Source organism: Nomascus leucogenys, chromosome 9 (genome assembly GCF_006542625.1).
Source record: "Nomascus leucogenys isolate Asia chromosome 9, Asia_NLE_v1, whole genome shotgun sequence".
NCBI classification, from domain to species: Eukaryota; Metazoa; Chordata; class Mammalia; order Primates; family Hylobatidae; genus Nomascus; species Nomascus leucogenys.
In genome coordinates, this window is record NC_044389.1 from 9,262,384 (window position 1) to 9,384,279 (window position 121,896).

Consider the following 121,896-nt stretch of genomic DNA (forward strand, 5'->3'; position numbering starts at 1 on the left):
TGTGTCCCACTGGGGACTCTGCCCTCGGCTTCTCGGTTTGGCCTTGTCTCTCTCTGGCCCTAGCCTGCCCTCTGCGCTCAGCAAATTTCTTGCCATCACCTCTGGTGCGTGATCACTCATTTTGGCAGCATTTTTCCTGGCTGACCTCAGCATTCTCCTTTGGATATGATTTTAAGCACTTGCTCTCCAGAAATATTTATGATAGCTTAGGAATAAAACAATTCTAGAGCTGTGCTATCCAGTATGGTACTTATTAGTCATATGCAGCTGCTTATATTATTTAAAATTAAGTAGGCTGGACGCGGTGGCTCATCCCTGTAATCCCAGCACTTTGGGAGGCTGAGGCGGGCAGATCACCTGAGGTCAGGAGTTCGAGACCAGCCTGGCCGACATGGTGAAACCCTGTCTCTACTACAAAAAATGAAAATTAGCCAGGCGTGGTGGGGGGCGCCTGTGATCCCAGCTACTTGAGAGGCTGAGGCAGGAGAATTGCTTAAGCCTGGGAGGTGGAGGTTGCAGTGAGCCGAGATCACACCATTGCACTCCTGCCTGGGCGACATGAGTGAGATTCTGTCTCAAAACAAATAAATAAATAAAAATAAAATTAAATAAAATGAAGAAATTCAGTTCCTCAGTTGCACTAGCCAATTTCAAGTACTCAATAGCCATATGCAATGGACAGCACAGATATAGAACATTCCCTTCGTTGTAGAAAGTTCTGTTGAATAGCACTGACTTAGAGACACTCTTAGTCTCATGCCAACCCCAATGGGCTGACCAATTTGATGTCAGTATCTTTCCGCAGTTCCCTCAATCCAAGTCGTGTGAAACTGAAATCCCTAAAGTCTGAAACAATCTTGTTAGCATTCTCTTGAGATAGTCCCAGGAGTGGTTCAAAGTTCCTTCAGATAACTTCTGAATGCCTATTAGCCCCATTCTGGCTATCTAGAGCTCCAAAGACACTGAGTAGTTGGATCATTAGTGAAGAGTATTTAGGTTTAGGAACTCATAGCCGCGTAGAAAAGACATTCTAGGAACAGTAGAGTACCACCTTTATTACTACGCATTTAGGCAGAGCCAGACTATATTAGTTTGCTGCTTATGTGCCTTTTATTAATCAACACGCCTAACATTCCACCATTAGAGATTTATTCCTTTGGGCCTTACAGATATCTTCTTTACTCTCCATACTGGGAGAGAGTACACGGACTATACTGGTTAGGGCAGATTGAGAGAGAGAGTTATGTAAAGCACGGAGATGCACATTGCCGATGTCGTTGCTTGGCTTACTCCCCACACCCCCACAACACAACCCCTTGGGTGTGAGAACAGAAGTAAGGCTCTGCAGCCCCTTGCCATATGTCAGATATCATGAAGGAGAAACTACTTCTAAATGTTACCAACTATATACCCAATACAATGCTGGGCCCATAAGTGCTCACTACCATATCTGATGGGTCAAATTATAGATCATTTTAAGAATATTTTAATACATTAGAATTAGAATCTAATATATTTGAATCACTCTGAAGTATGTTCATCCATCATGAATTCAAAATTAATTTTTAAGTGCCTAAAGCGAGTTTTTTCATGCATTTTTTGCTTAGTGAGCAAAAGTCATTCCATCCATACCTGCCACCCCAAACAAAACTTCTTCATTTTATTTACTCCTTTGCTTATTTATTCATTCAACAACAACTTTTGTGTACCTACTCAAGATTGTCTAGTCTCAACAAAGTTGAATAATACCCCTTGGTCTAGAAGCTTGGCAGATGACCATTGTTGAAGGAAAAACTTTAGACAAATTAAATTTAACACAGCTTAATTGAGCAAGGGACAACTCAAGAATCAGGCAACTCTTACAACCGGGAGAGGTTTAATGAGACTGTAGAACTGCCAAGTGGCTGGATAACATTTATAGAAGGGAAAAAGGAAATGATGTACAGAAAATAGAAGTGAGGTACAGAGAGAGCTGGACTGGTTTCAGCTTGGCATTTGCCTTATTGGAACCCAGTTTGAACATTTGGCCACAAGGAATTGACTGAAGCTTGGCTTTTGTGATTGGCTGAGACTTTTACCTCTTTGTTACCAGAATATACTCCTATGTTAGGTTTTCAGTTTGTGTATGGACTAGGCTAGGTTGCAGTTCTTTACATAGGATTCCCACAGAGGCCTCTAAAGCCCAATTTAGTTTGATTTAACACTATGTAATTCCCACGTGGACCTGCAACTTCCAGAATAGAAGACATCTGGCCCCTTGCTACCTCTGATTTGCATCCTCCATTCCAAGTTCCTGAATCCCAGTCTATCAGTTAGAATTCATCCTGGGTGCCCAATTGAGGGAAGCCTAAATAATAGTAGCCTACACAAGACAGACAATTTCCCTGTCAGCTGAAAAGCCAGAGTTGGCCTTCAGGATTAATACGGACAGCTCCCGGTCTTCTAGAATCCAGGCTGCTTCCACTTTGCTGTTTCACCAACCTTAGTGCCTTACTTCCTGACCTAAGATCTGCATTCCAGGTGACAGGAAGAAAGAAAAGGAAAGAAGAGCATTCCCTCACTCATTTAGGAGGCTTTGTTTTAATCTCACTGGGCAGGATTTAGTCCTTGGCTGCACCTAGCTACCAAAGAGGCTGAGAAATTTCATCCTTTCCCCATCAGGCTTCTGATACAGAAGTAAGAGTCTAGAATGGACAGTGGGGTAGACACCCAGCAATCTCTGTAGCCTACCACATGCTGTGCCCAAGGCACTGTCCTGCTAGAAATATACTACCTACAGTGGCAAAAGTAATAATCCACGTCCTCTGATAATGGAAACAAATACCATTAAGTGCAAATAATATTATTCACATCACCAACATTCTTTCAGTCATGTATATTGTAAAGTGCTAATCTTATCTTTTGAATGCTTGCTTGTTACTGTAAAACACGAGTAAAATTGATGTTCATAGGCATGACTATTATAAACTCTCATATATATTAAGACAAAACCTTTGCAAAGGCAATAACGAAGCTACAAAGAACTAAAAGCTATAGAATTAAGACATCTACGTTTTTACATATCAAAAAAATCCATTAAATTGGTCATATTGACCATGGTATTTTAAATTTCCAATTATCCTGCTAATTGCAAAATCTTAGAATAGGACATAGAAAATGGGGAAATAAATTATTGTTACCATAAGAATGCTAATTTTTTAGATCATAACTTTGAAATAACTCCATGTCTTCAGTTTTTATGCATAAAAGGAAGAAAGAGAGCGGAGTGGAAAAGCCAGCGTGTGGAACACAGTAACAAAGTCCAAGGAGGCTTTGATGTTAATACCTGGCAGAGTTAAAAGAGGAGCAGTTCAAACCTCACCTGCTGCTTTCAGTTGGGGATAATTAAACCACCATCAGGTTTCCCAAGCAGAGAACAGATACATTTTCTCATGAGATGGAAAGTGCTTCTCTATGTCCTAACCGAATAATACCCAAACACATGCAAAGAACTTCTCTTTAAATTGAGACTTGTTGAAGTTAACTGTTTGCTTTCACCCTAAGGTCTGAGGCAGATCCTGATCTGCAGCAAAGTCCCCCTCCCTGTCCCGAGTTTCTGGGTTCCCAGGGTATCCCCGCCTAGTCAAACTCCAGGAGGTTGCCGCAGTGTTGCTTCTTTTCTCAGTCTCCCAGGGATCCTGGCCCTCTCCCCACCACCGACTGCCACGTCCCTGTGTGTCCCGGCTCCCCCTGGCACCCTGTCACCTCTGCTAGTCACTCACAGCCTCCCTAGTCTTGCTCCTCAATGATACAAATCATAGATTTCTGGCCAGCACTGGCTAAAATCAGTAGAAATGATGAAGCATGGTGATACCCAACAGTGGGACCAGCTTAGATGGGGGCTGTAATCCCGTGGTAGAGGCTTATGTCTCCCAGTAGCCTTTCTCCCCCTTTCCATAGTAATGGAACCCATAATTTTAGCTGTGCACATGGCCACCCAAAATAAAGACCATATTTTCCAATTTCTTCTGCAGCTAAATTTTTTTTTTTTTTTTTTGAGATGAAGTCTTGCTCTGTCACCCAGGCTGGAGTGCAGTGGCGCGATCTCAGCTCACTGAAAGCTCCACTTCCCGGGTTCAAGCAATTCTCCCGCCTCAGCCTCCTGAGTAGCTGTGACTATAGGTGTGCGCCACCATGCCCAGCTAATTTTTGTACTTTTAGTAGAGACAGGGTTTCACCATATTGGTCAGGCTGGTCTCCAACTCCTGACCTCGTGACCCACCCACCTTGGCCTCCCAAAGTGCTGGGATTACAGGCGTGAGCCACTGTGCCTGGCCTCCTGCAGCTAAATTTAAGAGCACATGTCTAAGTTCTGGCCAGTAAGAACATAAGTGGACATGGAAGAGAGAAGTTGTGTCCTTTGCTTCTGTTTCTTTTCTTCTGTTGGTGAGAATGTAAAGGCAATGACCAGAGCTCCAGCAGCTATCTGGAGCCATGAAATGGCCTAGCGAGTGAAAATTATGCATGAGACAAAAAATAAAGTTGACAAAGTTTGGGTTCTCCAGACACTATGGAGTACAACCTAGCTCAGAACTAACTGCCTCTGAACTTACGTAAGAGAGAAATAATGTTCTTTCCTGCTTAAGCAAGAACTGTTACATGTTAGCTTCAGCCAAATTTAATCCTTACTATATGCTAAAAACATACAACTAGCCATAGTCAAAATAGTGACTGGATGAATTGGGTTTTCATCTTATGGGCCTTCTTTGATCCTTCTCCCAAGCCCCCTGACCCTCTGATGCCCTCTGTCCCCTCTACACTGATACCCTCCCTTGCAGCTCGCTGCTTTGCAATTTTCTAATCACTTGTATTCTATCCAGATTTACACATCCTATATCCCATTCCTTCGGGATCTGGCAGTGACTGTCTAGGTAATGTGATAATAAAATGCATACTGAGTTATTAACAGGAAATAATGGGTGTTCTTATTCCAACATAGCATCCTAACAGGGGCTTGAGTGACTAACCCAAGGAATGACTAACATGGACACTGTGGCAGGTAATTATGGAGGGATTTTTAAATAGGCAGTCTTATTGATGTTTGATATAAGAAATACAGTTCTGCAGACTGTCAGGCAGCTCTAAGTTTACACACATAGCATGTCAGATTGAATTAGGATTTCCAGATACTTAGCTTTCTCCTTATATTGCTTACTAGTGAAAAACCTTACCAATGATGTTCAAAATAAAATACACGAAGGCTGGTGAGAGGAAGAAGTATGGAAATTGACAGTTTGAAAACTTTCCAATGTTTCTGAAGTGATATATTTTTAAATTTTGCTTTCTATAGAAAGTATTACTTTTGCATCAACCTATAGAAGTGGTGTTTTAAAAAGACCCACATATCTAACATAACAATGTGTATTAAAATCTTAGGTTCCTCCTGTAATCTGCATCAGCTAGCCTTCAACCACTCCAAATAAGCATACAATCTAAGTAAAAACGATGTGCTCCATATGAAAACACCACTTGTGGACATCCCCCGACTCCTGGTCCTTCCAAGAAAATTGTGACCCTCCACCCCCCAATGCCCTTCTATATGGAAATTATGGGGCTACCATTGACTGACACATATCATGTTTCTTACTTCTTCATCATCAAATCCAAATCTACTAATAATTGGTGAAAAGGTAATGGTTTGTTGTTATTTCCGTAGCATATTCTAGTGGGCTTTTCTTTAACATCTTATAACTTATAGCCAGCTAACAGGCAGGGAAATATACAATAAAGAATTTCAGGAGACTGCCTGGCTCATCAAATACTGCCTGAATAAATATGCACTTTTGCTTAGCTTCCATTGGTCTCCCTTCCAGTAGAAATACAGTAATTTGAGCCTATGTCCTGGACCCCAAAGCAACAGCTTATGAAAGACATGTAATTGTAAACCAACTTCCTTAAAGATAGCAATGCCTTGAAATGCAGGACTGGCCTTGGAAATTAGGGAAGCAAGTAACTTCATGCTAAACCCTTTATCTTTCATTTCCTTGCCCTTTATCTTATCATCCTCTTCCTTCTCCCTTTCTCTTTCATGCCACTGCTATTTACAACCATAGACTCCTGGCAGGAAATGTGTTAAAAAAATTAAAATAAGCTACCCACAATAAAAAACATATATATATATATGTGTGTCTTAAGCTACTTTCCTCTCTTCTTATTTTCACTCTAAGAAGTGTCCCTTACTGTATAATTATGGTTGTTGTTCTAAACCCTTACCTAGTAAGCTCACCAAATCAGAATGAACCTTGAGCCCAGAGTCCCTGGACACACACACAGGAAGAACACTGGTTGGCTGTCAGCACTCTCCTAGGCGTTGTCGGGGAGGACAAGGCATCTTGTGACGTGACTGCCACAATTAACTGGTAGTCTTGTGGGAGACAAGGCAGAATGGATGAAACAATCACAGAACAATGCCAACGGAAGATAATTAACAATGATGTCACGCTATAATTCAGTCCTTGAAATAATGACCTACATGTCTAAAAATAGAGCTCAGGTGAGTAAGAAATTAGGTGGGTAGAGAGGTATAAGAACAGGGAAGGTTCAGTGGGAGATGTGTGAGCCATGCCAACTTCAGAGAGACTATGCAGAACTGCTAAAGGCAGTTATTTAGGTCAGAACTTAATCCTGTTGCAGGTCTTTTGTGAATTCTCAGTTTTGAGGGATTCAGCACTGGTTCAAAGGAAAAGGACTCTGATGTGTGCCCCTTCTTACTTCCCTACAAGTGGGAAAGCCACTCAGGTGACAGCATAGGGATGACCTGCAAATGTCTTCTCCAGCCAAATCCAGGATGCAAGGACGGGAAGGAAAGAGAGTTACTTCCACTAGAAAGCTATTAGAGGGAAATAAGTGAACATGAAATGAGGTTTTAATTTTACTTCCAAGCCGTATTATGCATATATAATGTCTAATTCTAATCTTTTTGTAAAATGAGCAATAATTTAGATGCACTAAAGTCAATATTTAATTACTCATGAGTTCAAAATAATTTGTCGCTTTGCAAATGTACAATTTTTGCCAGTAGGAAGAAAAATCCAGTCTCAAAGAAGTATGATTTTACTTCTAATTCTATATTTAAATAAAATTTACCTTTAAACCTTGGTTTAAATTGTGCAGATCCATTAATTTATAACTTCTGTGCAATAAAATAGGGAGAAAATCTCAGCTCGAGATTTTGGTGTGATCTCGGCTCACCGCAACCTCCACCTCCCAGGTTCAAGCAATTCTCCTGCTTCGGCCTCCTGAATAGCTGGGGTTATAGGCATGCGCCACCATGCCTGGCTAATTTTTTGTATTTTTAGTAGAGATGGGGTTTCTCCATGTTGGTCAGGCTGGTCTCAAACTTCCAACCTCGGATGATCCACCTGCCTCAGCCTCCCAAAGTGCTGGAATTACAGGCGTGACCCAGCAGGCCTGGCCGATTTACCATTTTTTTTTTTTTTTTTTGAGACGGAGTCTCGCTCTGTCACCCAGGCTGGAGTGCAGTGGCGCAATCTCGGCATCTCGGCTCACTGCAAGCTCCGCCTCCCGGGTTCACGCCATTCTCCTGCCTCAGCCTCTCCGAGTAGCTGGGACTACAGGCACCCGCCACCACGCCCGGCTCATTTTTTGTATTTTTAGTAGAGACGGGGTTTCACCGTGGTCTCGATCTCATGACCTCGTGATCCGCCCGCCTCGGCCTCCCAAAGTGCTGGGATTACAAGCGTGAGCCACCGCGCCCGGCCCCGATTTACTATTTTTAACAAAACTGTGTAATTAAGTTGTAATCTGCAGTGATACAGGTTTACTGAACATCCCCAATTTTTCATTAACTCACACATCCTGTGTTTTCCCACTTAAATGAGTTGAAATGCACATTGGGAACTATTTGAAAACATTTAATTTTTAAATTCTACTGGACCATCCCTATAACTCATCCTATCTCAAGATTCTGAATTAGAATAAATTCTCCTTTATGTACTTTAGTAACCGTATTATTTCGGCCAAGATCTCAGGTTAGCAATTTATAATTATCTTCCTACGTCAAACAGGTCTTCATTGGCTGATAAACCATTCTGCCTCTCCAAAGCTGAGATGTTTGAGTTCATATGTAGTGGATGTCTGCTTTTCAGTCATTCTTAAAGAAGCTGCTGCTGAGCCAGTTGATCTCTGTAAAAGTTGCAATAGCTTGTATCTTTCAGGCTTTCTTTAGTAAATCATTAGAATCTTTGGCCATTTGCATGGCATTGCCGGCTTTACCAGTAGAAGGGCTCTTGGTATAAATTAAATGTAGGTAAGCCAAATTATTTTAAATGCAATAGAGCTTTCAAATAAATCCTTTAGTTGCTCCTTTGCAAAGTGAAGGATTCTCTTACAAAGCCAATAATTACTTCCTAATGCATGGGTTTTGCAAATCTGGAATTTAATCCATCAGGTTTGTTTAAAAAAGATAGATCTTTATTTGCTCATCTGAGGGTTGGTCTTTTGGCTTGGTGTTAATTTAAAGAATAAAACAATCAAGAAACAATGCTCTAATTGGACTCTTATTTTGGCAGCATTGCTGATTAATGTGTAAAGAGTAATTTGGTGTCAGTGGAAGGGAATGTAAGGTATGGAGGTGGGCTGAGCAGACTGTGCCTCAAAGCAATATGGCCAAGAATGGAGGATAGCCACAGTTTGCATACCTTTTATTTTCTCTTTAAATTTACCAGGATGTTTGGGAGATTACACCCTAAGAAAACAAACAAAATCAATATTCCACATCGCTGAAACAAGAAAAGCAAACCTGCCACTGCTTCTGTTTATAGAGTGGTAGCAACAAGAGTACATGAATCTAGCACAAAGACATACGTAGGCAGAGCAAGCAAGTATCCAAATTGACGTTGGAAATCAAAACCACTTGGATGGAAAAGGACAAAATCAGTAGGAGAAGCATGTTTTGCTAACCTGGAGAATATAAAACTGAAAATAAGACCTCCTTCCTCTTGAGAAAGGCTGAACTATGTCCTTTAAATTTATCCTTTGTGCCCCTCACTCACATGCTTCTATCTTGTATTGCTGCCATTTGATCCTCCAGGGAGGAAAAGAATCCTGCTTTGTCCCTGCCAGACCTTCAAAGCAAACGTAGCCCTTTGTTTCAGAGCTCTTTCTCCTTCACAAAATGCTGATACAGTTTCTACAAATCGAGGAAATCTGATGGTGGGAGTGGGGGCAGGTTTTGCAGAAAAAGAATTTTCCTTCCTGAAACCAAGACAGGATAAATTTAAAGTCAACTCCCCGGGGATAGGAACTGTGTTAATTTGGTGGCCTAGGCCCTACGTGCTTTAAGAATTCCTTTCTAGGACTCTATGCCAAGCCGTGTAAAAATTAGGGGGGGAAATCTATCCCACCTAAATGCTCTGGCCCTCCGGCTATCTAAATTTTTTTCAAGATTTTTAGCTGAATGTTCTTCAAGGTGATGCATTTTCAAAAGGAAACCTCCAATTCTAACTGCTCAGCTCAATCAACCTCTTTGAACTTTCCTTTGGGTTCTCTAAATCCTCAGTGTGCTTTACTGCTTGAAATTGAGCGAGAGGGCATTTCAGGGGATCAATCAAAGATAATAAGAGGGTTCTGAGCTTTTATAGGTTAAAAGAATGCTGTTTTCAGAAATCGTGAACAAGAGCACTATTATGAGCATTTAATTATTTCTATGAATACATTACAAACTCCTCCATCACTAGAATGTAATAACTAAAAACTGCTTTATAATGACATTTAAATGGATTTCATTCCATGAAAATGAGACTTTCAAATCAGACAGGCAAACAATGACATTTCCCCTTATTGTTTCCTCAGAACTGTTGCTCCATCAAAACAGAAGAGGAATGTTGTTCCTGACATGTAAGACATAATATAAACATCACTTTCATGATAGTTTCAGGACCCTAGTTTGTAATATTCCAGGGTGCCTCCAGCTACTTCAAAATATTGTGAAATTCCTTCAACAAACAACCCTAAATAAAGTTTAACACACTTCAGTTGAAAAAAAATGATACATGGCATGAAGGATTTTTAGAGGTAGAAGAATAAATCACCAATTATATAAATGTATTTGTACTATTGTATATATATTCAAAACATACATTTGTGTCAATTGCCAAGAGTCCAAAGTCCTGGGGTCTAAACGATATTAGATTGAGCTGGAATTCTCAGAAGTAAGAAAGTAAATGAACATTTAAAATACATTCAGCTGTATTTAAGAAATATTTGTGCAACTTATGGACTTTTTCTTTATTTATTTTATTTTATTTTTTTTGGAGATGGAATCTCACTCTGCACAGGCCGGAGTACAGTGGCAAGACCTCGGCTAACTGCAACCTCCACCTCCTGGGTTGAAGCAATTCTCCTGCCTCAGCCTCCCGAGTAGCTGGGACTACAGGCACATGCCGCCACACCTGGCTAATTTTTTTTTTGTATTTTTAGTGGAAACAGGGTTTCACCATATTGCCCAGGCTGGTTTCGAACTCCTGAGCTCAGGCAATCCACCCACCTTGGCCTCCCAAAGTGCTAGGATTACAGACATGAGCCACCGTACCTGGCTGGCTTTTTCTTTTTCTTCCTGAATATACCTGGACTTTGGGCAATTGCTTTTTATGAGTTTCCCAAGAAGCTGAGTTAAGTAAGAAAGGGGATTTGAAGGTATATTCAAGTACTTATTCCAACTTGGTAAAAATGTTAAATGGGGAGAGTTTTTTTTTTTTTAAATACCTACGTGTTGTGACATAGCCTTATAATGGAAAAATATGCAGCCATTCGGTATGATATTTACAAAGAATTGTGATGTTGGTAAAGTGTTTATGCTAGTGAAAAAAAGTCAAGATTTCAAATTTTATATCTAGTATGAGTTCTAATATCTAAAAGAAATGTAGAAAACAGTACTAACAGGGGTGGGGATTGGTGGTAGGGGTTGGGAGGGTTGGGGTGGGATTTGTTTTTCTGGCTTTATGTCTTTTCACATTTTTCTAATGAGGATGCATTATTTTTGTATTTGTGATTTTTCACCAAGTTTTTTTTTAAATTCATTTCTATGCCTTCTCTAGGCCCAGTAATTTTTAATCCTTTTGTTATTTTTGCAAAGGTTCGAGTTAAAGAAGCCCTCTAGGGGTTGTCATAATAGATAGAGATTCCCAAGAACTATTGTGGTCATAACACAGTTGCACAGAAAGCGTGGATCAAATGGCTTACTTAGGCAGGTGTTCATCTAGACACAGCACATGGTACATTGTGTATGTCTGTTAAATGACTGTCACTGATTATTATGGGTTACATTTTAATGAGTAAACAAAAGATACTCTTTGTATTCCTCCAGGAAAAACCAGATGGCTTAGAGTCTAGTGAACAACAGCTTAAAGGGGAATACAGGCAGAAAACAGAGGACAGTTCCAAAAGGGAGACTTAATTTTTATTTCCATGAAAGCTGAGCATCAGAAGAGACCTATTTTTTGAGTCAGAGACGTTTAACTGAGAGCTCTGTCAGACCTGGGAGTAGAATCAAGAGCCCAGCAGAAACACTGCTCTGGTATTCAGGAAGAATAGCTTAGCTTGGAATGGGAAGAAGAAGAGTGGGACTCAAGAATACAGACTTTGCAGGAGTCCAGCAGAAATCAGATAGTAAAAAACAGACCTGACTCGCAAGGCTGGACAGAGTCCTCCACGCCTTGGGATCTGAGTCACTGGAATCAAACTAGACTCTGTTTTACTTCCTATGACCACCTGCCTGGACAGATTGCTCCCTTGTCAGTTACCATCGAGTGAGAGTTGTTTTCCTCACCATGGTTACAAAGACTGGCCTTCATGTGTGTGCTATCATGGTGATGACTTCCCAGGGAGGAAAGTACAGGGAGGATGAGAGACTTTTTGGCCAACGGGAGCAGGAAGAACTTCAAGCTCTCCAGGAGATAAAAGCAAAGTCACGGGGCTCTGCTGCTGCAGCACACTTCTGGATATACCTGCCACAAGCAGCAACGCTAACTAAATTGGCATTCCTTATCACCACTGCAGTAGCTCTTCAGGAACATTTATATTTTGACATATAAGTCTGTCTCTATAATATCATCGCTGTGTTTTCTGTAATCCTTTCTCTTATGTGACCACCTGCAGTGGCTGCTGCAGGGGGGCAATTCGGCTGGTCCTGCCGACTCCATCTTAAATGAACCCAGCATCCAACCTCTTGTCCTCCTCTGCTCCCTCCCACCCACATTGTCCAAGTCTTCATCATTTCTTTTTATAAAAAATTTATTAAATTGGTGCAGAAGTAATTGCGGTTTCGGACCATGAATTTTAAAATCATTATAACTAGGCTCGAATACATATTTATTAATCAAAATAGGAACCATTACAATAAACGCATTTTTGCCAATGAGAAATAAGTTTGTTTATATCGTAGCGTAAAAATCTGTGCTTTGGGATTCGACAAACTCTTAGAAGGCATTTTCTGCATCTTGCTGATTGTGGAAACATTTTCCCTGCAAAAAGTTGTTGAGATGCTTGAAGAAGTGGTAGTCAGTTGGCGAGAGGTCAGGTGAATATGGCAAATGAGGCAAATCTTCGTAGGCCAATTTATTCAACTTTTGAAGTGCTGGTTGTGCAATGTACAGTCGGGCGTTGCCATGGAGAATAACTGGGCACTTTCTGTTGACCAGTGCTGCTGCAGGTGTTGCAGTTTTCAGCGCATCTCATCGATTTGCTGAGCATATTTCTCAGATGTAATAGTTCCACCAGGATTCAGAAAACTGTAGTGGATCAGACCAGCAGCAGACCACCAAACGGTGACCATGACCTTTTTTTGGTGCAAGTTTAGCTTGAAATGCTTTGGCGCTTCTACTCGGTCCAGCCACTGAGCTGGTCGTTGCCAGTTGTCATATAATTCACATTTCGCTGCATATCGCAATCCAATTGAGAAATGGTTTGTTGTTGTGTAGAATAAGAGAAGATGACATTTCAAAACGATGATTTTTTTATTTTCTCTTAGCTCATGAGGCACCCTTTTTCACTATTCCAATTTGCTTCAAATGCTGACCCTAGAGTGGTCGACGCTGAGTTCTTCGCAACTTCTCATGTAGTTGTAAGAGAAGCAGCTTCAATGATTACTCTCAGTTGGTCATTGTCAACTTCCAATGGCTGGCCACTACATTCCTCATCTTCAAGGCTCTCATCTCCTTTGCAAAACTTCTGCATGGTAAGTTCATGAGCAGTTCCTTGGCCAAATGTGTTGTCAATGTTGAGAGTTGTCTCTGCCGCTTTAAGACCGATTTTGAACTCGAATAAGAAAATCGCTTGAATTTGCATTTTCTCTAACATCATTGTCATAGTCTAAAATAAATAGCAAGTAATAAGTCATTAGCAAAAAAAGCAAGAAATGCGCATTAAAATGATGTATAACAATCACATTTATTTAAGAATGTATTTCAGTATCAAATGGCAAATTTCAACAACGCAAAAACCGCAATTACGTTTGCACCAACCTCATACAAATAAAGATCAAATATATTTAATGTATACAATGCGATTTGACATGCATTTTCATTGAGTAATGGTGACCATAATAGAATGAATAAACACACCCATGACCACCCATGCTGCACCTTAAATCTTCAGAACTTGTTCATCTTATAACTGAAAGTTTGTACCCTTTGACCAACACCTCCAGCTCCGCCAGCCTTTGGCAACCATTATTCTACTTTCTGCTTCTGTTAAGTTCAAAAGTCATCACCATTTCTTACCTAAATGATGGTAAAAGTCTCCAGATGATCTCCCTGCCTCTCCTCACATCCTTCTATAATTCATTCACCATATAGCAGCCAGAGTGATTGATATAAAATGTAAATCAGATGTTGATACTGCCCTGCTTCAACTCCACACATTTTCCCCATGCATTGCAGCAACACAAACTCTTTGCCAGATCTGCAGGGACCTGCATGAACTGCTTAACTCTGACCTCTCCAATGTCACACTATGCCACTTTCTCACACACAGCAAGCTAAAACTACACCAGTCTTCTCTTGTTTCTTGAGCCTACCAAGCCTGTTCTCATCTTGGGGTCTTAGCACTTGAGGGTCACTTTGCTGGAAAAATTCTCTGTGGTTTTAGTTTGATTTTTGTCATAGTTTTTTTTTCTTTTTTTAACTCTAGGTTTTCAAATACAATTACCATATATCATTACTTTGTAAAATCATAACATTTTGCTAAGCAAGGTGACCGCAGTGTTTTGCAGCCACATTGAGATCTGAAAGCTTGCATAGAAAGGTGGGGGCAGGGGTCTTGCCTGGGGAGGAACACAGCTGACTGGCTCCCCAGCAGGCCTCTGGGATGACATCGCCTAGGAAACCTTACCAAAATCTAGGTTCTGGACCTCAATTCTCCTCCTACTCCTATGTGGCTTTTCTTCTTCCCTTCAGGACTCAGCACAAGCACCTCTCCTCAGAGAAACCTTTCTAATCACCCAATCTAAGTTAACCTGTCCCCTCACTCTGTCTTCCTGGGCCATTTTATTCATATCACTTAGCACAGTCTCAGGTGGCCTTATCAATTTCAGTTATTTATTAGCTTGTTGGCTTACCTGCTTATTTTTTTGTCTTTCCATATCAGAATGCCAGCTTCATAAGAGCAGGGGATTTGTGTCTTCTGTTTCCTGCTGTGGCCCGGATGTCCAACACTGTGGCTTTCCAAAGACAGTGCTAAGGGTTTGTACTAGCGCAATTAACAGGAAATTTTTATTACCTTTCTTCAATGTACCCAATTTTCCAAAAGACTTCTATTTCCTGAACTGCATTTATTCAGTTTTTACTAGCAGGTTTTCCCATGAGATAATCAACGCCATCATATTCCAGCCCAAATCTAAAACATCTGATATTTGAGTCTCCTGGGCAGCCTTATCAGTCATAAATAAACCATTTCTTTTACCTTTTTAGAAGTATTCTATTCCTCCTTACTCTCTTTTCTTTCCTGTTGTGTTTTGTTTGTCTGTTTGTTTGTTCGTTTGAGTCAGGGTTTTGCTCTGTTGCTCAAGCTGGAGTGCGGTGGCATGGTCACGGCTCACTGCAGCCTCGACCTCCCAGGCTCAAGCAATCCTCCCGCCGCCTCAGCCTCCTGAGTAGCTGGACTACAGGCATGCTCCACAACACCCAGCAAATTTTTAAATTTTTGGTGGAGATGGGGTCTCACTATGTTGCCCAGACTGGCCTGCTCTCTTTCCCATCACCGTCTTTTCAGAACCCTGGCATCAAGAAACCCAAGCTGGAAACTGAGTGGGTTAACTTTCAAGGGCCTTGCCACTCTACCATCCTGTGATTCTATGGGCCACCAGAATATGTCAGCTAATCAAAAACTAAAAATGTCACCCTACATCCAGGAACATGCTTTCCCTCAGTTGTCTATGCAGGTAAAGCGAATTCAAGATCCACAGCTAGACGGGTTAGTTGAGCTAAAAACAAAGGCTAACACCAACCAATAAACAAATTTTTAAAAAACTAAAAAGAAAAAAAAGAGAGCTAAAAACAAAGGAGCCCATCGCTTTAACTAAAGAGTCCATGGTGAATCGTCCCATAAAAGACAATCTGTTCCAAAAATCACAGGTCTCTGTCCTTGATACGAAAGCTTTGTCATATCTTGCAGCCAGCAAATCAAGTTTTTATAAGAATGAAAATAAACACACTCGTGGTGCTGTAAATAAAAGGTGAATAGGGAACAAGCTCAAAGGCATGCAACGCTGCTGAAGCACAGAGGATCATTGCACAGCTGTTCAGAGAATCCCAGCACGCCCCTGACGATGGAGGTGCCGATGATTTGTAACTAAGATTTTTAATTTCATCCTTGACCTCATAAGAATCATCACTAATATGATTTGTTTGTAAACTTGAGCCTTCACACATTCTACTACCACAAGACCTGGAACAAAGTAGCACATGCTTGTGTGAAGAGCATCCACATACTCAAATATAATTGGAGTTTAAATTTGTGAAAAGATGAACACCACCAACAATAACAACAAAACGTTTCCCAGAGTATCTTCATGACCATTATTTGGCATATTCCAAAGGGATAACCTGATTTAGAGTAAACTATGTTAATTTAATTACCATGCAATGTAAGTTCAGAAGAATCACCAGGTAGAGGGTGAAATAAACTCAGGCTTCCAACAAAATCATCCTTCATTTTCCTCAATAGGCACCTGAAAGAAAATTTGAATTTAAAATCTGACCAGCACATCTTTAATTTTTAGAACACTGTTTTCATTGTTGTTGTTTTGAGACAGGGTCTTACTCTACCGCACAGGCTGGAGTGCAGTGGTGCAATCTTGGCTCACTGAAACCTCTGCCTCCTAGGCTTAAGCAATCCTCTTGCCTCAGCCTCCCAAGTAGCTGGGCCTGCAGGTGCACGCCACCACGCCTGGCTAATGTTTGTGTTTTTTGTAGAGACACGATTTTGCCATGTATCCGAGGCTAGTCTCGGACTCCTGAACTCGAGCCATCTGCCTGCCTCGGCCTCCCAAAGTGCTGAGATTACAGACATGAGCCACTGTGCCTGGCCCTAAACACTTAAAAACAGAAAGGGCTTTGGGCCACTTGCTTGCATCCAAACAGGACAGAGCTGGCAAGAAAACGAAGGATAAAAAGTCAGTAGATCTGTCCAGGCCTCCAAGCATTTTACAGTGTCGGGAGGTATGTTTAAGCTTGCCATTGTTATACACTAATAAATGTTAGTGGTGTGGTTAGTTTTTAAATAAATGGTAAAGTTTGATTTCACATTTTTTTTTACTACTTCCCAATGCAGAGTTGCCTGTAATCACATTTGTGCAGAAGGTAGGAACACGCTTCCTGTAATAAGACAAACCGAGAGTGGAATTTGATGGATAAATTGTGTCTTTAAAAGAAAGTAAACCCAAAGGCCAGCATTTTATTAAACCAATAATTTACTTCTGGGTCCTTGAAGCTGCTTGCCTTTTCTTTCTGTTTATGGAAGAAAAGTGAATATGCATGAGCTAAGGAGAGTGAAGCTGCTGTTCTTCTGACGTCTTAACTCTGTATTAGTGAGTTAGTGCAAATTGCCACATGGTACCTTTTCTGATCATCCCCTCCCCTTCTCTTTAATCCTGAGTTAAACAGGCATGAGTATGAATCCCAGTGACCACAAGAAAGTTATGTAGCTTCTGAGTCTCTTTTATTCACCTGTAAAAATGGGCATTTCAACGGGTTGTTGTAGTGATTAGGTGAACTGAAGTATTTATACTTTATAAATGCTTTATAAAGTATTTATACTGTAATAAATAAATCTGGTGCTTCACAAGTCCTTTTTACTTGTGCCTGACACATGGAGGTCACCTGGGGACCGTCAGTGCCATCCAATTTTCCTTCTGCTTCTGCTCCTTTTTCTTTCTATTCTCCTTTTGTTTTTGTTTTTGTTTGTTTTTGGCTCATCCTCACCTTCTACATCCTCAACACAGCAGATGTGTGGTAGAGCCCAGGAAGGTTAGTGGGGACTATTCCATGTTCTTTCCCCTTCTGCTGCCTGACGAAAACCCCATGCAGTATGAAAAATTGCAAGGAAAAGAGCTCCACCAATCCATTCATTTCCATGCCCTTGTAATTGGTGCAATTCCATTTGGACAAGGTAACTAAACAGATCAGGCATAATAAACAAATGCAAGAGTTGAGAGCTATGAGGGTGGGGAAGTTCAACAACACCTGCCCTGGGCTCCCCTAAAGAGAAGCAGAACACCATATGGACACCCTCTCCTGCCTCTTGCCCAGGGCGTGGGCTCTGTGCTTGTTGCTGCTGCTTTTCAGTTAGCTCACCCTTTTGCAAACTTTGTCTGTGAGTATACTGCTGCTCTCTCTCCCACTTCCCTTCTGTTAATGTTTGACTTGTGTTCTACGTAGCACCCAGACGTTTTTGGATTCAAGTGCCCTGAGCTCCCTAGGATTCAGGGAAATGACAACTTTGATTATCAATAATAGAGATTCCAATTGGTCATGGAAATTGCTGGAGTTAATAATTCAAATCTTCAGACTAACAATTCAAATGTGCACAGCATGAGCATCACCCAGTACATCTTTTTTCAAATTGCTGCAATGTTTTGAAGTAGTAGCAAAATAAAGTATTTTAGGGAAATCTCTCATATTGGATTTTCTATGAGTAGAAAATAACTTTTTTCTCAACTGAAGCTTGTTTAGGACTTATGCATGTTTTAATTTTCAAACTAAATCAGGGGGTTTATTATTTCAATTCTGTTTAAATATGTCAGGACACGCATTCAGTGAAATAAAATTGTGAAATGTGTTCCCGGGGCTTTAAGCAAAATGAGAGATCCTGAGCCTCACGTGGACAATGACAGTGCTGGGCGAGGTGGTTGAAGCAGGGTTGCGGCACAGGTGTGTAGCTTCCTGGAGCTGTTCTGGGATGGATGTGTGGAGAAGCCAGGGAAATGCCTAGACTCTCACACTGAAAATTGCCTCTCTAGCTCTGTGGACCGCTTCATCGACACCACTCTTACCATCCCAGTCGGCTCGCCCAGATTGTACAGAAAGGAGGGCAGTAGGCCATTCCCTGGAGGATGAGAAGCAGCAAAGGACTTCTGATTAAGCAGACTGAAGAGCCAGCGGGGGAAGGTTGTCAACCCATTGTCAGGTCAGCAGCTGGCTGCTATCAAGTTTGTTGGTGTTAAAAAGTAACAGAACAAATGTTTAAAAAGTGAAATTTATTTATTTGGAATTCAGAAATTCCATGTTGTAGCACATCAGTAATTCAATAAATGTGAATTCTCAAAAAATTAATAAAACTGCAGTGTCACTGTCTTTTCCATGAAATCCTGGTCTCACTGAAGTACTTCTAGTTCCACTGTAAGGTCACTTGGATATCAGATCAAGGATGGAATTGCGACAATAGAGAAAATAAGAGCAGGAGATACACAGAGGAACATTTCATGAAAAACCTACCCACAAAGACAAGATGATGAATTCCTCTCCAAATCTCCAGATAACTTTGAAAATGTCAGAACTGGGCATACCGAGGAGCCAGAGGCAGGCTGTGTTTGTAATTCAGAACACAGCAATTCCTGCCTGACTCTATTTTCTTTGCTTACCCAAGACAATCCAACGAATCTTGTAAAGTAGTGGTATTTCCCCAACAGGCGGATATTAGGAGAGTCCTAAGAGATAAAAAGCACAGCTCCAGAGCCTTCCTAGTTTCTTCAGCTGAACAATCCAATTCATAGCATTTACTGAGCAACTACTATGAGCTGAACCCTGATGATGTGCCAGGTAAGGTTAGAACCTTAGATGTTTATGCATGACACTTCCTTTAAGTGAAGAATACCTGGAAACTTCTGCCCCTAGCACTTCACTTGGTGAGCTGCTTCTTTTCATTCGGGTCTCTGCTAAAGTGCCATCTTTTCCAAGGCTTTCTCTGACCATCCATCCTTGAGTTGACTACCCTCCTTGTCACTCTTCCTTTCACTACCCAGTTTTACTTTATTTATAGATCTATGACTACCTAAAATTATCTTGTATATTCATGTGTTTACTTGTTGGGTTTATTACAAAACAGAGGCTTACAAAAACAGAGTCTACACGAGAGCAGGGCCTCACCTGTCCAGCTCCGTGCTCTCGCCTGGTGCCTGACACAGGTATGTGAATGGATGCCAAAGCGGGACACACTTGCCAAAGTGCTATTAGTCAAGGGCTGCCGCAGGCCACACTGGACTCCAATGTCTTCCCCTTGGTCCTTCAGAGGCTGAAACTGAGATTGGTTGAGGTGTGGGGAAGGTTGTGGACTCCTTCCTGGAGGGCACTGAGTTTCAGAAAATGAGCAGGAGTTAGCCAGGTGGTGGAGCAGGGGAAAGACATGCCAGGCAGAGGAAACAGTTCGTGCCTGGGGTGCAGTGGTGCATGCCTGTAGTCCAGCAACTCCAGAGGCTGAGGCCGGAGGGTCGCTTGTGCCCAGGAATTCTGGGCTGTAGTGGCTATGCCGATTGGATATCCGTACTAAGTTTGGCATCAAGATGGTGACCTCGGCCGGGTTGGTGGCTCACGCCTATAATCCCAGCATTTTGAGATGCCGAGGCAGGCGGATCACTTGAGGTCAGGAGCTCCAGACCAGCCTGGCCAATATGGTGAAACCCCATCTCTACTGAAAATAGAAAAGTTAGCCGGGCATGGTGGCACATACCTGTGGTCCCACCTAGAATCGCTTGAACCGGGGAGGTGGAGTTTGCAGTGAGCTGAGATCGTGCCACTGCACTCCAGCCTGGGCGACAGAGCGAGACCCTGTCTCGAAAAAAAAAAAAAAGACAAGAAACAAAAAAGAAGGTGACCTCCCGGGAGCAGGGAAACACCAAGTTCCCTAAGGAGGGGTGAACCAGCCCAGGTCAGAAATGGAAACAGCTCATACAAAGGCATGGTTCCCTTGAAAGAAGGTACCACATTCTTAGATTTGCAAAATGTTTGGTGTGACTGAAGCAGGCACTGAAGGGTGAAGAGAGGTAAAAAACTGAGTGGAAGGAAGGAAAAAGAAGGAGATATATATAGAGAGACCAAACACTGAGGGAGATAAACTAAGGTATTTGGAATGTAATTAAAAGATTTTTAAGTAAAGAGTCAATAAAACAGTGGTAAAGACCAATCAGGGCTTTTGAGTCAGTCAAACCTGGGTCCAAGTCCCAGTTCCACTACTTATAAGCCATGTGCCCTACTATCTAAACCTCAGTTTCTTCATCTGTAAAATGGGGATAATGATAAAACCCCACCTCACACATTTGTTGTGAAGAGTAATGTATACAAAGTTATTTGGCCCTGCGATGGGCACATAAAAATGTGCAAGTACTTTTAGTTTGGAAGGTTATTATTGGGGATATCATGAAAAGTTTCTATTTTAGAAAACACCTTCTGACATAGGTACACAGCAGGCATTGACAGGTGTACAGATTTCATGATGGGAAATCTTCTTAAAAACTTTATTGATTATAGCTGATGCATAATAACCCTTTTTTTTTTTTTTTTTTTTTTTTGAGACCGAGTCTTGCTCTGTCACCCAGGCTGGAGTGCAGTGGTGCGATCTCAGCTCACTACAGCCTTGACCTCCTGGGCTCAAGCAATCCTCCTCCTTTAGCCTCCCCAGCGGCTAGAACTACAGGTGTGCACCACCATACCCAGCTAATTGTTAAATTTTTTTTTGAAAAGATGGGGTCTCCGTATGTTGCCCAGGCTGGTCTTGAATTCCTGGGCCCAAGTGGTCCTCCTGCCTTGGTCTTCCAAAGTGTTGGGATTACTGGTGTGAGCTACTGTGCCCAGCCAAACTGTACATTTTTAGTATACTATTTGTAAAACATTTCTAAAACACATTAGTGACTAAGGTAGAAAGCCAACTTAAAATATATATGTATAATAAAAATGACCTATTATCACCATTTCAAAATAAAGTATTTTATCACCAAAAAGGCAGGAAGAACGTTCTCTCCAAACAAAGGGTGAATGTTTATTTAAATTGAAAAAAGAAATTACTTTTTGAAAAACGCACTGCATTCTTCAACATTTTCCCCCAGATTAATAAAAATTTGATCCTGGATTGGTGTTTGGGAGGGTCTAATATTCAGACTTTATTAGAGGCTGTGAACCTGGGTGTAGGGAGGCACCATGGATGGCAATTGGTCCCAGAAAGAACTTGTGAACGAATAAACTAAGTAAGATTTTCCAAATGGGTATGGAAATGTGGGTGATCAACTCAAGAAATATTAAGGAGGTAGAATGAGTACGACTTGGATGTTGGGGATGTGTGACGGGAAAAACTCCAGGATGGACGACGGGAAGAAGCTGGTACCACACAGGAAGAGAGGAGGCTTAGTAAGCAGGCATGTGGTGCTTTCGTTTGTAATGTGCTGACTTGGGAGCTCCAGCAGGACATCCTAGTGGAGCGGTCTCATGGGAAGTTGGGATTTTTGAGTCTGGAGCAGTTGATGCCTGAGATGCAAAAGTGGACATCATCAGCTTCAGAGAGGCAGTGGAGGCCACTGCTGTGGAGGCTGCTCAGAGTGAGAAGAGGGAAGGGAAGGAGGGAGATAGAGGGAAGGGGAGGGAAGAGGGGAGGGGAAAGAGATCAAAACGAACACTCTAGGGAACGTCAACATTTGAGGGTCTGATGTAGTATGGAAATTTGTGAAGGAGATGGAAAGAGAGCAAAGAGAGAGTCACAAAACCTGGAAAGGGTGTTATTGTAGAAAACTATGTTCCATTTTTGAAAAGATAATGACAGTGAGCATTTCCAGAATGCCTTCCATCTATCAGGGACTGTGCTAAGTGCTTTACAAACTATTTCCTCTGGCTCTCCTAACAACCCTATGAAGTAGCTACCATTCTTAACCATTTCTACAGTTGAGATGCTCACATTTTACCCAAATGAAGTCAGCAATGCCCACAATGCTGGTGAGTGGTAGCGCTGGAATCCTGGCCCATGTGGTTTGAGTCCAGAGCTCATCCAAGGGCGAGGGAGTGGCCTCTCCTGTCAAGGAATCAGAGCGTTGGTCAACAATGACAAGGCCTGAAATGTATCTGTGGTATTTGGCTGTTAGAAATCCTAGCTTGAGGGTCTAAATGAGGTGTGAGGGAAGGTGAAAAAGAGGAATGCCACATGGAAGTGGATAGAGCCACCATATGTGGTCTTGATATATGTGCACCGTATAACTCAAGGGGGTGCCATTGACATCGATCACAGTATGAGCCACTCCTGGAGTTATGTTGTGTACAGTCTGCATAGCCCTTTGCAGCAGCCCTGCCTGAGGGTTACGTGGAGTCCCGAGGAGGCGCTCCCACATACTTTGAAGAAGTGTGGTGTTAAGGGAAAGAACAAGAGAGGGTAGGAGTTAGAGCAAGAGCACTGAGAAATGAGAAGGCCTTGTTTTTCAAGATGGGAGAGGCTTGAGCCTATTTCCATTCTGAAGAGAAGCAGCTTGGCTTGCCTGGGGTAGCCCCAACTTACCTGTTGTTGCTAGGAATGATCAATAGCACCGTTTTTCCACAAATATTTCCTGATTCGGACAATATATTATATGGCCCCCATAGGTAGGAGAACCCTGGGAGCAGGAGACAGAAGATGTAAGAGATGGAAAGATTGTTTGTCAGGATAAGATTCTGGAGACAGAGGGAGTGGCACTGGGGCAGGTAGAGGGTTTTAGAAGGGAGGGGGATAGGGCTTCCCTGAAGCAGGAGGGTGACGAGGTCAGAGTAAGTGTGGACAGCAGTGGGTAAGGGAGTGGATACAAATGTATGAAATTTTTTGCTTGATCCCTTTTCTTTGTGAAGTAAGTGGCCCTAAAGTTACAGTTTGGGGTTCAAATTCCCAGGCCCAATTTGCTTTACTCTGTTAGTCATGAGGCCAACATTTTCACAAATGTGACTCCATTGGTCTCTATATGAAAAGGTGGACAATGTAGATAGATCTGTGCTGAGCGTGGACAAATAACTGAAAGCACTCGCTCTAAGAGAAGTTAGTTTAGTTGTGTTTCCATTACATATGAAGAGCAGTATCCCATTTCATTATGATAATTCTAACAATAGCATACGATGTGCTAGAAAGTGTTCTAAGTTTTAAATTTATATGTTTTGATGTAAGATTCTAAATGTATCCACTCTTCTACTTTTAATTTTATTATTCCTTTTAAAAACTTTATTTATTTATTTATTTTAAAACATTTTTTAGAATCAGTCTTGCCCAGGCTGCAGTTCAGTGGCACGATCACAGCTCACTACAATCTCAAACTCCTGGGCTCAAGCGATCCTCCCACCTCAGCCTCCCAAGTAGCTGGGACTACAGTTGTGCACCATGCCCAGCTAATTTTTAAGATTTTCGTAGAGACAGGCTTTCACTATGTTGCCTGGGCTGGTCTCAAGCTCCTGGGCTCAAGAGAACTTCCTGCCTCAGCCTCCCATAATGTTGGGATTACAGGCGTGAGCCACTGCAGCCACTGCACCCTGGCCCGTCTTTTTTTAAATAGATGAGAAACTTATTCAAGCTTCCATATCTAGTAAATGGCAGACCAAGGATGTGAATCCAGGTTCCACACTCAACTAATATGTCTAAATCATGTCTGAATCCTCTAAATTAATATTAATTAATCTAATTAATCATGTTAAATTAATCATTTCTGAATCCTCTCAAAAAGATGAGCCAGTAATCTGATATGAAGGCTCCTGTCATGCTAGACCAGATGCCAAGCAGAACAGGGTCATCATTTCTTTATGTTGTTGCTACCCACGTAAGAGAGTTAGGCCCCTGGTTCTTCCTTGAAGTCTCTCGTGAGCATGCTGGAGGAGGTGCATGCTAACTAGATTGTTCAGTTTAGGAAACACAGTCATGAAATTCAACCACGTTGCCCAATAAGGCCTGACTCAGGAACTGAAGGAGCAATGACAGAGGCACTCTCTGGCTGCAGCCATTCTCCAACTGTGGTGACTACTCTGTTAATGTGGAAGGCTTCAAGAGCAAATGTGAGGCTTGCAAGAAACCTCTCCTTGATTCTTTATTTTGTCCTATCAAATATTAATATAATATAATACATTTATTGATAAACCATGCCACTATCTCCTTTGGTGAATATAAAACACCACAATTTGAATGTGTGGAATAACCAATCAATCAAGTAATCAATATAAACTAGTGTCAAAACTTTATGGAATGACTATGCTAGAGGTTATTGGGGTACAAGAGAAATGGGATTTACAGTTCATGACACAAGATTAATGTTAAGAGTACACTTGCCTACACTGAGGAAAATATAATTCTTATATAGGATTTTTAAAAAAATCGGGGGTCGGGTATGATGGACTGGCTCAAAAGATTCTGGAGGCTGAGGGAGGAGGATCACTTGAGTCCAGGAGGTAGAGTTCAGCCTGAGCAAAATGGGGGACCGAGACCCTCAACTTTAAGAAAAAAAAAAATTGATAGAGTTTCATTACTTTTGGCTGAAAATTTTTTTTGTTGGCTGGGCACGGTGGCTCACCCCTGTAATTCCAACACTTTGGGAGGCCAAGGCAGGTGGATCACTTGAGGTCAGGAGTTTGAGACCAGCCTGGTCAACATGGCAAGACCCCCGCCTCTACTAAAAATACAAAAATTAGCCAAGCATGGTGGTGCGTGCCTGTAATCCCAGCTACTCGGGAGGCTGAATCAGGAGAATCGCTTGAACCTGGGAGGTGGAGGTTGCGGTGGGCTGAGATCGCACCACTGCACTCCAGCCTTGGTGACAGAGCAAGACTCTGTCTCAAAAAAAAAAAAAGTTGTTGTTGAATAGCCCTATGATAACGGGTTGATCTCTATGACAAAGAAAACCAGTAATAATGATTATGTCTTATGATATCAATTTGATGATAAATTCTATATTTATTTGACATGATTTAACATAAAATTACATAATAATTCAACATTACATAATGTTACTAGAATTTGTTTTGTCTTTCTATTTCTTGGAACAACTTAGAGGAAACTCATTCTCATGTACATTTGAAAATTACAAAGAAATTGTGGCTGCTTTTCAAGATGTTTCTATTTCCTCATTTGTGGGAAGACAAAAAAGGGTGGAGATGATATCATCATGAAGCATCCTTCCAGCTCCAGCACTGGATGATTCCATGACCTCATAGCGTTGGTAAAGTGAGGTCAGGTCAGGAAGAAAGGCATTAAGTGGCATCAGCAAGAGACAAAATTCGAGGATTCTTTTTCTAGTAGCCTGTGCATTCTTAGACTACCCCACTCATATTGTTGTTGGCAAAATAGTAAAAAACACGTTACCATTAAAAAATGTAACTCGGCCGGGCGCGGTGGCTCACGCTTGTAATCCCAGCACTTTGGAAGGCCGAGGCGGGCAGATCACGAGGTCAGGAGATCGAGACCATGGTGAAACCCCATCTCTACTAAAAATACAAAAAAATTAGCTGGGCGTGGTGGCGGGCGCCTGTAGTCCCAGCTACTCGGAGAGGCTGAGGCAGGAGAATGGCGTGAACCCGGGAGGCGGAGCTTGCAGTGAGCCAAGACTGCGCCACTGCACTCCAGCCTGGGCCACAGAGCGAGACTCAGTCTCAAAAAAAAAAAAAAAAAGTAACTCGTTTTTTCAAAAGTGAACTTCTCCAACCTTAACCTGAAAATTGGTCCTCTTGCCATTGGCATATTTTTTTAGTCATGGGAAAGCCATTGAGTTAAGCCTTGGATATCATTTCTGTGGAAACCAGACACAGCGCTAGGTCTGAAGATAACATTGAGAAGGTAATCCTTGACTTTACAGAATCACAGACCTGGGAAGGGATTTTAAGACATCACATGTTCATCTCCGTAATGCACTTAGAAGATGTTTTTTGAGTATTATTCACTAGGTTAAGCCCTGGGGATACAAAGATGACTAAAACCCAGCTCCAGCCCTTAAGGAGTGTTCACATAGTTGGAGACACCAGGCACAAACTGACAGAAAGATGAATGATAGTGAAAGAGACAAATATCATTCTATTGCTGGTATAACTAGCAATTTAAAAAGAGACAGAGAGAGACAAATGTCAAAGCTGCCAAACGGTAGCAAAACTGGGTGTTGCCTCTTTCTACATTCATGATGGACAGCCCAGTAGTGGTATTATGGCAGTAAATTGTCTGCGAATAAGAATACAATTTCTAAAGTTTAACAGATTGGTATTTGTACTCAAGTGATTCTAAAACCAAGGTTTTACTCCAGGGCCAAGACAATGAGTCTAGTGTCCTCCAGCAACCTCTCAAATGAGTGCTTTTTTAGGGGGAATAGTTGGAGAATGAGTAAGGGCTGCTGGTGTTGGTCCCCACCCCACAGGGGAGAAACACCTGGGCTGCAATGAGGGCTTCCTGGGCCGAGTTGTACACAAGTCCCAAACCTAACTAACTGTGACTGCTGCCCTGTTTCTGCTTGCTCAGCATCCACCCTTCAAAAATGTTTGTTTCCTACACATAGAGAAAGGCCTGTAATCCTAGCACTTTGGGAGGCTGAGGCAGGCAGATCACTTGAGGTCGGGAGTTCGAGATCAGGCTGACCAACATGGAGAAACCCCGTCTCTACTAAAAATACAAAATTAGCCGGGCGTGGTGGCACTTACCTGTAATCCCAGCTACTCGGGAGGGTGAGGGAGGAGAATCGCTTGAATCTGGGAGGCGGAGGTTGTGGTGAGCCGAGATCACACCATTGCACTCCAGCCTGGGCAACAAGAGTGAAACTCTGTCTCAAAAAAAAAAAAAAAAAAAATTCTGAATCTGATAAAAATCATCAAAATATAAAACAAACAACCACAAAGTACATTTTTTAATCTAGTAAATCAGCATGCATAGGCAGAAATGCTTCCAAATTTTATAAATATGAAGGGTTTCCTATCTGGTTGGAATGTGTGTTTATGTGTGGGTGTGGGAGGGTGTGAAGGGGGGGCTGTGAGGGTGTTGCTGAGGCTGTGTTTGTAGAGCAAACACTCATTTTTACTTGGATTGTATCTTTACTTAGAGTATAGTAGAGTTAGTTGACTTTGGAAAATACCAATGTCAGGCCCAGCCCCGGACAGTCAATGATATTGAGAGGCTAAGACCTCCCTGCAGTCGCCTGTGCACTGCCACGGCGTCAAGGTTATGCGTGTATATTATACACATGCTGATACAGCTGTAGAGACATTTAAGGGCTGGAGGCAGTAGTGGGAAAGCTGGGTTCTCATGCACAAGTAGCATTCTAAGCAGGTAAAACCCTTTTGGAAAGTAATTTCACTATGCAATTCAAGCACTAAGGGAATGCTCAGAGACTTTGTGGCCAGTAATAGCAGTTTCTGAACTCTCACCTAAACAAGTAATTCTAAATGCAGATTTATAAGCACAAATAGTGAACAATTGCAAGCAATCTTATGCCTGCCAAATACAAAATGATTACATATGTACCAATCAATATGCAATGTAGGAGTGTGTAGCTCTTAAGAAATGAAAACGAGCAATTGAAAGATGACATAGTCATTTGTAAAAATGCACATTTTTATTTAAAAGAAAAAACTTTGCTTTTAATATTTAAAAGAAAAACTTATATATATCATAAATATGTGATATCATGTACACACACACACACACACACACACACAGACAATCCTGGAAGGAAATATACCAAAACCCAAAAATAGATCCTCTAATTTCCAGAATTACTATAATACCAACGTTACTCTTTATTTTAAAAATAGAAAAGGAAATACATTTTTACTGGGTTAAATATATATTATGTAGTAGAATGACGAAAAGTCCTCCTTGTTTTTATAGAATTTTGTTGGCAGGAGATGGGTAGTGAAAAAAGCATTGCACTGGGAGTCAACCTGGTAGCCCATGACACTGGTAGTTTTCCTGATCTGCAAAACGAGGAGATGGCATTTGATGATCTCTGAGACCCCTTAAAGAGTTTTAAAATTATGTGAGTCCAAGAGGTCATACAACATGACAACTGAGCCAAAACATACAGACAAAAAGTATTGTTGGAGTTCACAGATCTTTTCTTTTTATCCTATTATATAAACAAATCTTATCACGACACTCTCTAGCTTAAAACCTTTTAATGGCTTCCTTTTGCTGTGAGAGTAAATCCAAACTGCTCAGCCTAAGTTACAAAGCCTTTGGTGATTTACCTCTAGTTTCTCTCTCCTGACCTTCTCTGACCCCAGTCCTGCCTCGATTCCCAGAAGTAGCCATCTGAGCTTTAGCCACTTCCCTTCTCTGCCTCACTCTGCCCTGAGTCTAGGCTCCTGTGTTTTCTTCCTGATTACCCTGCCTGTTCACTTGGCTTTCACCTGGTTAAACTCCACACGCCTCGAGGCTGAGTTAGTTTGCTTTATTTCTTCTGTGCTTTCAAAGTGCCTAGTGCATATTCCTGTGGTAGCGTTTAGCAACTCATCACATGGCATTTTAATTTTCACCTCACTTGTCTGTGTTTCTTACTGGACTCTGAGAAAAGCGGGAAGCATCTTGAGACGGAGACTAGGGTTGCATCAGGGAAAGGTCAGTCTCTTAGTTATTAGGTTGGTGCATGAATACAGTGGCGTGGGGAGTGGGAGGAGAGAGCAGGGTGCTATGATTGTTCCTCAGACCACTCACGACTGTGGCCACGGGTCACCTTTATAAATCACATTACCTTCAGGTGAGCACTCTCATAAGAGAAAGTAACTGGGAAAAGGAGGGGAGCTGGGCAGGAGGAATCTGGCATATGCAGTGCTTCTCCACTGCACATTAGAATTGCTTTAGAGATTTGGAATATACCAGTGTCAGGCCCCACCCTGGACAGTCTGATTTGGTTGGTCTGGAGGAGGGCTCAGGTATTTGCCTTTTTAGATGACTCCCAGCAATTCTTTTTTTTTAAATATTTTAATTTAACAAATCATGATGTATACATTCATGGGGTACACTGTGATGCTTTGATATGTCTATACAACCCGGAATGATTACATCAAGCTGATTAGCGTTAACTATCACTTCCTTTACATAACCTTCCTCATCATTTTTTGTGGTGAGACATCTGAAACTTACTCAATGATTTTGAGACATACACCTACATTATTGTTGACTATAGCCCTCCTGCTATGCAACAGTTCTCAAAACTTATTCCTCCTGTCTAACTGGAATTTTGTACCCTTTGATTGACAACTCGCCATTCCTCCCCACTCCTACTCCCTCAACTTCTGGCAACCATCATCCTTAAGATATGGAATCAGCCTAAGTGTCTATGAACAGATGAATGGATAAAGAAAATGTGGTATATGAACACAACGGAATACTACTCAACCTTAAAAAGGAAGAAATCCTGTCATCTGCAGTCGTATGGATGAAACTGGAGGCCATTATGTTAAGTGAAATAAGCCAGGCACCGAAAGATAAATACCGCATGATTTCACTTATATGTGGAATTCTAGTGATTCTTACAGGAAGCAAGTTGAGAATCTCTGGTTAGGAAAGTGTGGGGTTAAAGAGCTGGAGGTATCTGCCATATGTGTATGGGAGTAGAAAGAGGTCACCCAGCCTGTCCTATCTATTCCTTTGCTTTACACGATCGAATTTTATTCTTTATATTGCAAACTCCTTCAGAGGACAATTCTCAAATCTAAACACACATTCATTCTGCTCCAGCAAGAGTAAAGACTAAGGGAGGAAAATCCATTACAAAACCATTCAGTAAATTATCTCTAGTTTCAGAGGAAAGACCTTGGCCACCACTAGTGGTAGGGAATCAACATTTCTTTTTTTCTTTTCTTTCTTTTTTTTTTTTTTTGGAGACAGAGTTTTGCTCCTGTTGCTCGGGCTGAAGTCCAGTGGCGCGATCTCAGCTCACTACAACCTCTGCCTCCCAGGTTCAAGTGATTCTCCTGCCTCAGCCTCCCGAGTAGCTGGGATTACAGGCATCTGCCACCACTCCCGGCTAATTTTTTTTGTATTTTTAGTAGAGACAGGGTTTCACTATGTTGGCCAGGCTGGTCTGAAACTCCTGATCTCAGGTGATCCACCCGCCTTGGCCTCCCAAAGGGCTAGGATTACAGGCATGAGCCGCTGCACGTGGCAGAATCAACATTTCTTGAGACCCCTTCTATGTTAGAGGGTTTCACATAGTTTTCTCATGGGAAGTACAGAATAATTTTACTAAGTCTTTGAAGTGACTCTTACATTGGCTAGAATCAAATAAAAGACTTAAAGAAGAACCTTAGGCATGGGTAGAGTTGTGATCGACCTCACACTGGGCCCCTGCCCCTGGGCCATGACCAGGACTCATAGGGTTCCAGCTGCCCTTTGATAGGAAACTCCAGACTGTGTCTGGGGGTCTGGGTACCTGCAGATCAGGCCAGCCTTGAGCAAAACTGAATGGAGATGGCAAAGGCTGTCTCTGCTTCTTATGGCATTTTCCTACTCTCTGATCCTTTGTAAATGACAGAGCATGGCATCATGAGATAATCAACTAAAGAACCACATGATAAAAGTTTACTGGTTTCACAGAAAGTAATCCTTCCATTTAGTTATTTTAGCTTCATGAGGTTCCTTGAGAAGATCCTTCAGGAATGATCTTAAGATGGGAGCCATTTTAGACCCTTACATGGTAGATGGGGGAGATATATTTGTTAACAAATGTATGAGACATAATTTACATATCATAAAATCCACTCATTTCTCAATAGCTTTATGGTAGAAACAATTCATGTGTCTAACCATGGATAAATGAATACACCAAATGTGGTATATACATACAATGGAATATTATTCAGCCATAGAAGGGAAGGAAATCCTGACATGTTATGACATGGATAAATCTTGAAGACATTTTTCTAAGTGAAATAAAATAGTCACAAAAAGACAAATACCATATGATTCTATTCATATGAAGTATTCAGAGTGTAAAAAAACATAGAAACAGAAAGTAGAATGGTGTTTGGGAGAGAGAGAAAGGGGAGTTAGTGCTTAATGAGTTCAGGGATCAAGATGAAAAGAGTTCTGTGAATGGATGGTGGTGGTGGTTGCACAGTGTGAACGTACTTAATGCCACTGAACTGAAAATGTAAAAAAGACTAAGATATTAAATTTTATGTTATGTGTACTTTGCTACATTTTAACAAGTAAAAAATTACCCATTTAAAGTGTACAATCCAGTGGTTTCCAGTATATTTACAGAGTTCTACAACCATCGCCAAAATCTAATTTTAGGTTGTCCTCATTCCACCTTCCCTGTTCCCCCCAAATCCCTCCTACCCATAAGTAGTCACTTAGGGAAGATATTTTTAACAGGCCATGGTTGTCATGCCCTATTTTTCCAGGAATTGACACTCATAGACCTTAGAAGGAACCTTAGAGATTTAGTTCAAGCTTCTCAGATGAAGAAATTGAAACTCAGAGAGGCAAAAGGTCACATAACTAATTCGTGGCAGAGCCAGGTGTTTTGAGTTCCTATGAAGTTATTTTTCCCATTACAAAAATGCTGTGCCATTCACTTTCTTCCAACTGATGCTGACAGTAGATTGATGGTGTCAAGAAGATGCTACCTTTTCCTGCTGGGGACAGCTGAACTCCTTTCTACAGCCTCCCACCTCACCCGCCTGAACTGGGAAGCAAGGAGAAAAGAAAGAGTGGAAAAATCTGCAACTGTGTCCAATAATGTTACCTCATGCCTTAACAATGTTAGGGATGAGTTATAATGAGTTTTATTGAGAATAATGTCTCAGCCTCTCTTAGAAGAGTAATTGGAAACAGCGACTTTTGAAAGACATTGCCTTTTGTAGAGGTGGCAGTGGTAACCTGTAGCAAACAGCAACGCTTGCCTTTCTACTTACAGTGGCACTTAGGCCTGGCAGTGCCATGGCCAGGGAGGTCATTGGATAAAAGATGGAGTCAAGGGTGTGGTGGAGGGACTAACTCTGTGAGTTAGAGCTTTCAAAATGTGCTCCAATATTCCTTCTGAACTCGTTGGTCAATTGAAGCATTTTCACCTGCCCTTATTTCCTGGGGGGCTGGTGTAGGGGTAAGGGGACTCTGTGGTTGCTAAACATGGCAAATGAGCAACCAAATAACAAAGGCCATGGAAAATCATGTAACTATGGACTTGGAAATATCTAGACAAAGTCCTGAAGCCTAATCACAGTGAGATTTGGGTCTCTCTTCTCTTCTGGCCTTTGGTTTTTTGGAGAATTTGATCTATCTTCCTCGGGGTGATATAGGCCCTTAGGAGTGTTTGGAATTTCTCCACCCAGGCTACTCAAGAGGCAGGTACTCTAAATGTCCTGTGGGTTTCCATCTGATGAGAAACCCAACTGGAGAGATTGATGTGGGGAACCACGTAGGCTTCTAGACAATGAGCTCCCTGAGGACAGTGACTGGATTCTGCCCCTTTTCAACAGCCCTATAGACAAGGAGGTAATAACCCCTATTGCCAACCCAAGACCTTGGCATTTCTGTCACATGATGCTGCTGTTTGCTACAGTGACTCATTTTTAAACTCCTAGTGCCTAGCAGAGTGCCTGGCACATTTGTTTGCTGAATGAATGAGTAGTGACATTTCATATCAAATGATGCATTATTATTTACAAAGTGATTTATTTCCCATGCATGAACTCATCCTCATAACTACCCCTACTTTACCTGGGAAGGTAGGCAAGACCATTTTACAGATGAGGTCACACAGCTGTAGGTTGGAGAGGTGGCTTTCAGACTCTAAATGTATTGGCATTAATATATAGGCGTCATATTGAGACTGCCGTTTCTAAAGTACTCTGTCAAAGGACTAAGAGAGATATGAATAGGGATTCAGATGTTGACCTCAGATTTAGGAACAAAATGCAGAAATCACAAATGTCCATCTGAATGGTGTCTCAGCAATGGCATTATTTTCTCCTGGTTGCTAATCACTGCAAGGCATATAGGTTTTCAATTACATTATGAGTTACATAGAATAGAATTTAGGGTCCAGATGGGTAAACTGGTGAATCCCCATGTAGTTTGTGGTAGCTATTTCCTGATACAGATTTGATATAATAACACTGTTGTATGTAATACAGTTTTGGTAATTTCAGTTAAGTAGATTGTAGCTTTATTGCCCTGGGTCTTCAAGGAAACACATGTTCAAATATTCTCACTGCTTAATGAGATCCTTGTTCCTGTTGAACTTCTGTGACCTTATTGGAAATCAATGATTGCTTTTCTTCTTCAAAATATAATGTTGAGGAGACCTAGATGAAATCACTCTACAAAATGCATTGAGATTGCAGGATGTGGAGAATGTGCTGTAATTAAAATGAATGATTCTGCTTGGAGGTACAGCACATTTTAGCTCTGTGTGCATATCGTGCATAGGGGAATTTCTCTGTGCAGAATTATTTTCTCCCAACAATTCTCATGATCACAGCACTCCTGGTAGCAGGTATCATTTTACTCCTGGGCAGCAGCTTGTCCAAAGCAAGGGAAAGGGAGCTTTCCTTTCCTCGTAACTGTTGCTATGGGGGGGGCGTGGCTTCGGAGCTGGGTGAGGACGCGTTCGGCTGCTCCCTCCCCCCCACCCTCGTAGACTACACTTCCCGTGATGCTCGAGGGAATGGTCTCCGTGGTGACGCACTTGGTGTCCGCGGAGGGAGGACGAGGACGGGGGCGGCGGCTGCTGCGAGGGGGGGGTCCGTGCTCTCCCCGTTTCCCTAGTCGCGCTCAGGCAGCAGCCGCCGCTGCTGCCGCCGCCGCCGCCGCCGCTGCCGCCATGTTGGTTTGAGAGGCGATGACAGGAGGCGGCCGCGGCGTGTGGGACTGAAAAGTGGAGAAGGAGGAGGAGGAGAAACAAAGCTCTGAGAGGAAACCATTCCCGGGCTGAGGAGAGGGAGAGCCCGGCCTCTTCCGGGGACCAGCCGAAGTCGGCGTCGCCCGGAGCTCGCGAGGCCGGGGAGGGGAGGGGAAGGCGGAGACCCGGGAGGCGGCGGCGGGGAAGGCGGAGGCAGAAGAGGAGCGCCGAGGAGCCGGAGACGATGCGCCCCGACCCCCGCTGCTGTCCGGAGGCGCCCGCGGCCTGAGCCCAGAGGGGCTCTGGAGTGTCCCGGCCGGCCCCGAGCACCGCCGCGCTGTCGGTCCCCCGCTCCGGTCTTTCGCTTTGGCTCCCAACTAGTTAAATGCCCTTGAGTGCGGGTTTCTGCGGCCCGGCTCTTCGCCCCGGCGGCGTGAGTTGAGCCGTCCGCGCGGGCGCTCCGAGAGCGGCTCGGCAGGGTCCGCGGCCAGCGTCCGGCCACCGCTCGGCCGCCACTGAAGGCTCACGCGTCGATGTGTAGCTACATAGTTATCTGTGTACATCCACGCTGGGGCATTTTTCTCCTGCTTAATGAGGACTTGACTCGGGAGCAAGTGTGAGTCATTGCCAGGGCTGGGAAAGGAGGAAGGCGGATTTAACCCCCTCCCACCCCTCTCCATGTCCGTGTGTCACTCGGCTTGGTCCACCTGGCGTGGCCGGTCCTGGGGCTGCTGCTGCTGACGACGACGACGACGACAGGGGCTGCCTCTGCTGTCCCGGGAGTTTCCTCCTGCTCCGGCCGCACAGCTCCTGGGGATTGTTCCTCTTCGAACCAGAACCTCGGCCTGACCGGCACTTTGGCTCCCAAATAAGTTTATTTTTGGGGAAGAAAGCACATCACGAACCAGTCAAAATCGTGAAGGTTTATTTCTGTAGCGTGAAGACTTCTGCTCTTTTTTCTTTGTTTGTTTTTTTCGTAAACATCTGGGTATATATCAAACGGCAAGATGTCCAGTAATGTCCCGGCGGATATGGTAAGTGACGGATAAGTTATGACACTCTGATTTAATTGTGGTTTCCAATCTTATTTAATCGGAAAGACGGCAGGCGTGGGGCGAAGATTTGCTGGGGACTGTCGAAAAGCCACCGTGCTAAGCGATTTGGAGAAGTTGGAGCTTCTGGTTTCCCCCTTTTAGAAAGTACTGCTTTTAATATGGGTTCTCTCATTTGGTCGTGTTTTCTAAATCATTGAAGATAGTGGAGAAGTAGGGAAATGTATCATGGTAGCTTGAGGGGACAAAACATCTCCCTTTTTGCTAGAAGCCTCCGAACACTAGTATTTTAACGTTTCTGAAAACGTCAGTGACAGTGGGCAGAGCTGAGGACGGGTGTCCCTACGAGAGAATAGGTAGGGAAACGGGAATCTTGCTTTATGACACAGGCGAGATCGTCAATGCAGTAGGGACGAACTTGATATTTTTCAAGAACAGGGATGCACATCTCTTCAAGAAAAAGTATGTTAGAATTTGCTGTGAGCTTTTTGAAATGTGTGAATACGTATGGCAACAGAAATATTAAGATATTTTGGGATTTTCACAAACGTAGGCTGACCCTGTATTGGTACTTACTATGAATATTACAGGCCTTTTTAATGCCAAATATTTATTAATAGTAGATTCCATATTAGACATAAAGCTAAGGAAACATAGTATTGAGCCTCGATCACTGAGTGTTGAGAACTTGAAACAAAAAGTAGTGTTGTTTATTGACGCCTTTCTTTTTGTTTTGTTTATGAAGGGTAAGGTTGTGAGTCGGTTGACTAACAGTAACCGTGTAACCTTACAGTGCTGGGGCTTGGTTTGTGTGAGTGTGAAGTTACACTTTGCAGTCCTAAGGACAAACATAATGCATTTAATTAACAGGAAGAGGCATAATCCTGTTTATGAAAGAATTGAAGTTAATGTAGTTGTGCTCACATATGTTAACATTTGAGTGTTTGTGTATTCAGTGGAAACAAATTGAACTTTGCTGATGATTAAATTTTATTTTATTTTTTAATTTTAATTTCATTTTTATTTTATTTTTATTTTTTGAGACGGAGTTTTGCTCTTGTTGCCCAGGCTGGAGTGCAATGGCGCGATCTCGGCTCACTGCAACCTCCGTCTCCCGGGTTCAAGCGATTCTCCTGCCTCAGCCTCCCAAGTAGCTGGGATTACAGGCGCCCACCACCATACCCGGCTAATTTTTTTTTTTTTTTTTTTTTTTTTGTGGAGATAGGGTTTCACCATGTTGACCAGACTGGTCTCAAACTCCTGACCTCAGATGATCCACCCATCTTAGCCTCCCAAAGTGCTGAGATTACAGGCGTGAGCCACTGCGCCCGGCCTGCTGATGATTAAATTTTAAAACGCCAGATGTTTCTAGAGGAGCAAACCTCATATACAGATTTTATAACAAAAATTAAATGATTCTAAATGGCTTATTTTGACCTTGGTTTAAAGGCATTTTGCTCTTGTTTAATTTCCCATTTAATGCAAAGGAAACACAGTGTTCTGTCTCTTGGGTGGCCACATAACAGCTTTACACTCTTCCTTCCTGAGTCCTAAAACTCGTGCGTTGTCCTTTTAGTTTTCGCTTCTCTTCTGGTGTGCACACATGAAATAGCCTCCTGCGTGGTTAAGGAAGGCTGGACAACGTTTCCTCCATACCGCTCTTGAAGTTGCCGGGAGCGGTCTCTAGACAGAGCTGGGAAATGCTATTTCCCTTGTTTGATGAGTGATCTGTGGGGCCATCGCCTCGAGCAAAGATTTGCTCTCTCGAAAGCCTCCATTTTATATCATCAAGCACAGTGCAAGATAGGTTAACCTTAAGTACTATCTATTCTCTCACAGAAGTTGGAATGAAATAGATGTGTGTTATTAAAACAGTGCCACTACTTCCTTTAGGTCCAGTAAAGAAAAGCTGGAATGTGCATAGCATCAGTCACAGATTGAGATGATTTGGGGAATACTGTTTCCAAGTCAGAGAGAGGGTTTGGAGGCTGAGATTAGGATCAGAGGACTAGGAAGTAGGAGCAGGATTTTATTAATATCTGCAGTTATAAAATATAACAGTTTATCTGTTGCAGACTGGATGTTAAGGCCTTGATGATTCTGTGGTGCTTTGAGATCCTTTGATTAAAGGTGATATGCAAGGGCAAAGCAATATTATGTAATAAACATATAATGCCCTGAAGATGCTATTTCAGAGTGGGTACTAAGGTACAGCACAGGTTTGATTGTTCTGAGTATTTTTTGTGTGTGTCTTGTTTTCTACTGTTCAACTGGTTAGAGGTTAAGATTTTCTCTTTGTGAAAGTCTTTTAAACGTTCATTTATACTTTGCATTTTTGCTTAAGAAGTCTATCATTTGCTATATGCCTAGAATTCTCAACTTTTTGAAATATAACATGACAATTACTGGTTAGAAGTTGTCGATTAAATGCTTCATAATTATTAAACTCTTAATACCATGAATTGACAATTGATTTTAGTTTACATTCATGACAGAACAGTTTACCGCTCCAAACCTTGAAGAGCTCCTCTCACCACTCCCACAGCAAAGCTAATGACATATATCCCTTGCAGCATAACTCTAAATTGATCAGGATATGTACTGTTAAATACATTTTTGCTAGATGCAGTAAAATGTTAAGCTTTCTCCTAGTCGACAGTATGTGCTATTTAGAAACAAATGTTACACTTTTTTACTTTTTGGTGGTGGTGTCGTTTCTATTGAAGTCAATCTTTTATATGTTAACGGTGCTTGTCGGTTGTATGGGAAAATCCTGTTGGGGAGATGGGATGGGGTGGTGAAGTTACAACCTCTGTCATGTTTCCAATAGAGATAATTTATTCTTGAGCTACAATAATTGCTAAATCAATTGATGTTTTTGGTAAAGTCTTTTTATGGTCGTGATTATGACTCACTTTAAAATAGATTTTTTAGCTTTGGCTTTTGTTTTGTAGATAGAACTCACATTTAAAATTTATTTTTAAACATCCAGTAATTTTTTGTGTTTAGCATAAGGAGTCTCATTTTTAATAATCCAAATGTCAATTTTTTGGATGAGGGAGTGGCACCCCTAGTGAATAGATTTGCTGTACCCTTTAAAACATAATTTGTAGTTGGTACTTTTACTACATTCTGTAATATATATGTCCTATAAATACTATAAGTGTATTTACTTGAAATGTTGGTTTTTCTTTGCTAAGAGTGAATGAGTTTGAACTAGATTTCATAACATCTTAGTGTGGTAACTTATTTGTGAAAAAATCTGAAAATATCTGAACAGAATATCATTATAATATATTGTATTTAAATAATGTATTTATTTATTTATTTTTCAGCCGAGATCATAGTTCATGATGTGGCAATATTCATTGTTTATAGTTGCAGTGTGACTTATGTTAACCACTGTAGGTTTTTCGCAAGAAAATATTTACTGCCTGTGTTAGTTATAAGGCCTAAGACTGGGCAGCAATGGTAATTTTGTTTTCTGGATTGGTAAAGTTATCAAGAAATACATTCTTGTTTTTATAAGAGTATTGTATACAACATTTAGGCTACTATTTAGAGCTTTGGACTAAAATTATACTTTATAATATCTATTACATTGAAAACTTTAAGAGAAATTGACAGTGTGAGAATAATGGCAAAGCAATTTTGTGATTCAAAACATTTTAGTTGATAAAACAGTCAAAAAAAAGCCCCGTATCTTTAACAACTGTTAATGTAAAAATTGTAGCAGATAACAACAATTTGTAATAGGAGTTGAATGAGATAATGACAATTCAAGTTTTTGCCAGTATATTTTATGTGCTTAATGAATATTTTTATTGTAATTTTTGTTATATCACTTCCATTCATGTAAGAATTATTGGAGCCCTCTTGTGGACAGGAAATTACTAAAATACATTTCCTTTCAAAGTGAACTTTTATCACTTTTCCAGGTGAAAGTAAAATGACATATGTTGAATATACCAGGAGAAAATGCCATGAAAGGAAAAGGTCCAGAAAATAGAAAAGTATACTGAGATTTAATGCCCAAGGACTTTTTCCTCTTTACTTACAGCTCCTTTTTATTTTTCTTTCTCTTCCTGATGATTCTTATTTCAGGTTTAAGTTGGAGGGTTTTATAAAGCCAACGGGTAGATAAGTACTATTTACATATATGTGTGACTTGAATAGCTTAATAAATAATATATTAAGAATTGAATGTTTCTCTAAATTTTTACTTGATTGTGTCTCACATTTGGTATTTTGAATTGGACATTTTTATTAAGAAAACGGATGACATTGTTTCCTTCAGCTTTGAATTACTTCTTTCTAGCTCTGAATCCTACCCCAGCTTGTGTCTAAAATGGTCTTTTGATTTGAATAATATTGCTTGCATTCAATCAGTGTTTATTGGGCACCTGTCTGTGTAATATAGTAGTAGTATTACAACTATAATACCCTCAGCACCTAATATAGATTGTGAAGCTTCATGCCCCTTCACTAGATCAGTAATTTACAAAGTGAGGTGAAGCAAATCAATTTTGAGAAATAAATATGAGAACTTCTATTTGTTTATTTTGTCCCCCAAAAGGGAAAAGAATTGAGCTTTTCTATTCATACTATGTGAATTGGCTGTGAGGTTTTCCTAGGTCCACCTGCATTCAGGTGGTCTCTGAGAGTGTGGTTTGCTGAGGGAAGATGTGTGAATTCTGTAATGTAGATGCCAGCAACAGCACCATGAGTTTCTCAGAGTTTTTCTAGTTTTTCTGTTATATAGTCCCTTTAAAAATACTTTTTAAAAGAAGAATCTATGATACTTGGTATTGAGATGGGGAACAGAGGTTTGCTGTCAAAGCATTTAAGAGTTGTAGAACTCAAATATTAATCACACATTTTTATTACAAAAGATGAGTATTCTATATGCTGTTCTTATCCATGATGACAAGAGGCTACCAAAAATAAAAATCTAGCAGGTATTTTTGGGAAAACAATCCCTAAGTTGTCACTTCAAGGCAAAATCGACATTTTAAACAGTAAGTGAGAAAGTACCTGCTTTTCAAAAGGAACAAATGTTATGGAGAACATTTTGAAAGCATGTTGAAGTATTTCCAATCTGTTGAAAATCTTCCTTACAATGAATTTTAATTGACTTTGGACCATTTATTGGAAAGCCAAACATTTTAATTTGTAAGAATATCTTACTGCAGTCAGGAAAAAGAAAATTTTAAGAACATTGACAACAGGTAGCTGATTTTGAATAAAAATGTTTGCGTATTTGGTGCTAGAATGGAAAACTAATATGATTTAGTAAGTTACTAAGTGACATGTTCTTCTATATAGATGTCATCTTTGTAAGGTAAGTTTTTCAGGTATGACTTATGACAGCTCTTAAAACCAAGCGTCAAAATACATTGAACTTCACAAAAGAAGAAACTAAGATTTAAAAAAATAGAGATATATTTAATAATAATGCTCGCCTAATATGTTAATAGTAATAGCATTTTTAGGGATTGAAAGATTAAAACAAATTAATATTTAAAATAGTTAAAATAGTAAAGTAAAAAGTAAAACAAAATTTTAATCTTTTAATTTCTGTGTTTAGTATATGTTTTATACTATGTGTATGTTTATAAATGAAAACACATATACTATAGGTATGTGCCTCAAGTATTTTATATTTGGGATCTTCAATCAAAAAAATGTAGAAGCCACTGCACTAGATGACTAAAGATTTCTGAGCATTTTAACTTCTTGTGTTTGACAGTTACAAGTTTTCTGTCTCCTGCCTTTTTGAGCAACTGTTTTTTCCTGTGATCAGTGTGCCTACTTATTCCTAACCGTTTACAGTTTCTGGTTTTAATTTGCTATGGGTGTGGAAACCATATTTCCAAAGTTTATTAAAAATAATATGTGTTTAAAATGAACAAATGGTGTCTGAGTAGGATTTTAGGAGTTACCTCACAGTAAAGTGCATGATCTTTTATTTCATGGACTTGATCATATCTGTTTTGGTTGCTTAGAATTCTCTCTTTTGGGGGGCTGATTTTCTGGCTGTTAGTTATGTTTTGCAGAGATGCAGTTTCTTGATAGTGAAGAACTGCTTAGTTGATAAAAAAAATTATAACTTTACTTTGAGCTCATAGAGGAGAGAGAACTAATATTTGTTTCGTACTTGCTAATACCAGGCAGATGCTTGGCATTTTACATTATAGCATTTAATTTAATCCTTACAGTCACCCTGGATAAATATAGTTGGTATATAGATAAAGAAACTCTTAATACCCACCAGGCGAAGGCTACCAGGAATGCATCTGTGGTGAAACAAGTTAGGTTGACTGTTTTGCAGCTAGGAAGAGCATATGCCAGATCCTGCCAAGTGTCAGTAAAAGAGAACGAGAGGGCTGGGCACCGTAGCTCACGCCTGTAATCCCAACATTTTGGGAGGCCAAGGTGGGTGGATCACTTGAGGTCAGGACTTCGAGACCACCCTGACCAACATGGTGAAACCCCCATCTCTACTAGAAATACAAAAATTAGCTGGGCATTGTGGCAGGCACCTGTAATCGCAGCTACTCCGGAGGCTGAGGCAGGAGAATCACTTGAACTCAGGAGGTGGAGGTTGCAGTGAGCAGAGGTTGCAGTGAGCTGAGATTGCGCCACTGCACTCCAGCCTGGGTGACAGAGTAAGACTCTGTCTCTAAAAAAAAAGAAAGAGAATGGGAGGAGTTTTCAGTAGGGTTTGGGCTGTGCTGGAAGCAGGGACTACTGGATTGAATGCTATCATACATCAAGTGGAGGTGGGTTAGTAATTGGGTCTTTCAGCAGTCTTTGTTTAGGAGACAGGATAAATGAAGGGGACTTGGAAAGCCATTGGTGAGAAAACATAATCACTTACAGAATGGGAGATTGTTGGTCATTTTGGAGCTGCAGTGTGGCCATAGGAAAAACTTTTTACCTGTTGGTCTTCTCTGTATCAGTCTGATTATCAACCGAGCTCATTTTTACTTTCTCACAGCCTAGGTTCAGAGAGGGTAAGGAACTTGTTTGAGATCACATAGCGAGGAAGAAGTTGAGCTAGAATAGGAATTTGGGTCTGGTGGCAATAGTGATAAACATCTACACCCCTCCCCACAACCATAACTGAGCAAACATTGCTGAATCCCTCAGGCACATTATCCTAAGAATGCCTTAGATTCCTTCCCAATACCTTGCTCCAGGGAGTCCCTACTGAGTGGTCTGAGCTAGCATGGTAGAAATGAAACCTATTTCATATATCTTTGTAATATACTATGTAACATCTGGATTGGAATGATTTTAATTAAGGTTGGTTGTCTTACTAATTGGTAAAATTAAAGGGAGTTTCCTTTAAACTTGTTGGAACTTTGAGTCTTCTTGTGTATATATTTGTTACACAGTGGATTTTTCTTAAAAAGTACTACTTTGAATGCTTTATATATGTAACAAACAGAATGACTTCTAAAGGATTTAGTGATTTCGGGGCATTTTGTTTTTGTCTCCATACTTTTAACGCATATATGTATGTAGAAAGAGAGAGAGAGAGATTCTCTATTGGTTGGTCAAATCTAGTAGCATTTTTGGTCTTAAGTAAATATATATTTGGGTAATTTTCTGACTAGATTTTGAGAAGAAAATGTTCTTTCTGCTGAAGAAAATTGTTGAAGTTTGGCATTAACATTTTTGTTTATGTACTTAAGATGGCAATTTATTGTGCTTAGACAAAATGTTCTTATGATATATGTTATTCTTTACTTTCATATAAAATTAGTGTTTTTCTGTGCCTTAGAAATAGTCTTGCTTTTGTATCCTATTTTCATTTAGTCATGTTAAATCAAGTTTAGCCTAAAGCTGCCTCCTTACATATTTTAAGCTCAGCCTATATTATGAACATCTATCTATGCAAATAAGTATAGAACCATATTATAATTTTGAACTGATTATGATAGATGTATATAAATTATTTAGCTAATTCCATATTCATGAGCATTTAGAAGCTATTACAAACAATGACATAATGGATATTCTTAAACATATCTCTGTGCCTTGTCTGATTATTCCTTTAGGACAAAACTGTTAGTAATGTAGTTGCTTTGTCAAAACATATGTGTTAATTTTGGGACGGGTGGGAAAGAGAAGGATATATATTTCCTAATTTTAAAGCATCCTTGAATTTCTGGATAAACCTAGCTTTTAATTATACATTACTCAAATGGTATCTGCTAGATAATACTTCATTTAGATTTTTTTTTGTTCATGAAAAAAATTGGCTAGCAATTTTAATTTCTTGTAAAGTATTTGACAGATTTAGGTAGGTTATGCTGACTTCATAAAATGAGTTGGGAAGTGCGTTTTAATTCCCTGGAAGAATTTGTGAAGGTTGATTTTATTTCATCCACAAATGTTTGAAAGAATTCACTGGTGAAGCCATCTGGAGTTTTCTTGTGAAGATTATTGATTCTATTTCTTTTTTTTTTTTTTTTTTTTTGAGACAGAGTCTCGCTCTGTCGCCCAGGCTGGAGTGCAGTGGCACGATCTCGGCTCACCGCAAGCTCCGCCTCCCGGGTTCACGCCATTCTCCTGCCTCAGCCTCTCCGAGTAGCTGGGACTACAGGCGCCCGCCACCACGCCCGGCTAATTTTTTTTTTTTTGTATTTTTTAGTAGAGACGGGGTTTCACCGTGGTCTCGATCTCCTGACCTCGTGATCCGCCCGCCTCGGCCTCCCAAAGTGCTGGGATTACAAGCGTGAGCCACCGCGCCCGGCCTGATTCTATTTCTTCAGTACATAAAAAGCTATTCATATTTTCTATTTCTTTGTCAATTTTGACAAGTTTTGCTTTTCAAGGGATTTGTCCATTTTGTCTGAATTTTCCAGTTCAGCTTAAGGTTTTGTGTGTGTGTGTGTGTGTGTGTATCCTTTTATAATTGTTTTGATATTTATAGTATCTGTGATCTCTCCTTTTCAAAATCTGCTTATTGTAATTTGGGTCTCTGTGTACTCAGTCTTTTCAGAGTCCATTTTCAGATTAAATGTTGTTTTTAACTTTTTACTGATTTCTGCCTTTACCTTTATTTCTTCCCTTAAAAAAATGATAATTTTCTGTACTTTTTAAAGTTTTTTGAGATGAGTACTTAAGTCATTAATTGTCAGCTTATTTATTTATTTTTTAAAATCTTTTCTTTTCTTTTTTTTTCCAAGACGGAGTCTTGCTCTGTCGCCCAGGCTGGAGTGTAGTGGCTCGATCTCCGCTCACTGCAAGCTCCGCCTCCCAGGTTCACGCCATTCTCCTGCCTCAGCCTCCCGAGTAACTGGGACTACAGGCGCCCGCCACCATGCCCAGCTAATTTTTTGTGTTTTTAGTAGAGACAGGGTTTCACCGTGTTAGCCAGGGTGGTCTCAATCTCCTGACCTCGTGATCCGCCCACCTCAGCCTCCCAAAGTGCTGGGATTACAGGCGTGAGCCACCGTGCCCGGCCTATTTTTTAAAATCTTTTTAAGAGATGGGGGTCTCACTGTGTTGCCCAAGCTGGTTTCTGAACGCCTGTGTTCAACTGCGCCTTCCTCCTCAGCCTCCCAAGCAGCTGAGAATACAGATGTGCAGACCACTGTGCCTGGCTCCTTTGTGGGTTTTTTGGGAATATTTTTGGAATTTAAAAAATGTATATGAAATTCTCTCTAAATGCAACTTAGATGGATCTTACAAGTTTGATGTATATTATTTTTATTATCATTCGATAAAGCATATTTTAAAATTTCCCTTGTGCTCAGCATTTGGGGATTTTCTAGCTATATTTTTGTTATTGATATCTAGTTTGGTATCTGTTGTGGTCTGGAATCATTCTATGATTTCACTTGTGGGTAATTTGTTGACACTTGCTTTATGGTCAGTTTTAGAAAATTGAGGACAGTGTGCCATATATAGCAATAAGTTTATTAATCATGTTCAATCTATTGTATCACACTGACTTTTTTTGTCTTTTTTAAATCACTCAATTGAGAAACTTGTGTTAAAATTGCCAAATATGTGAGGATATGTCTATATGTTTTTAGTTCTCTCAAATCGTGCCTCATATTTGGAGGCTAAGTTATTAGCTACAAATAAGTTTATGATTGTTCTATCTTCCTCTCTAGTAACATTTTTTGCTTTAAAGTTTTTTTCCAGGGGGGATGTTAATATAGGATTCTTTTTTTTTTTCTATCCCTTTCCTTTAAATCTCTCTTTGTCCTTATATATAAGATGAATCTCTTTAAGCATCATATAGTCGGGTTTTTACTTTTTTACTAAGTTTGATAATCTCTGTTTTACCTTTAATGTAATTACTGTACCACATTATTTGGGTTTGAATTTACAATTTTGCAATTTGTATTTTACTTCCATCATCAAGTCCTTTATAACTTTCCCTTCTATTTCTTGTTTTCTTTTGGATTAATCAAATAGTTTCCCATATACCCTTCTCTTAGCTTCTCTGTTATAAATTCTTTTACTATCTTTACTGGTTAGTGTAGAGATTACAGTGTACATCTTTAACTTTTTTGTCTATCATAAATTTTTGCCTTTGCCACTTCAGGGTAATGGAATGGCCTTTTAATTTAATTCCATTTACCCCTCTTCCAGTCTCTGCTTTGTTTTCAACTCCAAAGATGTCATTATTATTATTATTAAAGTAATTATAACAGTGGTAATAAAAGTAATGTTGTTGTTAAAATAATCATTGCTCATTTCACTTTGTCCTCAAATTTACCTTTCTGGAGGTCTTCATTTCTTTCTTTTTGATTGTATGTGCATCTGGGTAATTATCCTTTTATCCAAGGAACTTTTAGTGCAGGTCTTCTGGTAATGAATTCTCTGTTTTTGTTTGCCTGAAAATGTGTTCATTTTACCTTCACTTTTAAGGGGTCCCTACTTTATGCACCTTCAAGATGTTGTTTTATCATCACCTGGCTGCCACTGTTTATGTCAACCCAGGCTTTTGATTTTATTGTTATTCCTTTGAAGTTAATGTGTTTTCCTTTGGCTGTTTTGAAGATTATATCTTGTCTTTGGTTTTCACCAATTTTACTATTGATGTGCTCTTGTGTAGCTTTTTTTTTTGTAATCTACATAAAGCTTGTAGAGTATCTTGAGGTCCTGAGTCAATCTTTGGCTTACTATCTTTTGTCATTTGGGAATTAGCTAAAATAATAATAATAATTATTATTTTTTTTTTTGAGACAGAGTCTTGCTGGTGTGCAGTGGCACGATTTCAGTTCCCTGCAACCTCCGCCTGCTGTGTTCAAGTGATTCTAGTGCCTCAGCCTCCCTAGTAGCTGGGATTACAGGCACATATCACCATGCCTGGCTAATTTTTATATTTTTCGTAGAGACGGGGTTTTGCCATATTGGCCAGGCTGGTCTCAAACTCCTGACCTCAAGTGATCCACCTGCCTCAGCCTCCCAAAGTGTTGGGATTACAAGCATGATTACAAAGTGTTGGGATTACAGGCACCTGGCCTGGGAATTAGCTAATATTCTTTAAGTATTATTTCTATTCAATTGTCTTCTTTCCTTATGGGACTACAGTTACATGTATGTTAGGTCATGTCACTGTTTCCATTCTTTTTTCCCCTTCTCGTAAGCCTACAGATTTTCTAGCAACCTATCTTCATGTTCACTTGTATTTTCACTGTCCAATATCTAGTTATTTCTAATTATTGAGTTTTTAATTTTAGTTTTTGTATTTTTTATCCTAAAATTTACATAGATTCAAATTCTTATGTTTTCATCTGTTTTCTTGAGTATATTAACTATTGTTGCAAAATTCCTGTCTGATGACCATCATATCTAGATTGTCTATGAGGCTGTTTCTGTTGTTTTGCTTTTGATCATTTAATCCTTTTTCCTTGGGTGCCTGGCAATGTTTTATTAACATTGTGATGAAAAATTATAGAGAATATGAATTATGGTTATCTTTCTCCATATAGGATTTAATATCCTCTGGTGAGTAGTTAGAAAAACATTGATTACTTTGATTCATAAGTGACTGATATGACATGAGCCTGAATTCAGGGCAGTCAGGAAATTCTGATAGCCTCACTATTGGTGCACTACTGGTGTATAGCCCTTAGCTAAGGTCTCAGTTGAAAGTTTGCCATGTTTACCAAGATACCTCTTCCTTGGCAAGTCCTGAATTTCAAGTATCATGAGGCTGATGAAAGCTATTTTTAAAACCTCTTTTCAACATCTTTTTGTTGGGATTTTCTGAATTTCAGTCCATGCTGTTTATGATGCAGCACATTCCTGGAGAGGAAAAGTTGAACAGAATATTGGGCCCCTTTCTTTGAGGTTCCTTTTTATTTTCCTGAGATCCTCAATTCCCGGCTCTTTGGTGGTACAACATCCACTTTTTGTGTCTTCCCAGCCCAGTGAAATTCATACAAGTTCTGGGATGCTGCTTTCTGCTTGGCCTTTTGCTCTGTGCTGGTAATTGGCAAATACCTCAAGGGGGAATTGAAGGGAGATCTTCAAAGTGTTTGCCTTCTCTAAGGGATCTTGGCTCCTCAAGTCCTGACCCTTGGTTGTTCTCCCGAAACCTTGAAATAGCTGGGGATTTAGGGGCATTTTATATCACTTTTATAGTTGTTTTCCATGGGAAATTTGGTCTGATATTGCTATTCTCTCATAGGTAGCCTAATTGCCTTTTCTTTTCGTACCCTGGTTTTGTTTTTTTTATTTATTTATTTATTTATTTATTTATTTATTTATTTTTTTAATTTTTGCTGTTTTGCGCTGTAGAATCAGCAGTCCTCTCTCTTTTATCCTTCTAGTTGCTAAGAACAGCTAAAACTAATTACTGTGTTACTTACCATAGCACCATCAGCCAAGCAGTTGCTTAAGTCAGACATCTCTTGGAGCCATCCTTGATTCCTGTCTTTTCCTCATTCTTTATATTCAGTCACTTTCAAAGTATATCTAGAATCCGTCTACTTCTCTTCGTCTCCATGCTACCAACCTAGTTCAAGTACCCTGTCTCTCCTGGACTACTGTATTAATCTTGGAACTAATCCTGCTTTGATTCACATTCCCTGTAGTACCTTTTCCAAAAATACCTTGAGTGTTTTCCATTGAAGAATAAATTTCCATAGAATAAAATTACAAATCCTTTCCTTGGGCCTTCAGGGTCCTGCATGATCTAGCTCCTGCCTAACATGACTATCTCATCTCATTTGATTTACTATGCTTTAATTATATTGGCTCCCTTTCAGTTCCTCAAACATGCTACAAGCCCTATCCCACAGCAAGGCTGAGTCTTTGCCTCGGATATTCATCAATATACTTCTTTTTTTTTTTTTTTTGAGACAGCGTCTAGCTCTGTCACCAGACTGGAGTGCAGTGGCGCGATCTCAACTCACTGCAACCTCCGCCTCCCAGGTTCAAGTGATTCTCTTGCCGCAGCCTCCCGAGTAGATGGAACTACAGGCACGCACCACTGCGCCCAGCTGATTTTTGTATTTTTGGTAGAGATGGGGGATTCACCATGTTGTCCAGGATGGTCTTGATTTCTTGACCTCATGATCCACCTGCCTGGGCCTCCCAAAGTGCTGAGATTACAGGCATGAGCCACTGCGCCTGGCCTGGATATTTATCAGCATGCTTCTATACCCTCTCTGCATCACTGAGTCTTTGCTTAGGATACTCATCAGTATACTTCCATACCCTCTCTGCATCTGCATGGGTAGTTTTTCTTTCTTCAGAGAAACTTTTCCTGACATCTAAAGTTGAGAGCCTTTACTCCTCCCTTGGTTTCTGTTGCAAGACCATATTGATTTCTTCTGGAGCACGTATCACACTTTGTAATTCAGTTATTTGTCCTCTCCAGTAGGCCATAGATTCCAGGAGGGTGGATATATATATTTTTTATTTGCTGCCATAACCAGTACTTAGTATAGTGCCTTTTGTATAGTAGATTTTTCATAAATGTTTGTGGATTAAAGGAGTAATAAGATTGCTTACAGACACTGTGCCAAGCTTATTACTTGAAACAAATTTAATCCATCAGAAAACTCTCAAAACAATCCTGTCAGGTAGGTGGGTGCTACTGTTAACTTCATTTCATTGATAGAGAAAGTGAAGCTTAGTAATGTTTGATTATTTTCCTGAAGCCAGCGAGCTAGGTAGCCTTTTTTGTGTTCTTGGAGTTTTTACTTTTCTAACTTTTTGACCATTCTTCACTTTGTCATATCCTCTTTACTATATTTTAAAGCCAATGGTTATGGTTATGCTAATACTCTGATATTTCAACCTCAGCTTCTTGCCTTTAACATTTTAAATTAGCATGTAATTTAATAATTTAAATGTGAATTTTAACATTTGTTTATCATTAAGCCAAAATGTCAGAAAATAAATTTGAAATTTAATGGAAGTTTTGAGAAAGCATTAACTGAAGTTTGGTGTCTTTAATAGGACTTAAGTACTTTAAGTGGTGGATTTGCTATGTGGCTATCAAGTATTGTGAGTGATTTTTCCAGCTATAAAATCTTTCTCATTACTTTGTGACTGTAAAGAGAAAGACTGTATTATAATTATATATATTTGAATATATTATATCATATATGAAGAAAACATTTTTGAGCTTTTTATATTTAAAGAACTATTTAGTTATCCATATTTTTTCATTTTAGCATCCAAAAAGATCAACAGATTTTTCATGTTAGGTATCATTTTTATGCTTATGTACTAGTCTACATGTAATCATTCTGTTCTTTTTACTCCTTTTTTTTTTTTTCTCAAGACAGAGTCTTGCTCTGTCGCCCAGGCTGGAGTGCAGTATGGCGTGATCTCTGCTCACTGCAAGCTCCCGGGTTCAAGCGATTCTCCTGCCTCAGCCTCCTGAGTAGCTGGGATTACAGGCACGTGCCACCTGTGCCTGGCTAATTTTTGTATTCTTAGTACAGACAGGGTTTCACCATGTTGGCCAGGCTGGTCTGGAACTCTTGACCTCATGATCTGCCGCCTCGGCCTCCCAAAGTGCTGAGATTACAGGCGTGAGCCACTGCGTTATTTATTCAGACAGTCAATAAGTACTTGTTGAGTACTTCCTATGTGTCAGACGCTCTTTTAGGTGCTGGTGTATAGTGGTGAATGAAGCAAACAAATCCTTCTCCTAATAGAGCTTACATTTAAATAGTAAAGATACAGACATTGAACAAAATAAGTGACATATATTGTATATTAGATGGTGGTAAGTATTACAGAGAAAAATAAAGCAGTAAAGGGGGTTGGGAGTGCTAAGAGTATGTCTGTGTTCAGTTTTAAATAGTGGGATCAGGGAAGGGCTCACAGAGATGTTGACATTTATACAGGAGTCTAAAGGAGGTGGGGAACAAGCCATGCAGCTATCTTGGGGAATTGTATTCTAGGCAGAGGGAATATTGCCTCATTGGAATCTTTGTTCTTTTTAAATCTCTCAGTGTGTCTTCTGCCATGTCCTCAAATTTTTATGTTTCTTGTGGTATTTGTTTTCTGTCCTGTGTGATCTAAGTGGTCTCATTATTTTCCTCACTAATTTGGGCAGCAAACATTTTTGGGTGCCAGTGTCCTAGATAGATCCCATCAATAGAGCCAATCATTTTTCTCTAATATGTTTAAAATCAATTTCCTCTTTTACCTCCACTACTTTTTAACCCGATCTCCATCCAGACGTCTTTTTAGTTATCCACTACCGTCCGCCTTCCACCATTTTCCCAGATTTGTCTATGGAAAATACAGATCTCAGTGTCTGACTATACTACCTACTAATGGCTGGCTATCACTCACATGCTAATCCAGGTCAACCTTCTTACCATGACAGCATTAAGGCTCTTGTCTTGGCAGTTGGGCCGCATTCCAGCCTCATCTCCTGTTGGTCCCTTGTATGTACCCTGTGTTTGAGTTGTAATGAACCCCTGCGTGTCCATAATCTTTCTTTTAACTCCTGTGCTTCTCTGTCATCCTTTGCAGAGCCTTCACTTTCTGCTTAAAGTGGACCTTGACTTCTCTTTATCTTGCTCCATTTGCACCTGAAACTTGTCCTCAACTGCAGTGCTAATTCCTTGGTAATGTTTTATAACTTTGTCAGGCAGCTAGACACTGTAAGTATAGAACATGCTGGGAACTCCAAATTAAAAATGACAGTTGGCACAAAGCTGACTTCTGGGAGGGACCAAGGAAAAGTAGCCAGAGTGGCAGGATAGCTTCTTCCTTCAGGGATTGCCAGCAATGTAAAGCGTAGACTCCAGAGGAACAGTGCTAACTTAAATCGTATGCAGGCATCAGTACTTCTGGTTCTGATGGCCCAGGGATTTCTAGATAGTAGTGAGTCTCAGCATTATTTGTCATACAGTCATACTGCTAGATGAACAAAGCTAAGTCTACAGAGAAGGTAAATTATAGAAATTAGGCCCCGTCTCTACTAAAAATACAAAAAATTAGCCGGGTGCGGTGGTGGGGGCCTGTAGTCCCAGCTACTCGGGAGGCTGAGGCAGGAGAATGGTGTGAACCTGGGAGGCGGAGCTTGCAGTGAGCCGAGATAGCGCCACCGCAGTCTGGCCTGGGCGAAAGAGCAAGACTCCGTCTCAAAAAAAAAAGAAGAAATTAGGTAAAAGGATTGGAATCTTAGCTAATTGGTCTGAAATTCAGAGCTAGGCCACATAATTAGTTGCTCTTTCATAAATTTCATTACCTGTACTCTAGCAATTGTAAGTGTTTTTATGTGTTTCTCCCACTAAACAGACTATGTACTCTTTGAGGGCAGAGAGAGGCCTTATCTTTCTAAACCGCTGTATCTACCACAGTGCCTACTAAATAAGGAAAACTCAATGAATGTTGAATTAGCACTGCAGGTGTCTGATAGAACTTAGCACAATCATGGAAATGTTCTTTATTGTGTTGTCTAGTAAGGTAGCCATTTGCTGGGCTACATGTGTCTATTGATCACTTTCATCATGGCTAGTGTCTGAGGAAGTGAATTTTTACTTATGTTTAATTTTAATGAAAATATGTGTATCTAGTGGCTACTATTATTGGACAGTGCACTTGTATGGTTTATATAATTAATTCTTTCAGTGGACTAAAAAGATCTTTGACTTTTTTTGTTTTTTTTTGATTGTTTGTTTTTGACTTGTATTCCAAGTAGTCCCAGATTGCTAAGCTTTTCGTTTTACTTTTTGTGATTTTTCAGTTTTTTTCTTCTCTTAATGTCAGCATTCTTTTTTTTTCTTTCTATCATTAAGTAAGCTGTCATCAGCCTTTCTTTTAACTTTTCTGATTTTAGTCAACTATCATATAGAAAGACATCAAGCTTGTAGAATTATCTTTTTTTTTTTTTTTTTGAGATGGAGCTTTGCTCTTGTTGCCCAGGCTGGAGTACAATGGCGTGATCTTGGCTCACCGCAACCTTTGTCTCACTGGTTCAAGTGATTATCCTGCCTCAGCCTCCCGAATAGCTGGGATTACAGGCAGGCACCACCACCCTGGCTAATTTTGTATTTTTAGTAGAGACAGGGTTTCTCCATGTTGGTCAGGCTGGTCTTGAACTCCTGACCTCAGGTAATCCACCTGCCCTGGCCTCCCAAAGTGCTGGGATTACAGGCGTGAGCCACCACGCCCGGCAAGAATTATCTTTTTTAAAAGAGCAAGTAGTATAGGAATCTGTGAGTCATTTTACCTCTCCTTAACTTCCGTAAGAGTGTGAAATTAGTCATCAGGAAAAAAGAGAAGTCTAAAAAGTATAAATTTGTGTGAGCATTCAGTTGAAAAAATATCAATATGAGATTAGATGAGTCACCAAGGGAGGGAGGGAAGATAGCCTGAAGGCACAACCCCTCTATTTGGGAACAAGGGAATTAAAAAAGTGAGAAAAGGAACAGTTATAGGAAAAAAGAAAAAAAAATGCTGGATTGTCATTTAAGGCATATAGGGAGAAACTCAAGGAGGCAGAGTGGTCAACAACAGCAGATACAGCAAGAAGGTGAGGAATATTGTATAATTTGGTGAAAGCTATATGGATCTCAATACATTATCAAATATTTCAATGTGGTCAAGAGTGTTTTTAATATAATTCTTGTAGTTTTCTTCCATATTGATACGCTAGGCATAGAAGGATTCAGTATGTCTATTTTTTTGGAAGTCATTTTTTCCATTCTTGTGCCTGTATCTATATTTTCCCAACACTTTATAATTGTCAAAATACCTTTGCTTTGCTACTGCATATAATCAGGACAGGCATTAATAATACTTGCTTTTTGCTCTGAAATTATTCCTTTTTAATCTTACAAAGGTGAATTTTTCTATTACAGAATAGTAGGGCTGTTGGTTCAGTAGCAATCATCTAGTTCATGCTTTGATGCAGAGATTGCAAAGAGATGTTGTTTCTTGTTAAATTCTTTGTACCCAGAGAAGGATTTTTTACTAAATTTTTTACTAAAAAATTGGGAAATCAGATTCCCAGCTGTCATAGGAGGGAAGCAAATGGCTTTTTCATTCCCCAAAGTACTGTCTACCTTACTCCTTTGGGACTTAGAACAGGCAGCCAAGAAAAATCAAAAGCTGGGAAAACTTTTCCCCTAAATACCTTTATTCTGGGTTCATTGATAAGTTGTATGTACTGCAAACTGCAGATGTAAGCCTGTTATTATATTTTTGCTTTTCAAATTATGGCAACACATGAGTCATTTCTGGAAGAAATGCTTACATATCTCATTTCTCAATTAGAACCACTAGATGGACAGCTGAAGTCTTCCTTGAGTAGTTCAAGTGTCCCAGGATGGACAAAAGGGAAAACAGTCTACTCTGAAACTGTAAAACCCTTTTTTTTGTTCCCCAGGTGACTTGAATAACTTATATAACTTATAATTACCTGAGAAGCACACCAAAAATAATCACAACTGCAAAAGGGAGGTTTTCCAGGATAGGCACATCAGATTATTACAAAGATAGGAACAATTGTATATCCACTTTCACTCGGTTTGAAAACATAGTATATCTGTGGTCACATATTAGATCATTAATTTAAGCTAGAAGAGTAACTTTCCCAAATTGACCATTCTTAACATTTTAAGAAAATAATTTAATTAAAAATATTATGAGTAGGGGGCGGTTCCAAGATGGCCAAAAATGAACAGTTCCAGTCTACAGCTCCCAGCGTGAGCGACACAGAAGATGGGTGATTTCTGCATTTCCAACTGAGGTACCGGGTTCATCTCACTGGGGCTTGTCGTATAGTGGGTGCAGGACAATGGGTGCAGCCCACCGAGCGTGAGCCGAAGCAGGGCAAGGCATCACCTCACCCGGGAAGCATAAGGGGTCAGGGAATTCCCTTTCCTAGCCAAGGGAAGCTGTGACAGACGGCACCTGGAAAATTGGGTCACTCCCACCCTAATACTGTGCTTTTCCAATGGTCTTAGCAAGTGGCACACCAGAAGATTATCTCCCGCGCCTGGCTTGGAGGGTCCCACGCCCACGGAGCCTTGCTCATTGCTAGCACAGCAGTCTGAGATCAAACTGCAAGGTGGCAGCGAGGCTGGGGGAGGGGCGCCCGCCATTGCCTAGGCTTGAGTAGGTAAACAAAGCGGCCTAGAAGCTCGAACTGGGTGGAGCCCACTGCAGCTCAAGGAGGCCTGCCTGCCTCTGTAGACTCCACCTCTGGGGGCAGGGCACAGCTAAACAAAAGGCAGCAGAAACCTCTTCAGACTTAAATGTCCCTGTCTGACAGCTTTGAAGAGAGTAGTGGTTCTCCCAGCATGGAGTTTCAGATCTGAGAATGGACAGACTGCCTCCTCAAGTGGGTCCCTGACCCTTGAGTAGCATAACTGGGAGGCACCCCCCAGTAGGGGCAGACTGACACCTCACATGGCCGGGTACCCCTCTGAGATGAAGCTTCCAGAGGAACGATCAGGCAGCAACATTTGCTGTTGAGCAATATTCACTGTTCTGTAGCCTCTGCTGCTGATACGCAGGCAAACAGGGGCTGGAGTGGACCTCCAGCAAACTCCAACAGACCTGCAGCTGAGGGTCCTGACTGTTAGAAGGAAAACTAACAAACAGAAAGGACATCCACACCAAAACCCCATCTGTACGTCACCATCATTAAAGACCAACGATAGATAAAACCACAAAGATGGGGAAAAAACAGAGCAGAAAAGCTGAAAATTCTGAGAATCAGAGCGCCTCTTCCCCTCCAAACAGCGCAGCTCCTCGCCAGCAAAGGAACAAAGCTGGACGGAGAATGACTGACGAGTTGAGAGAAGAAGGCTTCAGACTATCAGACTTCTCCGAGCTAAAGGAGGAAGTTTGAACCCATCGCAGAGAAGCTAAAAACCTTGAAAAAAGATTAGACAAATGGCTAACTAGAATAACCAGTGTAGAGAAGTCCTTAAATGACCTGATGGAGCTGAAAACCATGGCATGAGAACTACATGACAAATGCACAAGCCTCAGTAGCCGATTCGATCAACTGGAAGAAAGGGTGTCAGTGATTGAAGATCAAATGAATGAAATGAAGGGAGAAGAGAAATTTAGAGAAAAAAGAGTAAAAAGAAACGAACAAAGCCTCCAAGAAATATGGGACTATGTGAAAAGACCAAATCTACATCTTATTGGTGTACCTGAAAGTGACGGAGAGAATGGAACCAAGTTGGAAAACACTGCAGGATATTATCCAGGAGAACTTCCCCAACCTAGCAAGGCAAGGCAGGCCAACATTCAAATTCAGGAAATACAAAGAATGCCACAAAGATACTCCTCGAGAAGAGCAACTCCAAGACATATAATTGTCGCTCACCAAAGTTGAAATGAAGGAAAAAATGTTAAGGGCAGCCAGAGAGAAAGGTCGGGTTACCCACAAAGGGAAGCCCATCAGACTAACAGTGGATCTCTTGGCAGAAACTCTACAAGCCAGAAGAGAGTGGGGGCCAATATTCAACATTCTTAAAGAAAAGAATTTTCAACCCAGAATTTCATATCCAGCCAAACTAAGCTTCATAAGTGAAGAAGAAATAAAATCCTTCATAAACAAGCAAATGCTGAGAGATTTTGTCACCACCAGGCCTGCCCTAAAAGAGCTCCTGAAGGAAGCACTAAACGTGGAAAGGAACAACTGGTACCAGCCACTGCAAAAACATGCCAAATTGTAAAGACCATCAATGCTAGGAATAAACTGCATCAACTAACGAGCAAAATAACCAGCTAACATCATAATGACAGGATCAAATTCACACATAACAATATTAACCTTAAATGTAAATGGACTCAATGCTCCAATTAAAAGACACAGACTGGCAAATTGGATAAAGAGTCAAGACCCGTCAGTGTGCTGTATTCAGGCAACCCATCTCACGTGCAGAGACACACATAGGCTCAAAATAAAGGGATGGAGGAAGATCTACCAAGCAAATGGAAAAGAAAGGCAGGGGTTGCAATCCTAGTCTCTGATGAAACAGACTTCAAACCAACTCAGACTTTAAACCAACTCAGAGGTACCCATCTGAGTTGGTTTAAAGATCAAAAGAGACAAAAAAGGGCGTTGCATAATGGTAAAGGGATCAATTCAACAAGAAGAGCTAACTATCCTAAATATATATGCGCCCAATACAGGAGGACCCAGATTCATAAAGCAAGTCCTTGGAGACCTGCAAAGAGACTTAGACTCCCACACAATAACAACGGGAGACTTTAACACCCCAGTGTCAACATTAGACAGATCAACGAGACAGAAAGTTAACAAGGATATCCAGGAATTGAACTCAGCTCTGCACCAAGCGGACCTAATAGACATCTACAGAACTCTCCACCACAAATCAGCAGAATATAGATTCTTCTCAGCACCACATCACACTTATTCCAAAATTGACCACATAGTTGGAAGTAAAGCACTCCTCAGCAAGTGTAAAAGAACAGAAATTATAACAAACTGTCTCTCAGACCACAGTGCAATCAAACTAGAACTCAGGATTAAGAAACTCACTCAAAACCATACAACTACATGGAAACCAAACAACCTGCTCCGGAATGACTACTGGGTACATAACGAAATGAAGGCAGAAATAAAGATGTTCTTTGAAACCCATGAGAACAAAGACACAACATACCAGAATCTCAGGGACACATTTAAAGCCGTACCCATAGAGGGAAATTTATAGCACTAAATGCCCACAAGAGAAAGCAGGAAAGATCTAAAATTGACCCCCTAACATCACAATTAAAAGAACTAGAGAACCAAGAGCAAACACATTCAAAAGCTAGCAGAAGGCAAGAAGTAACTAAGATCAGAGCAGAACTGAAGGAGATAGAGACACAAAAAACCCTTCAAATAATCAATGAATCCAGGAGCTGGTTTTTTGAAAAGATCAACAAAATTGAGAGACTGCTAGCAAGACTATTAAAGAAGAAAAGAGAGAAGAATCAAATAGAAGCAATAAAAGATAATAAAGGGGATATCACCACCAATCCCACAGAAATACAAACTACCAACAGAGAATACTATAAATACCTCTACGCAAATAAACTAGAAAATCTGGAAGAAATGGATAAATTCCTGGATACATACACCCTCCCAAGACTAAACCAGGAAGAAGTTGAATCCGTGAATAGAACAATAACAGGCTGTGAAATTCAGGCAATGATTAATAGCTTACCAACCAAAAAAAGTCCAGGAACAGCCGAATTCTAGCAGAGGTACAAGGAGGAGCTGGTAGCATTCCTTCTGAAACCATTCCAATCAGTAGAAAAAGAGGGAGTCCTCCCTAACTCATTTTATGAGGCCAGCATCATCCTGATACCAAAGCCTGGCAGAGACACAACAAAAAAAGAGAATTTTAGACCAATATCCCTGATGAACATTGATGCAAAAATCCTCAATAAAATACTGGCAAACCGAATCCTGCAGCACATCAAAGAGCTTATCCACCATGATCAAGTGGGCTTCATCCCTGGGATGCAAGGCTGGTTCAACATATGCAAATCAATAAACGTAATCCACCATATAAACAGAACCAAAGACAAAAACCACATGATTATCTCAATAGATGCAGAAAAGGCCTTTGACAAAATTCAACAGCCCTTCCTGCTAAAAACTCTCAATAAATTAGGTATTGATGGGACGTACCTCAAAATAATAAGAGCTATTTATGACAAACCCACAGCCAATATCATACTGAATGGGCAAAAACTGGAAGCATTCCCTTTGAAAACTGGCACAAGACAGGGATGCCCTCTCTCACCACTCCTATTCAACATAGTGTTGGAATTTCTGGCCAGGGCAATCAGGCAGGAGAAAGAAATAAAGGGTATTCAATTAGGAAAAGAAGTCAAATTGTCCCTGTTTGCAGATGACATGATTGTATATTTAGAAAACCCCATCGTCTCAGCCCAAAATCTCCTTAAGCTGATAAGCAACTTCAGCAAAGTCTCAGGATACAAAATCAATGTGCAAAAAATCACAGGCATTCTTATACACCAATAACAGACAAACAGAGAGCCAAATCATGAGTGAACTCCCATTCACAATTGCTTCAAAGAGAATAAAATACCTAGGAATCCAACTTACAAGGGATATGAAGGACCTCTTCAAGGAGAACTACAAACCACTGCTCAACGAAATAGAGGACACAAGCAAATGGAAGAACATTCCATGCTCATGGATAGGAAGAATCAATATCGTGAAAATGGCCATACTGCCCAAGGTAATTTATAGATTCAATGCCATCCCCATCAAGCTACCAATGACTTTCTTCACAGAACTGGAAAAAACTACTTTAAAGTTCACATGGAACCAAAAAAGAGCCCACATTGCCAAGACAATCCTAAGCCAAAAGAACAAAGCTGGAGGCATCACGCCACCTGACTTCAAACTATACTACAAGGCTACAGTAACCAAAACAGCATAGTACTGGTACCAAAACAGACATATAGACCAATGGAACAAAACAGAGCCCTCAGAAATAATACCACGCATCTACAACCATCTGATCTTTGACAAACCTGACAAAAACAGAAATGGGGAAATGATTCCCTATTTAATAAATGGTGCTGGGAAGACTGGTTAGCCATATGTAGAAAGCTGAAACTGGATCCCTTCCTTACACCTTATACAAACATTAATTCAAGGTGGATTAAAGACTTACATGTTAGACCTAAAACCATAAAAACCCTAGAAGAAAACCTAGGCAGTAGCATTCAGGACATAGGCATGGGCAAGGACTTCATGTCTAAAACACCAAAAGCAATGGCAACAAAAGCCAAAATTGACAAATGGGATCTAATGAAAGTAAAGAGCTTCTGCACAGCAAAAGAAACTACCATCAGAGTGAACAGGAACCTACAAAATGGGAGAAAATTTTTGCAATCTACTCATCTGACAAAAGGCTAATATCCAGAATCTACAAAGAACTCTAACAAATTTACAAGAAAAAAACAACCCCATCAACAAGTGGGCGAAGGATATGAACAGATACTTCTCAAAAGAAGACATTTATGCAGCCAATGGGCACATGAAGAAATGCTCATCATCACTGGCCATCAGAGAAATGCAAATCAAAACCACAATGAGATACCACCTCACACCAGTTAGAATGGCGATCATTAAAAAGCCAGGAAACAACAGTTGCTGGAGCGGATGTGGAGAAATAGGAACACTTTTACACTGTTGGTGGGACTGTAAACTAGTTCAACCATTGTGGAAGACAGTGTGGCAATTCCTCAAGGATCTAGAACTAGAAATACCATTTGACCCAGCCATCCCATTACTGGGTATATACCCAAAGGATTATAAATCATGCTGCTATAAAGACACATGCACATGTATGTATATTGCAGCACTATTCACAATAGCAAAGACTTGGAACCAACCCAAATGTCCATCAATGATATTCTGGATTAAGAAAGTGTGGCACATATACACCATGGAATACTATGCAGCCATAAACAAGGAAGAATTCATGTCCTTTGTAGGGGCATGGATGAAGCTGGAAGCCATCATTCTCAGCAAACTATCGCAAGGACAAAAAACCAAACACCGCATGTTCTCACTCATAGGTGGGAATTGAACAATAACACATGGACACAGGAAGGGGAACATCACTCACCGGGGACTGTTGTGGGGTGGGGGGAGGGGGGAGGGATAGCATTAGGAGATATACCTAATGTAAATGACGAGTTAATGGGTGCAGCACACCACATGGCACATGTATACGTATGTAACCTGCACGTTATGCACATGTACCCTAGAACTTAAAGTATAATAAAAATAAATAGAAAAATGAGTAATTCCTTATAAGTTTAAAATTGATGTGAATATTTTAATAAAATAAAAACAATATTTTTAAAAAATTAACTTTTCACAAGGAAAGCTAATTATCATTATGTAGTGTCAACGAGGTTAATGTGGTTGGCACTCAGTTATCCTCCATAGTGGTGAAATTAATGATATTTATTCTTTCTGTGATTTCTCAATGTACTTGACCAGTGGTTCCTAAAGAGAAGTATTTATCTTGTATGTGGTTCCCAAAGAGAAGTATGTATCTTGTCCCGTTTTTTCCTTTCTTGGCCATACTCTATTTATTTTTATCTGTCTGCAGTTAAAAATCTAAATTTGCTGCCAGGCGCAGTGGCTCACGCCTGTAATCCTAGCAGTTTGGGAGGCCGAGGCGGGCGGATCACCTGAGGTCGGGAGTTGGAGACCAGCCTGACAAACATGGAGAAACCCATCTCTTCTAAAAATACAAAATTAGCCGGGCGTGGTGGCACATGCCTGTAACCCCACCTACTTGGGAGGTTGAGGCAGGAGACTCGCTTGAACCTGGGAGGCGGGGGTTGCAGTGAGTTGAGATCACACCATTGCACTCCAGCCTGGGCAACAAGAGCGAACTCCTTCTCAAAAAAAAAAAAAAAAAAAAAAAAAAAACTAAATTTACTATTTTGTTTATTATTCTTTCATTCTGATTTTGTAATGAATTACAAAAGCAATAAGATTATTGTAAAACTTGTAAAATAGAAAACATTTTAAGGAAAATAATACCATTTATAAAATTCTTCTTCTTACATATGAATACTATTGTTTTTTCTCTCTACACTCCACATTTTTTATGTGTGATGTGATGTATGTGTTTGTGTTTGTGTGTGTGTATACAGTTGATAATTCATTTTGAAATGTTCTAATTTGGGGAGATGTTAAAGATCAAATTTAATTATGTGTCCTTTTATGTGCCCTTTTGTGTAGGCAATTTACACTCACTCAAAAGAAAACCTTTAGTTCTTTGAGTTTTTCCATGGGATAAAACAGGCTTCTTTTTAACACATCATAGTTGTACCGTATTTCCTTTTTAAAATGCAGTCTTTGGCCAGGTGTGGTGGTTCGTGCCTGTAATCCCAGCTACTGGTGAGTCTGACATGGGATGATCAGTAGTTTGAGACTGCAGTGAGCTGTGATTGCGCCACTGCACTCCACCTCAGGTGATTCTATAGAGTAATATGGTTGTGCCAGTGACTAGAAACACTTTTCTAATTTTAATCCTGTAATTTCACTAAGATCGAAGCAAATTAAAACTCTCCTAAACTAGACTATTTCAGTAGAATCAAAAGGAGCAGAGGTTTGAGTTTATATTTGAGATTTGTGGGATGCTTATTTTAAAATCTTTGAGATCTCACAAAAGGACTGTTTTGTTTTTAACTGTTCCCTCCACCAGTCAGTACTTTATCCTATTGCTAGGTTTGTAAATACATATATGGTCTCTGTATACATCTCTGTAGTATACAAGACCTTTGAAAAGAATCTTTAGATTTTAATTATATTTTACTGTACTCCCCCTTTCACCAGCTAAAAGTAAATGAAGTAAAAACAAATCTCTAAATGTGTGATTTACAAAATTTACACATACATCTATCTTTTCAGAAATCACATTTGCATAAAGTTCATTAACTGAGTTCAATGTCTGCTAATTTATAAGATACTTTCCCTGCCATATATATTCAACCAAGGCAGCATATTCCAGTGGTGGTATTGTTAATTATATCAGAATTAAGAACATCAACACTTTCTCGAAAGTGCTGAATGAGAGCAAGTTTCTGGATCTTCTAATTCAGGTAATTTAATTTAACAGAGAGCTTTAGGACTAGTTGCAATCACCTAGCAATTACTCATAAAATTGTTTTAAATTTCATCTGCTTTCCTTGAGAGCCACTGTGTTGATGATTCTGTTCTGGGGATTTATGTGCAGTCAGATAATTCATATTTTGTATTTCTGTACGAAATCAGTGGAACAAGACAAAAGTAAACTTACAGAAAATTAGTAAAAAAATTTTCGTATGGTCTCGTGCTAGAGAATATAAAGCAAATAAAAGATTTTTATTGGCTAACAACTAAACTTTGCTACCTATGGAGTACGTATGTAATGAATAAAGGATATACATACAAAGTGTTAGAAAGCTCAACCAAAGAAGTTAGCATGTTCCATTGGAAATGAGAATGTCTTCATGTTCCAGTGACATTTAGTACCTGCAATGCAGTAGTAGCCCGATCTTACTTTAGAGGTTTTAAAGTTAGATCTAGCAATAAATGTCTGCAAAAGGTATTACATCTGGCTTCCTGAGCAATTTGATTAGTTATCTAAGAGTTGTGATTACTATGACATGACATAGTACAGCTGTAAAAAATAAAGGCAAATTTAAGTTTAGTCCTGGTATGTATACACAGCTTTGCTGTATTACAAGAAAGGTATTTTCTTTGTGATGAGTTTAGTGTAATAAATCAAACATATGTATAACCTATAAGTAATAGGTTAAAAAAGTATAAATATATTGAAACACTGCTCAGACTTCATAGTCTTTTTTTTAACAAAGCTTTTTTGGTACTTAAGTCAGTAAGCCTTCTTCTTTGCATTATTTTTTGATAGTGAAATACCAGTTGCTGGCATCTATTGAGTGACCAGGTGGGCACTGTTCTATGCTTCACACATGTTAACTCAGTAAAATTTCCCTACAATGCTATTAGGTAGGTGTTATTATTATCCCCATTTTACAGATAAGGAAGCTGAAACATGGAGATTTTAAAGCAGTGTTCTGGTAACTGGTGGAGCCAGGATTCAAACCCTGACATTCTGTTTCCAGAGCCTATTATGTGACAGCCTATTATTCCCAGAATTCTGGGAAGGCATACTCGGCTATTAAATACTATATATATTAGAAATAAGGCAGTTCATTTTATATATGCATGTGGTAAGATTATAGAACAAAAAGACAACAGTCATTTAACAAATAATAGCAAATAAGCTGAAGGGTTGACTTCAGTAACTTTAGTATGTAGTTATGTTTACTGTTTTTCTCATGGTCAGAACCTAATATGTTGATTTAAGCAGTGTCTATAGTTAATTCATTAGAACGAAAGGACAGAAATGTAGTGGATGATAACTCAAGGGAGAAAAAAGCTTGATATAATAGTTTTTAAATGTTTAATACTATTTCAAATATAGGAACCATGAGTGAAAAACAAACTCCAGGATCGCAAGGAATCTAGGGAGTATCCTAAACTCAGTTCATTCTGTGTTACTATAAAAAGTCTGAGGACCTCAGGCTGGGCATGGTGGCTCACTCCTGTAATCTCAGCACTTTGGGAGGCTAAGGCAGGTAGATCACCTGAGGTCAGGAGTTCAAGACCAGCCTGGCCAACATGGTGAAACCCCTATCTCTATAAAAATGCAAAAATTAGCTGGGCATGATGGCACATGCCTGTTGTCCCAGATACTCAGGAGGCTGAAGCAAGAGAATTGCTTGAACCTGGGAGGCAGAGGTTGCAGTGAGCCGAGATCGAGCCACTGAACTCTCCAGCTTGGGTGACAGAGTGAGACTCTGTCTCAAAAAAAAAAAAAAGGAACTCTGAGGACCTCTTAGTGGGATTCTAATTTCTGATACATCTTTCTTTTCAGGGTCACTCGCATACTACTATTACTAAGGACTTCATTAGAGAAGCTTCTTTCCAGAAAGGAAGAAAAAACCATATGTTGGAATAAGTTAAGAAACATTGTTAGGCTTATGCGAACACCATAAATCATTCTGTAAAGCTTATTTGTAGAACCTTTTACATTTTTGAAATGGTTGACATTTTATCTTTGCAGTTGTCTATAGAAAAGTTTTGGGGGTAGGGAGTGGGGAAAAAGGATTATGTCCTTGAATTATCTCCTGTGATAGAGGTCACAGGTCTTGAAATCAGCCCTTTGATGTCAATGAATCTTGCTCATTAATTCTTGGGGGTGGGGGCGTGGTGTGGTCCTTGGATTCTTTCTAAATCGTTTCTCTCCAACTTGGAAATATGGTTCTCTTCTAACTTTTCCCTTTTTTAAAAAAAGTGTGTCTTTTCTGGTAGAAGAAGAAATTTTATTTTTGAAAAATGCTCATAAAAAGAAATCTACATAATTTGCAGGATCCTAGTATTTTAATTCATTGTTATAAGTAAGCAGTAATTATATAGGTTCGATTACAGAAAGTATAACTGCTTTATTGTATTAAATCTTCTAGTCCTGTGATTGGTAGGTTAATTTTTTTTCCAGGTTTGTAGAAGTACCATTGTAACAACCTCCATAGTTGATGGACTTGGCCAAATGTTGTGTTCACAGGTAACTGTTTCTTTTGAACTCTGGGCATCTTTCTTTATCCCAGGATTTCTTTTTTTTGGAGACGGAGTCTCACTCTGTCGCCCAGGCTGGAGTGCAGTGGCGCAATCTTGGCTCACTGCAAGCTCCGCCTCCCGGGTTCACACCATTCTCCTGCCTCAGCCTCTCCGAGTAGCTGGGACTACAGGCGCCCGCCACCACGCCCGGCTAATTTTTTGTATATTTAGTGGAGACGGGGTTTCACCATGGTCTCGATCTCCTGACCTCGTGATCCGCCTGCCTCGGCCTCCCAAAGTGCTGGGATTACAGGCGTGAGCCACCGCGCCCGGCCTATCCCAGGATTTCTGATATGGATAGCCTTGATGCAGTTAAGGGTAAATGCAACAAAATCACCTTAGTTGGCCTTTCCCTTTCGTTTTACACTTCATAGTTCTCCTTTTCTGTCCCAAAGCTAAACATGGGGTTTAACTCTCTCAGATTATAAAACATTTAGAGAGTTACTTAGGTGAGATTTTCTAAGTACTTTTATTTTAACTTTCATGAAAAATTTCAAACATACAGAAGTAGAGAGAATATTATAATAAAACTTCCGTGTGTCCATATCTCAGCTTCAACAGTTATCACCTCATAGACAGTGGCGTTTTATCTGTATTTGTACTTGCTCTACTTGCTCCTTCTAAATTATTTTGAATCAAATTCCACATCTTTCATAAATATTCCCAGATATATAATATATAGTGATTATTTTTCAAACAACCATAATACTCTTATCACACCTTAAAAATTAGCAGCAATTACCTAATATTATCAAACACACAGATATGAAGCGTGTAAAGATGCTGCTATCTTTTAGCAATTGAAAAATTAACATTTCAGAATGTGATTAGTGTTAAAGTGGTTTTTGTCTTGTGAACATTGTGAAGGAGAGAACGCATGGGAAAGGTCTTTTTAAATTCTGTCTGAGACAGTATTCTTAGAGTTCTGGGTTTTTCAGTCTTAAACTAAAATGAATTGTCTCAATTTGCTATCAAAATGTACAAGCTATTATACATTGGCCACTAAGGTGAAATGCAAGCACACTTGTGATAGGCGTATTACGTGAAGTCAGAACTTTAAAAATAAGGAAACAAACACTTTTTTGAAAGGCTGGGAAAACTGCCTTAACATTAAAATAGTTCTTAAACAGAGAAAAATTTGTCAGGTGATTGATTTGCCTTAATTTGAGAAATTATTAGTTTTCATCTTCCTGTTTTATTGGAAGGAAAAGGAAGAAAATAGTTATTTGTGTACTTCTGATCAAGTGACCTAAACAGTTTTCTTTTTCCTTTGTTCTGCAAAAGATTAGTAGTTGTTTAAATAATTGATGTTAAGTGTCTCTGAATTCCTGTGGTTTGAAGGCTTTGCACATATTAACTTTCTCTTCCTGACTGAAAAGGATGTGTGTGATAGTATCTTTTTACTTACTTAGTCTAAATTTAGATTTCTTGATCATGAATTAGAAAGCCTGTGAGTATATGTGAACCTTAGAGTATGACTGTTTTCTTATTTTTAGCTACTTTTGCTGCTGAACTTCCTTTTTTCACTGCTTGATGCAGTTAAGGGTAAATGCAGAGCTGATTCTAGTGTAATGCAGCTTCTAGGACAGAACATTTGCATATAATATGTTCTATACCAGGAATTTGAAATGGGGACTAAATGCAATTTGTGAATGAAGCACATTAATTTGCTAAACTAGCAGCTATGTCAGATTTTAAAAATAAAGTTTTGCTGTCAGTTCAGGCTAGCATAAGTTATTTTCTGTAACTCAAATGAATAAAAGCAAAAGTTTAAAACATTCTCTGGATCAAATCTAATTTTGAATTCCTGGCTTACAGAGAAAGCACTTGTTTATTTCTGGTTGCCATTTACCCAGCTCCCTGCTCTCCCATCTGTCAGAATGCTGACCCAGTTTGGGATTAGAGTAGGGATTTACCACACGCACAAGTTTATACATGCATGCACACATGTACATGTGAATTTGTACCTAAGTATTTCACTTAACAAATTGGATTTTAGCATTGATCTTCTGCTAAATGGAATTTTAAAAAAATTATCTATGATTACTTTGCTTTTAGAGTTGGATTACAGATTACATTGAAAAAATAGAAAACTTCCAGAAATCCTTTCCTTTCTAATACATTTCAGCTATTTTGCTTTTGGTCTCTTTCCTGTTCCTCCCCTGACCCATTGTTATTTCCATCACCTCAGCCAGTTTTATCATCATAACCCTGTACCCCTCCCCTACCGAGTAGAGCAGGGACTAAGCAGCGATTAAAACATTGGAGCAAACCTGAATGGCTTAATTCATTTAAAAAATTCGAAGGTTCTGCTGCCCATTTATCCATCAGATAAGAGGCAAAACAAACAGAAAAACTTAGCTTTAGTTATTACAGTTTATGTTTTCATCTTACACGTGTTACATACCAAGCTATGGTAACTGTAGACTTCCCCAAATGACATTCAGATTCTAAACTAGAAAATGCTTTTATTTATTTACTCCAGAATAAATAAAATGTCGCAGACAAGAAGTTAACGTATTTACCTCCTAAAGTGACTTTAAAGATTGAGGTGGTTTAGTATTTAGCACTGAAACTTGGAATCAAACAGTTCTCGGTACAAAATGTCCAGGAATAATGAGGAAACGGCATGGCAGCACTGCCATGGTTTTTGTCTTTGGGGGATTGTTGTATGCAGGCAGGGTAACTTTTGCGTCTCACATCTTGAATCAAGAGGTGATAGATAACCCTAATTTACTTAGCAGTTAGGTATAAAAGCAGTCTGCTACCTAGAGTTTATCCAAGAACAAGGAAATAGCAAATGTCTCCAAGCAATAAAAATATTACACAGATTCTTGTAACCAAATTTATAAACTTTACTCCTAGAAGATTTTCAGAGTTCAACATTGTTCTTTTTTTTTTTTTTTTTTTTTTTTTTTTTGAGACAGGGTCTTGCTCTGTCACCCAGCCTGTAGTACAGTGGCACAAACACAGTTTACTGCAGCCATGAACTCATGGGCTCAAGCAATCCTCCCACCTCAGCCTCTTGAGTAGTTGGGACCACAGGCATGTGCCACCATGCCCAACAATTTTTTTTTTTTTTTTTTTGTAGATACAAAATCTCACCATGTTGCCCGGGCTGGTCTCAAACTCTTGGGCTTATTCAATCCTCCTACCTTGTCCTCCCAAAGTGCTGGGATTACAGGCATGAGGCAATGTGCCTGGCTCATTTACTTTTATTTTAGACACATTTGTTATTATTTTAGGTAAACAGTTTAAAACTGATTCTTTCAGCACATAGCAAGAGATTTGTTTTAGATAGTCAAAACAGTCAGCTTCTATGGTAAAAATTCCTTATTGTTATTTGATTCTAAAAGTAAATTCCCTAAACTCTGTAGTTATATTCCATAATTTAGTCAATTTCTTCAATACCATATTGCTTTAATTGAGGAGAAGGGACTCTAGACAAAGTAATGTAATAATATTAATATTATTCAATAATTGTAATATGTTTACAGAGTGCTTTTTGCTTTTCAGTTAAAGTACTTTCATTCATATTGTCTTATTTAAAAATAGATTATTTCTTCTTAGGCAGATCCTGGTGACAGTGAGGAAAAAAATCCTACAAAGCTAACAGAATTCCTAGCATAGCATTCTGAAGTTTAGTGGAAAATAGCCCTGAGCACCTACTTAATATGTTCCAAAAGCATCATTGTGTGATAAATGATATTTATGATGACTCCATGCAGAAACTGGTTATTTGATAGATATTGAAAGGTGTTAAACTTACCTACATCAGAAGTGTATAGATTATTCAGCTGTTCTCAAGTTGAGGTAGCTCCCAAAGATAAAGCTAAGATAGACCTGTATGAGTTCAGTTCCTTTATTGCAGTAGGTAAGTTATCTAGACATCTTTCACTGAGTGCTTTTCTGTTTGAATTGGCATCTGTTTAATCACTTTGTGAATGACATAGGTATGGAAACCCACTCATCTGGTAACTTTTAGATAGATTTTTAGGCAATTCAGAAAGCACTCTGAGAATTTCCCTAAAATGTCAGTAACATTGCCTGAAGTTTTATTTTATGGTTCTGGGTTAGAAAGATAGTACATATTTGGGAATAAAGTGGCATTCAGAAGAGCAACAATAAAATGGGGTTTTGTTTGTTTAGTTTAGCTGTGGGTTATACATATTCCTTGGCTTCTAGACCTCACAAATTTATTTGTTCAGGAAGTTAATTAACACATTTCTAACTTGGATAAAATACTTTTAATGTTAATATCTTTGATCTATGGTAGGTGGGTAATTCATGGTCATTTCCCAAAGTATTTATCTATCATTTTTGGTATCCAGACTAGAGGATCTCAGAAGTTTGAAGCTGATTTATTATATGAGATATTTCTCCCCCCCACACACCCATTTCCCACTCATCTAACTTGTTCTATTTGAAATCTCAGCTGAGTCTTTTTCTCTGGGATGCCGTTTCAGACCCTTGTAAATCTGTATTGGTGCTCACTCTTTGTGCCCCAGTGACACAGGATTTCTGTTGTAGTACACACTGGATTGACATTTCAATTGCTACCGTGTTTTGCCCAGAGTTAGGACAATTCATAGGGGTTGGGAACTAATAGTTGGTGAACTAACACAGTAATAATAATCTTTAAATATTTGCCCAACATATATTTAATAGAAGAGGAATAAACTGATTTTCTTTTTATAACATTTCTATATAGAAACGAATACCTACTAATTCATTTTCTACTGGCCAATGCAGGGTCAGTTTTCTAGAAATAATTAGACAAAACATTTCTGAAGGTTCAGTAGTTTTAATCCCTTAGTTTTTATTGCAGGATTTTTCTGAACCAGACAGCTTTCTAAAATTACACAATAAAATTTAATTCTGGTAAAAATATATTGTTCAGTTTTGGAACTTCAGCTGACTGCAACCACACATGGCCAATCATATTCCAGTGGTGTATTTCTGGACAGCAGCCCGCCTAGGTCATTCTTTAATAAAACTCTGGTCTATCTCATTAGCTCATGTGCTAGGACAGCATGGCACATGGGCATCTTATTCAACTTTATAATAGGCCCTTATATCTTGGGACTATTACAGTGCTTGGAAAAGAGTGGGTGTTAATATTTATTTGATGACTTGTTGAAAGAGTATTAAAGTTTTTCTCTTTACTCATGTACAAAATTTGGCTTGGCATCCCAAATAAAATTTTTATTATTTTTTATTATATAGTTGTTATATATCTCTATATATTAAATAATTATTTGTGATAACAGTAGAAGCTCTTAGTAGGTTTTCATGTTGTTGCCATTAATTTGTTCTAGATTTTCTGTTTGGTAGAATATAAATTTGTTTTCCTTGAGAACATCTGTAAGCTAGCAGGCAGGCTCAGTTTTAGTTAAGGACTGATGAGTAAAATTTGTAACTGCTGAAAGACATTGTATGATTTTTGATATCTGAAGTAATTAAAACAACCTGTATTTATTCATATTGGCTGTGCAATATAACTTCACAAAATCTACAGCAAAATAACATTAGATACTCTTTAAAAAAAAGAAAAATTCTTAATTAGACCTAAAACTACTGTTTCTTCTTGGATTAGACCTAATAACTCAGAATAGAAAGTAACCCTCTTGAATAAGCTGAAGAAGAGTGATTTGCATGCACTGCTTCTTTTGTAACTCTGAACATTATTTCATTAGATAACCAGAACAGTGTCACTTATACTCATTGATTACATCTTTTTCTTCTGAGGATTTTAATTTTATTTCAAAAGTGGCTCTGACTCTTCTTCCCCAAAGCATATGAGAATATTGTGATGGTGTTTAAAGGTTGTGTTATTTCTTGAAAATAATGATGCAAAGTGAATTTAAAAAGTAGCAGTTTGAGGAATTGAATACAGTCATCTCTCAGTATGAGGGAAGGATTTGTTCAGGACCCTACCATCACCCAATACCAAAATCCACAGATGCTTCAAGTCTGTGATATAAAATGGTGCAGTATTTGCATATAACCTATGCACATCCTTTCCTATATGTGAAATTATGTCTAGATTACTTACAACTAATACAATTTAATGTTGTTATATGTATTGTTTTTTATTTGCATTATTTTTAATTGTTGTATTGTTTTCAATTTTTTCCAAATATTTTCAACCTGTGGTTGGTTGAACCTGCGAATGCAGAGTCTCGAGGATAAAGCCAACTTAACAGCTTTTCGTATTTTACTTAAATAAATATGCCTTTGCCTTAAGTTGTTTTGGTATTTCCCAGGCTTGGGTTCTTACTGAAGATAATTACTTTTCTCATTGTAAAAAAAGATTTATGACTTTCAAGAAGAAAAATAATTTCTGAGCAAAGAGAAAATGAAGAAGAATACTATGATTGGGCTAGCTAGCTGGCTAAGTGTTACCTGACGTTCTATGCAATTACTGAAGTTTGGCTGTAATTTGGCTCTCAGCAAGGCAAAGGGAGATATCTGATTGATAATAAGATTCATAATATTTATAAATTAAAACTATACCAGTTGCTTAGGAAAAGGAATTTTTTTCCTGACACTGAAGTCTGAGAGAAATGTCTTACATAGGCCCTTATAAAGGAGACATTGACTAGTTCTCTCCAAGTAAATGTAACAGGTATTTTTAATGACATAACTCTTAGTCACAATTGGGTAAAAATGACTCTTTAGAAAATAGCACTGTCCAATAGAAATAGAACACAACATATGTAATTTTAAATTTTCTGGTGCCACATTAAAGTTAAAAGACACAGGTAAAATTAATTTTAATAACATTTCATCTGGTACATCCAAAATATTATAATTTCAACATCTAATTGATACAAAATTATTGATGGTGTTTTACCTTTTTTCATACTAAGTCTTCAGAATCTAAAGTGCATTGTACTTAGAGCACATCTGAATTCAGATGTCAGATTTTCATTAGAAATAGTCTATATTTCATAAAATTTACAGTTGAAAAAATAAAATCATATATCCAAGTTCCAAACATGCTTAAGGTTTTCTGGTAACTGAATCTCACCTATCAATTTTTAAGTTTAAATTAATTTCAAGTGCTCAATAGCTGTATATGGCCAGTAGCTACTATATGGAATAGTGCAATTCTAGAGTATCTAGAGTTAGAAAAATCTTACCCAGGAGTACACATCAGAATCACCTGATACCTTCAACATATATGACCTTGGAAATGATTCAGTACGTCTGGGGTGGTGCCTTTGAATATGTATTTTGGAAAGTTCCACAAATATATTCTGATTTATACACTTGGCTAAGAATGTATTAATCCAGAAGAGAAAATGAGCTGCATATACTTAAAGTGATATAACCATGAGTAGTGGTTCTTGCAGGTAGGCTTTGTACAAGAGTTCAGCAATAAGAGCCCAAAGTGCAGATCTTCAACATTCCCAGCCTGAAAACTCTTAGAATTGAATTTTGAATTGGCTAAACTCTGTGCTGATTTGAAAGGGAAGGTTTACATGGGGAATAAATAATGGCGAGACTGCCAATACATTCAGAGAATTGTGGACTTCAAGACATAAACCCTGTGGCTTGGAGAGGCTTCTTGAAGGATACAGGAATTAAGCTAGGCCTTTTACCAATTGATAAGATTTAGATAGGGGAGCATTCCAAGTAGAGGAACATTAGTACAAGTTCAACCTATATTGGAGAAGAAATTTTGAAGTGAGATGGAGTCAGAGTAAGGGATAAAATTTTGAATTTTGTTTATTTAAAGGGCTGCATGAAGATACTTGGATATATGAGAGAAGATAGAGAGTGTATCAGTTAGGAATGCTTTTAGCTGCAGAAACAACCAACCAAAAAAACACAAAAACCCCAAACAACCCCAACTAATAGTGACTTTATCACTAAAGATACTTAATTATCTCTCATAACAAGAAATTGGGAAAAAGGCATTCTGGCTAGTCTAGCAGCTTAGTGATGTTATCAAGCAGCCAGGTATTTTTCATTATTGGAGGTAGGCTTTTAATCCTTGTGCTTGTTGCTCAGTAGTTTCAAGATAGCTGTGTAGCTCTAGGTATCACAACCAGTTGAAAGACAAGAAGAGCAAGGGGTGAGGAATGGCATGGAGGGCATGGCAGGGACAGCCTATCTACCAGTTTCCTTCCACAGCTCTCTCTCCTTTGCAGCATAGGATTAAATTTCCTGGAAGCCCCCATCAGTCTTCCATACACCTCTTTGTCCAGAACTAGGTCACATGGCTAGTGCTAGTTGCAGTGGAGTTTACTGTAGCTCTAATGTCCTCTTAACTGTGTTAAACGTTGCTTCATTTTAAAATACTCTTAGGAAGGAATGAAACGAACATGGCATGTATCAATTAATATTGAGTTTAGCAATTAGTAACTGCAAAATCACACTTAGTAGATTAAAATAAGTAAAGTTTATATTATTCTGCAACAAGAAATTTGGAAAGTGGCAGTCCAGGGCTAGTACAGTGGCCTGAGAAGTGCCCTCAAGGGACCAGTATCCTCCTGTCTACTTGCTCTGCTTTCCTTAGTTTATGGATTTCCTCCCCATGGTCCAAAGATTATCGTATAATAATTCTGAAGATCACATTGTGTTCTGGGTGGTGAAAAAGTGTGTGGGCAAAAGGCTTTTCCCTAGCAGTGCTTTGAGAAATGACCCTTCCTCCCCAGGTACTTTAACCTATACCACCATTGACTTGAACTATGTCAAGGATCTATACATAGCTAGTAAAAGTTGAGTACGTTTTCCAGGTCTTTATCGTAAAGGCCCAAAATTCATAATTGTTAACAGTGAGCAAAAGAACACATTCCCACATTGTAGCCAGCCTTTCAGACTGTCATTTTGTGTCCTTCTGTTGTGTGTGCAGCTACTTCTTCCTAAGCAGAGTGCTGGTTTCCAATCATAGCTTGCATTATAAACAACATCGGTTCAAATAAGGCAAGTCATGTTCCTTAATTTAAAATATCTAATTCACATGTAGAAAACTCACTGTTACACTAAAAATATCTGTATTTTCACTTAGTAGAATATTAACTAGTTATTAAATATTTACAAAGGCTTTGCACAAAATGTACTATACACCACTGGTCTTCAGTTTACAAATCCAAAAGATGCCGTGTGTTCATCTTACTTGGCCTCTCAGCAGCACTTAAAACAGTACAGCATCTGGCCTTTTAAACACTTTCTTCTTTTGGTTTCTGTGACCCCATATACATTATTTTCTTGCTGTGTCATTAGCTATTCCCTCTCAGTTTCTTTGGCCAACTCTTTATTTGCTTTTTAAATATTAGCCTTCTTCAGAGCTCAGTCTGTGCTCTCTTCTATCTCTCTCTTTTCTAGAATTGGATCAGTTCCCAGGCTAAATACCACTTAAATGCTGGTGACCCCCAAATGTGTATTTCTAGCCCAGACGATCTCCTCTGAATTCCTTAATCACGTGGCCAGTTATTTTTAACATCTCCACTTTTAAAAAAAACAAATTTAGGATTGATCCTATTGATACCATCATCATTCTCCCAGTTGCTCAATCAGATATGTGGAATAACCTTAATTCCTCAGTTTCTCCATTATTCACATCACATAACTCAGCAAGTTGTATTTTTTACTCCTAAAATATACAGTTGGCGTTTCATATTCGTAGGTTCTGTGTCTGTGGATTAACCAACTGTGAATTGAAAATATCCAGGAAAAAAAATTTTACAAAAGCTTCAAAAAGCAAAACTTGAATTTTCTGCAGTCTGAGTAGTATGTAGGATCCACACAAATGAGGTAATATATAGTCATTTGTATTAGGTATTAAAAGTAATTTAGAGTGATTTAAAGTATATAGGAGGATGTGCTAGGTTATATGGAAATACTGTGCTATTTTAGATCGGGAACCAGAGCATCCTTGGTTTTTGTTATCTGGGGGCGGGGGTCAGAAGGCAGGGTCCTGAAACATAGCCCCCACTAATGCCTAGAGATGACTCTATATTTAATGGAAACATATCTTCTTCACTGCCTCCATCCCTGTCCAGGCTTTTGTCATCTCAGCTAAACTCTTGCAAAGTCTTCTAACTGGTCTGTCAGCTTCTGTTCCTAAAGAAAGAATGCTCTATCCATACAACGGCCATGATGACCTTCAGTGTAAATTGGACCGTGCTCCACTGCTGAAAACTTTTTAATGGTTTCACAATCCACTTTAATATTTAAATTCCTTCCCAGGCTGTGCGAGATCTGACTCTTGCTTGCTCTTCAACCTTATTGGTGGCTGTCTTCCTCAGTTACCATTCTGTCCTGATTTATTTATTTTTTCCTCAGATGTGCCAAGGCTTTTTCTTTTCTGCTTTGGAGTTTTTATGCATGAAGTTCCCACTGCCTAAACTGTTCTACCACCTACTCTTTGCATTTCTGACTCCTTCTTCAGGTCTCAGTGCAAGTATCCCTTTCTCAAGCTCCCTCTCCCCAGGTTCCCTGTTCTAGGACCCTGTTGACCCTGTTATTTCTTTATAGCATTTTCCCACAAGTTGTCTTTTGTTTGTTTGCTTGTTTACCTGTCTTCATCGCTGTACTGTTAGTTCCATGTTTTCAGACATCCATCTGTGTTTTACATCATGTGTACCCAGTAGGTGTCTACGGTAGGTGCTCAAAATTTTTGAATGCATGATTAATACCTTGGAGAGATGTTTATATTATTTTGAGGAAAAGAAAGATTTATATTCTATTGAGCATGATCATACTGTGTTAAAAATATTAATAGTCTTTAGTTAATCCAGTTTTTTTTCAATTAAAACTTAAAAACTCTTCTAACTTGCAGTTTTATACCTGGGCACAACGGGAGATCATTGAATGCAACTACTACTTCCCTAAGAAGGGAACATAGAAAATAATATGCTACTTTATATTTTTACAAAAAGTTTCAGAGCTTAGAAAATACATACATGTTGTTTCATTTGAGCTTTACAATAGTCTTCTGAGTAGTTAGGATATTTAACTTTATGTAAGCACTGGTCTTGCTACTAGATGTGTGACTTTGGGAGGTAAGTCATTTGCAAAATGAGACAATGAGGGTGGTGTGGGTATCCATAGAATTAATATATATGAAAATATTTTGTAAACTACACAAAACGAAACAGATGTTGGTGATAATGATATTACCACTAAGAAACTTAGCTTCCAGGACAGTTAAGTGGCATGTCTAGGATGTCACAGCTATTAAGTGGTATGATTGATAACGACACCCAGGCTGTATAGTGAAATGGAAAAATCAAAAGGTTGAGTGGTAACATATTAGAATGTCTTCATAAATCATATGTGTGAGGTGGGGGAAGTGGGAGCTAGGGTTTTGAAATTTTGTAATTAATTTAAAATAGTCACGTCATCCTTTATTAAATGGTCATATATGCACTGTATGCATTGATTATACACTAAGCAAATAAGAATACTGTGACACCTTTTTATAAATTTTATGCAAAATTAACTTGCTAGCTATACATTAAATATTTTAAAAGAGTTGGAAGGAAAATGGAAGGTGATTTTTAATGGTCTAGAATAGATTGTAATGAAAGCTGCTTAAGCAGCTTCTTTTTGTTCATTTTTCCCTTTAGCAAACAGAGGCTTTCAGAATTTCCTCATATATACCTCATTTCTCTTAGAAGCACTATGAAAGCTGTTTTAATGCATGTTTGTTAATCATTGTGGTTTTCACCCAATACAAAAAAATTTATAAAATAGACTATTATAATACGTTTAACCATTAAGTAGCAATAGACAATTCTTTTAAAATTTGAAAAATGAAGGAAATATTAAAAAGTAGCAAAAAGTCATCCATATTGTTACCTCCCAAAGATAGCCTTTGTAAATATTTTGGTTTCTGTCTTGCCAATCTTGCAGTTAACTGTTAGAGATAAGTCTTGAATCAACTTTTCCCTTCTCTTTTTCAGAATTCCTTTTTTTTTTTTTTTTTTTTTTTTCAGAACAGCAATCATAGCTGATTGCTTCCTTGAGGGCTATATTTGATCTGAACAGTGATGCTATTAAGACTACACTAGATACTATACTTACAGTTATTAGATTAAGTCATACTTCATTGAACAGCAATGTAAACAGTTACTTGGATAATAATAACTACTGAATAAAAAGGAGCTTTAAAAATTCATAGAATTAATAGGAAAAACTGGATGTAGAATTGTGGTTGAAGTCAATAATTTGGTGGAGAGCAGAAAACAAAGAGATAAAAGGCAATGAGAATTGAAGTCTGAGGTACTAAAATCACAGAACTCAGGAGCAGTAAGGCAGCTGGACTGGCAGTCTAGATTCTTATGCAGCTCCCCAGTTTGTGGGCTAGGGAATTGAGCCTTCAGCAGTGAAGTGACTTACCCAAGATTATATAGTCAGCTAGTTTAAAAGACAGGACTAGGAGAGTCCAAGGTTCCTGACTTACAGTTTAACCTTCGTTTCCCATACAAGAAGTAGCAAGAGGCCGGGTGCGGTGGCTCACGCTTGTAATCCCAGCACTTTGGGAGGCCGAGGTGGGCGGATCACGAGGTCAGGAGATCGAGACCACGGTGAAACCCCGTCTCTACTAAAAATACAAAAAATTAGCGGGGCGTGGTGCGGGCGCCTTTAGTCTCAGCTACTTGGAGAGGCTGAGGCAGGAGAATGGCGTGAACCTGGGAGGCGGAGCTTGCAGCGAGCCGAGATTGCGCCACTGCACTCCAGCCTGGGTGACAGAGCGCGAGACTCCGTCTCAAAAAAAAAAAAAAAAAAAGTAGCAAGAGCTGGGCTTGACATTATAGAAAATGAATTATACAAATATTAACTTTATACAAAGTTTGTGGTACCTAGGTTCTCTTTAACAATAGTTGGGTCTCTGTGGAAGAGGAAAGAAAATACGGTAAACTTTCAGATTCAAATGCCCAAATTCATATTCTGACCAATTCCTTTTTGGTATCATTACTCTTTCTTTGTGATTTCATCATTCTGAAGTATACTACATATTAGAATAACTGACAATTATAATTGAACTGATAAAATATGGTATATATTAAATATTAGTTTGGAAATACAATCTCACAGTAGGAAAGAACAAGATAGAGGTTATTAATATAAAACTTAAAAATTGCACCATAGAAACAAAAGCTACTGAAGAAAGGATTACAGATCACAAAAGACAATAAAGTGCATTATGAGTTTGCACGTCTATCACTGGGTCAGGAGAGATGACAAAGCCATGGCCAATATAATATCCCTTCAGGCAGTGATCACGTGAAGCCAGTTATGGAGTGAGGAAAATGCTTTTTAATATTTCTGAATTTAAGCCAAAGAATGCCTGAGTATTTATAATGAAGCAAAGATCTTGGTCTAATTTAAGAAGGTGTTAGACCAGGGTCAGTAAGTATATGGCACCCTTGCACCTTAGCACTGCACCCACCATACTCCCTGCCCCCCAGCCCTGCCCTTTACTTATGACAGACATGGATGATTAATAACAACTCATTTTCCACTAAACCTAGAGATGGTTTAAGATCCTTCTTAAGGGAGCATATTTTCAGCAGCTCCTATAAATTAATAATTGGCAAGAGTGATAAACTTTGTTTTCCAGGCCGGCATTAGATATTTTCTGGATATTTTTCTTGCTAAAGTAGACTAATGTAAAAGTAAGTCAATCAATAACCATACAAGAAGAGCTAACTACTCACTTGCTGAGTAATAAAGGTTTTTTCTCTATAGCACAGTTTTATCTAATTGGATGCTAGTGTGTAATTTTACTAATACAGAAATACAAGATACTACTTTTTGGGGTTTTTTGGTTTTGTTTTTTGGTTTTGAGACAGCGTGTTGATCTGTCACCCAGGCTGGAGTGCAGTGGTGCAATCTTGGCTCACTGCAACCTCTGCCTCCTGGGCTCAAGCTATTCTCCTGCCTCAGCCTCCCAAGTAGGTGGGACTACAGGCACACACCACCATGCCCAGCTAATTTTTTGTATTTTTATTAGAAACGGAGTTTTACTGTGTTGGCCAAGCTGGTCTCAAACTCCTGACTTCAGGTGATCTGCCCACCTTGGCCTCCAAAGTGCTGGGATTACAGACATGAGCCACCATGTCTGGCCACAAGGTACTACTTTGGATGCATACCACTTTATTTTAGAATGGCATTTGTAATGCCATAGTTTTCTGGAAATCCTTAGTAGTTTTAGAAAATGGTAGAATTTTTAAGAATTTATTTTAAAGTCTAGCCTGTATGTAACTTAATGTTGGATAATTGCATGGAAATTGTGTATAATGAATAGGTAAAATCATGTTGTGTCGTCTCAACTTCTTCAATGTCGTGATGTTTCAACCATTCATTCAATAAAAAATATGGGAGGGCAAGTTATAATTAAGCCAAACCAGTTGTACTAGGGAGTGATCCCCCCCCCAAGTTAAAGGAGACTATTTTTTATTAAAAAGATGTATAGCATATATAGTCATGTTTCTCAAAGAGAAGGCAGTATTGGGGGTGTAAGAGCCGTTTTCTAAGTGGAGATGCCCATGCTTTCATCCCAGAGGACAGACATATCAGACTCTTGGAAGAGGGGCCCGGGCCAAGAAATATAATTTGAAAAAGCTCCCTAGATGATTTTGAATCTACCTTGCCCTCAAGGACTGCTGAAATCTGGGAATTTTAAGAATTTAGATTCTAAAATTGAGTTTGTTTTCCAGACAGAATTCCCAAGAGAGAATTACTGTGGAAAGCTGCTGTAGACCATTTAGTCCATCCATTGTGATAAAATGGCAGACATTCTTAGTTTAATATAGGTGTATGTTTTACATAAATCTTGGTATTTCAAATATTTTAAATATCTTTTAATTATTGAGTAGTCTCTTCAGAGAGTTGTTTTTTATTTAAATCATTGGCTTAGCTTAATTAAATGGTCTCATTTCTGAATCAGATGGCTATTTTGATATTTAATAATCTGGCTCTTTCAAGTTAGTACTGTTACCTGAGATACAGAATTATATGTAACCAAGTTGTATATATATGTGCATGTGTATTTCAGGCCACATGCGCATGTGTTGTGTATGTTCAGATCATTAGAAGGTAGGAATGATCGAATGCATTATAAGCTGTTTCTGTAATCTCTGTTATTTATAGCTATAAATCATGTTCATTGTGGAAATTTGGAAAAATGTGAAAAGGATAAAGTAGAAATCTGAAATAACTCATTATGCTATCACCTGGAAATAACATCTGTTGTGTTATTCAGTTTCTTCCTGGTTCGATCTTTGGAGGTTCTGTTTCCAGGAGTTTATCCATTTGTTCTAGGTTTTTTTAGACTGTGTGCATAGAAGTATTAATAGTAGTCTCCCAGGATTTTTTTTGTATTACTGTGGGGTCGGTGGTGATGCTCCCTTTGTCATTTCTTATTGTGTTTATTTGGATCTTCTCCCTTTTTTCTAGCTAGTGGTCTATCTTATTTAATCTTCAAATAACCAGCTCCTGGATTTGTTGATCTTTTGTATGGTTTTTCACATCTCACTTTCCTTCAGTTCAGCTCTAATTTTGGCTATTTCTTGTCTTCTGCTAGCTTTGGGGTTAATTTGCTCTTATTTCTCTAATGCTTCTAGGTGTAATGTTACGTTGTTAATTTGAGATCTTTCAGACTTTTTGATATGGTTGTTTAGTGGTATAAACTTCCCTCTTTATAAACTTCCATCTTTAGCTGTGTCCCAGAGATTTTGGTATGTTGTATCTTTGTTCTCATTAGTTTCAAAGCATTTCTTGATGTCTACCTTAATTTTATTGTTTACCCAAAGGTCATTCAGGAGTAGGTTGTTCAATTTACCTGTAATTGTATGGTTTTGAGTGATTTTCTTAGTATTAAGTTCTATTTTTATTGAGTTATGGTCCAAGAGTATGGCAGTATAATTTCAGGTTTTTTTTTTTTTATTTAGCTGAGGATTGTTTTATGGCTGATTGTGTGTTCTATTTTAAAGTATGTGCCATGTGCAGATGAGAAGAATATATATTCTGTTGTTTTTTAGTGAAGAGTTCTGTAGATGTCTGTTAGGTCCTTTTTTGGTCAAGTATCAAGTTCAGGTCTTGAAAATCTTTGCTCATTTTCTGCCTTGATTATCTGCCTAATATAGTCAGTGGGATGTTGAAGCCTCAAACTATTATTGTGTGGAAATCTAAGTCTCTTTGTAGGTCTTTAAGAACTTGTTTTATCAGTCTGAGTGCTCCTGTGTTGGGTGCAGATATGTTTAGGATAGTTAGATCTTGTTGAATTGGTCCCTTTACTGTTATATAATGTCCATCTTTGTCTTTTTTGATCTTTGTGGGTTTACAGTCTGTTTTGTCTGAAATTAGGATTGAAACCCCTTCTCCCTTTTTTTTCTGTTTTCCATTTGCTTGGTAGATTTTTCTCCATCCCTTACTTTGAGCCTCTGGGTGTCATTGCGTGTAAGATGAGTCTCTTAAAGACAGCGTACCAATGGGTCTTGCTTCTTTATGCAGCCTGCCACTTTTAATTGGGGCATTTAACCGATTTACAGTCAAGGTTAATATTGATATGTGTGGATCTGATCCTGTCATTGTATTGTTAGCTGGTTATTATGTAGACTTGTTTGCATCATTCTTTTATAGTGTCAGTGGTCTATGTACTTTTGTTTTTGTAGTATGTACTTCTGTGTGTTTTTGTAGTGGCTAGTAATGGTCTTCTTTCCTTTCCATATTCAGCACTCCTTTAAGGACCTTTGGTAAGGTAGGTCTGGTGGTGACAAATTCACTTAGCATTTGTCTATCTAAAAAGGATCTTATTTCTCCTTTGCTTATTAAACTTAGTTTGTCTGGTTACGAAATTCTTGGTTGGAAATTATTTTCTTATAGAATGCTGAATATATTTGTATAAGTGAATAAATTGTATAAGTGACCTGCCTCTTCTCTCTAGCTGCTTTTAACATTTTTTTTTATTCCATTTTTACCTTGGAGAATCTGATGACTGTGTGTCTTGGGGATGGTATTCTTATATAGTATCTTTCAGGGATTCTCTGCATTTCCTGAATTTGAATGTTGGCCTCTTTAGTGAGGTTGGGGAAATTTTCATGGACAATATCCTGAAATATGTTTTCCAAGTTGCTTACTTTCTTCCCCTTTCAGGAATGCCAGTTAGTCATAGATTTAGTCTCTTTATTACATAACCCTGTATTTCTCAGGAGTTTCGTTCATTCTTTTTTATTCTCTTTTTTTGTTGTTTTTGTCTGACTGAGTTCAGCAAACCAGTCCTCAGGCTTTGAGAGTCTTGCCTCAACTTGGCTTATTCTGCCGTTAATACTTGCAGTTGCGTTATGAAATTCTTTTAGTGTGTTTTTCAGCTCTATCAGATCAGTTTGGTTATTTCTTATAATGACCACTTCATCTATCAGCTCCTGCATCATTTTATTGTACTCCTTAGATTCCTTGGATTAGGTTTCAACTTTCTCCTGAACCTTGATGATCTTCATTTGTATCCCTATTCTGAATTATATTTCTGTGATTTCAGCCTGGTTGGAGGACCCCTGCTGGGAACTAGCGTGGTGATTTGGAAGAAAGAAGACAGGCTGGCATTTTGGGTTGCCAAAGTTCATGCATTGGTTCTTTCTTCTCTGTGTGGGCTGATGTTCTTTAACTGTGGTGTGATTCAAGTACAATCAGTTAACTTCTTTTCTGGATGTTTTCAGAAGGCCAAAGCTTTGTGCCTTGGCCTTTTATTTGTGCAGGGTTTTTATTTGTCACTGAGTTCTTGTCCTTGGTTTCACAGCAGGGTGTACTAGCAAAGTATTTTTGGTGTTGAAGTTTAAGCTGTGATCCAGTAGATAGTGCTTAAGCATAATGGCTAGTAGGTAGGCTCTTGCTCCATTGCGTGGCCCCTCTATTTCCTCACCATTGCAGCTGTGCTTCCTCTCCATGCTCTGAAAGTGTGGGCTCCTCTCCCACTTAAGTGGTGGCTGCAAATCTGGCCTTCGTACTCCCCCGCTGCACACTGCTGCCCTTGGATGAGCTCAGGCTTCATGTTCCCTTCCCAGTTTGGAGGCAACAGGGGAAGGGACCTTGGCAGTAGCTGTGGCAGAAGGCCTTTCACTTGCCTCTTGGGGCTCCACTCTGGAGAAATGCAGACCCTTTACCAATCAGTGTGATCGGCCTGGGGTGGGGTGGCTGCATAGTGGGCTCAAGCCAGGTAACCCTGCCTGGTGATGAGCAATGGGGAAAGAGGACTTTGCGGGGAGACAGTCTGGCCTCTTCTTCTCAGGGCGGCTATGGCTTGCTAAAGGTATAGTTAAAGCACTCAGGGTCTTCACTCCTTCCCTGGTTGGAGGGCAACAAGGGCAGTACAACTGAAGTGGCAGAGGGGCTTTCAGTTGTCTCTGGGAGCGAAATCAGAGAAATGCGGAGCCATTGCTACTGGGAATGTTCAGCCTAGGATTGGGGAGGCTGCACTGCTGGCCCAAGCTTGGGGCTCTGCTTGCTGAAAAATGCGGGGGTTGAGGGCTCATAATGAGAAGAAGCTGAGCTCCTCTGTACAATGACTGTTGTGCTTTAAGTGTGAGTAAAGCTCTCAGGCTCTTTGTTTCTTCTCCAGTCTAAGAGCAGCAGGGGCAAAACGGCTGCTATTGGTTGCCTCTGGGAGCCCCTCCCCAGGGAAACACAGAGTTACTAGCAGTGGGAATGCTCAGCTGGGGGTAGGATGGCTATTCTGTGGTTCTGAGAACGGGTGTGCCTGTTGAAGAGTGGGGAGTGGGGTCTCACAGAGAAAAGAGACTGGGCTCCTCTCCATAGGGTGGCTGTGGCATGCCAGAGTTGCCATCAGGCCCTCTGTTCCTTCCTCAGCTTGAGGGTAGCAAGGGCAGTACCACTGCATCTGCAATGGCAGAGGGGCTGTGGGTTGTCTCTGGGATTTTCTCAGAGAAATGCAGAGCTGCCACCCACTGGTGTTCGGGTAGGGGCAGGGTGGATGTGCTGGGGGTCCAGGTTGAGAGGCACCCTGTCCCTACCCGGAGGTGAAAATCCGTATGGAAAACAGTCTGGCCCTTTTTCCCTAAGGCTGCTGCACTGTGGCGGGGTCCCTATCAGTCCCCAGCCACTAAGCTGCCTTCTAAGCCTGAGGGCAACAGGAACGGGGTCTGCTGAGCAGCAAAAATGGCAGCCTGTCTGCTCCCTCTGGGAGATCCATCCCAGGGAGGTTCAGAGCTACTACCAGCCTGAGTGTTTGTTCCTTAGGGCAATGTTGCTCCAACGATTTAGCAGTATCCTGCCAAAAGGTTGGCTTGACTTATTCCATCCATATTTTATACATTTTTATGGCTGCATAATATTATTTCAAGTTAGTCTGCCATATTTTTTCTTTTATCTTCTGTTTTTTTAGTTGTATTAAAACATTCACACTTTATCATTGTTAGGATTTTAGAAGACAACATTTTTATATGTCATAGCTTTTTTTCTTCTGCCTTTTTTGAATTATTTACATTGAATCAATTTCTAGGAATGGAATCTCAGTTAAAAAGAGGGAATATTTTTTACAGCTAATGATATTAATTGCCAAATGACTTTTCAAACAGGCTTACACTGTTCAAGTGCTCCCCTCTCTCCTCAAATCTGCCTCCTCATTGGCCATCAGAACTTATTAACTCATTCAGTCAGGGTTAGGAGGAGAAATAAGAAGCTGAAATTTAAATCCATCAGTCTTGTTACTTTGTTGGTGTCTCTTGTCATATTTCCAGCAGAGCAAGATGTCAACACTAGCATTTCAAAATATATTTTAAAAATTAAACGTGAAATTCAGTGATTTATTGATTTGAATTGACCGCAGGGTATTTGCAGAAGTAAAACTTATAAATAATCGTGAATATAAGCTTGAAAAGGAATTACTGTTCAGCAATTGGATTTTAAAATAAACTTTTGAAATCTTTGGATGTTAGTATAGTCATCCCCCTACTCCCTGCCCTAGTCATCCTAGGAAATTTTATTCTCAGTCCATTGGTTCTGCCATTGCATAAAATACTTTGAATTTTTTGGCTTTTTTTTTTCTCAATACCCACAATGTGACAGATTTTGTCCTTTGATACTTGGACTTATTTTGAAAATAAGCAAAAATCATTCAAAACAAAGTCTAAAATAAAATGGTGATAAACTGCATAGTAAGGCCTAAAAGAAAAAGCCAAATGTGATTTGTAAAATAATAAGGCAAGGTTTGTAAATAAATGCCATGTAGAAGTGAGGTGATGGAGAACAACAGAGGGAAATACTCCTAAACTAGGTTTCAAAATACTTCCAAAATACAGGATTTGATTCTTTTTTTCCCTTCAATGGCAGCAATTGTGCACATCCAGTCCAAAGGTACCGCTTTGAAGAACCACTCACATGCATGTAAAAAGTTCTATTTTTGTTACTGACTCATAATTTTATAGTCTTAGTGTATGTGGGAGCAAAGAAAATAATATGTGATCATGTAACTTACTGCACTTAGGTACCTTTTGGACATTTTTACTCAACCATATAACATCTTCAGTTAGTCTTATTTTCAGATGATTTTAAATATCCTATTTTCTGAGTAGTTTAAAATGTGTGAAGTTATTGTATTGCTCTAGATTTCTCCAAGAATGTGCTCTTGATGGTTTATCACAGTAAAGGTGTGAATTAAGTAATACATTACTTAGCCATGATTCTTAACCAAGGCAATTTTGCCCCCTAGGAGACATTTGGCAATGTCTGCATACATTTTTTTATTGCCACAACTTTGCCAGGGGCGGGGGGATGGGGAAGGCGGCAAAGGTGGAATGCCACTGATATCTAGTGGATAGAAGCAAGAGATGATATTATACCTCCTATAATGCACAAAACAGCTCACCCCACCACCCAAATGAAGAATTTATCTGGTCTAAAATAGCAGTTGTGCTGAGGTTGAGAAACTCTATCTTAGCCTAAGATCTTGGGTTCAGAAACAGAGCTGTATTCAGTTTCCCACTTACCTTTGGCAAGATGTTTAACCTCATTCAAGCCTCAGTTTCCTTATCTGGAAAATAAAGAGAATAATATCTACCTTATATAATTATAGTTAGCACAATTTCTGAGACTGTGGTAAGCAGGCAACACATTACTGTTCTCATTGTTATCACTACCGATAATATCAAGCATGTCAAAAATTACTAAAATTATAAAGTTTGATGAGTACTTAAATGCATCTATAGTTTTTGGGTTTCTCTTAATTTTGCTCATTTAAGAAGAATTCATATATCCTTTGTGAAATAGCTGTACTGTTGCAAGTATGACTACTTAGAAGTTTTTGTTTTCCACATATTTTCTAATTACACTTGATTCAGACTACTCTATTCATACTTGTATTATCAAAATAATAAGGCTTAAATGCTGTGAAAAATTTGTAGAATGATTGCACGTATTTAGAGGACTCAGTCTTTAGAATAAGGACTGTTAGTAAGCTTATGGACTGTGGCCTCTTCTTTTTTAGAGCTACATCTACACCAGTAGCTATGGCTTATTAGAGATCTTGTCTGTGATCATGGTAATTATGGTATTTTTCTCTTTCTTTCTAATGGCCCCCTGAGGATTTTATTGACGTATTTTAGGGAGGACGATCAGCTGATTTAGTACTTGTACCATGCCTTCATTAAAGATGTTTAGGGCCGGGCGCAGTGGCTCACGCCTGTAATCCCAACACTTTGGGAGGCCGAGGTGGTCGGGTCACCTGAGGTCAGGAGTTCGAGACCAGCCTGACCAACATGGTGAAACCCCGTCTCTACTAAAAATACAAAAAAAATTAGCCAAGCATGGTGATGAGTGCCTGTAATCCTAGCTACTCTGGAGGCTGAGGCAGGAGAATCGCTTGAACTCAAGAGGCAGAGGTTGCAGCGAGCCAAGATCATGTCAACTGCACTCCAGCCTGGGCACAACAGAGCGAGACTCAGTCTCAAAAAAAAAAAAAAAAAATGTTTAATATGCCATCAAAAAAAAAAAAAACTACATTGTGAAAAACTGGGTAATGGTGGAAAAGAAAAAGTAGAAGGAAGCAAAGACAGAGGAATAGAGGGCATCATGATTCCTGCCCTTGAAGAGTTTATAGTCTAGTTGACATGATATTTAAGTAATCTTCATGGATTTACAGACCTAAATGTTTGGCAGATTTCATGTATTAATATAAGGAAGGAAGTATTAATAACTGAGCAATGTTAGGAAAAGGACAAACCAGGGACAGCCGTTTTCCTTAATTGAATCTTATTACCCCTTACATATAAGCATAAGACTAACCACAGTTTTAAGACTTAGAACTTACATGATCATATTTATTTTATTTGATCTTTGCAGTAGTCGTAAAAGGTAAATGAACAGTTATGTAATGTGCCTCCCAAATGCATGTAGGTAATGTATGTAATGTCAAATTATAGATTTGAAAATGTATTGGTGAAAATGTAATGGCAAAAAAAATGTATTGGGGAATGTCAGTGTAGAATTTGAAGGGTTCTTTCTCCAGCACTATCCTGGCCAGTGTAAATAATTGTATTTCGAGACCTTAAAGAGGATTAAGGAGATTCACCAGAGAACCACATCTTGGTGAAAATATTCTATAAAGACATTAAATTCCTGTAATTCTAAGATTCTGTCTGTACCCTTTAAATCACATTTTACTCTCTAACTAAGCCTGCTTCTTTGACCATGAACATCATATCTCTTTCACAAGGAAGCAAAGTACCTAGCATATAATTTTCTTTCTCTTTTTCCTTTTCTGACCTGAAGAAATGTACAGTTTCAATGGGGAGACAAAGACCAACCAGCCAACAGAAAACTGATACTAAAATATGAAGAATAAGAAAAATACATTAAGAATTTTTTTCTTTAGAGCCTGTTTGATAATGTTTTCAATAAATAATTTCTACTAATTAATTTGTAAGTAATTAATTTATAAACACGTTAACTGCTTATTCCATGGCCGTATAATTGAAAAGTCAGTGGTTAAAGAGACATTTAGACTATGTTCTCTTTATATGACCCATGCTTCCTGCCTTTAAGTTTTTTCCTAAAATCTTCCTGTTATTTTTCTAAATCTAGAATACGAAGCCCTTGAGGAATAGCAGCTGAGTTTAAACAGTACCTAGTGAAAGGCTGAAAGAATCCTCAAACCTTTTAGAAGAATAACCTTAACTGTTGTGATCAGAATAGAGACCAAGTCATGGTAGAGATCCAAGATGGAAATCATTTTATCAACTAAAAGGTTGTCAGTGTTTTTGATTATAGCCATCTTAGTGGGTTGGAGATGGTATTTCACTGTGGTTTTGATTTTTACTTTCCTAATGACTGAATCATGCTGAGCATCTTTTCATGTGCTTATTGGGCAGTGTCACTTCCAATTTAAAATATGTAATTGAGTAATGATTTTGCTTGTGATTTTTAGGAGAAATGCTTATAAGTTTATTTGTAGTACCATAACATTTATGAGAATTTAAGGTTGACCATTTTTATAAGTTCAGTTTATTAGATTTATAAGAATTATAGGTAATTGGGAAGATTCACTAGCAGTTAGTGGAAATATCTAAAGAAGAAATTGAATCTGTTCAATTTATAATTGCAGTTTAAAATCTAAATAATTGAAAGCCAGTGGTAAGTGATACATTTTGACAGATTTGTAAGTTAAGCAAAAACTCAAAGGTAACTTTAAAAACTGGGACTAATTTTTTGAATTTTTTTTGTAATTTTCATAAATCAAATATTAATTAAAAAATAAAATTAAACTTCTAGATTTTATTTTCTGTGCACAAAAACTACTCCTGGCACAAAAACCACTTCCAAAGGCTCCAAAAGCAGCTCACATCTTCAGCCTTTTAGCAAATGACTTAATTTTTATCATCTAATTATTTATATTAGGCCAGCTCTAACATGCTTCTTCCTTTGCAGTAGATCTTTCACGTTTTATCTTCTGTTCTCTTTTCAGGCTTTCTAATGATAAGAACCGAACAATATAACTAAGTATTTAAAAATGCCATTAAAAAGAAAAACTTAAAATTCTTCTCCTTATTTAAAAAAAAAAAAAAGAGAGATCAAAGTCTTCCTCTGCCACCCAGGCTGTAGTGCAGTGACACAGTCATAGCTCATTGTAGCCTCAAACTTCTGGGCTCCAGTGATCTTCTTACCTCAGCCTTCCAAGTAACTGGGACTGCAGGTGCACACCACGCATGGCTCTCTCTCTCTTTTCTTTTTTCTGAGATGAGGCCTTGCTATGCTGCCCCGGCTGGTCTTGAACTCCTGGCCTCAAGTGATCCTCCTGCCTCAGCCTCCCTAGTAGCTGCGATTACAGGCACAAGCTGCCACCTCTCCTTAGGGTTGCGGTGAGAATTAAATAAGTCAATATATAAACACCTAAAAGAGGATCTGGCAAGAGGTATTTGGATTAGCAGTTATTAATAGTGTTATTACTTATTAATAATGTTACTAATTGTTACTAATTAATAATAATATAATTAATGTTAGTAACTAATGTTACTAATATTATTAATAATGTTACTTACTAGATCCTGACTAGAGGATTTAGTAAGAGTTACATGTATTAGCAGTTATTAATGTTACTACTATGTACTGCATATTAAGTATATATTTTTTATATTATTAGGTTAAATTCTTAGGAGTTCCCTAGGATACTTGCTGCCATATATAGCTCATTTTTTTCCCCTTTGGAAAATATAATCCAGGTTACAAACAATGGATTTACAAGTTAATCCTTTAGGACATTAAAGTTTATAAATCAGCATTGGTTAGGCTCCAGATTATTTGGTATTTGCTAGATTAAAGACCCTGGCAGTAGAGTTATTCCTTGAAGGCATTAGGTCTTATGCACATAAAAGTTTATGTATGAATATATGTGATCAAAATCACTAACTCCATTCATGAGTGAGTAGCCTGAGTACTTGAATTTGAAATGAATGTTTGCTGTCTTATCATTTAAGAGTGTCAAGATAAGAATGTTTTGGTTACAATTTGTAATAATTGTAAGTCTCTTTGAGTAGAATTCTGCCTTTGTTATTTTATAGTCTTGATGCATGCATTTAATTCTTCCCTGTACCTGCTGCAAGAAAAATGTACTCAAATGCATAGCCAATTTCCTGATCTCAGAAGCACATGTTGAAGTGTACCTGCTAATTTCTGTTGCTTTTGCAGGTCTTGAATATTTAAGCATTGATATGATAAGTGCTTGATAAATACATTTTGCATGGATAAATTAATACACAGGATTAACTAGAGCAAGATACATCGGAGAAAGGGCACCCAGTGCCCAGGAAGACCCATTAGTAGATTACTTACCTAGTGATGAGTCTAAACTAGGATGCTGACAGGTGAATGGAGGAAAAATAAAGGATAAACACTGCAGAAGAAAAATTAATAAAACCTGGTAACTGTGTAGCTCTATAAAAATAGTTGTGACTAAAATACAATTTAAAATCATATCTGCTACCAGCCATGTTCTTTATATCTTCTTCTAACTTCTAGGATCATTATTATTCTCTAAATTCAGTTAACCTATACCTGGGTACTTAGTTTTCACCTAACAAACATAACTAAAGTAGGTCAGAAAAGGTCAACATGCATATAGGTAGGGGTGTGTGTGTGTGTGTGTGTGTGTGTAGTGTTAATAAAGATTCCCTCTTATTAATGTTGAATTGCTATTGAAGAAAACTGAGAAAAAAAGTAATTTTATTCCCTAAGAAAGCAGCTTTTATGGCATAGTCATACTTTCTAAAACTTTTAAGATAAAGTAAGGATAATTCCTTCAGTATTGGTAAGTGTTCAAACATTAACATCTTGACTATTCTGAAAATAAGAGAATATCTAATAGGCCAGGTGCAGTGGCTCACACTTGTAATCCCAGCACTTTGGGAGGGTGAGGCGGGTGGATCTCTTGATGCCAGGAGTTTAAGACCAGCCTGGCCAACATGGCGAAACCTTATCTCTACTAAAAACCTGAAAAATTAACTGGGCGTGGTGTCACACACCTGTAATCCCAGCTACTTGGGAGGCTGAGGCAGGAAAATCTCTTGAACCTGGGGGGTGGAGGTTGCAGTGAGCCAAGATTGTGCCACTGCATTCTAGCCTGGCCGACAAAGCAAGATTCTGTCTCAAAAAAAAAGAAAAAAAAAAGAAAAAAAATCTAATAGAAGAAATGAAAGTGGTAGTAATACACATTAGTTCTTGTAATGAGAGGTCCAGAGACTAATTTAAACCTTTTCCAGACTTTGTATCCGTTTTATGGTGTTAGTTACTCTGAGTTATCATTGATATATGGTAGCGACTTCTGGCATCCCTCACATATTCTTGAGGATTGTAGATGTAGATAATTGTAGATAACAGAAGTGAGTATATGCTGTATCATTGATTAAAAATAGAACATTTGAGTAATTTATAAAGAGGAAGAAATTTAGAATATTAAAGTAATAAGAAAACTAAAATAAATAAATAGAACATTGCTAAGTAAATAGTTCACGTCAAAGGGTTGCCATACCTATACCAATTTATTTGGAATTCTGTCTTGTTTTTTATAACCTTAGATAATTCTTTAAAAACTCTGAGCTTGTTTCTAAATTTGCAAAAAATATGTGATATTTTCTAGCTCAGTGCCAGGGATCCATTAGTTCTTGAATTGTGTCTCTAACAATGATGCATTCTGCTCTTCATGTCCATGGCTTTAGATAATTGTCTAATCTGCATATACCAATCTTTCCTGTTTATGAATATTATTTCTGCTGTCTGTTAGTCATTGACTTTTCCCCAGGAGTTTATCTGTTCTTTTCCTTAGCTGTTTCTTTTTAAAATTTTTCCTTTCAATTTTAATTTGCACTTTACTATTCTGTAGTTCTCTTCATTTCCCCTCTTTGAAGCCATCTGCTGCCATTCGTTTTGCTTTCTGTATTGTAATACGAAGTGTTCTGATTCTGCTAGATTTATATTCTCTAACAATGAGTTTATGAGCATTCTGCTTTTTAAAAAAACATAGTGTGATGCCTTCACCTCCAATAAATAGCACTTAATAATTATGTTAATTAGTATTCTTAGAAAGTATGCATAGATGCAGAATTTTGTGCTGTATTTTATATTATGTAGTGACAGGGATGTATTTGTCACTTTTGCTTGTCGTTTTCCCTGCTTGTTATGCAAAGCTGTCCTGCTGAATAATTCGTCATACCAATTCTAAGTAAATTGATAAATTATGTATTAGGAGTTTAAAATTTTATTAATAACTATTAATAAAACACCATTGTATTCAAGTAAGAATTCATGAGTATTCCAGAGACATCTATTTATAAATAAGAACTTCAATATTAAGAGCACGTGAGATCATGGCTCTCTGGGGCACCACTAAGTGACAGTATCACTAGTCACAGGTTGATGCAAATTGTCTGTGTGAGCTGAATAGGACTGCAAAGCAGAGGCTGTATGAAACAATCGTTTTCTTCATAGACAGACAGACTGTATTCTTTTAAACAGGAGAGCTTGCTATCACTTTTGAATAATGAGTTAACTGACAACATACTGTAAAGAATAGGATGATTTATTTATTTGTTTATTTTTATTTTTTCCCTCTTTAGAGCAATTGGTTTTTATTATCACTGTGGTCTGTTTCAGAGCTTGTATTCCAAAATAGTTGTGGGAAATAGTCTGTTATCACTCAACTGTGTATAACAGTAAAAAATATTAGAAAACATTTTTTCTTGGTAATTATTGGTAGATCCACATGGTGGTTATACACGAAGTGTCCAGTTACATGTATATCTTTGAAATATTTTAGTAATGTTGGCTATCGTTTGGCATACGTACTCTAGTACATTATTCATTCATCCTTTCAAAGTATTAAATACCTACTTTTTTCAAGCACTGTGACTGAGGTTAACTATATGAATTAACTTGAATTATTTTTCCTTTTTTGATTTAAAAGCAGGATTTAATCGAGAAACAAAACACAACCAATGGAACTTCATTTCCACAATTGTTCTGTAGCCACATACACATAATAAATGTGCCTGGTGTAAGAGAAATAAGACCAGTTTAAGTTTTCAGATTGATTTTCTGCCTTCAAGGACTATGATTTAATTGGGGGAGTTGGTAGGATATGGACATAAATGGTTTCTTGCTACAATAACAGATGTGATATATGTAGGATGACCTTATAATTTATTGTCTAAATTGAGGTACTTTTGAGAGTGAAAGGGGGCATAGTAATAGTGAAACAGCAAACATGAATCAGAATTTCCTAGGCAAGCATGGACCCTATGGTGACAGTGATCGGATAGAAACTCTGAGGAAGGAAGGAGTAGTGTAGATTTGAGTGGTCACTTAGGCTTCAAAGGTGACCTCAGAACCAAACAAGAACAATCAGAAAGTCATTCTGGTGATTCTTGCCAGGATAGGATTTATAATGAATATATTGCTTTGGCTGAAATAGAAACTTGGATAGGGAATGAGCAGTAGTTGGACTGAAGAGTTTGGATTGTAAATATTTGATCTTAAGAGTTACTTAACCTTAGTGTCCCAGTTTACCATCTATAAAACGGAGATAACGGTACCTGTCTTAGAGGGTCCTATGATGTTTAACTGTGTACCTCATAGAAAGTACCGTGCAGCACTTGTAAGTGATTAGTAAATGTTAGCTGTCTAGAACACCCTGACAGAATTTTAAACTTTTAAGAATGTTTTTGAGAGTACAGGATGGATTGGGCTGAGAAACTGGCAGAGAGAATTTGAAAGAATTATAATTGGGTAAGGCAAGTGAGAAAAAAGGGCAGGAGTAAATGATGACTGAGCTTTCAAGCCTAAAGGACTGGGAGACCAGGAGAATTCAGCAAAAATAAATAAGTCAGGAAAGATATCTGTTGGTAAGAAATAAGTTCAGTTTTAAACATAGCAATTTTGAGGGGACAGTAAGCTATCTACCCAATCAGAAATGGACAGCTAGCAGATGGAGAAGTGAAAATGGCACTTCATGGATAATTAGTTTGGGAATATTCCAAATGGGTGACAGTGGAAGCCTTGGGAGTGAATGAGATCTCTCAAGGATGGAGCAGGGACGGGGAGAGAGACTGATGAGGGAACCTTGGAAAAACCCATATTTGGATTATAAAAGGAAGAGAAACCAACTGAGAGGATCAAAGGATTAAACAAGCAGGAATAGTCTTCCCAAAGGATGTTTTACTAAACATTAGTTCTGTCAGGTGGTAACAGGTAATATGGGGAAGAAAATTGGTTCTGTAGTTAAATACTCATTCACTGCAAGAATTCTGTTCCCTTTTAATATGTTAACATACATAACACATCTCCAAGAAGGAAACATATAAAGTAGTGTTTTGTAAATTTATCTGACATCAGAACCCCTTTCTCCCCAGAATACCTCTTGGGGGTTGGTGTTCCAGAAAACATAACTTCGGGAATTATAGGAACCTAATGAGGAAAGACATTTAAGAAGTAAGGAGTTAAATTGTGTGGAATGTTGCAGAGACTAAGGAAGATGAGAAATGAGAAGAAGGTTTTTGATGTTTTCATTAGATGGTCATAAGTATCCTTTAAGAGCACAGTTCAGTAGCATGGCTTCAATAGACACAGGTTTAAAAGGAATGAAAGATAAAGAGTTAGTGATAAGGAAATTAGAGCATTGGATTTATGTAATTTTACCTCTATTCAAGTCTAAAGTGTGACTGGTAAGAATGAATTGGTCATTATTGAATGTTTATGTGTCCTATGTATATTATTATATTCCTAAATAACATTCTCTTTTTACTTAATGATTTTCAGATATTAGTGAGGAACTTTAATAGTCATCTAGAACAATACCTCTGAGGACCATTAGTTTCCTTTCCATAGGGTGAAGTCATACATTAAAATGATCTTATTTTCTAGCCATGACATCAAGCATTAAACCATTTCCCCATGTTTTCTTAAAAGTATGGGGAAAGATGCACCTTTTTAAATTCGGTGTTTTTACAGTGTCCATCTTATGTGAATTTTATTCTAATATTAAAACCATCTCTGGGTATATTCTCTTTCTTACAACAGTGATACAAATATTTAATTGATAGTTATGCTATAAAATGGGGAGTCATTTTTACATTCCCCCTAACAATAAGTAGATTATTTTAATTACAGCTATTTTAACATTTTTAAAGGTAACAATGCTGTGTCATAGGACTTCTGGCTGACTTTCCATTACAAGTAAAATTTTGTTTCTACGTCAATACATTATGCCCAACATATTTGAAAAAAAGCAAATAAACTTGAATTTCAGTGACCTGTTTGTGTTAGCCCCATTGCCTGCTGAGGTGGCCGAATGCCTTATAGCAAACCCAAAGTACTATAGAGCTAGCAACTGTGTTTGATCATCTCTGTATTTTCTAGCACATCTAGCCTAGTGCCTTTTTAACACACATTTGTGTGTTCAGTCTTTTGAAGAATCAGCTGAAAGTAGAACAATCTTGAACACACTAATAATACAGGTATAGCTCTCCTCGTAGAGATTTTGGCATATGAAAGATTCTGAATTTTACAGTGAAGAAACTTACTTGAATTGAAATTTTCTTTTATATTTTTAAATTGTGATAAAATACATATAAAGTGTACCATCGTAACCATTTTAAAATGTGCAATTCAGTGGTATTTTACATTTGTGATGTTTTGCTACCATCACCACAATCTGTCTCCAGAACTCTTTTCATCTTGCAAAACTGAAACACTATGCCCATTAAACAATAATTCCTGCTGGGCATGGCGGCTCACACCTGTAATCCCAGCACTTTGGGAGGCCGAGGCAGGTGGATCACGTGAGGTCAAAAGTTCGAAACTAGCCTGACCAACATGGTGAAATCCCATCTCTACTAAAAATACAAAATTAGCTGGGTGTGGTGGTGCATGCCTGTAATCCCAGCCACTTGAGAGGCTGAGGCAGGAAAATCTCTTGAGCCCTCCTGGAGGTGGAGGTTGCAGTGAGCCGAGATTGCGCTGTTACACTCCAGCCTGGGCAACAAGAGCAAAACTCCATCTCAAACACACACACACACACACACACACACACACACACACACACACACACACAATTCCCCATTAAGCCCTACCTCCATTCCCTGGCAGCTGCATTGTTTGAATTTTTTAACCCATTTCCAAACTTATTTCACAGTAATTAAGAATTCTTTTTTTCTTAGCATCTACTTATATTCCCTAGAAGTTCCATGGGTCAGAGAAATGCAGGACTAGTTTTCAGTTAGTATATAGCAGATTAATTAAGGAGTATTTTGTCTCAAAAGTTGTGTAAATCCTAAGAGAAAACAAGCTTTTCTGGAGAGGCTATTTGAATAAGATAGAAATCGAATATTTAGAAAGAAATAGGAGGAGTCTTGAGAGGGTGTTTTGGGGTGGCATCAAAATATGCTGGAATAAGCCCTGACCTAGGAGGAAGAAAACCCAGGTTCTAGCTAGCCTCTCAGGGCATCTCTATCCTGGTCTTTTCCTTATCTATGAACTGGATGAATTCTGAGACTCCTAGTTTTAAAAATTGTTCTGTGTTGAATGATTGAGGAATATTGTGAAAGGCATAGAATTTAAAGTAGTACTGAGAATTTGATAATAGCCTAGAATAAGTAGGAGAGAGGGAATCTGGGAACTGACACAACAAAGGAGCAGACATCTCAAAGGGGATATTGTGGAAGGCTCAAATAATAGTAAAGCTAAGACAAATAAGTGTAGACATAAAAGATTTATCCTGTATCATACCTGGATTTATTGGAGTAACTAGATGGTTAGAGAGAAGAGAAAGTACTATATAGTAGGTTCTGGAAATGTGCCTTGTGCTAGAACTATTCAAAAGAAAACTGGTGCCTAGTTGATCTTCAATAAATACTGGTTAATTTCAGGCTGTCTTATCCAAAAAACTTCCACCATCATGCCCCCACTAATGGGAGGTGGACAGAGGAAATAGAGTTGTCATCTTCCTGAAATATATGAAACTGTATCATGAATATATACTACTCTTCCCCTCCCTGCTGTCCTCTCTAGTGCTTTGCCTTTACCATTTCCCTTTTTCCGTTCTTAGTTTAATATCTTCAGCGTTTGGGTGACAGAAACAGTTGTACTGAACAGTTGTTCTTAATTTATTGAGCCATGTGACCTAAAGATACTCCCCAAAACAAAGATTTCTCTAGAACTCAGTCCAGTGCCCTACAGAAAGTACTTCTAAATTCATTCAGATTTGTTATTTAAGTTAATAGTATGTATAGAAAACTAGAGGGCTACCATTGCACATTGAAATCGGGTTAAAGCTGTTACCTTGTATCCTAGATGCAAGGGATATCCTACAGTCAGGTTTTAAAGTGATACAGACCATAGTTTAATTTCAGAATCAATATGTTCTGTAAGCTTACAGGATTTTGAACTTGCAAAAAAAGTAATTTTAAGAATAATTTGCAAGAATTCTCAATAAAACATACTGTCAGTCTTCTCATGAAATTTTAATTTTATCAAAGTTTCCCAAACTGTAAGTAAATGTACATTTTAAAGTACTAAAGGAAAGAGCATTATATAGTTAGCATTATGTGATTTACTAAACTGATGATGGATATAATGATGATGATAATTTGTGATAATATCTAACTATTAGGGACTTATGTGCTGGGCACGAAATGCTTTATGAATTGTGAGTTTTATACTTTGATTCTGAAATGTATTTATAAGAACCCAAAGTTTTCTTTGTTTCTTCACTGATGAAGAAAAAAAAAAAACAGTTTACATAGAAAGCAAGGAGGCTAATTAACTATTACTGTTCATCCATCTCTATAGCCCAACAGCTTTTTGTTCATGTTGAGTATTCTCCCAAAAATATTTTAGCTAGTAAGTAGTTGAATGGTTTCTATAATTCAAAAATTATTAAATGTTGCTTTGGAATGTAGTTTTCCACCTACATTTTAAAATGAGTTAAAATGTTCTGCAAGTTCACATTCCAAGTAAATGAGATGTTGTAAAAGTTTTATTTGGGAACTTAAGCTAGAGGACTCTCTGACCTCTCTTATCTACCTCATAGGGTAGGTAAATGTTTCCACAAGTAAAAACAGGAATCTCACTGAGTGTTCTACCTGTAAGAATTTAATATTAACATTTAATAAATATTAGGATCTACATCATACTAAATGCTAAACAGAATATAGAAAAAGATCCCGTAGCTTCTTCCATCCATTTAGCAAATCTAATTGTACCCTAGTTTACAACTTCATGCCTTAGTCTACTGAATACAAGTAAATTCATAGTTAGGAATTCAGATGTATTATAGGTTAAATCTCTTTTCACAGATGGCTTAAATTACTTCTTCGCAAATATGATTGCTGCCCCATTTCAGTGGGGGAGAGAAATCCTTTCTTGACTTCTCCAGTTCTTTTTTGAAATTCTTTTTCTACTCTTTTTTTTTTTTTCAAAAAATGTGTCATTATTTCATCCAGGATGATTAGATGGCCAAAGGATTTATTAATGCCATTCCCTCTCAGACATCTGTAAGCTAGAATGTGCGAATTGGGGTAGAGGGTGAGGAGTGCAAAGCATTCTAGGCAGAAGGAAAAACCTGTGTAAAGGCCTTGGGGCAAGTAAGAAATTAGCAGTTTTGACTGAAAGACCCCTGTGGTTGCAGCCTAGTGAGGGGAAGAGTGGTGGAGATGATGCTGGAGAATAAGCAGGCCCATATAGGGACCATGGTATGGAGTTGCTGGGTCAGTTGGTCTTCAGTAGAGTGATATGGTAGCTAGGTGCTGTGGGCTCAGATGCACCTGGGCTCAAATCTCAGCTTATCTGCTAAATTCTGTCCCACAACTCTAGAATGGGAGAGTAATACCTTTTTCAGAGATGGGCTAGGTAGAATAACCAAGTGCAGTACCTGAAATATACTACACCACTCAACAAATGGCAAGCTATTATTTTTACTTTTTATAACTCACTGTTCCACACCCTACTGAGGAATCTCAGACCCTCAGCTGCTTCCTTTTTATTATTTTTAAAATTCGTCTAGCAAATATTTATCAAGCACTTACAATTACATATCCTCACTATCCCTCCCTCCCGTAGTTGTCTGTTTGTATGTCTCTCATAGCTTCAAGGTTATGAGATCCTCAAGGAGTTTCATATTAACCTTTTGCAATCCAGGTACCAAGCAGTGTCTGTTTTAGAAAATGTTTGAAAAAATGAATAAAAGAAAGTTTATGAAATATGTAATTACCATATTTTAGCGCTGCAATTGTTTGAATAATTTTTATTTTAAATCAGTCTTACATAGGAAAATGAATATATCATTTCCTTATTCTTTGTTTCTTTTACAGTACAGTTAGCAAAAATTCAAAATATGCCCTTTATAAATTCATAACTCTAGAAAATGTTTATTTTAAAATTTACATATTAAAATAAGTCACTGATAGGTTTATATCTTTTTTCTAGATCAAGTAGCTGTTTTAATATGATGTTATTTTTTAAAAACTATTCATTTTCAAATGTAAGTAAGAAAAATAACCAGAGACCGACATAAATACCAAATTATAAAAAGTTGAGCACTTAAAAAAAAATCTTTTTAAGACAATTATAAATTAACCATGCAGTTTTCAGAAATAATACAAAGAAATCCCAAACACTGTTCACCCAGTTTTCCCTAATGGTAACATCTTACATAATCACAGTGCAGTATCACAACAAGAAATTGACAATGATAGGCCAGGCATGGAGGCTCACACCTGTAATTCTAGCACTTTGGGAGGCTAAGGCAGGCGGATCACCTGAGGTCAGGAGTTCGAGACTAGCCTGGTCAATATGGTGAAATCCCGTCTCTACTAAAAATACAAAGATTAGCCGGGCGTGGTGGCGTGAACCTGTAGTCCCAGCTACTCGGGAAGCTGAGGCAGAAGAATTGCCTGAACCTGGGAGCCGGAGGCTGCAGCGAGCCGAGATCCCACCACTGCACTCCAGCCTGGGTGACAGAGTGAGACTCCGTCTCAAAAGAAATTGGTAATGATAAAATTCACAGACTTTATTAATATTTGTCCAGTTTTATATGCATTTATGTGTGTGTGTGTGCGTGCATGTGTGTATGTATTTAGTTCTATGCAGTTTTATCACAGATAGATTCCTGTACCAACTACCACAGCCAAGATACAGGACAGTTCCATCACAAGGATTCTTTGTGCTACCCTTTTATAGGCAAAGTAACCCTTCCTGTCTCCCCTTCAAGCCTGGCCATTCTCCATCTCTATAATTTTGTCATTTCAAGAATATCGTATAAGTGGAATCATATAGTATATTACCTTTTAAGCATAACTCCGTTGATATAAGTTGGGAGTTGTTTTTTTGTTGTTGTTGTTGTTTTTTCCAAAGATTTGCAAAAAGGGTCTAATACCTTTCCCACTGGCTACCTGCTTGTTGTTGCCATTTAGCAAAGAAGGCAGCAGTGAGCAGTAGAAAGGCAAAGGGTGCTTCTGTTGATGGTTTTCCCTAAGGAAGACTGGCATGTGAAGTAGAGTATCCCAATACTCATTTTATTCTTAAGAGATTCTCAGAGGAGAAGTGGGAATTATTTTTCTGATCAACGTATTTGTCTTTTGGTAGAAAACAGTCTTTTTAAAGGGCATGGTCCATCTCCATAATTATATTTTATATCCAAAGACCTTTCTAGTCAGTTCCATCTTCCATCCTCCCTCTTTCTTTCCCCTCATTTATTTCCATCCTGACCAACTAAAAACGTATTATTTTATAAACTAAGTTCTATATGTAATTTCCCCAAATTGATACTATCTAACAAACAGAAATGGCAGTTTGACTAAAAATGGTCCTAACTTGAAATTACATGCATTGAAGAGTTCTTGTTGTATCCATTGGCCTTACAGGAAATCATCGTGGTAGTTCTGCCTCACTAATAGTCTTGTTTGATTTGTTTTGCCTCAAAAGTAAATATAAAAAATATATAATTCATTTGAATGATCTAAATGCCATCTCTTAGGAACTTTACTACATAATAGCTCTCATACCAAGTCAGAGTCCTTATTACCAGTTTTCTTTTAGACAGGTATGTACACAAAGTATATTACATTTTAAGCTGTAAATAAGTCTTATTTTTAACCCATTGTTGATGTGTCAAGGATCCCATTACCCTACAAGCAGAGGTTTTTAAATGTATTTTATACTTAAACTTAGCTTGGCTTCAAAGAAGTAAAAAGGTCTTTCACTAATAAATATTTAAATAATAAGTACTTAATATTTTAAAGGAAACAAGCTCACATTTATAGAAATTGTCATACATTTACTGAGAGGAGCTACAATTAACATTATTTATCTGAATAAGCCCTGGAAGATTCTTATTATAGCATAGGAACAATTAACTAATAACCAGCCCGGGTATCCAGTTGTTTATCTGTGTGATTGCTTTAAAGATTTCTTCTAAAGGAAATTATGGGAATCCAGTGTTTTTCTCCATCTTTCTTACAGTCCTAAGGTATACTTGACAAGCATACTGAGGCAGATTCATGGCTCTAGTCTAGTAGCAAGCTTGTCTCATAGATATAAGCATAGGCCCAAGTTAAGACCAATCTGTTAATTGTCTATATCTATTAACCTAGTCCATTTGAAAAGTAGGCCCAAATGTATATGTTAATATGGTAACTTAGAATTAATTTTACTTTTTAATTTTACTTTTCAGAATACCTTACTTATGTTACCTGTGGCATGTTGCTGACAGTAAAGATCCAGAGCCCAAAACAAATTAAAGATTGAGGTGTTCACGCATTTGAACTCTCTGCGTGACCACAGCACTACCAAGAAACAATTATTATCCAGTCCTGTTCTACATACTATGCCACTCATTCAATACAATGCCAGAACGCTGAAGCCTAGGTTTGAATCAGCTCTGACCTTTCTAGTCTGCACTTTTACTTGCATCTTGAAACTGAAAAAACTGAAATATTAGTCACCAGTTACTGGCTGAGCACCTACTATGTGCCAAACACTGATCCGGGCACTGGATGTTTCAGGCAAGAGTTACTTTACTCAACAGTGCAGTGCTGTGGGTTTATTGCTACTGTTTTCAATTTTGGACATAAGCTTCTTTCCTGAAGCAGTTTTGCTATAAGACTTGATAAAGTTTTAGACTTATGTATTTACACAGTTACTGTTGCAGTTGTCATTTTCTCCCCCTTCCCCACCCAGAAGGGTGATTAGGTTTCCTCTGAGTAGAAGATTTTAAAATCTTACCCTGCTTTTTGTTCTCATTTTATACTTCCAAACTACTTTCAGACTCTACTGTGAGTTAACAAACTCAAATGTTTTCTGGAACTAGGCAGTTTCCTGAGTGTCTGAAGCAGGCCAGGGGGAGTAAGGAGGAAGTAGTAGGGTCTGTGTCAAACCGAAGATTCATAGCCACCTATAAACATTAAAATAATATTTTTAAAATTTGGTTCAAACATATTTAGAGGCTATGAGTTTCCAATATTCTGAATATCTAGATAAATATGAACTCTTTAGACCATTGATTTTTGAAATATGAAAGTGTAATATCAGTTTATTGGCAACTGTGATGTGTGTTAGTTTTAAATTAGGAAATGCTGAGAATTTTGTGGCACGAACCCAGTTAAATTTATGGAGTACGGTATATGTGTCTTGTTTTGTCTTGTTTTGTTTTGGTTTGGTTTTCCTCTCACAAGCCTGAAAGCTTAAAAGCTTGTGAGAGGAAAAAAGAGAGAGATTGGGAATGTTCAAAGATAATTTCTTCAGCCAGACATCTAGAACAGAAGGTCTTAGGTTCAATGAATAGTCTTCAAAGGATCCATGAATATCTTATAACTTCATTTTTAAATGTTGTATTTCTATATTTCTGTGCTTAATGTTTTCTATAAAAAGTAGGCTTTGTTGATTTATTTTTATTTTTATTTTTTTTTTTAGAGATGGGGTCTCATTCTGTCACCCAGGCTGGAGTGCAATGGCATGATCATTGCACTGTATCCCCACAGCCTCAAACTCTGGGTGCAAGCAATCCTCCTGCCTCAGCCTCCAGAGTAGCTAGTACTATAGGCATGTGCCACCACACCTGGCTTTTTCTTTTTTTTTAAAAAATTTTTTGTAGAGACAGGGTCGCAATTTGTTGCCCAGGCTGGTCTCAAACTCCTGGCCTCAAGCTATCCTCTTGCTTCCGTCTCCCAAAGTGCTGAGATTACAGCCATGAGCCACTGCACCTGGCCAACTTTATTTTTTAGAGCAGTTCTAGGTTCACAGCAAAATTGAGAAGGTGGCAGAGATTTTCCATTTACATTTTTCCCCCATGCATACACGGCCTCCCCTATTATCAGCATTCCCCCACCAGAGCGATATTTATTACAATTGACATGCTTATTTGTCTACTTAAGAAAATCATTTATATTTCTTTGAGAGCCCATACCAATACAGTACTTGATAGCTTTAACTTTTTAAAATATTAATAGTTTATTAGGAATATCATGAAATGATTGAGTACTCTTTGAATTAAATGTTACTGTATTTTAAAAGTAATACAGACTTAATGTAAAAATTAGAAAATGCAGGAATACACAAAGAAGAAACTGAAGATGAAATAAGTACTGTTATATTTGGTACATATCCTTCAAGACTTTAGTTTGTACATATATATGTTTGAGATATACACACCCATACTATTGAAATATAAACAGAGTTTTGCTTTGTATTCTAGGGTTTTAAACTGTCAGAAGCACTATTTATTTATTTATTTTGAGGCGGAGTTTCGCTCTTGTTGCCCAGGCTGGAGTGCAGTGGTATGATCTCGGCTCACTGCAACTTCAGCCTCTGGGGTTTAAGTGATTCTCCTGCCTCAGCCTCCCAAGTAGCTGGGATTACAAGTGTGCACCACCATGCTCGGCTAATATTTTGTATTTTATTAGAGACCGGGTTTCACCAGGTTGGCCAGGCTGGTCTCGAACTCCTGACCTCAGGTGATCCACCCGCCTCAGCCTCGTGAAGTGCTGGGATTACAGGCTTGTGCCACCGCGCCTGGCTAGCACTTTTATTTAATTCAAAGTTATAAGCTTATAAACTGCTGTACCAGAGAGGCAAGAAACCAAGTTGCTGTAATAAAACATTTTGGCAGCAAGAGAGTCCTGATCTCTTTATATGGAATGACAGGAAAACAAAGTAGAAAAATGTGTCATTGAAGATAGAAAATATAGGTTAGGTAGGATAGGTAAATGTAATCTTAGGTACACCTTTTCTCAACCTTATTAGTAAACAAGTTACTTGTTTAGCAACCCATGAATATTCTATATTTTCTAGCCTGTTATAGCACAGCAAAGGAATTTATAACATGAAAGTTGAATAAACAAGATGTTTTTAGATCCAAGTAATTTAGTTTTTAGTTTTTGTTGTTTTTTTTTTGTCAACCTTCTCACCAATCCTAGTTTCTATTTTATCAAAAGCTGCTTCCCTTTTTAAAGGGAGCCTCACATTTCTTATTTTCTATATATATATATATATATATTTCTTATTTTCTCTCTCTCTCTCTATATATATATGTATTTTTTGAGACAGAGTCTCGCTCTGTCACCCAGGCTGGAGTGCAGTGGCACAATCTCGGCTCACTGCAAGCTCCGCCTCCCGGGTTCACGCCATTCTCCTGCCTCAGCCTCCCGAGTAGCTGGGACTACAGGCGCCCGCCACCATGCCTGGCTAATTTTTTGTGTTTTTAGTAGAGATGGGGTTTCACTGTGTTAGCCAGGATGGTCTCGATCTCCTGACCTCGTGATCCACCCGCCTCGGCCTCCCAAAGTGCTGGGATTACAGGCGTGAGCCACCACACCCGGTTTATGTTTTTCTTTGTGTGTATTATTCAACTTAGGCTGCCACAGCAAAATACAGTAGACAGGCAAAATACCATTGCCTTCTTGCTGTCCCCACCTGGAGGGCAGGAAGAGAGGGAGAGAGCACAGGAGCCGAGCTCTTTCTCTTCTTAGAAGGCCGCTGTTGTACAGACGAGGACCCCACCCTTATGATCTCACTTTAATCTTAATTACCCTATCCTCCAGACACAGTCACTTTGGGAGTTAAGACTTCAATAGAGAGATTTTGGGGAGATGCAAGTCAGTCCATAGCAAATAGGCATGTGTTCTTTTGTTCCCACAATACTGTTTTATACCTGGCTGCTTTCTCTCACTTAATATATTGTGGCTGTCTTTTCATGTCAGATCATACAGGTCTTTGTCTCATGTCGTTTAACAGCTGCATGGATTTCCATGGTAAGGATATACTATCACTTATTTTCCCATTTCCATATTGATAGACATCAGGGAAAATCAAAAGTAGGCTTTGGTGTCACCTTTACAGATCCTAAAGACTAAATCTATTTCCTTTCATCATTTTTAAATATTATAATTTGAGTAAAAGCCCAATGGAAATTAATTTTAAGCTTAAAAAATTTTAAGAAGTATTTAGTTCACATAATTTGCATAACTCTTAATTAGGAAGCTTGAATTTAATTATATTTTTTCTAGTTAAACACAAGTGGCTGAACTATTAGGGGCAGAATTTCTTGGACATTAATGACTGAAGAACCTTAAATATTCCATATAAGTTCATAGGGTAATATGTATTTGTTCTTCATACACTAAGAGAAAGCCATGAGTAGTAATGTATCTGTGAGGACTAAAATTCATATTGTGTTGCATAGATGTTAGGTTCCTTGCTTGAAGAATTGCTTATTACTGATTTGCTATAGGAAATAAATAAGGTGGTACTTCCTTAGAGTGTAATCATTCTTGCAGACTACTTCTTGAACTTGTTCAAGTGGAACTCAAAGTTTTTGGATCACTTCTTTACAGCAACATGTTTTTATTAGATCTCTTCCTGTATTCAGCTCTTTGGTATAATTTCATTCTAATTAGGAAAAGCAGCAAGAAATTCTTATTGGGCATATTGAAAAGGCTTTTCACCTGGAATGTAGATTATTTTCTTTTATCTTCTAAAGAACTTTTAATTGAAATATGTAGGTAGAATACAGGTTCTAATATGAAATCTACTTCCACTCCATCTAATATGAAATTCATTTGCATTACATTGAATCCAGAATTGTGTACATGCATTTTTAAAGGGGAGATATTTTATAACTTTCAACAAAACTTTCAAATAATAAATTTTCAAATTGGTGAGGTGCTGGGAGTGACACTGGCCATGGTGGTAGTAAAGATAGTAAATCAGTGACTGCTGTAATAGGCACCAATTTATTCATTGTAGACTCTGACATCTTAAAGATTTTCTGGTATTTTTAATAAGAAAAAAAAATTAGTCACTAAAAAGGAGAGCTTGGATAACCTGGGACCTGGCACAATTCAAACTGGTACAACGAGGTTCTCTGTTCTTTATATATAAAGAAACTAGGCTAGATTGCCTTATCCCAGGGCACAGCTCTGGACTAGACCCAACTTTTAGTTGGATCTTACTTACTCTTTTAATAAAGGCCAGGAGTAATAGAAACAACACTTGTATTTGTGACTTACAGGGAAATACATAGATACGGTGTTTTTTAAAAATAACATTAAATTAATTACAACAGATAAAAATTAAACATTTGGGAAATACATTAACAATGGTATAAGCAAATATATATTGACTTGGAAATGTGAAGCCAGTAGATCTCAAACACCTTAATTCTGTTATCCCCCTTAGGGTTATCACTGAGGGTGAATTTATATCCTTTGTCCCATGTGTCCTACCTTACTCCCCCTAAAAAATATATGGTCATGCAGTTGGGACTAAAAGAGCTACTATTATTGATTCCTTCTTTAACCATGATAAAGTTCTTTAAAATTAAAGTTTCTTGGCTGGGCACGGTGGCTCACACCTGTAATCCCAGCAGTTTGAGAGGCTAAGGTGGGCGGATCACTTGAGGTCAGGAGTTCAAGACCAGCCTGGCCAACATAGTGAAACCTCATCTCTACTAAAAACACAAAAAAATTAGCTGGGCATGGTGGTGGGCACCTGTAATCCCAGCTACTTGGGAGGCTGAGGCAGGAGAATGGATTGAGCTTGGGAGACAGAGGTTGCACCCAGCCAAGATTGTGCCACCACACTCCAGCCTGTGTGACAGAGCAGGGACTCTGTCTCAAAAAAAATATATAGTTTATTGTTTTAATAATTTTCATAGGATAAAAACCTGTGTATAGTTTATTTTCTTTAAATTATATTTTTTAAGAAGTAGAATATCAACTAAATTTTTTTCTGTTTAGTGACAAGATCTGCAGTGCCAACATTTTTATTAATTTTTGGGTGAAAATGTATATTCTATAATAATAGTGATAACTTGCAAAAGTTCAATTCTGAACATTGTTGGAGTGATTAAAAGCATAATGAATTTTGGTTTTCCTGTGTTCATTTATTATGGCAAATATGTCTGACACACACACACACACACCCCCTTTAAATAATAGGAAAAAAAATCAAATATCAAATTCTCATTCTTTTTAAAAAAGTTTTATAGAATTTATTAAATAAAAACCATAATGTGGCATTGGTAATAATTTAGGATGTGATTGAAACAAAAAACCTTTGAGTCTTCTTTTTTACTTAAAAAATTTTTAGATTTATGTTAAAATGATCATTGTCTTCTTTCAGATAAATTTGCGCCTCATTTTGGTAAGCGGAAAAACAAAAGAGTTCCTGTTTTCTCCTAACGATTCTGCTTCTGACATTGCAAAGCATGTATATGACAACTGGCCAATGGGTGAGTGATATTTTTCTCTTGAGTATGAATAATGTTGATTCTTTATACCCTACCTTGTCTCACAAACATTTTGAGACTATTATATAACATTTAAAAGAACAACCAAAAATTGAGAGTATAAGGCTCAGATTTAGAGGATCATTGTATCCTTCCTTATCTTGCTCTTATCTTGCTTTTTTTTTTTTTTTTTTTTGAGACGGAATCAAGCTATGTCACCAGGCTGGAGTGCAGTGGCGTGATCTTAGCTCATTGCAACCTCTGCCTCCTAGGCTCAAGTGATTCCCCTACCTCAGCCTCCCGAGTAGCTGGGACTTCAGGCGCGTGCCACCACACCCAGCTAATTTTTGTATTTTTAGTAGAAACGGAGTTTCACCATGTTGGCCAGGATGGTCTCGATCTCTTGACCTTGTGATCCACCCACCTCGGCCTCCCAAAGTGCTTGGATTACAGGCGTGAGCCACCGTGCCTGGCCAAAAAATATTTTTAATAAAGAAAAATGCAGCCAGGGATGATGGCTCATACCTGTAATCCCAGCACTTTGGGAGACCAAAGCAGGAGGATTGCCTGAAGCTAGGAGTTTGAGACTAGCCTGTGCAACATAGCAAGATGTCATCATGGCTAAAAATTTAAAAATTAGCCGGGCATGGTGGCACGTGCCTGTAGTCCCAGCTACTTGGGAGGCTGAGTCAGGAGGATCACTTGAGGCCAGGAGTTTGTGGCTGCCATGAGCAGTTATCACACCACTACATTCTTGCCTGAGCAACAGAGCAAGACCCTGTCTCAAAAACAAAAAACAAAAAACAAAAAAAAAACGAAATAGTGAATATACACACACCTTCATATCAGTAAACCTATTTTTACCAAAACACAAAGTAAGAGGAAAGAACAACTATTTTTAACAGATAATACATTCTCTATGGTCTTCTCTAGATAGCCTATTTAAAATTAAGTTTGAAACAAACTTAACTTCTAATTCATGTCAGTTCTTGTGTTCTCTGAACTACTGTAAGGTCAAGATGATTAATGTCTTCTGTGATTTCCATTTTCAAGCCAGTAACCATAACAATCTTGGAAAATGTGTTTGGTATTTCTTCCTTTCTCTGATTTTTTTTTTATATAATAAGACTGTCAGCTGGGCGTGGTGGCTCACGTCTATAATCCCAGCTCCTTGGGAGGCTGAGACAGGCAGATCACCTGAGGTCAAGGAGTTCAAGACCAGCCTGGCCAACATGGTGAAACCCCGTCTCTACTAAAAACACAAAATTTAGCTGGGCATGGTGGTGCACCCCTGTAATGCAAGCTACTCGGGAGGCTGAGGCAGGAGAATCTCTTGAACCCTAGAGGCAGAGCTTGCAGTGAGCTGAGATTATGCGTCTGCACTCCAGCCTGGGTGACAGAGCGAGACTCTGCCTCAAAAAAAAAAATTGCCTCCCTCAAGTGGATTGTTGGTTTATTTTCTTCCTTTGAACTTCCCCAGTGTCGTCTTGATCCTTAGGTCATGTATCATAGTGATATGATTTTTTTCAGCTGATTTCACTTAATTTTATTAGCAGAAGCAATTTGAACTTTTAAAGGACAAGACTTGTTTTGACAAAGAACATAGTATATGTACAAAATGAGTCAATTAGATCAGTGTTTCTCAACCTTAAATAATATATGGAACTTTTCTAGAGGAAGATAATTCTTGTAGATCTCTGGTTGCTGACTTAAATTATTTTTATTATACTGAGTATTTTAAAATGTAGAAACATAAACCCAGTTAAAACTCTTTATTCTTGTTAACTCATATACACAATCATAAAACTAAAAAAGATTGATTCAGAAAATGCAAATATAACTGTGAAACCAATAATGTTCAAATTAACAACATTAATGTGCTAGATGATGTATTTTTGCCAAAGCCAGCTCACTGCTTACACCATGAATACTGTTGAGTTTGTCATGCCTGTGTTCCTACATAGTGTTTGATGACCAATTTATCTGTAGAGTCACCATAAAACTTTTATTTATACAGTATAACAAATTGTTATTCAGTTTTCTCTTAGGTAGAATGCATCATTTACCTGTTAAGTGAACCCCTGTTCTGATCTCATTAGCCTCTTAACAATTAAAGAAGTACTGACTCCTTGGCGCCAGTACAATCATAAATTTAATGCACAAGTGAGTACTAAAACCCCAAGGCTGCACTTGGTTATAAAGTGACTATTTAAATCATCTAGACAATCTCCTCCAGATTTCATTAAAATGAAAATACAGATTTTCCAGATTTTCATTAAAAAGAAAATACAATTTAAAACTTCTTGAAGAGGACTTTTAGGTCCTAAGGACATGACTTTGTGGATTCATAGGCCTAAATTTAAGAAATACTGATTTAGACAAATACTTGCAACTACTGGATCTTTCTTCGCATTAGTAACCAAGCGGCTAGTTTCTAAGTCTGGGAGGTACTGAAGCTATAAAGGTTATAGCTAAGAAAGAACTTCAGAAAAGCTAAAGAAGACTAAATTTGGGCTCTAAGAATATTGGCTATTCTTTATAGCCAGGCAGGAATAGATAACTATCAGTATGAAAAGCATTTTTAAATACCCAAGAATGATGTTGTTCTAAGTGTGATACAAAAGGATTACCTTTATGAGATTTTTTTTGGGGGAAGCGGTCATAGTTAAGTAATAGCTTTTGATATATGGATATTATAGAAAAGATAACACAAGGCAGAAAAAGGGTAATCACTCTGAAATTTATTTGGGCAGTATTATAACTTAAGGTAAAAGAAATACTTTTACTTTCATATTACTTAGATATTAAAATTAGTTTAAATTCAAGTATAAGTCTTTGCCATAAATAGTATCCCAAATGAACAAACCATCTACCAGTACTGAAAATTGATTGTATCAGTGGATGTTCCCTTATTTTCAAAAAAAAAAAGATTTTGATTCCTGGTATTTCCTCAGGTTGCCAAATCTACTCAGCAGTTTTAGACACTGCAAGGAATAAAGAGAAATACTTTAATTTTTATTTTACATAAAATATTTAAATTAAAAATCTAAGTCTATATTGTATCACATAACGTACTAAAGATCAGCAAATTAAATACTTACTGATGCTAACAACAAATGTGTGGCAAATATTAAATCAATAGCAGAAAATACTTCGTGCAGCATGCTTGTTGAAGGAATTAGTTTTCCTTAGCATAGCCTTATGCTATTTAGTGGAAATATTACTAACAGGTGGAATAGTCAGACACATAGCTGTTATTGGGTCAAAGGTTCAAAAAAATCTGTTACACTTAGGATATGTTAATAACACCTGAAATTCTTCATTTAAGCTATATTCTAAGATTTCTCTAAATTTTAGATCCCTGGAGAGGGGAAGGGAGATAGCATATTACACCAGTGAAGTATGTGGAAATCATGACACTCTGTATAAGATAATGAAACATGGGGCTTCAGGTTTCTGCATCTCAAAAAAAAAATTCAAGTATTTTTAGAATATTAGTCTTTGTTTCCTGTGAATTAAACAATTACTGTCATTTACCTTTGTATCTATGGAGCACTTCCATCTTGACCAGAAATATTCTATTAAACAATAATTTTGGAATTGATGAATTCAAAGCAATTCATAATATAGTGTTAGAGACTTATTTGATCTTTCTTCTAGAATAGGAGGGACTTGGGAGCAATGGGATCAGAAGGCAACAAAGCCTTACAGGAGAGAGAAGAGGGAAGAGACTAAAGGCATGGGGCGGGGGCAGGAAATGATGGATTCATTTCTCCTTTGCTCATTTCTGCTGTGCCTAAGTTACCTAGAGGCAGTGGTTTTATCAAATTCATATTCATCATTTTGAATAGTCAAAAAAAGGGCAAAAGAAAAGTCTTTAATTACTTCCTTTATCTTCTGTCACTCTTTCAGAATACTTTAAACTGTTTTTTTGTGTTGACCATTATCTCTTTCTATAGGAAACAAACACATTAGAATTGTTGACAAAAAAGACAAAGGAATTCTCAGATCATTACTAAACTCAAAGCTTAAATTGTTACATCTACAAGCTCATGAAAATTACTAACCCTTTACCCTACCATAACACTAGTGTCCTTAAACCTTTATTTTAATGGAGTGGTTTTCATCTTTTACAATAATATAAATTGTAGGCTGAAGTTAAATATTCTGTTACCCATTCTATCTACCAGTTTGTCTTATTTTCTTTGTGTGTACACTTTTCTAGCTTTCATATTTGTACAGTACCTCCTAATATATATTATTTTTTCGGTTTTTTTCCAAGTCTTCATTTTGGGTGAGTGAACTAAAGTTGTATCTTCTCTAATGTTTACTAACTGACTTCAAATAGACAATAAGATAATATATCAACATTATCCAAAAGTAAACACAGTTTTTTTGTTATTCTCAATATCAATATATTAACTGTTTTTTAGATCTTTGTTAAGCCTGCTGTTTTCTGGCCTTAAATGTACATTTTAATAGGTACAAATATTGGAGCATTATAATACTATGTGTTAATTACTGGTAATTGAAACTAATTTTAAAATGATACTTCTTTTTACTCAGTAGGTCTTTCCCAACTCATTTGTATTAACTTTAAACTTGGGGACTACAATTTGGTACATTTTAGTATTCTTTAAGAAGCAGAATGAGTCTTTTTGCAGCTCTTGCTACTTCAGAAGAATAAGCAATAACCAAGGTTGTGGCAAATGTATGAATAGTGACTGTTTCTAATGGTAGTGGGAAGCTCCAAGGCCCTTCTTTGTTCTCTAACTGATTTGGATCTGAATTTTTAAAACAATATAGTAGTACCTTAATTATGTGTTGGAATATACCTAACCAGTTCACTGGATTCTTTTCAGACTGGGAAGAAGAGCAGGTCAGCAGTCCAAATATTCTACGACTTATTTATCAAGGACGATTTCTACATGGAAATGTCACATTAGGAGGTAACAGCCACCTTTGTAATGGGATTTAATGTCTGTCTCATGGTAGCATGATTCACTTGTTTTAAATGCTAATGTCTTTGAATTTACTAAAAAAAATGATAAATTGAAACTATGAATTCTGCCTATTTCTGGTATGCCTACTCCTTCACATTGTATATTCTGTTAAATTTGATTTTAGGACTGTAGTAGGTATTTACTACCTTGTGAAATAAACTCTATCCCAGTATAGGTAGGATTCTATACCTACTGTTTTTTAAATGTAACATTATTATATTTCCAAATATAATTCAGATGTAGTATTTTAAACTTAAGACTGGACACACAAACTAGGAAAAATTTATGATAGTTTTCAAATATATGAAGGGATGTTTTCAGATGTTTCTACCTGATACAGTTGCTAATCATGTGAGAATAAAGTAAGTGGCTGACATTAGAGCAGCATTTTAACGTAATAGTTGAAAGAACAGATTTTGGAACTAGACTATTTAAGTTATGTATTAGCTGCACTACTTACTGGCTGTGTAAACCTTGGGCAAGTGACTTAACCAGCTGTGTTCCAGTTTCCTCATTGGTAAAATGGAATTACAATAGTGCCTACCTCATAGGTTAAGAAGGGTAAATTACTTTATATATTCAAAGTGCTTACATGCATAAATGGTGCTTGGCACATAGTAAACACCTTAATTGTTAGCTATTATTGTTCTTTATATATGATTGGAGAAATGTAGCTCAATATTGCCCCCTTATGGGGTATATTTTCTACCATCAACAGGATTTGTTTAGTTTTGAAAATAGGTATTTCAAATATATTCAGATAATTGGAAATTTATAGGCAAATGAAATGATCTATCTAAATATATATTTCACTAAATTTAGTCTGACTTTTTCCTCTCAACCTAACATTTAATCTATTTTTCCTTAAAGGTAGAATATTTGCATTTATTCATTCAGCATGTATTTATTAAATTCTTATGTGCCAACACAGTGCTAAGCACTTGGGAATACAGGATTGAATAAGACAGAAGCTCTCCCTTCAGGTTGCTCTAGTATTACATAGAACAAACAGATAAAATGCACTGGTAAAAATCCTGGGCAATAAGGGCTAAAGTAGATGAATGCAAATGATTTTATGACAATGTCAAGTGAGTAAAACATTTCAGGCTATAATCTCACACTGAGTTTCACTAGTAGTGTTATAACTGGTCTAAAAAATGCTGCTATCTGCTAAGAGATATCTGGCACTTTAAAATGGAGCTTTTTTGATTTGTGGCTTTTTTTTTTTTGTAGCTTTTGTATAAATAGATGGACCAACTCTTAATGCTCTTCATGTAAGAATTGACTGTTAGCTCCCTGGCTATATTGTACATTCATTAAGGATGGGACCATGTTCTAGTCTTTTTAAAATTCTCCATGGCTCATACAAGATCTTATGTGAATTAAAAATTGGTATATGTTGGTTGAATTTGATCTATTGATTATATGAGTGAACTTTGAAATGCTCCATTTCCCTTTTGAGTATTGATCTATGTGAGCAATTTCCCACCAACTCCATTCCTTAATTATCTTTTCTGTTGTGACCTCAGAGTTTGAACTTCATATTAAAGCTCATAGAATTTGTGTTAAAATCAAAACTATTGATTCATTCCCACTAAAGTATAATTTTTTACTAGTATTTTTTTGAAATCTGTTTTAGAATAATTAACAGATTGACTTATATAATTATTATTGTAATTCTGTGTTGCTGCCCTTCTTTTCAAAAACAATAAACTATCTCTAGCGTAGAAGCATGGCCTGGACCTCCGCGTTAATAATTGTAGCTGGATGTTTGAGCAAGTTTGGATAACAACATTCAACTATTTGTCTTTTGGGTCTCAGTTTTTCTCTTTATCCTCCCTGTGTTCTTCAATGTGAATAATAAAGAACATAGCACACAGGGAAATGCAACCATCTTTAAATATTTGAGTGGCCTGTGTGGAAGAAGGCTTTGTGTGGCCCTAGAACTTGCTCTGTATAGTCCTGTGAATTAGACTTAGGATCAATAACTGAAAATCAAAGACAGTTTTCTCTTCAGTATAGGAAAGAATATGTGAACACATTGAACTACCTAAAGAAAGAATAGACTGCCAGGGAAAGTTAGTGAGATCTTTTTATAGGTGGTGGTCAAGCAGTGGATGACCACGAAGTAGTGGGTATACAGCCATGGGTGGAATTCAGCCATTGTGCGGACAGTTAAAGTAGGAAGCCTGGGCATTCTTTGCCATTCTTGAAATTTTCTCCTTCAGTTAAGTTTCAGGTTGAAATGTTTGGTTATCAGATGTCTTAAAACATAGCCCTGAATCCCCCTTTTTGAAACAGAACCTTTATAGTCATATAGACTTTCGTTTCATTAAAGGAAAGATGTGACAGCAGCCTTGTTAATCGGAGGGTGAAGAAGATGATCAGCTAAAGCTTTGGCATTCAGTATGGCCCAGATTAGCATTTCCAAAAATGTGGCTCTGAAATGGTGGGCATGAGACTCATCTAGGATACTTATTTTAAAATGCAGATTTCTGCATGCCCTCTCTCCCCAACCCCCATCTCCTAATTTTACTACCGAATTGAATTCCTAGGTGATTTTTATGTACGCTAAAGGTTGAAAATCTCTATTCTGGATATTGTACTGTGTCATAGGAGAAAGCAGAAGCATCCACAGTGAAAGGAAGAAAACGCATTTTAGATTCTGGTATTCCTCTTCTTTCACATTTTTAAATGTTATTAACATCAATACCTACTATTTCTAGTTAAAATTCAGATGGAGAAGAAAAATAATAGCTCCCATCCCACACATTACATTTGTAACTTCAAATGGTAAGGCCTCTCAGGAGCTTTCCAGGCCTGACGTTTTTTTACATTTATATCTCAGTTCACCTACCTTTTTTCTCAGATTCATTTTCCTTGCTATCTCAAAATGATGATGGTAGTATATACTGAATGCTTTCTTTGTGCCAAGCTCTGGGTTGGATTTTTTCATGGTCAAAAAATCCAGTTTTGCTTGGATTGTTTGATTTAGTGGACACAGCTACAAAGGGCAGGTAATGGAATTAGTATCTCCAGTTTAGTTGAGGAAACAGAAGCTTAGAGGGTAAGTAACTTGCTGAGAGTTACACAGTTGGAAGTAGCAGAGATGAAAATTTTTAATCCAGGTCTGTCTTATTAGAGTCAAGAAGACGGGTATGAGAATGATATACAGCTTGGTATGTGTGCATTTTAAGTTCAGTTCAAGGTTTGAAATGTTGATCAGGCTTTCCCAACTATTTAGTGAAAATTTTAATAACATAAAGTCTTACTTACATTTTGATTTAAGTCAGGCCTAGGAAGTTACTCTAAAAGCCTCCCTTTTTACATTATGTATTTATGGGCCATCGTGCTTCATTTGAACATCATAGGTTAAAAGTGTAGACCAAATAATGGCTGGCCAACTTTAAATAAGATGGGAACTCACCTTGAATATATGAAATAGTACTAGTGTTGAAGATAATTAGGATTCTTTTTAAAATCTGCATGTTAACCAGCATCCTATAGAGCAAGTTTTAAAAAGCAGGTAGCTGGAGGATCATTATTGCTAAGTCATGATCTTAGGCCTTACTTCAGTTTGTAGTTTTTGTAGAGAGGGTAGTTTGAGGTGTCAGAACTAAAACATGACAACTATAGAAACAGTTCTAGACACTAAATATATCAGCTGTTTCTAATTTTATACACAGAGTAACAAAGGGATTTACCATGAAACTCAGTGTTTGTGTTTGCCTCAGTGGACATGGGTGTGTGTTCTATGTCTGAAATATTTCATGATAAAATTTATTAAATTTATGAGTGAAAAAATGTTATAAAGACTTGATTAGGAAACAGTGATTATTGATAATGCCAAGAAAGTGATTATTTTAACCTAATCTTTTTAAGAAAATTCTTTTCTAATGGACGAATATAGGATGAGAATAAATGTTTAAAATCAAGTTTATTTCTTGCATTTCTACATCATAGTAGCCTGTTCAGTGCAATAATTTTATTAGGCAATTGACAAGTAATTAGGTTTAGAAATGAATATCTCTTAATCTAAACTTTTACCTAATATAGAAAAGAGTATTCTTTTAAAAAAATTTAATCCTTTCTCCTCTAAAGGTAGCCTCTGATATTAGCCAATTACATATTTTTTCTTACATCATTTCTTAAATAATATGGATAAATGTGTCAAGCAAATGGCTATAGAACTGCAAAAAAAAATTTTAAATTTTAAATGTTATTTCTGATAATATTAACCTAATTTTGTGAAGGTACCCTGAGTTAAGTTCAATCTTTTAAAGAAGTCATAAAAAAGCAATCAATTTTTAAAATGGTTTTAAATCTGGATAGTGATTTTAATAGGTCGATATATGTGTAACTAATCATCTTTTGCTTTTCACATAGCATTAAAACTTCCTTTTGGCAAAACAACAGTGATGCATTTGGTGGCCAGAGAGACATTGCCAGAGCCCAACTCTCAAGGTAAGCCATGCACTGGAAAAGTATCTCAGTTGAGGCACAAAGACAGGCATTCAAAAATGCTGGGTTTTTCTTGGACATGCTGAGGGAAAGGAAGTTTGCATAGTTTATGAATAGAGATTGTCAGGCTAATAACCAGACATTTTTGAAACATGCTAAAATTAAAAGAACATTTATTACAGCTTCTTAATTTTGAAAAATGCAAACATTTTTAAAAACTCAAAACTACTTCTTCCTACACTTGATTGCCTAGCCCATTTTCCCCTCCAGTTCTAGAATTTTTATAAACGAGGCTCTTCTTCATTTTCCCTAGGTCAGAGGAATCGTGAGAAGACTGGAGAGAGTAATTGTTGTGTAATCCTGTAAACACGTCTGCCTAGTGTGATGTGATATAGTCTTTGTCTTTCATGCTGCTGGGACAGAAAAGACCCGACATTGCTTCAGAAACCGTTCAGAACAGTCTGCCTGTAAACCCATGGAACTGAATTACCACATGAACACTGTCATCTTTTCTCATGAAAGTAAAAAGAACTAAGAACATTTTTCACTCTGATTTTTTATTTCTTGTATTTTTTGTTGAGCCGTTTTAAAACATATTGGTGTTTGAATGCAGTCAATCTCCAGGGGAAAAGTTAACAAGCTATCTTTCGTAGCAGAAACCATTTTGCTGCCACAAAACTTTCATCATCAGAACTAATAAATCAAGTATTCCAAATACAATTTTCACTAAAAAGATTGGCATTATTTTCCTCATCAGCAGAATTTATAACAGTTTATGGTATCTAGAAATACTTACATCTACAATTCCACACTGGAAGACACTCAGCAATTAATGAAGTTAATTACTGGGCCAACTTGAGAGGGAAAAAATGGAAAAGAAACTAAAATGTTGGGTGAATTCTACCAAAGTCAGCCGTGGTGGCTGCACTGGCACAGAATACTAAACTGAGTGTGACTATTTTCACTGCAACAAATAAAAAAACAAAATGTGCCTGTTTAAAGCACTCAGTAGAGGGCTGATGAAACTAATTTTTTTTCCTTTATGACATGCACTCTTGAGTCCTACAGTAACTGAGTGTTTAGACAGCACAAGAAGGGGTGAGAGTGCATCTCCTAGCCTTAATGTGGGAGGGTAGTTCCAGTCACTCATCGGCTTTCATTATTGTGCAGAAATATTAGAAAACCTCATTGATCAATTTTATGTATTTGAATATCAGCGAATTGAAATTTTCCATAATTATCATTAATTTGTAACCACATCCAGTGTCATGCTTACTCCTTAGAGAGTTCAGATGAATTCTTAAAATTAAAAAAAAGCTCCATAGTACTAATTTTGTTTCTTTATATAGTTTGTGTTTGATATTAGTGCTTGCAATTGTATTAAAGTCAAAAGCTGATTTTTATGGCATACACAATTAAGAATGCCACTTTTTCTTTTATTTCATACCAGTAATTTAAAGATTGATATGCTAAAAACAATTTGCACAGCACTAAAGCATGAGCTACTTTCATCTAAACCTGTAAAAATATGAAAGATTTTATATTTTTTCACTGGGAAGAAATTCTTCCTGGATGAAATTACAAATATGTGTAGAATATATTTAATAAAAGACTTATAAAATACCTAACTATAGGACTTAAAATATAGATTGGCGTGTAGTATATAGAACAATATTCCATATAAATAAGTTTAGCCTTTATAAAAATGAAGTTGCAGGCTGACATTACATTCTATACTTACTAAGTGTCAACAGCCCTTACAAACATTAAATGTAAATGGTTTCAAATGGTCAGCATTGTTTAAATGTAATCAGGTTATTTTATTCATTGTTAACGCTTTGATGAAAAGGCTTTATATATGCAGTAGATCTACGAAAATATTGTTCATACTGATCAGAATTAAATTTGTATAGAGCAGAGTTTTAAAATGAATGTAAATAGCACTAAACATTTTCTTTCTGCAACCTGTACTTACAGATTCTTCCTGTAAACTAAATTTAAAAAAAAATGATAGTGCATTTTGGTGGTAATTTTAAAGGTCTTGATTAGGTCAATAATTGTTTAAGCACTGTCTCATTCATGTTTTCTACTTTTATTTCTTAAGCTTTTAAAATTCATTTAATTAATATTCTGTTGTTGGTTTGGGGAGTATTCCCAATGTATCTTTGATATTTAACCTGGTTAATTTGTACACAGTCACAACAATGGATAGAATTATGTAGTCTCTGTCATCACTAAAATGTTATATTCAAGAGATGTTAAATATTTATGTGCTTTGTTGACTAGCTGAAATGTGAATTCTGTTAGTGTTGACTAAAGAATCTGGTAGTTGCTTAATTGGGCAATTAAACAATTTATGGCTCTATTCTTTTGTTAAACTACTGGTAATTATTTTTAATACCTATTTTCATTCTAATTACTCTTTTTTTAAGTTAAAGACTATCAGTTAATTAAGATTGAGTTTTTATGATGGTTAAAAATGATTCTTTATTGGTTTTTCAGTGTTTTTCTGTGTGTTCTCAGATTATATATTTCCCTCAATTTAGAGTTTGCTAAGTGAGATAAACTGGTTCACTAGTAGAGAAAGAATTACGTCGCTTAATACCTAATATCATAGTTGTACAATATGAAAAAAAGAATAAAAAGTAGCAGTAAAATTATATACTGAAAACACCAAAAATTTAGATGCCTTAATAGCATATACATGAAAATACTCAGCTGTCCCTTTAAAAATAATTCCTTGGACTGCCTGGTGGTTAAAATACGATTCCTCATATCCAAGGCTACTTTTGAGGATCCCTCTGCCAAAAATATAGCTCACTTATCTAAAGGTGAGAGCTGCATAGATCCAGTAATGTACATAAAGCCTGAATGATGAGCCTATGTCCCTGCCTAACGCTGGTGTCTCACTCATCTCCTTTACCTAAATTGTCCTGAACTTTGTTAAGTGTTCTGGACAAGGCCAAGCTTTTCTTTATTAAAACCTCAGCATGTCTCCCTGATCTGAACTATTTGCTTTCTCTTCAAGATAAGTTGTATTTTACCATGAAAAAATACAGGATCTAACATTACCATTCACATTAAATGAAGTTTCCTCATAACATTTATCTTTAGTTTTATGAAGTCATCGTGACCAATGTTACAGTAATTTCTGTTAGCTGATTGTGGTAAACAATGTTTAATGTGAAAAGAAATTAAAACTTTCTTCATCTGTTGTAGAATATTCCTCTTCTTTAAAATGACTTCTGTTCATAATTCTGTGTATTTGCCTATTCTTTATTTCACTACTGTTTTTGTCTTTTTTTCTTTCTTCAGTTTATGATACTCTTCAGTAAAAATCAACATTGGGCCAGCCTTTGCTATAGTTTAGCAAAATCAAAGAGAAGTATCAGCCAAAATTTAATATGCCTTCATACTGTTTTTATTTGTAACTTTTGCAAGCATTCCAGTTTTTTTTCCATTTTTGTGTTATGATGTGGTCACTTGTTAGCCAAATGGAGTGATTGGGGTGGGGGAGAAGGCACATGACCTATAATTACAAACACAGCTATAATTGAAACGCAACTGCAGGCTGTGCTGGAGTCTAGGCACAGTTTTTGTGGCCAGGGTAGGGTGGGGTTCTTGGGTGTGAGCAGTGGTGGTTGGGTGTGACTCCTGGCTTACCCTGACCCCTGCCCGTTGGTGTGTTTTCTTCAGAAGGCAGCGGCTTCTATAGGCTTTTACACAGGAGGTGGTTGACTTCTGAAAGAGATCATGGATAGAACTAAATGAGAAACACCTAGTTCTTAAATATCAGAGTTTAAACCAGTACTAAAATGTGAAAACCAATTTCACTTCTACATTATTTTGTAGTCTTCGACAGTGATGTCAGATGTTTGTCTTTTAATATTTTTCATGTTCCTCTTTTTCAAAATGACAGCTTTCAAGAAATATGGAGTAGGCATAGTAAATTCCCATTTGGGGAAAGGAAATGCCCATCTCTTTCATGTGAGTCAACCAATAAAAAAGGAGTTGGGTAAACACATTTTCTAAAATGGTTCTGGAAGTGGTTTGTTGTTAGAAGTCTTAGGCCAAGAGTCTGGCTGGTTTTAGAATGTAGTAATTATACGTTCAAACATTATTTGGTATCTTTTATTTTCTACACATGTTCTTGAAGCTTATTTGATGTAAGGGAAGTCTTACAATGAAGTGGGAGAAACTTTGCTATGGTTAAATAGTACAAGGAGGCAGCAGAACCTGGAGGGGAACCGGGACAAGCCGTAGCAGAGAGGGACCCTCAGAATTCTTGTAGGAACATACAGGAAGACATCTGGGAGTTGGCCAGTTCTCAGTTGTCTGCCAGACGAGATAGTTTTTCTTCTTCCCTGCATGCTGGAGCCTGGTTCCCCTTATGTCCTTCCTTACCACATGGTTTTCCCTGGGCATCACTCACCTGGGTTCCATTAGGGTGCCACTCCCCCAGTGTTTCTCAGGAGCATTTTTTTTAAGTCTGATAATTTTAACACATCTACATTTTGACATACTGTTCTTCAGTCCTCAGAGTTCAGAAAACCACAAGAATAGCTGGGCTTTGGAGTCAAGCCTGGCTTTGTTCTGGGTGATTTTGAAGAAGTTACTTAATATCTGAGCTTCAATTTTTTCATATATAAAAATTAACACATAGTTTAGAGGGTTGTAAGGAT

The 121,896-nt window shown here is 38.1% G+C and overlaps 1 protein-coding gene across 1 annotated transcript; it reads left to right on the forward strand.

The window, feature by feature from the left end:
* Positions 1–34,127: 34,127 nt before the first annotated feature.
* Positions 34,128–120,435, forward strand: UBL3 (ubiquitin like 3). The gene is made up of 5 exons (XM_003270228.4): positions 34,128–35,328; positions 107,645–107,753; positions 112,613–112,699; positions 117,140–117,217; positions 117,528–120,435. The coding sequence occupies exons 1-5, from the start codon at positions 35,302–35,304 to the stop codon at positions 117,578–117,580; spliced, it is 354 nt and encodes a 117-aa protein (XP_003270276.1). The 5' UTR covers positions 34,128–35,301; the 3' UTR covers positions 117,581–120,435.
* Positions 120,436–121,896: the final 1,461 nt, after the last annotated feature.

Coding starts and splice junctions, on each gene's coding strand:
- UBL3 (XM_003270228.4), top strand. CDS start 35,302: ATGTCCAGTAATGTCCCGGCGGATATG. Junction 35,329..107,644: donor GTAATGTCCCGGCGGATATG/GTAAGTGACGGA, acceptor GTCTTCTTTCAG/ATAAATTTGCGCCTCATTTT. Junction 112,700..117,139: donor TGGAAATGTCACATTAGGAG/GTAACAGCCACC, acceptor CTTTTCACATAG/CATTAAAACTTCCTTTTGGC.